This window comes from Lygodium microphyllum, chromosome 14 (genome assembly GCF_053477565.2).
Source record: "Lygodium microphyllum isolate KBCC chromosome 14, Lygodium_microphyllum_v1.1.10, whole genome shotgun sequence".
Lineage (NCBI taxonomy): Eukaryota > Viridiplantae > Streptophyta > Polypodiopsida > Schizaeales > Lygodiaceae > Lygodium > Lygodium microphyllum.
The window spans coordinates 123,739,633-123,883,811 of NC_141148.1; the positions used below are offsets into that span (position 1 = coordinate 123,739,633).

At 39.9% G+C, this 144,179-nt stretch overlaps 1 pseudogene; it reads left to right on the plus strand.

Annotated features, from left to right (window-relative positions):
- Nucleotides 1-34,740: 34,740 nt before the first annotated feature.
- On the plus strand, nucleotides 34,741-82,942 carry LOC148026065 (protein neprosin-like; annotated as a pseudogene).
- The last annotated feature ends 61,237 nt before the right edge of the window (nucleotides 82,943-144,179 follow it).

Sequence of the window (144,179 nt, forward strand, 5' to 3'; positions counted from 1 at the left end):
TAAATCATGGCGACTATGTCTCTCCAAATTATTGATTGATCCTTTGCTTCCGAGCTAATACCTAATTCCCTTATCTTGGAAACTTTTCCTAAGGAAGGTGATATAGCAGGATGACTACTCATCCTCTTGCAAGTTAAACTTGCACAAGAATCTGCCAATCTCATTCTAAGGAATTGTCCATTCTCTTGTGATCAAACCACAAGATCATGTGATGTTGCAACTTGTTGCACAAGTGTTGCATCTATTCCATGGGATTATTTCACCCATCGAACGACGTCTTCTGGTCACAGAATCATGAGTGGATAAGAAGTAGGGTATAGGGTGTCTTCATATCCAACCCATTCCCAATTTCACTAGGCCGACAACATTCAGTCCTAGGGGTTCCATCTCAGTCCGCGTTTCAACATTTGTTAGGGTAGAAACCCTAGATCGTTTCTTGCAAGCGCGTCCAATTGTCCCTACATTCCGTGAATGTCGGCAAGACCTTTGGGTATGAGGGTTTTGACTTGGCAACAAGTGCGACTAGGTCAAGTCCTTAACGTGCAAAACCCTAGTTAGCACTTGGAGTATATTGTATCCATTTAACCATCCTATGCGAATCCTTTGCGGTTTAGGTGTTTTGGGTAATCTAGTTTACCTATCTTACGACAAGGACGTGCCATTCCTAAAGATGTTGTCTTGATCAAAAAGGGGAAAAACTAGTTGCATTACGATACGATTCTCGTAAGCACACGATTCATTGCCTCTACGTATGATTAGATTCACAAACCCTAACTTTTCTTGTTAAGACCAAAGCGCATGTTAAATTTCGGCATAACTTCCATTGATCCTACTAGGACATGCATTCACGATTCATGCCACTAAGCTTTTAGGATTTTACGCTTAAATTAACCATGCAGCATTTCCTTAACTACATCTCTTGAAAAATGAAATTCTTCTTACGATGAATGTGCATTATGCAACCTTTCCTAACTACTACATCGTTAAATGAGATTTATGCCAATTGAAGCTAGAGTTAACCTACTTCATGTAGCCCTTAGAATCTTTTCCATGCCTTGCAATTTCCTATGGTTAATAACGACTTTTTTTAATGAATCATTACGAAGAAGATTTGTATGCAATTTAATCTTTCCATGCATAATCAAAGGTGTACTACAATAATTTTGACTTTGTAATGATAGTCAGTAGTTGTTCTAGACTTGTCACTTTGCAATGCACCAAAAGCAACTAAAATGCATAGACACCTTATGTTCTTTTCGTTCATTCCATTGAAAATACAAACGACCAACTTCGTAACATGAATTACTTTAAGTAAATTTCAACTAGCCAATTTATTTGAATCGCATTTAGCTAGGTGGATTTGACAAGGGTTGTGTGCAGCCAGCATGATGGATGCATCAACATCTTGGCACAAAAATTGGCGTGAAACAGGTGCCCTCTCTCACGTTTTCTTCATCTTCAAAATGTCCACGATTTGCATGTAACATAGAATGCTCCAACCCCCCCCAAAGTTCATGACCATTTGCCCAAGTTTTGTCCACCTTTTCAAATCTTGCCCATTTGTTGGTCATTTCCCCGTCCGGTGTCCAAATCGAGTGCTGTAAATTTCTGCACATTCGGCTTGACATCTAGCATTGGCTGGCAACTCCTGACAACCCACATGGCAGTCTAAAAAATTATCAAAAATCAACAAGTGTCGCTCGGGTGCCTTTTAAGAGTCGTATTTCACTTGGTGCTTAAAATCGTCCTAGTTGGAGCCGCCGCCTTCAACGTTGAATATTTTTCCCCTAAATTCTGGATTTTTTGGAAAATTTTAGGCACATCTCGAGCTCAAAACTCTACTCTCATATGCGTACCACGAGATCACTCAAGAGAGCCTTTACATTATTATGAGCTCTCTCTACACCTGGTGTCCTGATAGAAGGAATGCCAAGCTCATCATCCAAGCTCTCTGAGCCACTAGAGTCTCCATCAAGAACTGCATCAATGCCAAGCTCATCATCCAAGCTCTCTAAGCCACTGGAGTCTCCATCAAGAACTGTATCAATGCCATCTGACACTTTATTCTTTCCTTTGTCTTTACATGTAGTACTGCTACTAGATGCACCTGAAGATGTAGAGCTACTCCTTATTCTCCTAGACCAAGGACTACCAAATGATGTCTCTGGTCCACTAAGAGTCTGTGATTCTTGCTTTTCAGCCTGCACATGAGTGTCATGATCATCATCATCATCCAATGCATCACCACTAGATACATACCAACTACTCATTTCATCAAAGATGGCATCCCTGCTCACTTTGAACTTACATGTGACAGGGTTATAACAGCGATACCCTTTCTATCTAAAGAGTATCCAATAAAGACACATTTTTTTGCCTTTGGATCAAGCTTCTTTCGTAGCTCATCTAGCACATAAACATATGCAACATAGCCAAATACCTTCAAGTGCGATACATCAGGCTTCTTGCCAGTAAAGCATTCTTCAAGAGTCATACCATGAACTACAGCTGTGGTAGTTCTGTTCATAATATAAACAGTAGTATGAATAGCCTTAGACCAAAAATACTTAAGCATATTCTTTTCACCCATCAAGGCGCGTGTAACTTCTGCAATATGCCTGTTTTTTCTTTCTACAAACCCATTTTGCTGTGGGATATACCTGCATGTGAATTGTCTCTTTATCCCATGAGACCTCAGAAAATCACTGAACTCATTTGAAAGGTACTCTCCCTTTCCATTTGACCTCAAGCACTTTACTTTCAAGCCTGTTTCTCTTTCAACTGCAGCCTTGAAAGTTCTAAAGTGCTCAAACACTTCACTCTTTTCCTTCATAAAATATACCCACAGCTTTCTAGATATCAATGATATTTTTGCTTACATCTCTGTCATGTGAAAAGGTTGTCTTGCCTGCTTACCAAACTAACATGCTTCGCATACCTTATGAAATTCTGCAACTCTAAATGTAGGCAAACAACCCTTTGGACTGCATTAATTTCAGCCTTTGTACATTTGCATGTCCAATGCATTTGTGTCAAATTTCAATATCTGCAACAACACCTTTTCCTTTAGCATACATAGTAGCATTCATAGTAGAAATTCCAGCATCCAGAGTAAACATACATCCAACTCTACTTCCATTTGCAACCAACCTGCACTTGTCATTGAAGTCTTCTACAAAGTAGCCCTTTAAATTAAATCTGACTTACAGCCCTTGCTCTACTATCTGACCGACTAACACCAAGTTCTTTGTAATAGATGGCACATGTAATACATCAGAAAAACTCTTTGTCTTACCATCATGCAAGGACAAGGGAACTTTTCCAATGTGTGAAATTGGGTGGCATGAATCATCACCCGTCTGCACATAACCTGCATTTTGCAAATCCTGCATCTCTCCAAACCATTCTGCATGGCTAGTCATATGATTGGATACACTTGAATCAAAATACCAAACATCATCATGTGTTCACTTTCCTGTAACAGCATTCATCATATGCTGCATAACAAACAGACGTTCATTTTTGTCTTCATTCTGTCGTGAAGACAATGCATAGTTTCCTTGCTGCAACTTACCACTACAAATATCATCTTTCTTAGCATAACATTGGGCTGCAATATGACCTATTTTGCCACAGTAGTGACACACAATACTAGAGTTGTTAGAACCTCTATTCTGCCATCTACCTCTTCCTCTAAAGCTCCCCCTGCCTCTAAAGTTACCAGACCTCCTGAAACCTGCATATCGCCAAATTGATGATTCAATCTGTTTTTCTGGTTGCCACTATCACGTCCTATACCACGGCCTCTTGAAGAGAACCTACCATGTCCCCTTCCTGAACTGAAGTAGAAAGCTTGGACCTGTTCACCACTTCTTTCAGATGTCTCACTCTACATGTTGATCTCTTTAGTGATCATAAGTGAGACCAACTCATCGAAATTTGAAAATGGCTTTCTGACATATACAAAAGTTACAAAAGACTTCCAAGCCTTTTCACTGTTAAGTCCATCCAAGGTAGACGACACCAAATCATCATCATCAGGCATTGCATCAATCACTGCCAAGGCATCTGCAATGCTCCTTACCTTCATCAATGCATACTCATTGATAGACATCTTCCCTTTCTTCAATGTATTCAACTCTTTCTTGATTTGAATCTTTCATGCCTTTGTATTTACAGAAAACATACTTTCAAGTATGGTCCAAGCTGCATATGAATTCTCTGCATTTCTGATATGTCCCACCATATTATTGTCAATTACTATAGACAGCCAATACATGACCTTTTTGTCTCTTTCATTCCATTCCTTCCGTGCCTTTGTCTCTTCTACAGTTGGAGGATCACTTATCGCCGGCTCCCTTTCTTCACCTGACACAAACTCGTAGAGGGCTTTTCCAATAAGGAAGTTCATGACACGGAACTTCCATGAAGGGTAGTTGTTCTTGTCGAGCTTCTCAATGATGGGGTTTCCACTGTTCTATGCCATTATCATAAAACTAATACCAAACAGCAAGCAAATCTTCTACAACCCTCAACCTATAGTGCACAGCAATACACTAGACAACCTTTTTCACTGTCTGCTCAATAATACATGCAATCTGCAACCATATTGCAGATAAACCTTGTGTTTATTCATTGGTAAACACATTTGAACTTACAGATCTGAAATCTGTAACCTGTGCACCTGTATATGGAAGACACAGCTAAAATTGCAGGGTATCTCGAACTGTTGTCCGCAATCTTGCGGCTCTAAAATGGGGCTTGAAATACACAGCGCTCTTCACAGACACCAAATCTCACTGCAATCTGAGATTTTTGCTCTGCCCTGCTTTTGGTACCTCCACAAGCACTATCCAAGAGAAAGAGTGGAAGAATGGAAGAGCTTCTTACCCATGTCTTGCTTGCTCTAACCTTGCTTCTTCTCCTTCACTTCAACCTTCGAAATCAATCTCTCTCAGTGGCGCAGCTCTAATACCATGTTAAGAATCGCGTGGTGGGGGGACTTGCTCAAGATGTTGCACCGAACACACACAGAATGCATAAGGAGAAGCTCACTCAAGAGACAAGAAGAGAGATGGAGACCAAAACGTTTTCTTGCTAGTTTCTTCTTCTTTTTCCACACACTTTACAATGTACACAAAGTATAGATAAGATACAACATAAAGGAAAGTGGTCTACTAAGTCAAACAATGCATAACCGACTACACTAATCGACTAGCGCTATAACTATGCCAGTTGTAAATAGGTGTAACAACTTGAATATAATAAGTAATGAGTCAGTGGCCATATGAGAGTCATAATTACCATTGACGTGCTAAGTGTAGATGTGTGGACCCATCTAACCAGGCGGTCCATCATTAATATCCGGATGTGTTGAGCTTGTCATCTCAACATAAAGGACGCTTGATGAGATGGTTTCTCCTATTCCAAGAGTTTGATTTTGAAGTGGTCACTAAGCCTGGCCGTTCCCATGTCCTAGCCGATCATCTATCACGGATCCCTCAAACTGCAGACGAGAAACAGGATGATCCAGACCTTCCTGATGCTTCCTTGTTTCTAGTTGAAACAGTTACTCCCTGGTATGCAGATATAGCCAATCTCCTCGCAACTGAACAGTGTCCTCCTAGCATCTCAAGCCGTGGGAAGAAGAAGTTTCTATTAGAATCAGCCCCCTACACCTTGCTAGGCGGTGCACTGTACAAGAGAGGCAAAGATGAAGTACTACGAAGATGTGTTGCAGGGGATGAAATCAGCATAATATTGAAAGCATGCCATGATGAACCATGTGGTGGACACTTCGCAGGAGAAGCAACAACCAAGAAATCTCTGTTAGCGGGATACTAGTGGCCCACCCTCCACAAGAATGCATATGACTATTGCAAGAGATGTGATGCTTGTCAGCGAATGGGAAAGCCCACCAAAACAAGTCCCATGCCACTACAACCCATTCTTCCCCTAAAGCCGTTCGAGAAGTGGGGGATTGATTTTGTGGGTCTCATTGATCCACCCACCAGAGTATGTATGGATTATATCACAAACTGGTGTGAAGCTAAAGCCCTGAAGTGAGATGATGGTAACAACGTAGCCCTCTTTATGTACGAGAATAGTATCACCCGTTTTGGTAGTCCCCTCAAGTTGGTAAGTGACAGAGATACTCATTTCCTTAACAAAATCATGGAGGAGCTGACAGAGCTGTATAAGATTCACCATCGCAAGTCCACTCTTTACTACCCCAGAGCCAATGGCCAAGTTGAAGTCACCAATCGCATCCTTTGCTCGATCCTGACAAGAACGATTGCCGCACATCGTCGCGACTGGGACGATCGACTTACAGAGGCCCTTTGGGCATACAGAACCTCCCATAAGGCAGCTACAGGACAAACCTCTTTCCAGCTAGTGTATGGTACAGAAGCCGTCTTCCTTGTTGAACTGGAATTGCCCTATTTATGAGTGGCAGTTAAAGAACGCTTGGGAGATGATGATCATTGCAATGCCGCATCCTGCACTTAGAATGCTTGGATGAGATACAACGGATGGCCCTACAGTGTATGGAAACCACTCAAGCGTGGCACAAGGCCTATCATGATAGTTTCCTCAAGCACAAGGAGTTCAAAGAAGATGATCTTATCCTGGCCTATGAACAACAATGGATGGGCACATACAAGGTACTTGCTGTCAATCCTAATGGCTCTATTCAGGTGCAGACCATTGATGCCTTTGATGATCCTTTCCTGATAAATGGCTATCGTTTGATGAAGAAGTACTTTCCTCCCTAGGGATCTTGACAATCACAATCGACCTACCCTCCCCCTTTTGGCCATCCCACTGTCCTTCTCGTCGTGCTTCTGATAGCCCTTATGATTCTCCTCATGAGATGGACTCGTTCTGATAGCCCCTCACAAATACCTCTCAATGCGACCTTGTTCTCTTCTCGTCTGATCCAACAACAGTGGCGAGGTTGGTCCTGACACATGGTATTTCTACCATTCTCTTTCTTCACGAAAAAAAGGGGGAAAAGAAAAAAAAAAAAGAAGAATGAAAAAAAAACACAACAAACAAACTATTATGGGAGAAAAGGAAGAAATTCCCTGTCATAACAGGCCTCGTTCCAAGAAATTGTGGAAACATCCTTGGGCGGGAAGCTGACTATGGAAAAGGTGGTAACACCACATAGTTCAGGATAGCTGACTCATCAGCAGTACCTTTCCAGCAAGTAATTTGAAGCCACCTCCCTTGGTGCACTGTCTTTGCACTATCAGTCCGTCTGCCCTTATTAACAGACGATATTTCTTACAAATCATTGAAGTACGAGACTTGGCTGCCTCCTTGGGTATGCCTCGTCTTCAATACTCTGACGACAATAACAGCCGACATAATCTTCCTCACCAACCCCCTAAGTGATGCGAGCTTTCATCCTAACAGGATGGGGATGTGAGTATGGACTGCCCTCTGTATCTATCAGAGCGAGTTGGTAGAGGGTGGGTTGAGTGACCGGCTATTCCCTTCAAATCAAATGAGAGGTGAGATGTGTGAACGGAGTGTTGCACACATGGGAGGGGCCTCTCAATGCACAACGCACGATTTGTTCCTGTGCACTGCACCATAAGGCTTCCTGGCCTTCCTTCTTGCACTGTATGCCAACACAGGGCGGGATGCACTATTGCACCATCAAAAGTGCACAAGGCATACAACCTCTGCACAAGTGACATTGAGGATTACATCAATGGGTTTCAGGAATGGACTGCCCTTTGCATCTTTCAACCGAGTGTGAGACAGAGGGTGGGTTGAGTGTGATGCATGGCTCTTCAATCAATTATTGAGAGGTGAGGATTGAGGGACGTTACGACCATTGGAGTCAGGTATATTTTTGTTTCCCTATGCACCCATGGGATGGGTCTCTGCCATCAGCACAGGACACGTCACTTTGTTTTGTACACTACACTGTAAGGCTCCCTGGCCTTTCTCTTTACACCTATGCTAGATGGGGTTGGACGCACTAACACACCATCAATTGTGCACCCTGGCATACTCTCTCTGCACCATCCCCTTGTTGATTCCTAAACCGGGTGTGAGCTTCAGGTTCCATCATTATTTCCTTGAGTGATGTTAATAATGGGGCGAGTGACTATTCTTTCATTCCATTTGAGTGATCATGAGTTGAGTGCAATATCCCTCGTCATCGACGACTTTCCTGTGATTCCTTCAACCAGCTACCTCCTTGGGTGCTGCCGCGTAGTCCATGCCACGAAGGACGAATGACGTGTGGTGTGAAGACACCTTGTTACCTCTTGCAACCAACAACGATACAAGATGCAACCTCGATAGTCGACATTGATATGGGCCAAGTTTTTCTAACCCTATACCTTTTGTTTCTCAATGACGGTCATGTCTTAAGTGTGGGGATGTTTGTGGTTGGTTTGATGTGTGGTATTCGGTCCTTGATGTTCGGTTTACCATTCCTGCTAAGGTTTTACGTGTGGGGACGCATTCCTACGCGTCTATGTTGTATACCCCCATGTATATACCCTGCTATGATCATGTATCTATGCCATGACTTCATTTTACCCTGAAGGGGTCCCTTCCCCACTCCTCCGTTCTATTTCACCCTGTCCTCAGGGCCATTCCTTGACCATTTGCCTTTATCCTTTGTTTTGTAATTTTTCCATCTTAACGCACCCTACGTTCACTGAGACTCACATCCAACCTCACAGCCTTGTTTATCCCTTTGAACTGCCCATTTTTCCTCTTTACGAACTCCTGTTCCAATAGACGGTTCTATAGTTATTAATTTTTGAAGCAATTCCCATAAATTGGACAGTTTTCAGCTTTTGTTGCTTTAGAACACTGCTCTAATGTTCCAATTCTGTCCTACCAGTTCCTCATGATATTTTTCCTTTTTACTCCGTGTCATTTTGATGCACGGTTTATCCATTATTAATTTTTGTGGGTTTTCGGGCCCTTTTTCGTGCCTATTTTCCACATTTTTCCATGTGAACATGTCCTATTTTCATCGGAATTCCAGTTTAATTTAACAACCATGTCTCGCCATCCTTTCCCCAACTTTTTCCTTTTTTCTCCCCCCTCTTTCGACTGCCGGATTTTTAGTTATTAATTTTTTCAAGTGTTTTCGAATGTGTTTTTTGTGTTTTTCCCATATGAACCCCTCCCAATTTCCCCCAAATTGAGTTTTGATACAACATTCTCGTGAATCCCTTTCTTTCAGACAATTTTCTTTTTACTATCCTCTATTCCGGTGCATGGCTCTTCCCGTATTTATTTTCCAGTCTATTTTTGAGACCGTTTTTGGGGTTTTTCCCATGTGAACGCGTCCTATCTTGATCGAAATTGTGTTTTTCCATGATAGCATTGTTGGACACATTGTTCTGCACATTTTTCCTTCTTTCTGCACTTCGTTTCGATGGGAATATTTTTTTGATATTAATACACGTGTTTTCGAGTATGTTTTTTTGCGTTTTTTCCATGTGAACATCCTGATTTTGCCCTGGAACCCATGTCACATTTTTCTATTATCTTCCCTTTGTCTCTCAACACATTTTTTCTTTTTACTATTTTTCAATCTGACGTGCGGTTTGAGTTTTATTAAATTTTCTTCCTTTTTGCCGTGTGACCACGTTTCTCGTGTCGCGCGTGAACGTGCCTGTTTTTGGTTTTACGTGCCTTGGGACGCCCCGTGGCATCTGTGGCTTGCGCGTTGCCGTCCCCGCTCCATCTGATCCTGCCGATGCAAATTTTTTTACCAACCATCATAACTTTTAAATTTAAAAAAAACAAAACAAAAACACACCACCTACCACCCAAAACAAAAAAAAAAGAAAAAAAATCAAAACAAAAATGAAAAAAGAGAGAAAAATAGAAAAATAGAAAAATAGAAAAAACAAAAACAACAAAAAAAAACAAAAACCAAGAAAAAAATGAAAATAAAAAGGAACGCAAAAAAAAGCATACAAAAAAGAAAACAAAGAAAAAAAACAAAAAGAGAAAAAAAGAGAAAAAAAGAGAAAAAAAGAGAAAAAAAAGAAAAAAAAGAAAAAAAAGAAAAAAAGAGTAAACAAATGAAAAACAACCAAACAAGAAATTGCCCACAAAAACAAAAATATACAAATAAAAACTCATTATAAAAACCAAAACAGAAAAAAATGTAATATTTCAGATATTATAATTATTTTTCTCCAGCAGCGCGTTGTGTTGGAAGGAGGGAAGGCGATAGAGGAGCCAACAAGCTCCTCGCGGGAGCATGCTGGGCTCGCTGGAGCTTGCTCGGCTCCTCCCTGGAGCTTGCTCGGCTCCACTGGCATGCTAATTGACACATAGGAGGAGGGGGATTCCCTCCCCTCCCCTATATAAATGAGGGAGTAGGCTGTGAGAGAGGAGGACGAAGCCATCGCCCTGTTGGTGTTGCTGCCGAGGGAGGAGGAAGGACCGCTGCCGAACGCTGCGCTGCCGCCCTGCAAATCTGTAGAAGGAGGGAGGGATAGCCACTTTGTCGCCGCCTGCAGCCTTTCACCCCCCTCTGGATGCCGTCGGAAGATTTTCCCCCCCACGTGGCTCCTAACCGACCCCCACAAAAGCTTCAAGAAGCTTTTTGAAGCTTCTAAGGGGGGCGCTCCTTAAGTCCCCCTTCCTATACCCTTCCCTTAGAATCCTTTCACCCCCCTCCCGGTTTTATCCCCTTAGAATCCTTTCACCCCTCCCCCCCCCCCCGTCTTAAACCCTTAACCCTTCCAATGGGGCCATTAAACCCCACTCCCCTTGGCCTCATAAACCCTTTTCCCTCCCCCGTGCCTAAATTTGTAAAGTCCCTTCTTGTGTTTTCTTTGAAACCCGTGTTGCAACCCCCTCATATTCCTTTTTTTTAACACACCCCCCTAAGCCCCTTACCCCCGTGTCCCCTTTTCCCTACATACCCTTTTCCCTCCCCCGTGCTATAAGCCTTCACCCTTCACCTTTCCCTTTCACCCTGGTTTAAATCCCTAAAGCCTTTACTACTCCGTGTCCTAAAACCTCTCTAAAAATCCTCCCCGTGGTCTTTCCCCATGAAATGCCTTAGGGTCCTATAAGCCCTTTCATATTGCAAGCCTCTTAATCCTTCCTTGTGGGCTTCCACAAGCCTTCTCCAAGTGGGTTTATACCCCCACCCGAGATTTAAGCACCCATTCCCTCGCAAGTTCCACGGCCTTTTCTTTTAGGCTTTATAAACCTTTCCCTCTCCGAAGAAGTTAAGACCTTAAAGGTCTTGTTAACCCTTCCTCGTGGTTAACCCCGTAACGGCTCCTTGCTTCAAAAGAAAGAAGAAGAGTATTGAAGCGGCGGTGGAATTCCGAAAAGGAGAGTAAAGTTGCCTTCACATTCGAAGGATTACAACTGCGATGCCGCCTAAGAAAGTCCAAGGAGTAGCTGCGGGAGGGTCATCTCCCAGTATCCACGTGGATATCTCACCCCAAAACCAGGTTTTTCCTTCTTGGTTTTATATCGGTTTTTCAATCATGCAAGATGAATTGTTAAGGATAAGATATATTTTGTCCTAGTTATTTACGAAGAAGGAATTTAGTTTAATTGAACATGCAAAATGGATAATGTATAAAACATAGTTTTCCTTCAAATAGCATCATGCATTGAAACGAATTACGAGCAAGATTATCTACCCACTATAGTAGTATATTTCGGTTAAATCTTGAAGATATAAAACTATATCTTGCACCATTAACCCGTATTCTTTTTTTTTGCAACGAATCATCATAGAAGGTCAAATTCATGAAAGGTTTCTTACGTTACTTAAACTCTAGGAAGTTATCATTGCTAAACTGCATATCTTAGCAAGGGAAAGATGGTTTATTTGGCATGAGTTTTGTTCTCAAGGAAAAAAAGGAAGATTGTTTATTTGGCATGAGTTTTGTTCACATAGATAACAAGTCGTGCCGAGGTGATCTCGATATTACCTTCTAAAAGTTAACCAAATTAATATAAACTTAGAAATACCTATGCTGCGAAATATGCACTGGGAATTATTTAAATCCAAGAAACGTTTATACCTTAAATACTTGCCCACCTTCCCTAATTGTAGGGTCAATAAATCATAACGTAAAAGAACTAGGGTTTGTCCTTGAGGTTCTTAAAGAAAATAATAAAAGGAGACCCTAGGTCTGACAAACGTCAGCTTAAAGAAATTGAAATGGATTGTTTCATTGCATATTATGATGCAGGACTTGCGCAACAAGTACAAATTCATATGGTCTTGTGATTGATTCACAAGAAGAAAGGTTAAATATCCTCAACAAGGATGGCTAATCCTTACACAAGTTATCTTGCAAAAGGATGTATTCTTTGATATCCTTCTAATTAAGGAAGGTTAAAAACCGGAAACTAAAGTATCCAATGAAGAGAGAGGGGGAGGGAGGGAAGGAGGGAGGGAGGGAGAGGGAGAGGGAGGGAGAGAGAGAGAGAGAGAGAGAGAGAGAGTGAGTGAGTGAGTGAGTGAGAGAGACAAGAAGAAGGACTCACCTTGAATCGGTGTTGTGATGGGCGGTGACAGGGCTACAAACTCCTTCTCCTCCCTCTTCTTTCTCTTTGCCTCTTGCTTCCTCCTCTCTTTACCCTTTCTTCTTTGCCTCTTCCTTTCTCCTCTCTTTGTGTCGTGCACCTGTCAAAAAACCCGGAAAGAAACGCAAGACGGAATATTTTTTTTACATTTTTTAAAATTTTAGTGCGCGTCTGTGCGTGCATCTATAAGCACGTCTATAAGCGTGTGTATATAGAGCATGAATTGCTTATAGACGGGCTTATATACGCACAGTTAAATGCACTTATAGATGCGCATATACACGTGCTTATAGATGCGCATATACATGGGCTTATAGATGCGCATATACATGCACACATAGATGCGATTTCACCTACAAATTAGATGCAAATATAGATGTGCAATTGCGTCTATATTTTTCAAATTTTTTTAAAATTCTAGTGCGCGTCTGTGCACGCATCTATAACTGTTGCTTGTTGTAGTGTACGTGTTTGAAAACGCATCTATATTCGTGTCTATTTGCACGGATATATAGACGTAAAATTTGCGTCTATTTACACACTCTTTTACATGCACATACAGATGCGATGATAGACGCGCCCGACTTTGCATGTCTAACATGCGCGTCTATGTCTCGTTTCTATTGTAGTGAAAGAGAGAAAATATGTTAAACATAATAGGGAAAGAGAGAAAGAGAGGATGAGGGTGAGGGTGAGGGAGGGAGAGGAAATGAGAGATGGATAGGAAGAGAGAAAAGGAAATGAGAGAGGGAGAGGAGAGAGAAAAAGAGAGAAAAAACATTAAATCCAATAGGAAAAGAGAGAAAGAGAGGGTGAGGGTGAGGGAGGGAGAGAAAATGAGAGAGGGAGAGAAAGAGAGAAAAGGAAATAAGAGAGGGAGAGGAGAGAGAAAAAGAGAGAATAAGTATTAAACCTAATAGGGAAAGAGAGAAAGAGCGGGAGAGGGTGAGACAGGGAGAGGAAATGAGAGAAGGAGAGAAAGAGAGAAAAGGAAATGAGAGAGAGAGAGGGAGAGAAGAGAAAAGGAAATGAGGAGGAGAGAGGCACTATAAGGGCATGAATGGATTTGAAGGAAGTAGGCAAGATAGAGGCACTTTGGTCTCAGTCGATTGCTGATGGTTGCGTGCAGCTACCTCGCGCTCCTTGGGTTTTGTCCACTGAAGAAGAGCGCATTGTGAAGCAAGTAGTCAAGTCTATCCGCACTCCGATGGGTATGATGCGTTCTCTCAGGTCTGCATTTTCTAAAGACGACCAATTATTAGGGCCAAAATCCCATGACTGGCATAAGATATGTCAGGTTTGTACTACAAATGGATTGTAATTGGCATGCGCATTTTGCTATTTGCAGTGTAGCCATTGTTCATAGTGCTTTCTCATTTGTTGCAATTTGCACTACCGATCACGATCGCAGGATGCCTTACCCTAGAAATACGCGGGGCCATTTACAAGTTGTCAACTTTGGTGCAATGGATCTCACAGAAAGAGATTAAGATGTCCTCTATTGAATCTACGAGGCGGGGAGCAGTGGAGACGGTTTATCTCTTTGAGAAATACCTGCCTACCAGCATGCTCACGATACAAATCCACCTGCTTGTGCACCTTGTAGATGGAGTGAAGATTGTTGGACCTATCCATACGCAATGGATGTTCTTCTTGGAGCGCTTCATGAAAACTCTGAAAGGTATTGTGCGACAAGGAGCTCGGCCAAAAGGTAGCATGGCTGAAGGTTGGTTGGTTTGTGAGGCACTAGTGCATATTTCACAATGGCTATCAACGGTTGATTCAGACAACAAAATGCTATGGTCGCTGAAGGACGATGATAGACTAACCAAAGATGTGGTGGTTGAAAATGGGGTAGAAAAAAGAATGGATGCTGCAATGGAGGAGAAGGTGAATCGCTTTTGTATGTTGCACCATGCCTCTATGGAGACGTGGCTTGCCAAGTACTAGATCACTAGGCAAGATCGAGAGGAAGCACGATCTGAATTTTGACATAGTACGCGCCATCCACCTATTCGATATCCCGAGGGCATGGAGGAGATACCGCGGTTTATGTCAACGTGATGGTTGCATGGAGCTTTGACAGCAGCGTCTTGCAAAGGGGTGAAGGTCTCAATGGAGGAGTGGGAGTTCTCGAGAGGATGTAGTCCAAAGGTGATGATGTGTTTAGGATTTTTCGTATCTATATTTTATATGCGACAACTAATTTGAGTGTTTCAATGTACAATACAAAATATATAGTGCAGCGTGGTCATGCGGACGACTGTAATATTTCTACTGAAAATATATATTGAGGCCATGTGAATTCTCGGCAAAAGACAATGCCGGCATTGGGTCCCGGATGGTACGAACTTAGATATGATGTATCATTATCTCCTTTGGCAAAAAATAGGACTATGAAACTGCATATGTCGCATGAATCCCCTCTTGGGAAGAGGTCATGGGGATAATATTTGAATTGGATAATTAATAGAATAATGGCAAATTTTTATCCCTTTCTCCTCCAGCCGACTGTCGTGCTGGAGGAGAAGGGAATAGTAATGGCCACCAAGCTGCTTGCAGGATGCCATGAGACGAACGAAGCATGCCCAATGCCACGTGGGGGAGGGAGCTACCTATCCCTCTCCCTATAAAACCATGGCTATGGGAGCTTTGGAGAGAGAAGGGAAGGGTCAAGAACTCTGACGTTGCCTTTGGTCGCTGCCGTGGAGCGAGAGGGTTGATGCCGGCCGTCAAGAGGGAGGGGACAAGGAGCTGCACTGTCGTGACTTGGGAGAGGCCCACATCGCCGCCAGCCGAGAAGGGGAGTGTTGGTGTGGAGAGAGGAGGAGGGTCAGGCTGCCGACGTTGCCGTGAAGCACTACAATCATGAAGGAGGGGGAGACTCCCGACGCCACCGTGAGAGGGAGAGGAGGAGCCGACACGCTGCGCCAAGAGGAGGGGGCATCGATCGCTAGCACACTGTCGTTGCCGCTAGTCAAAATCCCACCTGGCCTCCTTCCACGTGGGCTTCTGCAAATATCCAGAAGCTTTGGAAGCTTCTTGGAAGCTTCCAAGGTTGGGCCTCCTAAGCCCTCTTCCACATTACACCCCCATTCCTCTTTGTGGGTCCTCTTAGCCCTTGTCCATGTGGGCTTGGTAAACCCCCCACATAAAATCCCCTTTCTAAGGGCTTATACACCCCTTGCTTCCCTTTTTCCGTGGGGTCTTGGTAGACCTCGTAAAAAGCCACTAAGCCCTTTCCCATGGCTTTAATAAGCCTTACCTCGAAAGGTTTTAAAACCCCCTCCCGGGGATTTAACCCCTTCACAAGCGGGCCCTTACACTTCCTTTCCCCCAGTGTCACTCTGGAATTTAGGACCCCGTATGCCACAAAGCCGTGTTTTTAAACTCCATTTTCGTGGATTTTCCTTTCCATACATCTCCCATAAGGCTTACCATAACTGGTTTTTTTAAAAACCCATTTTCATAGCATCCCCACAAAGTTTTAAACCCATTTCATTCCAAGTGATTCTTCTCAAGTTCAATTTATCCACTGGATTTAAAAAAAACCATCTTTCCTATTGCAACTCCCACAAGTCTTTAAGGCCTTCTAAAGCCGATTCACAAAGGGAGTTTCACGTACGAAGAGACGGACAAGATCATAACTCTGCGTCCAAGGCAAAAAGGCAGTATTCGCAATGGCCCCTAAGAAGGCACAAGGCACAACCGCAGGAGGATGGTCTCTTAATATCCATGTGGACATTTCACCACAAGTCCAGGTTTTTTCTAATTTTTGATTTATGTCGTTATAATCCAATCGTCCATGGATCATTTTTGGAGATAAGATGCATTTTTTGTTTTAAATACTTTGACTAATTTAAAAGAAATAGCTCACGATGAAAGAATTCGGTCATTAGTATTTTCAATAAAACGAACAAAATAAAGTGAGTAGAAGATTGATATGCATTTCTAGCAAGTAGTTTTTATGCATTGCAATGAATGGAAATTAGATTAATGTCCATTTTTACAAAACGGAATTATGATAGTACACGTTGATTAAGCATGGAAGAAATAAACCGCATATTGCATTATTGAACATCTTTTTCAAAATAATTCCTAAAGAAGGTTGCTAGCAACCGTAGGAAATTGCTAGGGTTGCATGAAGAAGATTTAACTGTAGGCAAGTGGCCTAAAAACTTAAATCAACGAAAGGGTGTGTAAGTTCAGCATATAACAAATTCATTCGGAAAAGAAAGTAGAAAAAGGCTACATGTTTTAAGCATGAATCTTGTTTGCATATTATAGGATGATGAATTAGAATTGCGCTATAACTAAAACTATGCTTTGACCTTAAAACGGAAAAGTTAGGGTTTTTAAATCAACTTATACGTAGACAATGAATCATGTTCAAGACCAGACAAGTTAAATTGGTTTAAACCTAAACACCTAAAACCGCGGAGTACTCGTTTAGAAAGGGTTAATTCAATGCAACGTATCTCAAAGAACTGACTAGGGTTAGCACGTTGAAGACATTTACCTAGTCGCACATATTGCTAAAATTGAAACTCATATACCCTAAATACTTGTCCACATTCACGGAATGTAGGGACAGTAGGACATACTTGCAAGAAAAGATCTAGGGTTTTTTACCCTAAGGATCTCTCGCTAAAAAGATGAAACTTGGAACCCTAGGACCAACAATGTCAGCCTAATGCAATCAGGAATGGATTGTTATATCTATCATGATACCGTGATTAGAAGACACCGTTGATGGATAGAATAGTTCCATAGTTTGATGCGACACTTGTGCAACAAGTTGCAGAGTCGCATGATCTTGTGATTGGATCACAAGGGAATGGCCAATTCCTCGGAATGAGGTTGGTAGATTCTTACGCAAGTTATCTTACAAGAGGATGAATAATCGTGCTAATATAGTATCTTTTTTGGGTAAAGATAATTGCTTAGATGCAAAAGACCAACCAATAAATTGGAATAACATATGAACTTAAGGTATTGATCAAGTTGGGTTAATAGGGTATGGCCCTAAACCAGGTTATAGGGGATCTTGCCAAGTCAAAATTAATCCCGGATCAAGTGCTGGATGCATTCGGAAAGAAGGATTCACTCCTTAGCAGTTGGCCAAAAATAATGACCAATGGAAATGATTGTGCTTGTAATAGATTTAAGAGTACTATTTTGCTTTGTTTGATGAAAGAATTAAAGGATAAATGGATATCTAATGCTTTAGGTTGAAGGCCTGAAGGGAGAGGTAGCTTCAGTTACCCCCGACTGTCTGCCTGATCCTAACCAAGGGGGTTGTTAACCGTGTCGGGAAGGTGGACCAAACCCACCGCGAGAGGTCTCTATGCTGAGCACTACTTGGAGAAGGAGGACGCTTGGGTGCCAAGGGGGGCTCTAGCTGTAAATCCCTTGCCTTCCGGGTCCTACACAAGAGGCTAACGTAACTCAAGATTGGATCTCAAGGCCCGCATACTAGTCTACGGGCGGAATCTTGGATTAGTGATCCTTGTGGATTGCTGGATAGCCTTCGGGCGGATTGTGGATAAGCCTATCGGCTTGAATTTATGTATTTCAAAGATAAATATGATAACCTGTTAAAAAGAACCTTGTTTGACATTGCTTTTCTATGTCAAGTGCTATGATTACGTGAAGGAACTAGTGCCTAACGAGCTAATTAAGGAAGCTGATTGATACATGTCCAACTAAATGTGTTAGGTAATTAAATAACTAAAACAACTTGAGGAAAGTGTGGTGGATGTGGGAATAGGTCTGTCCTACGGATGGGTGGTCCCGGTTGGCCGGGAACTTTTCTCAAATCACGATGGACAGCAAGAAGGTCGTTCAAAGGGCACGAATAGCAAGAGTGTTGACCTAGAGTCTAAGTTATAAATGATCCCGATTTACGTTGTTTTAGGGGAACGGAATGGGACTATGCCTTATGGCAGTGAGGTTGAGCCTCACATCCCTCTCGTTTTTCATTCTCCTTGAACCAAGTGCAGCGTGAATCCACTTCGGACCTGGAGTTTCTGCGTAAAGTAGTTCACTCGGGTTCGATGCTAGTTGTCGTTAGGAAATGACCAATAGGAAAAACTCTAATTCAGGTTGGTCCTAAGTGGGAACGGCCGGAATACTTCCGCTACGTAGCAGACGCAGAGAGTCCTAGATCGCAAACCTCGTAACATTCCATGGGAGTGCCGGGTGGAGCTTTTTAGACATCCTTTTCGATGGACTACTAAGACTTGTCCTGAAGATAATAGGTGGACACGTTACAGTTGGTATCAGAGCAAACCAACAAAGGATTTGTTTTTATGAAATCTAAATGAGACGAAGTAAAGAAAATGTTGTTGTTCCAAACATTTCCTTACTTTCAATGTTATCTTGCAGAACTATGAAGCATGGAACAGGTTCTTAGTGTTCCAAGTCATGTTTATGACTGCAATGCATTCCCCGGATTATCAACAAAAGGTTGGGATGATGAATATCTTAGAGCGTATCTATAATCCATCGCCTTTGTACATGGAACAAAGATGGACGGGTGCATCAGGAATCTACTATATAGCTGCCCATTGGTTTGCATACCTACAAACCAACCTAAAGAGAATCAAGTGGTTGGAAGACCTGAAAGTCGTGAAGCTGATCATTTTTGTGGAAGCTCACATAAACTCAACTTTACATATTCGAGGTCGGAGGGTTGATCTGAACTCATATGTGTATGAGGAAGTAACCCGTGTAATCCCCGCCGACAGGAGTAAAGTGTTGGGGCGCCATGAGAAGAATGGGTTCCAAAGGTACCCTGAACTTCCAATGACTTACCGATTCCTGAAGATCTATGACCCGAAACCATACTATTAGCCAGTTCCTATACAACAATGTAATACAACATTATTTTCACCAAACTAAATGTAAACAATTAGCTTATCATCGCAAGAAATGTTGTATTCTGAAAGGGCTATGCCCATATAAATACAATAAGATTTCTTTTTATCAATGTACATTCTATCGTTGAGAATTGATAAGAAGTTAAGTGGTTAGATTACTTGGTTGATAGCTGAAATGGAAACGGAATATAAATCACAACGTTTAATGAGTAATAACGATAAGAAATCTTTGTCCAGGCACAGGTACAGAATCCCAGTTCGCCTCCTACATCAAGTACTGTTGTAATCCAGGAGAAGAAGTTTCTTCTCAAGTAGATTAAGCCGCCCAAATTTGATGGGAGAGGCAGGTCCGTCCAAGCAGATGCTGAAATTTGGATTGAATCCATGGAGGATTACTTTGAAGCAGCCGGTACTGCACCCACAAATCAAGCTATGCTCGCCAAGCTGAAATCGGCGAAGCTAGGCTTTGGTGGAAGCAATGGTGTAGAGATCAAGGGATCGCGGAAGGATCCGTTACCTGGGAGAAGCTGAAGAAAGCCGTGGAAGGGAAGATACTTACCACCTGCGTATCGCACGTAGAAAATGAATGAGTTCTACGAGCTAAAATAGCTGGGACTCACTCTTGACGTATACTACTCCGAATTTGTCTCACTTCTTAAGTATGCGCCACAGATGGACATGACACAGCAGGTGTCAAAATTTTGTGCTGGTTTAAATCCACCAGTAAATACCCGTCTCGAATCTATGCATCCATCAGATCTTTAGGATGCTCTCATTTGAGCTGCGCCTATAAATCAAGAGGTGCAGGCTAGACCAAGGGGTAACAAAACTTGGTCTTATAATGACCCGAACAGAGGAGCATTCAGGCCTCAAATGAAGAGAGTTCAAGGTCAGAATCAGGGACAAAGAAAGAAAGCAAGGACTAATAACGTCAACAACTTTGTTCCTACTCAAAGCAATGGTCAAAACCTTCGTTGTTTCCACTGCAATGAGCCCGATCATTTCAAGAGGCAATGTCCCAAGCTTGGAGGAGGACATCACCAAGCACCTTTCCAAAGAATGGACTGTGGACAGGGAGCCGCTACCCAAGGCAGAGGAAGAACCGCTTGCGTTGCCAATAGGCAAATGTGAGAAGAAGAAGAAGATCCGACCATGGAAGCAGAGTTCGAAAGGGCCACAGTCCATGCTGCTCTTCATAAGAAAGGGCCAAATCGCCAGTTCTCAGTGATTCAGACACCGTCAGACTACCAAGGTAAAGGTTTTAAGACCTTGATTGATTGTGGCAGTACACATTCCTTTATCTTACCAACTTGTGTAAAAAGATTAGGAATAGCCACAGTAGAAGCACCTATCTTGCTTATGGAATTGGCAAATGGTTGTGAGGTTACTTGTACCAGGCAAACTGCTAAGGTGGAATTCTTTCTAGGAGGAAACACGACTTCGGTCAAATTCAGAGTCATGATCCTAGGTATCCATGAGTGTCTACTCGGAATGGATTGGCTTAAACCTAATGATGCCCACATTCATTGTGGAAAGGGCCAAGTTTCCTTTTGAAACTCTGAAAGGAAATTAGTCACAACTCAAGGAGAGGCTGGAAATCCAAAAATTCAATTGGCGAAGGCATCTCAGATTATAAAGGGAGTTAGAAAGGGACTACCTGTCTACTTGATTAAGCTCAATAAGTTAGATCAAAAGCAGGAGTCTAGTGAAGGACCTTCTTGGCTAAAGAAATATGGGGACGTATTTCCTGAAGAGTTGACAGAACTCCCGCCTCAAAGAGAAGTGGAACATGAGATCAAGCTAGTACCAAGAGCTACGCCAATTGCAAAGAGACCTTATAGAATGTCTATCCCAGAAGCAATTGAGCTAAAGAAACAACTCAAGCAACTGCTAAATCAGGGCTACATCCATCCTAGCAGTTCACCATGGGGAGCTCCAGTACTGTTCCAGAAAAAGAAAGATGGAACACTTCGACTATGTATTGATTACAGAGGGTTGAATCAATTAATTGTCAAGAACAAGTACCCTATTCCTAGAAAATATGAGCTTCTTGATCATCTTTAGGGTGCAAAGATCTTCTCCAAGATTGATCTCACGTCGGGTTACTATAAGATAAGGATCAAGGAAGAAGATATCCCTAAGATGGCCTTCAATACAAGATATGGACACTTTGAGCTCCTAGTTATGTCATTCCGGCTTACGAATGCACCTGCCACCTTCAACAAGTAAATGCAAGATATCTTTAGGCCATATCTTGATGACTTTATGCTCACTTTCTTCAATGACACTTTAGTCTATTCCAAACAGGAGGAAGATCATGAGACCCAACTTCGGATTGTCCTTGAGACAATGAGGTCACATAAGCTATATACCAAGATGAAGAAGTGTGCATTCTTCAAACGTCAGATTGAATATCTAGGATTCATCGTATCAGCAGAAGGAATCTCAGTGGACCTAGCCAAGGTCAGAGATGTGCTAGAATAGACAATTCCAACAACTGTCAAAGAAATACACAGCTTTCTATGATTGACAGGATGGTATAGGGTCTTCATAAAAAACTATGCTTTGATTGCAGCACCTCTGACGGACTTACTGAAGAAGCAAACATCCATTGCATGGTCAACTCTCGAACAAACCAGCTTTGATAGATTGGAGCACAATTTGGTACCAGCGCCTATCCTGAAACTTCCAGACCTCAATAAGGAGTTTAAGGTAGTAACAGATGCTAGCACGCTTGCCTTAGGATATGTGCTCATGCAGGAAGGTCGTCTTGTAGCATACTCTTCAAGGAAACTAAAGAGTCATGAGAAGAATTATGCTACCCATGATCTAGAATTGTTAGCTATCATCCATGCTCTAAAGCTTTGGAGACACTACCTATTGGGTAACAAGTTTACTCTAGTGACTAATCATAAGAGTCTCAAGTGGATATTTACCCAGAACGAGCTCAACATGAGGCAACGTTGGTGGATTGAAGTTCTAGAGGAGTATGACTTTGAAATCAAGTATTGACCAAGAAAAGAGAATGCAGTTGCCGATGCACTCAGTCGCAAGGCATTCCTTAATTCCCTAATCTTGGAGAATCCATCAACAGCTAGATCTCTAGCTACAAAGGTATCTATGCCAAACAATCCAATACTTGAGTTAGCTAGAGAGGAAGCATGCCATGATCCAGCCTATCAAACGATGCTAAGGGAGATCTCTATCAAGGATCATGACCAAAAGCTGCAGGTTAAGTATCATGAATTCTCTATCAATAGTGGACTTGTCTACTATAGAACGAGAGTATGTATACCGACGAGCCAGTCACTTAAGCAGAAGATATTGTGGGAAGCTTATGATTCCCCTTTCTCAAGACATCCTGGCTATGCCAAGACTCTCAATGCAGTTAGGAAGAGCTACCATTGGGAGAGGCTTAAAGGTGACATTCTTAAATATGTCACTGAGTGTTTGTCTTGTCAACGTATCAAAGCCGAACATGTCAAGATGCCAAGGAAGTTACAACCACTTGACATTACCCAAATGAAATGGGAATTCATTAGTATGGACTTTGTTGTTGGCCTACCCCAAGTTCAGGGAGGATACAACTCCATCATGGTTGTGGTTGACATGCTGACTAAGGTTGCACACCTTATTCTCGTAAAGACAAACTATAAAGCCTCAAACATTGCAAGATTGTTTATCAAGGAGATATTCAAGCTACATGGGTTACTCAGAAGAATCATTAGTGATCATGATTCTCTCTTCACATCGCACTTCTGGAGAGCTATCTTTGAAGCTATTGGGACTCAACTATGTTTTAGCACAGCTTATCATCCCCAAACCGATGGTCAAACAGAGCGAGTCAATCAAGTCATCGAGGATATGCTTAGGGCAGACTGTTGTCGTGAGCCAAAAAGGTGGATTCAATACTTGCCTTTGGTTGAATTTGCCTACAATGTTTCTTACCAGCAAAGCAATCAGATGACCCCTTTTCAAGCATTGTATGGTCATGATTGTCAACGTCCCCTAAACTTCTCAGATCCAACCTTGAGGGTTGAAGTTTCAAGGCAGATGTTGGAAGAGATGGATGACCAAATAAATTCAATAAGATAGGACATCCAAGCCGCCAAGGATAGGTAGAAGGCATACACGGATTTAAAGCGTCAAGATAGAATCTTCGAGGAAGGAGACATGGTCTTCATTCACGTACATCCAAAGAAGAGTTCCCTATCCTTAGGAGATTGCAAGAAGCTAAGTCCAAGATATTGTGGACCGTACAGGATCCTCAAGTGCCTAGGACCTAATGCTTATAGACTACAACTCCCTGAGAACCTAAAGGTTCATAATGTATTCCATATCAGCCTATTGAAGAAGTATGTATCTAATCCTAACCATGTACTTGATGACCAACAAGTTGTAATGCCTAGTCAAGGAGTCCTTGAACTAAGGCCTGACAGGATCTTAGATGTTAGGGAGACACAACTGAGATCCAAAACCTTGAGAGAATGCCTCATCCAGTGGAAAGATTATCCCAAGGAGGATGCCACGTGGATTAATGAAAGCACTTTCAACTATCAATATCCCTAGTTTATCTCGAGATGAGGACATCTCAAATCCTCCAAGGGGGAGAGAATGTAATATTTCTACCAAAAATATATATTGAGGCCATGTTAATTATCGGCAAAAGAAAATGCCAGCATTGGGTCCCGGACGATACGAACTTAGATACAATGTATCATTATCTCCTTTGGCAAAAACCGGGACTATGAAACTGCATATGTCGCATGAATCCCCTCTTGGGAAGAGGTCATGGGGATAATATTTGAATTGGATAATTAATAGGATAATGGAAAATTTTTATCCCTTTCTCCTCCAGCCAACTATCATGCTGGAGGAGAAGGGAATAGTAATGGCCACCAAGCTGCTTGCAGGATGCCATGAGACGAACGAAGCATGCCCGATGCCGCGTGGGGGAGGGAGCTACCTCTCCCTCTCCCTATAAAACCATGGCTATGGGAGATTTGGAGAGAGAAGGGAAGGGTTGAGAACTCTGACGTTGCCTTTGGTCACTACTGTGGAGCGAGAGGGTTAATGCTGGCCATTGAGAGGGAGGAGACAAGGCGCTGCGCTGCCATGAGTTGGGAGAGGCCCACATCGCCGCCAGCCGAGAAGGGGAGTGTTTCTGTGGAGAGAGGAGGAGGGTCAGACTGTCGACGTTGCCGTGAAGCACTACAGTCGTGAAGGAGGGGGAGACTATCGACACCGCCGTGAGAGGGAGAGGAGGAGCCGACACGCTGCGCCAAGAGGAGGGGGCATCGATCGCCAGCACCCTGTCACTGCCGCCAGTCAAAATCCCACTTGGCCTCCTTCCACATGGGCTTCTGCAAATATCTAGAAGCTTTGGGAGCTTCTTGGAAGCTTCCAAGGTTGGGCCTCCTAAGCCCCCTTCCACATTACACCCCCATTCCTCTTTGTGGGTCCTCTTAGCCCTTGTCCATGTGGGCTTGGTAAACCCCCCACAACAAATCCCCTTTCTAAGGGCTTATACACCCCTTGCTTCCCTTTTTCCATGGGGTCTCGGTAGACCTTGTAGAAAGCCACTAAGCCCTTTCCCATGGCTTTACTAAGCCTTACCTCGAAAGGTTTCAAAACCCCCTCCCTGATATTTAACCCTTTCACAAGCGGGCCCTTACACTTCCTTTCCCCCAAATCTCACTCCGGAATTTAGGACCCCGTATTCCACAAAGCTGTGTTTTTAAACTCCATTTCCGTGGATTTTCCTTTCCATACATCTCCCATAAAGCTTACCATAACCAGTTTTTTTAAAAACCCATTTTCATAGCCTCCCCAGAAAGTTTTAAACCCGTTTCTTTCCAAGTGATTCTCCTCAAGTTTAGTTTATCCACTGGATTTAAAAAAAACCATCTTTCCTATTGCAATTCCCACAAGTCTTTAAGGCCTTCTAAATCCAATTCAAAAAGGGAGTTTCACATACGAAGAGACAGACAAGATCATAACTCTGCATCCAAGGCGAAAAGGCGGAATTCGCGATGGCCCCTAAGAAGGCACAAGGCGCAACCGCAAGAGGATCGTCTCCTAACATCCATGTGGACATTTCACCACAAGTCCAGGTTTTTTCTAATTTTTGATTTATGTCGTTATAATCCAATCGTGCATGGATCATTTTTGGAGATAGGATGCATTTTTTGTTTTAAATACTTTGACTAATTTAAAAGAAATAGCTCATGATGAAAGAATTTGGTCATTAGTATTTTCAATAAAACAAACAAAATAAAGTGAGCAGAAGATTGCTATGCATTTCTAGCAAGTAGTTTTTATGCATTGCAATGAATTGAAATTAGATTAATGTCAATTTTTAAAAATGGAATTATGATAGTCCACGTTGATTAAGCATGGAAGAAATAAATCGCATATTGCATTATTGAACATCTTTTTCGAAATAATTCCTAAAGAAGGTTGCTAGCAACCGTCGGAAATTACTAGGGTTGCATAAAGAAGATTTAACTCTAAGCAAGTGGCCTAAAAACTTAAATCAACGAAAGAGTGTGTAAGTTCAACATATGACAAATTCATTCGGAAAAGAAAGTAGAAAAATGTTGCATGTTTTAAGCATGAATCTTGTTTGCATGTTATAGGATGATCAATTAGAATTGAGCTATACCCAAAACTATGCTTTGACCTTAAAACCGAAAAGTTAGGGTTTTTAAATCAACTTATACGTAGACAATGAGTCATGTTCAAGACCAGACAAGTTAAATTGGTTTAAACCTAAACACCTAAAACTGCGGAGTACTCATTTAGAAAGGGTTAATTCAATGCAATGTATCCCAAAGAACTGACTAGGGTTAGCACATTGAAGACATTTACCTAGTCGCACATATTGCTAAAATTGAAACTCCTATACCCTAAATACTTGTCCACATTCACGGAATTTAGGGACAGTAGGACATACTTGCGAGAAAAGATCTAGGTTTTTTTACCCTAAGGATCTCTCTCTAGAAAGATGAAACTCGGAACCCTAGGACCGACAATGTCCGCCTAATGCAATCAGGAATGGATTGTTATATCTATCATGATACCGTGATTAGAAGACACCGTTGATGGATAGAATAGTTCCATTGTTTGATGCAACACTTGTGCAACAAGTTGCAAAGTTGCATGATCTTGTGATTGGATCACAAGGGAATGGCCAATTCCTCGGAATGAGGTTGGTAGATTCTTACGCAAGTTATCTTACAAGAGGATAAATAATCGTCCTAATATAGTATCTTTCTTGGGTAAAGATAATTGCTTAGAAGCAAAAGACCAACCAATAAATTGGAATGAGAGATATGGAGGACCAGGAGCTGTCTCGAACATCGTCAGGCCGCTCTATTACATCTACTTCGGCACGATCAGATGCTTTGACTTCGAGTAGACGAGGTCGACGCTCCAGACTTGGGCCAGAGAGAGGGAGTGCTTTAGGGTCAGGGGGATGCTGTAGAGATATGGAGGCAATGAGCCCGCGGTCGGCATGGGATACAGGTGCAACTCCTTGCTCTCATGGCCGTTCTAGGGAGCGTGGCTCAGGTGGTTGCTATGGAAGCACGGACGCGGTGTGTCTGTCTCGTCATTCTGCTAGAGTTGTGTCACCTCCAGGATTTGTCATACCTATGGGGACGTCTACTCCAGTTACTCCACAACCGTCTGTAGGTGGCACCCGTATGGGTGCTACACCGATAGATACTACCCCGGTCGGTACACCGGATGTACATGGGTCTCCTAGATATGCCCAAGAAGGTGGGAGAGGACCCATCTTAGGCATACCCCAGAGGGATATGCCTATCTTGTCGATGATAGGTTAGGAGCCATCATCATGAATGATGAGGGGAGGGTGATGGCTCACATGAGAGAGTTGTGCCAACAAGTTTTTCGGCACAACGTCTTAGATCATTGGAAAAATATATCGGAGGGGAGCAAGGACTACATAGTAGCATCCTTGCATGAGGAGTTTTCGGTTCTAGCCATAGCAAATAGATTTTCTACGGGGTGGATGATGGACTGCATGCGTGCATATATGTCACATACTCATGCAAGGCACTCAAGAGTGGGGCTGCAAAGCCTGAGTGGCTAGACGCGGACGACTGGCACTGAGTGAGGAAGGAGGCTATAGATTCTCCAGGACGTTGGAGTCAGCGGTGCGAGGCAACGAGGGCACAACTAGAGTCTGGAGTGGTCCATCATCTTGGGAGTGGCAGCCACAGGACATATCTAGAGGACTTTGTAAGTTTTTCTTTTATTTTGCTTGCTTATTTTTTTGCAATATCCAATCATGTTTCTAATAGTTAGTATTTTATTTTCTTTGCAACACTCCATTACAAATCGCGATACGACCGGCCTTAAGACTTGATATGCAGAGAGGCACGGTCTCACTGCATTGATCGACCGATTGTATAGACGCGGCGGCCCTGTAAGTCACTCATCTTTCATGTCCATAGTTACCATGTTTAATTAGAATGCATTATTGTATGGTGGACTGATGTGTAGTTGTTTCTTTTTTTGCAGAGTCTGTTCAATGCTCCTTGCGGTGGGAGGAGCTTTTGGATGGCGAGGATATGTAGCTCGCCCTTGGATCCCTCCAGCTCACACACCCTTCTTTTTTGGTCGCGTGATCTATGTAGACATTTTCTATGTAGTAGTGATATCTTGTCATGATTGTACCAGTCGCTTTCATTATGTGATCATGTATTTATTTCAGTATCAGTGTTATGATTTAAGTACACTTTGTTTTTGTTTACACGAGCATTGTACACAGTGCAAAAACTATTGTGTATGGCCCAAATAAAGCACATAGTGCTATATGTGGCAGGGCAACTTGCTGCCCTACCACAATTTTTATTTTCCTGTTATCGTCGCTATTAGCGTCGCAAATTTACCTGCACGCATGGTTATTAGTGTCAACGCACTCTTGCAATTTTCGGCCGTGCTACCTGCAGAGATCCGCTCCCAAAACAGAAAATGAAAGCAACACTGCTCCTCTTACCAGAACACCGCGAGCTTGGCTTGCTTTCTTGAGCTCCTTACCACGAACAAGGCTCTGATACCATGTCAAGATTGTGGGAGAGAAGGAAGGAGTCTCACTTGTAGCTTTCTTGCTTGCACAATGGGGAATACACACAAGGGTGGAGGCTGAAAACAGTTTTTCTCTTCTTAGTTGTGTAAGCCAAAGAGAACTCTAATACAAAGAAATAGAAGAACCCTATATATGGGTCTCAAACCAAACTCAACTAACTAAGATGGCATACTAACTGAGCCACGAACTAGAGTAGATAAGGATAGCTCTCATGTAGCTATTATTCATGGGCGGTGCACCAACCGCATCTGCAGCAACTGACAAGTCGGTGACATAAATGCACAACGGTCACCCTGGCATATCACGAGTGGAGATCGATATCTCAACAAAATTCTACCTTTCCAATGTCTGTTGGGGTTTACAATATCCTTACACTTGACCTTGAAACTAGCTCAAGTACTTGGGTGCATCAAAATCCAATGCAACTTATAGTATTTATCGCAAATCCATTTACTGCTACTATATTTCCTATTAAAGACCTCCATTGCAAGTATGTCAATGATGTTTTTTCTCCATGAAGACATCTATATTAACCAAATATAAAAGTTACCTATGTCGACAAGTTTTTATATGCTTTTATTATCACATGTAAGTGAATTTGTCCATATATAGAATCATTAGTATAATAATGTTTTCATGTACAAGCATCCCTTTGTTGTTTCACATATGCAGTTCTAATATCATGCAATGCTATGAGACTACCACATTGATGCTCATGCTATTCCATGGTTTTAAAATCTAAATAAAATTATCATAACGAGAACAAAGACTAACAAAATCTTTTCTTATTTATATCATTTTAATTGTGGAATTCTAAATACAAGAATGTATTAACATTGCAAACTTAATGTTTAAATCTATAATAGATATCTCTTTCCATCGATCCTAACTAGATGTCAGTATTAAAAATTTCTCAAAAATACTTACAACTGAAACAAAAGTTTACATTCAATCACCGTAGAGAGAAACATACCTGAGAAATTTTGTAGCCCTCAAAGAAGTCGATTTCTAGACAATAGGTGTATCTCGTTGAGATGGAGGCCTAGGATCAAAAATGAAATTTGTCTATCACAATTGAAGAGGTTTTCATAAATTAAAACTTGTGAAAGAGGAAGTATCCTTGTCATGTTAGGATATTGACTACAATAGCAAGAAAGAACTCTATGCTAGAGTTCATAATTTATGTGGAAAATAGTATGTGCTAATGTACACTACAAGGATATGGAGGTATAGTGACGATGCTTTCTGATGCAAAATAGTGACGTCACTATTTGTGTCGCAATAGAAACCCTAATAGAGACGCAAATAGCGACGATACTCAGACCAAAAAAACATGGACCGAAATCGGAGCGCATTATTTTGTGCACATACATGAAAGAGAGCGAAAGGGTGAGCGAAAGGGAGAGTGAACATCTTGCATTTGAGAGGGAGAGGGAGAGGGAGAGAAGAGAGAAATAGGGAGAAGGAAAGCTTCTCACCGCCACCGCCGCCATTCGCGAAGAAGAGGAGGAAGTGTACAGAGGGCGAAGAGGAGCCGCAGTCTCGAAGAGGAGCCGCCGAACCCTTCTTCGAGCCTTTATGGTGAGTGCATTGTTCCTTGTTTCTTTGTTTTTGTGTTTTCTCTTTCTCTTTTACTTTTTTTTGTTAAAATTCATGTGTATTGAGAGGGGGAGAGGAAATGAGAGAGAAAGAGAGGGAGAGGGAGAGGGAGGGAGAGGAAATGAGAGAGGGAGAGGAAGAGGGAGACGGAGCGAGAGGAAATGAGAGAGGAAAGAGAGGGAGAGGAAGAGAGGGAAACATTAAACATAATAGGGAAAGAAAGAAAGACAGGGAGAGGGAGAGGGAGAGGAAAGAGAGGGAAACACTAAACATAATAGGGAAAGAGAGAAAGAGAGGGAGAGGGAGAGGGAGGGAGAGGAAATGAGAGAGGGAGAGGAAGAGAGAAAAGGAAATGAGAGAGAGAGAGAGGAAGAGAGAAAAAGCATTAAACATAATAGGGAAAGGGAGAAAGAGAAAGAGAGGGAGAGGAAATGAGAGAGGGAGAGGAAGAGAGAAAAAGAAATGAGAGAGGGAGAGGAGAGAGAAAAAACATTAAACATAATAGGGAAATAGAGAAATAGAGGAAGAGGGTGAGGGAGGGAGAGGAAATGAGAGAGGGTGAGGGTGAGGGTGAGGGAGGGAGAGTAAAAGAGAAAAGGAAATGAGAGGGGGAGAGGAGAGAGAAAAAACATTAAACATAATAGGGAAAGAGAGAAAGAGAGGGTGAGGGTGAGGGAGGGAGAGGAAATGAGAGGGAGAGGAAGAGGAAGAGGAAGGGAGAGGGAGAGGGAAACATTAAATATAATAGGGAAAGAGAGAATAAGAGGGAGAGGGTGAGGGAGGGAGAGGAAATGAGAGAGGGAGAGGAAGAGAGAAAAAGAAAGAAGAAACGAGAGAGAGAGGGAAAAAACATTAAACCAGTTTAGGGACAGAGAGAAAGAGAGAAAGAGAGGGAGATGGAGAGGGAGGGAGAGGAAATGAGAGAGGGAGAGGGATGGAGAGGACCTTGGTACCAAAGGGAGCATTTGGAAGGTGGGGAAACAACCACTATATACCCACTCCAAGTACATATTATGGTCACCATGATCAAATACATCATGGTGAAGACCCCAAGCCTCGACCACAAGAGTTAGGTGTTTCAAGTGCAAGGGACCATACTATCAAAATAGATGTCCCATGGAAGATAAAGCATCAACAAGTGGATCTAGAGTAACAGCCACCACAAGCACTTATGGAGGAGAGCAGCCACAATCCCTATGCAATCAAGAGATCCCTAATGGAATCGAGGAGATCCTAAATCATCTAAGAGTGGAGACAATGAGTGCATGATCCCAATGCATGGTGGTATGAGTAGTAGCAATGCACCACCTATAATTGAAGACAAGAGTTAGTGAACGGGATCTAGGAATCAAGGTGGATACAGAAGTGACTCCTAATTTCATCATGCTAGAGTGTGTAGCAAATCATGGGCTAAAAGTGTCTAAGGCCCTAGAAGGATTAATAGTAACTTTTGCACAAGAAGAAACAAAGGAACCTCAGCTTTCTTATTATACCTATGGATGACTTTGAAGCCATTTTGGATCTGGAATTTTATGACAAGTATGTAATCTCAATATTTCACAAGAGAGTCAATGAGATGCTACTAGAAATTCAAGGAGAAGGTGTATGAATGCCATGTGAAAGGATGCCACTCCCAAGTAGAATGCCAATCAAAGTGAAAATGAAGGAGAGCAAACCAAGAGTCTCTTTCCAAGCTGCAAGGTCAGGACGACCTAGGAAACCAAGAGCTCCAATTCAATCAATACCACATTTAATTACAACCATTAGACCTTGCATCATGACTTGTAGTGTAAAATAGGTAAAGAGAGTAGTGAATTAAGGAGACATGGTGTACTTATGTATGCTTAGACCCGTGGAGAAGGAGACTGTCAAAGGCCCCAAACTATGAGTTGGAAACAAATAAGTAGAAGAAGTACTTAAGGAAATTGCATATGTGATGCCTAAAAAACTATCCAAAGATTTACCCCCAAAAAAACGATGTGAACCACAACATTGAGTTAACCCCATGGGCACTTCCACCAACCAAGTGTAACATATCCACCTGTTCCCTTGCAAGACACGTCTTAACAGCCCATCGGGAAGAGGGTCTAGAAAGCGCCGCCCGGCGCTCCCATGGAATGTTACAGGGTTTGCGATCTAGGTCCTCCCAAGTCTGCCATGTAGTGGAAGTATTCCGGCCATTCCCACTTAGGACCGACCTGAATCAGGGTTTCCTCTTGTCGTCAAATTCCTCTTGTGCGGGGCCCGGAAGGCAAGGGATTTACGGCAAGAGCCCCCTGGCACCCAAGCATCCTCCTGCTCCAAGTAGTGCCCAATGGAGAGACCTCTCGCGGCGGGTTCGGTCCACATTCCTGGCATGACTAACAATCCCCTTGGTTAGGGTCAAGCAGACAGTCCGGGGTAACTAATGATGTCTCTCCCTTCAGGCCTTTAACCTGAAGCATTAATTAACTTTTCATCTTTTAGTTCCTTGAGAAAACAATGCAAACAGTGCTCCTAAACTGTTACAAGCACAATCAATCCAGTGGTCATTTATTTGGCCAACTGCTAAGGAGTGAATCCTTATCTCCGAATGCCTCCATCATTCGATTCGAGATCAATTGCGACTTGGCAAGATCCCCAAGGGTTTGTTTGTTCACCCTTTTGTCCTTGGGTTAGGGCCGTACCTTGTTAACCCAACTTAACCAACACCTTAGGTTTCATAAATTAACAGTAAATCCTAGAAACCATGTCGCTCTAACTTGATTGATCCTTTGCTTACCAATCAAATACATAACTTGCCTTAACTTGGCAAATCAGCCCAAGAAAGGTGATGTAGCAGGATGACTCCTCATCCTCTTGCAAGTTAGACTTGCGCTAGAACCTGCCACCCTCATTCCAATGAATGGAAAAAATATCTTGTGATTAAACCACAAGGCCATGCGATGTTGCAACTTGTTGCACAAGTGTCGCATCTATCCCATGGGATCATTTCACCCATTGAACGATGTTTCCTGGTCAAGGAATTTTGTTTAGACAAGATGCAGGGTTTGGGGCGTCTTCTTACCAACCCAACCCTAATTGTACTAGGCCAACGGTCCTAGGGTTTCCAAACTCAATCCGAGTTTTAGCATTAGGTGGAATGGTCCTTAGGGTAGAAACCCTAGATCGTTGTTTGCATGAGCGTCCAATTGACCCAAACATTCCGTGAATGTGGGTAGGACCTTTGGGTTTGAGGGCTTCGACTTGACGTTCCAAGTGCGATATTAGGCAGCACTTCCAACGTGCCAAGCCCTAGCTAGTACTTGAGGTATTTATCGTGTCGACTAGTTATGCCTATACAAAACCCTAACAGTTATAATGTCACAAGTGATTTGGGTAAATTGAACTACTTGTCTTGCGACAAGGATGATTCTTTCCTAGAGATGCTAAGCCAGTTTGCAAGACGTCACAATACATGTAAACATGCGATTCATTACTTCCACCCACCACAAGGTTTGCAATAACCCTATCTTTTCTTGCTAAAGTCAAACGCATGATAATTTGCATAATAACTTTCATAGGACTTACATCAAAGAATCATGCCTACAGCCTTTTGTCTAGGCAATTGAGTTTCATGCTTTGATAAGCCATGCAATCTTTTCTAAATGCGACTCGATGAAATGAAATTTACTCACGATGAATATGCAACCTGCAACCCTTTCCTAACTACAACGTAGTTAATGAAGTTCATGCAAAGTGAATATTGTAGGATTAGTGTTGACTTATTCCATTTTACAAGCATATGCCACATGTAAATCCATAGATTCATTTTTGTGCTCTGCAATTCCTTTTCGGATAACATCCTACGGGTGTTAACGACTTTTCGTCATGTGAATCATTACAAGAAGATATTGCCTAAAATGCGACATATGCTTATTCTTTCCATGTCCAGTCAAAAATGCACTTAACAATTTCATCCCTTTGCCCTAAGAAATAGGCGTTTAGACTCATTACTTTGAAAATGCACCAAAATAGCAACATGCAGCTAATCTCCTAAGACGGACAACTTTGGAAATGCAAACGATCCAATTGCATGACATGCACCAATCCTTATCTATCGTTCAAAGGGATAATTTATCAAAATGTACTTTTATCACTACCCATGAATTAACGATAAACATAAAATGCGTTCTCCCTATGGAATTAATAGTGTTTAAAGCATTTATTATACGTGGAAATAAATTCGTGGAACCTGGGCTTGTGGATCCCCGGTGATGTCCACGTGTAAGTTCGGGGAGGAACTTCCCACGGGTGCGCCTTGCGTCTTCTTGGGGGCCATCGTAGATGTGATTACGGACTCCGCGGATTCCCTCTAGCCTTTACTCTCGCTCTCCGGAGATGGCCTGGAGGTCGATACCTTTTCCTTGCGTAAGAGTTGGAGTTTTTCGAACCCGGTTTTAAAAGCGGGGAAGGGCATGTAGGAACAAGGCCTATATCCCTTATCCTTAGAAGCTTCTTAAAGAAGCTTCTGATGTTAAGAAGGACCGACATGGAAGGGCCCCAATGATTGGGAGAGAGGAAAAGGATTGAGGACGGGGGGGGGGGGGGGGGGGGGGGGGAAGAGTAATGAATGATAGTGCTGATGGCGAGGCTGGTCGTGCTGCAATGGCAGCCTGGTGGCAGGTTTGGCGGTGCTCTAACGACAGCGGCATTTTTCGAGGCGGCACGATGGTAGCGATGTCCTCTCTTCATTTCTCCAACACGTCATGCGAATCATTACAAGAAGATATTGCCTAAAATGTGACATATGCTTATTCTTTCCATGTCTAGTCAAAAATGCACTTAACAATTTCATCCCTTTGCCTTAAGAAATATGCGTTTAGACTCACTACTTTGGAAATGCACCAAAATAGCAACATGCAGCTAATCTCCTAAGACGGACAACTCTGGAAATGCAAACGATCCAATTGCATGACATGCACCAATCCTTATCTATCATTCAAAGGGATAATTTATCAAATGTACTTTTATCACTACCCATGAATTAACGATAAACAGAAAATGCATTCTCCCTATGGAATTAAGCGTGCTTAAAGTATTTATTATACGTGGAAATAAATTCGTGGAACCTGGGCTTGTCGATCCCCGGTGATGTCCACGTGTAAGTTCGGGGAGGAGTTTCCCGCGGATGCGCCTTGCATCTTCTTGGGGGCCATCGTAGACGTGATTACGGACTCCGCGGATTCCCTCTAGCCTTTACTCTCGCTCTCGGAAGACAGCTTCGAGGTTGATACCTTCTCCTTGCATAAGAGTTGGAGTTTTTCGAACCCAATTTTAAAATCAGGGAAGGGCACGTAGAAACAAGGCCTATATTCCTTATCCTTAGAAGCTTCTTAAAGAAGCTTCTGATGTTAAGCAGGACCAACATGGAAGGGCCCCAATGATTGGGAGAGAGGAAAAGGATTGATGACAGGGGGGGAGGGGGGGAGGAGAGTAATGAATAATAGTGCTGATGGCGAGGCTGGTCATGGCGGCGGTTGCAATGGCAGCTTGGCGGCAGGTTTGGCGGCGCTCTAACGACAACAGCATTTTTCCAGGCCACACGGAAGCAGCGATGTCCTCTCTTCGTTTCTCCAACAAGCAGCCTCCTCTCTCCCTTCATTTGATCTTCTCCACGGTTTGTCCACAGGGTGGGAGCCGTTCGTCTGATCCTTTCCTTCATATCCCCCACTAAGGGGTGTTTTTATAGCCTTGGGGGGGGAAAAGGAAAGCTCCACCACGTGGATTATGCATGGCTCCCCCCCTCATGCAACCCACACCACTCTACCTAGCTCATTCCTCCCCACACTCCCTCTCCTCCAGCCATGTATCGGCTGGGGGAAGGGATAATAATAAAAAAAATTGACTTAAATTTCATGATTATCCCAATTGCCCCTTCAAAAAGGGTGTTCTCCCACGGGTTTCTACGGTCTTCAACCCCAGCCTCAATTTCACAATGTAGAGGCCTCATTTTTGCACGTGCGGGGTATGGATTAGCCTACCGATAATTTCGATGTGGGAGATAATCTTGCACATGTTTTACGCGGCGTGCGAGGAGTCAAGTTCAACAATATTTTTGAACAGAAATATTACACCAAGATCCCATGCCAAATGAATCATATTGAACTAATGGAATTGAAGAAGAAACTATATGAATTGGAAAAGCAAGGCTTTATTTGGAAATAAAGTCTCCATTTGGAGCCCCAGTGTTGTTTGTCAAGAAGAAGTATGGTGGATTTAGATTGTGCATAGATTATAGGGCACTTAACAAGAGCACCATTCAAAAAACAACTTAATGTCCTTAGTCGAGGACTTGTTGGATAGACTCCATGGAGGAAAGTACTTTAGCTACATAGATCTTAGGTTAGAATACCATCAAATCAGTATAGTTCAATAAGATATCCCAAAAACTAGCTTTTTGTACTAGATATGGAAGCCTTGATTAGCTAGCCCTAGGATTTGGAGTTTGTAATGAACTAGAAAAATTTTGGGGATTAATGGATAGAGTATTGAAGCCATAGATAGATGTGTTTATCATTATATACATAGATGATATGTTAGTCTATGGAAGAACTTTAGAGGAGCACAACAAAATTTAAGGCTAGTATTCAAGAAGCAGAGGCAACAAAAACTATATGTAATGCCTATGAAATGTGAGTTTACAATGAAAAAACTAGGATTCCAAGCGCTCATCATAGGATATGAAGAAATCAAGGTAGACCTCAAAAAATTTGAAGCAATGAAGAAGTGAGAAATCCTTAAAACATTCCTAGAAGTTAGACAATTTATTGGATTCACTGTATTCTATCATAGGTTTATAAAGGTTTAGAGTATGTTCACTCCCCCTATCTCAATTAACCAAAGGAGAAGAAAATTTCACATGGGGGAGTGATCAACAAGTAGCCTTTGATGTGATGAAGGAGTATATGAGCAATACTCCCGTACTTAAAGTGCCAGTCTTCACTAAACCCTTCAAAATATCAACAAATGCATCCAATTATGGCATCTCAAGAGCGTTGATGCAAGATGGTCACATTATAGCCTATGAATCTAAGAATTCCACAAACATAGAAACTAGGTGGAGTACCCATGTGAAGGAAATGCTAGGAGTAATCCATTGCCTTTAAAAGTGAAAGCACTACGTAAAGGCAAATACATAGTTATCTTCATGGACAACACCTCTCTCAAATAGTTCTAGTCCCAGCCCAAGTTGTCTGCCAAAGAAGCCAAATAAATATATTTCTTGACAAAATTTGACATGGAAATTGGTGCACAGATCGGATGCTATATGCTCGTTAGTGAGCGTCGAAAGGTCCCCAAGAACAAAACAACTCTACTTTTGCACAAAAAACAAGAGAGAAAGCTTACACGACATGAAGCAAGAGACTAATTGGGTACAATCTCCCCCCATGCCTTCTATGAGCACTCCACAAAGCATGTATTTGATATATTATTCATCTCCAAGCTCAAAAAATAATCCAATTTACAATTAGCACGCTTTAGCTTTTGTATTTGCTTTTGTCCCACTAAAGAATTAAAGCTATTGGGCGCCCAAGGAGTCGGGCGGTACCCAAATACAATGTCCAATACAAATATTTAAATCGTGCGCCAATGTGCATACAAAAATAATAAATAAATGTCAAGCGCTTCAGTAAATAAGCGCATCAAAATAAATATTGGCACCATGCCTAAGATGCGCGCCCATAAAAAATGATAATAATTTGAATACACGCTATCGTCGTGAGTGCTTCCCAACCCCACCACTGCCTGCTCTACACATCAACTGAAGCATTCACATGAAAGGTGAGAAGGATGGAAGCTTGCACTTGAGAGCTATGGCGGGAGACCAAGATCAAGAAAGAGAGAGACAAGAAATGGGAACTCCAATAGTCACAATGTGTGACCAGGCCTTCCTTTATTCAAACTGTCATTAAAAGAAAAAAGAATAAAGTGATGATGACGGGCGCCCACCACTTGCAGTGTGCAGTGGTGGTGACTGTTAGTGTAGTAATACACGGGCGGCTAGGTGGAGGCGCCTTTTCCTCCAAAAACCTCCCACTTAAAGGTGAATCTGCCCTAGTGAAGAGTGAAAAGAAAAAGAAAAAGACAATACAACATGTACACATATACAATAGGATGAGGAAAGACGTCATCTCATCCCACACCCATCAACCTTACTAAGGAAGGCAAAGCACTCTATAGAGGCTTTTCATGAGCAGATCTGCAAGATTCTGATCAGTTGAGATCTTGACAAGATCAATAGACTTGTCCTCAACGACCCCACGTATGAAGTTATACCTCACCTCAATGTGTTTCGTCTTCGCATGGAAGACCGGATTCTTGGCTAACTGAATAACACTCATAGAATCCGAATGCAGTGTAGGGATAGCATCAATACCAAGGTCAACAACCAAATGACCCAACCAAATGGCCTCCTTGCAAGCCTCAGTGGCTACAACATACTCAGCCTCTATAGTAGAAAGAGCCGTGCATTTCTGCACCCTGGACATCCAAGAAACATCACCTCCAGCATAGGTGAATACATAGCCAGAAGTGGACTTCCTACTATCTGCATGTCCTGCATAATAGAGTCAGTGTACCCCATGACTCCTGTATCCTGCCTATCATAGCATATGCACATATCTGCAGTGCCCTTCAGGTACCTCATGATACCCTTCACCACATCCCAATGCTTCTTGCCAAGTGTAGCCATATAGCTTGCCACAACACCAACTGCAAATGCAATATCTAGACGAGTGGCTATCATGGCATACATAAGACTGCCCATTGCGGATGCATAGGGAATCTTGGCCATCTCGGTCCTCTGCTCATTTGTGTACGGAAAATCAACCTGTGATACCTTCACATAAGAAGGCAATGGACAGCCAATAGGCCATCTCGGTCCTCTGCTCATTTGTGTACGGACAATCAACCTGTGATACCTTCACATAAGAAGGCAATGCACAGCCAATAGGCTTTACGTCCTGCATGCGGAAGAGCTCAAGGACTTTATGTATGTACTCCCTCTGTGACAAGTAGAGGAGTCCCTAATGCCTGTCGTGTCTAATGCATATACCAAGTATGTGAGAGGCCTATCCCAGATCTTTCATCTCAAAGCTCTTCTTGAGCTGAGCCTTAAGAGCATCTAGCTCATCATGATCTTTCCCTGCCTATCAGCATATCATCCACATAGAGTACCAAAATCAATAAAGAACCATCACGGGCTTTCTTCGTGTAAAGACACGGATCCATAGCACTCTTGCTGTAGCCTTATGACTGCATAAAGGCATCAAACTTATGATACCACTCCCTAGGTGCCTACTTAAAGCCATAAAGACTTTTCTTCAATTTGCACACTAGGTGCTCCCTGCCAGGTTCTGCAAAGCCCTTAGGTTGCTCCATATAGATCTCATCATGCAAGTCCCCATGTAAGAAATCCGTCTTGACATCCATCTGGTATAAATCCAAGTCAAGCTGAGCAACCAAAGCCAAGACTAAGCACAGGATGATCATCTTAACCATAGGAGAAAAGACCTCATCAAAGTCCAAACCATGCTTCTGCTTAAAACCCTTTGCTACCAATCTAGCCTTGTATGCCAGCTTGGGGTATCCAGGGGTACTTTTAAACTTGTACACCCACTTGCATGGCAAAGCCTTCTTGCCCTCAGGCAAGGAAACCAAATCCCAAGTCTCATTCTTATGCAAGGAGTCTATCTCAGACTGCATAGCCCTCTCCTAGGAGCGATTGTCACCCCTGTGCATAGCCTCATCATAGGTGAAAGTCTCACAGCAGGCTCTGTTGCCTGCCTAGCTACCTGTCCAACACCCTGACCATGAGCATCTGCTGCAGCTATAGGCTGTCCAAGTGGCTGTGCTGCGGGAGGTCTCGGCTCCTCCTGAAATATGACCTTGCGGATCTCAACAACTCTCTTAGGATGCCTATGCATCTTGTCTTCATGGAAGACTACATCATGATGTGGATGACTTTCCGCACCTGCGGATCCCAGAGACGGTAACCCATCTCGCCCGCACCCCCATAACCAAGGAAAATGCATTTGACACTCTTAGGATCCAACTTACTTCTCTTGTCCCTAGGCACATGGCAAAATGCCTCACATCCAAAGACATGGAGATGCGCATAAGAGGGAGGTTTTCCACTCCATACCTCCTATGCAACCTAGAAATCCAAACCACTAGAAAGTGATCTATTTATGATATGCACAGCTGCACTAATTTCCTTAGCCCAAAAGCTCTATGGTAGGCCTGCATGGCTAAGCATACTACGTACACGCTCATAGATGGTTCTATTCATCCGCTTAGCCAAACCATTCTGGGGGACTGCTCAAAAGCACGTGAGACATACTCACCCCCATTATCTGTCCTTAGGCATTTGAGCCTATACCCAGACTGGCTCTCAACTAATGTAAGCCATCTCTGAAACTCAACCAAGACATCGGATTTCAGCTTAATGGGATAAGCCCAAACTTTCCGTGAAAAATCATCTATGAGCGTAACAAAATACTTTGCACTACCCATAGATTGACAAGGCATGGGCACATAGACATCTAAATGTACCAATGCCAAGGGATCACTCATGCGTGGCCTACCAGACTTCTTATGCATAGACCTAGTCTGCCTGCCATAAAGACAATGCTCACATGAATCAAAACATGCATAATCAAGGGGCCGTAAGTACTGCAAAACCAGAAAGCATTTTCATTCCCTTCAAAGACATATGGCCTAAATAGGCATTCCAAAGAGATACATGTGGGATAGAACCCACAGATAAAACATGATCAAGGGAGGAAGCGGATACAATCAAGGGATAGAGGCTGCCAGCCTTGGCATCTCTCTCCCGATCACAAGTCTGCCACGAGTGATCTTCCATGTAGAGTCTCCAAAAGATACATGATACCTGCATCATCAAGCTGTCCAACTGACAGGAGACTGCATGTCAAAGCAGGTACATGATGTACATCCTACATAAAAAAAATAATGTCAGAAGGAAACTGCAGCCTAACATCACCATGTTGAGATATCGAGCTCCACTCGTGATATGCCAGGGTGACCGTTGTGCATTTATGTCACCAACTTGTCAGTTTTGCAGATGCGGTTGGTACACCGCCCATGAATAATAGCTAGATGACAGTTATCCTTATCTACTTTAGTTCGTGGCTCAGTTAGTATGCCACCTTAGTTAGTTGAGTTTGGTTTGAGACCCATATATAGGGTTCTTCTATTTCTGTGTACTTGAGTTCTTTTTGGCTTACACAACTAAGAAGAGGAAAACTATTTTCAGCCTCCACGTGTGTTTGTATTCCCCCATTGTGCAAGCAAGAAAGCTACAAGTGAGACTCCTTCCTTCTCTCCCACAATCTTGACATGGTATCAGAGCCTTGTTCATGGTAAGGAGCTCAAGAAAGCAAACCAAGTTTGTGGTGTTCTGGTAAGAGGACCAATGTTGCTTTCATTTTTCTGTTTTGGAAGCAAGTCTCTGCAGGTAGCACAGCCGGAAAGTACAAGAGTGCATTGTCTCAGATTGAGATGCCCTTTGCAGTGTAGCAAGAGGGCAGTATATGCTGCGAGATAGGGCTTTAGCCCTTGGTTGCTCTGTTTTTTTTATTTGAGGCCATTTCGGGACCTGTTTTGGAGGCCGAAGTTTTCTGCACGCACTCAAGAAAAGGCCCCATTTTATGCTGTGCGACCACTGTTCTACAGGTCGGTGAAAAGTTACTGTAGAAATTGCATCGTATGCCTGTGGCAGAGACATTGGGAGTTACAGAATCATCCTTGTTGCATGTTGATGCAAAATCGTCACTAGGAAGTGACAGTGTGGTCAAATACCACTTTCTTCAGTTTTGCAGATTTGCCCTTGTGAGGCTGAAGCTGTGTTCTTTGCAGTGACAGAATTTTTTGCAGTGTTCTGTAATGGCGTCTGATTCTCTTTCACAGATTGTCACTGAAAAGCTTGACAAAAATAACTTTCAAGCATGGAAGTTCAGAATGACAAATTTCCTTATGGGAAAAGGATATTGGGAATTTGTTGCAGGAAATGAAAAAGAACCAATTCTTCCTGATGTTCCCAATCAACAGCAAATGCAGGCATTTAAAGCATGGCATGAGAGAGCTAGGAAAGTTATGTACTGGCTGTCTATCAGTATTTCAGACTCTATGATCGTGCATATTCAAGATGCAAGTACGCCAAAGGAGGCATGGGATACTTTGTCAAAAATGTATAGCACAAATACGCAAGCCAGGAAAATGCAGCTCAAGCAAGAGTTGCACAATATGCAAAGAGAAAGTATGAGCATCAATGACTACCACATGAAGGTGAAGAAGATTGCAGATGCACTTGCTTCCATTGGGTCACCAGTGGAAGATGATGATTTAGTTTCTGTGACCTTGAATGGTGTAGGAAAGGATTATGCACAGTTCCGAACATCCATTTCCGTCCGTGAAAGATTTCCTGATTTTGAGGAGTTGATTGCTCTTCTAATTTCTGAGGAGCAGAGAAATGGTGGTGCATCTTCTTCAGGAGGAACTTCAAAAGAAGTTGTCTTCTGCTCAAATGCTGGAAGAGGTAGAGGCAGAGGTAGAGAAGGCCGATCTGGAGGCCATGGTAGAAATCAGAATATGTAGCAAACTCAAGAAAACCAGTCCTATGGAGGAGGACGTGGTAACTCTAGAGGCAGGGGGAGCCAAAGAGGTCGTGGTGGATGGCAAAGAGGCCAAAATGCAAACAACAATGTTGAATGCTACTACTATGGTAAAATGGTTCATATGGCTAAAGACTGCTATAAAAAGCAGAATGACATCATGAATGGAAAATTGCAACAAGGAAATTATGCATCTTCTAGTAGATAGGGTGATGACAGAAATGAGCATTTGTTTATGGTGCAGCATATGAACAATTCTGTGAAAAGTGCAGAAGAAAGCAACGATGTGTGGTATGTTGACTCAGGTGCATCAAACCACATGACAGGTCATGCAGAATGGATGCATGATGCAAGGAAAATGGAAAAACCAGGATTTGTGGAGACTGGTGATGATACTGCACATCCTATTCTGCAGATTGGAAAAATTCCTTTGTCTATGCAGGATGGGAAAAAGAAATACCTGTCGGATGTATTTCATGTCCCGAATATCACCAAGAACCTAGTTTCTGTTGGTCAAATGGTTGAGCAGGGCTTGCGGGTTAGATTTAATTCTCATGGATGCTTTGTTGAGGATATGAAAAATAAAGGTCGCTTGATAGCAAAAGGAAATAAGAAGGGCATAATGTTTATGTTGGATGCAGACATGCCTGAATTGAGTGCAGCAATGTTTGCACATGGGACTAGTGTAGTTGCAGATATTGATATCTGGCATAAACGCATTGGTCATGTTATTGTACATCGACTTAAATCAATGCAAGGCCAAAATATTGTTGCAGGATTGCCTAAATTCAAGGTTGCAGAAATGCATAAGGTATGTGAAGCCTGTCAATTTGGAAAACAGGCAAGGAAACCATTTCCTGGACATATTTAAGAGAGTAAGAAGCCATTGGAATTAATCCACTCTGATGTGTGGACTACTAAAGCTGCATCTCTTGGAGGCTGTCATTATTTTGTCACTTTTATTGATGACTATAGCAGAAAAGTTTGGGTGTATTTTATGAAAAAGAAAAGTGAAGTTTTTGGGCATTTCAAAACTCTTAAAGCTATGGTTGAAAAAGAAATAGGCCTGCAAATAAAATGCCTAAGGTCAGATGGAGGGGGAGAGTACCTCTCAAATGAGTTTGCAAGGTTCTTGCAGGAGCATGACATAAAGCAGCAATATTCATGTAGTCATACCCCACAGCAAAATGGAATTGCAGAAAGAAAAAACATGCATATTGGAGAGGTATCTCGTGCCATGCTCAATGAAAAAGACCTGTCAGATTTTTACTGGGCTGAGGCAGTTGCTACAACTGTCTACATAGTGAACAGGACTCCCACTGCAGCAATACATGGCATGACTCCAGAGGAGAGGTATACTGGTAGGAAACCAGATATTTCTCATTTTAAAATTTTTGGTTGCATTGCCTATGTTCATGTGCCAGATGAGTTGAGATCCAAGTTGGATCCAAAAGCTGAGAAGTGCATCTTTATTGGTTACTCTCTGCAGCAAAAAGGGTATAGATGCTATAACCCTTCTACTCCTAAGTTTACAGTGAGCAGAGATGTTGTTTTTTATGAGATGAGTAGCTGGAATAAACTAGCAAATGTGATTGATAATGTAGATGCACAAAATGGTAATGCTACACAGAATTCACAACAGCAGTCACAAGATATTAATGGACCTGGAGCGTCCTCTAGCAGTGGTTCACATTCTTCACCATGGATAGGCAGATTGAGATAAGGAGAATCTTCTTAAAGCAATACAGATAGTGGTATGTAGGTATCATGGAAAGGAAAAGAGAAGGTAGATCAGCCCATGTTTGATGTGAATGCAGGTCACTCTTATGTGGATGGTGAATCGAGTGGCTCATAACAGAGCATTGATGATGAGTTGGGTATTCCTTCTATTGTTACACCTAGAGTAAGGAAGACCAGGGATGTTTTGAGAGCACCTGGGAGTGAACCTACTTTGCGCAGGTCTACCAGAGCTAGGTATCCTGTGGATAGGCTAAAATATGATGGATTTACAGCCATTTACTATGCATATATGGTCAAAGTGATACAGGAACCAGAACCCACTTCTTTTGAGCAAGCCATGGGAAAAGAAAAATGGGAGAAAGCCATAGATGAAGAAATGGATGCCTTGGAAGCAAATGCTACATGGGAATTGGTACCTTTGCCTAAAGATAAGAATGCAATTGGTTGTAAGTGGGTTTATAAGGTGAAGCACAATGCAGATGATTCTGTGAACAGATACAAGGCAAGATTAGTAGTCAAGGGGTGTGCACAAACATATGGCATTGATTATGAAGAAACATTCAGTCCGGTTGCAAGGATGGCAACCGTAAGAGCAGTCATTGCTATGGCTGCATCAAAGGGATGGTCTTTACATCAGATGGATGTAAAGAATGCCTTCTTGCATGGTGATTTGCAAGAAGAGGTCTATATGGAGTAGCCACCAAGTTATGTGCATGCTGTTCATCCTGAGTTTGTTTGCAGGTTGAAGAAAGCCTTGTATGGCTTGAAGCAAGCACCTAGAGCATGGTCTGACAAGATAGGACAATATCTTGTCACTATTGGCTTTCAGATTTCCAAGGTAGATTTCTCACTTTATGTGAGAAAAACAGAGAAAGGTATTATGCTACTTGTCATTTATGTTGATGATTTGATTATGACAGGTGACAATGATGAAGATATCCTTCATGTGAAAATGCTATTGAAGCAGAAGTTTGAGATGAAGGATTTGGGAGAGCTGCGTTATTTCTTAGGCATTGAGGTAATTAGATCACCAAGTGGGATACGGCTCTTGCAGAGGCAGTATGGATTGGACATGCTATCCAAATATGGGATGACAAGCTGTAAGCCTATTTCAGTTCCTTTGGAGCTGAATGTGAAGCTGAGTGCAGATGCAGGTGAGCTTCTTGAAGACCCTACTATGTACAGACGCATAGTAGGAAGTTTGATTTATATGACTATTACTAGGGCAGATTTGAGCTATGATGTTGGATTGGTAAGTCAGTTTATGCAGACTCCAAGGAAACTGCATTTGGATGCCGCTAGATGCATACTCAGGTATGTGAAGTCCACATTGCAGTATGGACTACTTTATGAGATTGGGGTTCAGATACAGTTGTATGGATACACTGATTGCTGATTGGGCTGGTAGTATTTCTGATAGACGATCTACCAGTGGATATGTGCTCTCTTTTGGGAGTGCTGTAGTCACTTGGAGCAGCAAGAAACAGCCTACAGTTGCCTTATCGAGCACAGAGGCTGAGTACAGGGGTGCAACAATGGCTGCATGTGAGGTAGCTTGGTTGCATAAGCTACTTTATGATATGCATCAGCCTACAGATGGGCCAGTTGTCATTTATTGTGACAATATGAGTAGTGTACACTTGGCAAATAACCCAATCTATCATGCTAGAACAAAGCACATTGAGGTGCATTATCACTATGTGCGGGAGCTTCTTGCTGGTTGCCTATATACACAAGAAGAAGATTCGGTGCAGGAGAAAGACCAAGCAACACAATTCCAATTTGCATTTCCCCAGACAAGAAGGCGAGCCTTTTCCTTATCTCAGGAATACCTTTGATCTTCCTACTCTGAAACCCCTTGCACGATTTTCATTGCAAGGGACCATGAAATGAAAATCATGTTCTTAGAGACGGCGCAAATTTTTGTGGATAGGTTCACAGCATAAGATAACTATTTAATTGTGGCTATGGAAATCTGTAGAGAAACATTGCATTCTTGCATATCGCATCGTGCTACTATCCTTTATTGAGGGACATGCAAATAGGGGATGTGAAAGGGACTCCATTATTGATGGAGGCGAGATTATGAAGGATATCTTCTTTGAGGGTTCGTAGCATAGAAGATCATAGAATCTCTTTGCAATTGAAGTTGTTGTGATCAGCTTGTTCCCCGCTGCGCACCAAAATGAGAGCAACCCTCCCATGAACATAACCAGCCACAAAACCAGGGACAAAGCACACAAAATCTATGTGTATGGCTCTGCCATTAATCTCAAAAACTGAAAAGAACCATAAATCTTCCACTTAATAATGAACAAATTCGTTATCTTCATCATCTTCATCATAGCTTCAACCATTATGCAAGAACAAAAGGGAAAAGAGGAATTTCTGCACAAAAGACAAAGGAGAGAGGAGAGAGAACAACTTTTTGCACCACCAAAAAGAGAATATGCGATTGGAAAGAGAGGGAAGGGAAAGAGGCACATAACCACTCGTGCACTCCACCCCACCTCTTCCCCAAAAAGCACACCGCTTCGTGTTTTTATTATTTCTTTGAAACTTTGATACATTTGATATTATAAGGCCTTTAGCCTTTAATTTTGAGTATTCCTACCCTTTACAAATGCATGCATGTAACACTTTTGTGTATATCATTTATTTATTATGGATGTGGATGTGGATGTGGATGTGGATGTGCCCCCCTCATGTAAGTGTGTATTTTAGTGATTTTGTAACAATGTAGTATTATTCTCTTGACAAAAAATAAAAATATGATGCATGCTTGGATTCTTTTGTGCCTTGTTTTTATGCTTCTTTTGAGTGACATCACTCTCTACATCTCTTCTAGCCTACTCCTGCATGACAAACAAGAGTCCATGCAAATTTGTGTCTATGTATGTGTTTGGGAGTTGCAGCATCAATTACCTATATTTGGTAACATATTCCCTCATCTTTCCTTGTGCTTACTTGACGTTTCTCCACTTATCCCTTACTTTGAAATTTTCCATCTTTGGGATGAAGTAATCCTTAAGCTCCTCCTATATAGTTCTTCCCATGAGAAGATGGTACGGCCTTGCTCTTACTCCAATAGGTACTAACTACCTATGTCTTCTTCCAAATAGATGGCTACCACTTCTCCCTTCCTCTCTTCAATGATCCTAGTATACTTTAAATACCTATCTACCTTTGCCATATACTTCTCCAAAATAAGCCCAATTCTTTCTCCCTTGTACTTGGTGGGTTGGGGCATCTTAAATATTTTACTCATCTCTTGAACTTCTCACTCTCCTCTCCTTCATTGGTTCCTTGTCTCTTGTCTTTCTTCTTGTCCTAGCCTATCCACCAATCTATCTATCTCCTCTTGTAGTTTGCATCTCTCCTCCTCTTGTTATTTTCTTATCCACTCCCTCTACCTTTGCTCTTCTTCAAATTTTATTTTCCTTTCCTTCTCTTCTCCCTTCATCTGCATACTTTTCCAAATTGAATCTAATAATCCTAACATGCCCTCTAACTACCTCTCTAACCTGCTACTTTCTCTTCTTGAGATTCTTTCCATTCATATCCTTGTCTCTTCTTTCTCTCTTCCACCACCACAAGTGGGATGGGCACATTCTCTCCACTGTTCTCCATGTTGTTGTGGGAAGCCGCACCTTAGCTCTATGTGTTGTGCCATAGGGGAGCAGTACCTCAACTTTGGGGTTGTTGCCACAAGGAAGCCAAGTTTTTCCTTTGGGTTGTAGGTGTGCCGTAGGGAAGCAGTGTCATGTCTTCATATATTAACTCATGCCACGGTCATTGCACCATGGGACGTTGTGCTATAGTGTCATGACGAAGGTTGACGTGATGTCGGCTATTGCGATGTAGGACGTCATGATGTGGGTCATCATAACATAAATTAGGGGCATTGGATCTTCTCTCCTGCTTTTGTGAGCACTCCTCAACTCTGAGCAAGAGTTGCTTTGATACCAACTGTTACACCTACACTCAATCACTCACCACGACACAGAAAGGTAACACGATATGTGAGAGTAAGGTATACTCTTGTTCTATTCAATCAAAGAAACAATATAGCATGGGCATATCCTAGGACTACACCCTCGTAATGTTGCACATATAAGGGTTCACCATTGGGTATAGGGAATCACACATGGAGTGGAAAACAAGTAGGGCTCAAAGGCACTACTACCCCCTATATGGTGTTTCTATAGGCAATGCCATGCTATACATATAAAGCCCCTATAAGGGGGAAGGAGAGGAGGGGGGGTGGGGGGGCACAGTGTAGAATATAGGTGTTTCAGTAGGCAACACCATGGTATACCTACAAAACCCCTATAAGGGGGGAGGGGATGCAATGTAGAATACACTCAGGAAGGGGCTTCTCCAAGTGGCTCCCCTTTTTACCCCCTTCTCCCTTAGCCTAAGGTTATTAACATTTTTTTTGTTTTTTTTTCTTTTTTATTTTCCTTTTTTTTTTAAACACCCCCATACACACATATATGCATGTATATATCTTTTTGTTATGAGATCATTTTACATCACTTAAAAATTTGAAATATTTTTTGAAATTTTATGAAAAGTATGTGATATTATGGAGGATAATTTTAGAAAAAATTTACATAAAAAGTAAAAAATATTTATAAATATATTAACTTTTTAATAATTTATTAAAAATTAAAAATAATTCTAGAAAATATAACATTGTATGAATTGTTTTTTAGATAATAAAATAGATTTTGAAATTAGTTTTTTGTATGCAAAATTTTAATTCAATTGATGGCATTATAAAATGCTTGGAAGGGGATCAATCCAATGCTTTATTTGGAAGGAAGCATTATACACATATTCAACTAATGGCCTGTATTCAATTCACTTCTTTGGCTCTCGAATAGGCTAACAAAATATCCTCCCAGTCTTGATTTAGTCTTTCATTTTTCAATCATTTTGTCGATGGCATGTTGTGTTGAAACATAACTCACTTTCCATAGCTTAATAGATACTAGTCCAAAACTTGGAGGTAAAGAGAGTGTCATGATCACAAATGATCCTTTTCAGGGGCCCATGTAGATGGAATATATCTTTGATGAAGATTCTTAAAATGTCAAATAATTTATGGGTTGACTTTACTTGAATACTATGAGCTGCTTTAATAAGCATATCCACTATTGCTAGGATATAATCATCCAAGTATAAAATCCATGTTAATGTATTTCCATTTCATCTAGGGTATATCAAGAGGGTGTAGTTTAGTAGAAAGATTGATTCTCAGCCTTGATCCTTTGATAGCTTAAATGTTGCATCACATTTTTAAAGGCATGTGCTTTCATTCTATCTTAGTAGTAGCTACTTCTAATTGCATTTAGGATTTTGGCATACCCTCGATGTCTAGCTACCGGGTTGTCATGAGCTTTCCACAAATTTTTATTTTTAACTTCCCAATTTTGGCACATAGAGCCTCTGTTGTTAATAGAGTATCCGAGTTTATAGGACGTAATCCTTGAATTTGGATTTTTCCTTTGGGTTTTTTCTTTCTAAGATGTAATATTTTTTATTTCTAGAGAATTTGGATCTTTAGGACCTTGAATACACTGCCTCTAGAATATGATTATTGGGCATTGAGGTGAGGCTTGTAATACTTTCATAGCTTGTAGGGTCTTCCATAATTAGAAGACTTAGGAAGGCCTTGCAACTAAGAGTATCATCTACAACATTTCCATTGCTAGGACGATACAAAATTTCAAAGTCAAAATCTTCTAAGACTTCAATCCACTTTCTTTATCTGATATTAAGTTTTGGTTGGGTGAAAATTTATTTTCAACTTTTGTATTCGATGGTGAGGGTGAATCTTTGATAATGGTGCCACAACTAAGGGCATGATTGATTGCTAAGAGTTCTAGACCATTCATAGCATAATTCTTCTCATAAGGTTTGAGCTTTTGAGAATAATATACTATGGATCTACCTCCTTAGAGAAGAACACATCCTACTACAATAATACTAGCATCAGCAATGATAAATTCAAATTCTTGAGAGAATTTCGGAAGGTTTAATATTGGGATGGTAGTGAGGCATTCCTTCATCTTTTGAAAGCTTTCATACTCCATAGGATCCATACTATCCTTGTATGCTTTTTAAGAAGTTCAATTTAAGAGAGTAGCAATAAGGGCATAGTCCTTGATGAAAATGCTTTCTAGGATCAACAAGATTTCCTTAGTTACTTAATACACTTAGGAGGCATAAATGAGTGAGTATCACCACAACCAATAAGGATTCCAAAAGGTTTACCTTGATACTCTATTGGCACTTGTAGGATAGTGAACTCGTGCTCAGCCTCTTGATGATTAATGGTTGCATGGATAGTTTCTCTTTCCATTTTCTCATAGAGGGGAGGATCCTCTCCCTCTTCTTGTCTAGCAATAAGAAAATAGGCGTGGCCACCCCTCGGGGAGAGTATAAAAATCTTAGGCATCACATGCATTCAAGAAGGCATGCTTTATATATGTCAATGTAACCTATTTTGTGAAATTTTCTTGACCCTTATGTGACATTTTAGAAACATTTATAAATCCCTTACTATGAATTTATTCTTTTTAAGTAAAAAATTTAATGGATCCTTGTGTAATAGATGAGTAATAGATACAAGATACTACAATATAGAATTGATCACAAAGCAACTCTCAAATATTCATAAAAATCACTTCGTAGTTCTAGTGTGACTATAAAATATCATTGTGATATATGACATCCAAAGGAAAATTTTAAATTTTATCAGTAAAATTAATATTTTAAAATAATTTCTAAATAGATACATTAGGTATATAGCTAGAGCATGTGATTCTTAATCTAGAGCTAGTTAACAAGGGCATTCGCATTAGTATCTTTGCTACTAGCATTGTCTAATGCTTGCAAGCTATAATGCATGATTACCATAAGGTTAGTTAGCCTAGAGTTAGTCTTGTAGGTATTTAATAAAAATATACAAAAACAAACATTTTGACCATCATATTACTATCTTTGGGTTCTCTTACATTGCAATATTGATGTTGATGTTTCCCTATTGTGGTGGTAGCAGGGTATATCATTATATCTTTTGTATCTAGTTCATCTCAAAATGTCCTCTTCGCCATTCCTACAAACTATAACAAAGGTATATATACTGAGTATATATATCACGCACACACACACAATCCTAGAGATGACAAGAGATAAGTGCTACTCAATTTGTAGTTCAAGGAATACAATGAATATAAGCTTTATTTTTTATTCGAGGAGGTAGGTGCATTAAAAGGAAAAACATGTTGTATTGCTATCTCCCATAAGTAAGTTCTAAAATAATCCACGTGATGATTCAATAAAAAATATGATTATATTGATTTTTGTATTTCTACAAATCTTATTTGGTGCTCCTTTATAAAGTAGATATAGCTATACAAAAAATGTGAATATGTAAAATCCATATGATGATTCGATTAAAAAATACGATTATTGATTTTTTGCATTTATACAAAACTTATTTCATATTCTTTCACAAAGTAGATATAGCTATATGAAAAAAGTGAATATACAAATTTTTTCTCCACTCCATAAGTATGTTCTACTCAGCACCTCAACATTTTCAAAGCTAGAGTCCATATTAGTTTCCACATGCATAGATGCATCACACTAACCCACCACTAGTCGTATTCCTAACATAGACATAAAAATATAAAACATTAACATCAAGGAAAATACCAAAAATCACTCTATAAGACTTTCTTCACTCAATTTATATAGTAAATACTATAGAAAAGAGAAAAATTAATGTTATTTTACCTATTCTCAATGGTCCTTTATGAATTCATTGAAGATCTTCCAATGATTTTCATCAAGCTCATATTTGTTATTGTTACAATCATATGTGAGGTTTACAAAGGCAATGACACTCAATATCTATCATATCAAAGCTTGTGATATCATATGTAAAACTCTGTGTTCCCTTTGATTTTTGATACCATCCAAGTTGAGCCTCTACTCTTGAGGGCCTATCTAGAAGGCTAAACCCACTCTTATGTTCCATATAGGTGCCACCTTGTGGGATTACCATTGAATTGACATACGAATGTTGACTTAGAAAGAAAACTATTATTATCAAGCTCCACTATTGGCTTTACTTCATATTCTTAATCATAACAAAGAATCTACTACGTATCTTATCTCACTTGTGGATACATCCTCTTCTAAATCCACTCCATCATTTTGAAAGAACTATAAATTTCTCATCTATATCAAAATCTTGAAAATTTGAACAGGCATAAGTGTTAAAAAAACCTTTGGACCAAGGCTCTAACCACCATTGCTTATCCTCTTTACCTTTTGGTTTCATTTATAAATGCTCACTAATGTGTTGAGCACTTTGTAATCCCCTTTTCAAGTCATCAATGATCTTCTCATCAGTTTAAACACATCTATAATAATCTAAATCTACTTCTTTCATAGTTTCTTTGAGGATTCAACTCTCTCCATATGTGTAAATTTCACATTATTCTCATTGCATTCAAAATAGGAAATCCTATTTAAGATTCCTATACTATGTAGCACGTCCATCAAATCATAGGTGCACTCTTGCCCAACCATGTTGCTGCAAACTTTGCTGATTGATAGATAAATGATGGGAAGTAGGACATCCTAGGCTTGCTTGGATGGCTTCTCACCTTGATTTTTATACTGTACAATAACTTTCCATCAACTGGGTCCTCAAGCATGGGATAATACTTTAGGATTTCTTGGTGGAATTTGACCTATCTCCCAGTTGTACTTGCATGCACACAAATTGCACATGTAAGTTTGATATATCCTTTGGGGATAGCACAAGTTGTCTTGTCACATTTGAAGACTCATCAACATCAATGGCATCTACATTCTCACCATTCCATGACCCCTTCTTTAGTAGTGCCATTAGTGACCCTTCATGTAGCTATCACCTTCTATCCTTGAGCCATACATTTTTGCACATCATCTTTAGTATTAGCAAGAGCATCATCTTCTTCCGTCCCAATTCTTCATCAATAGGCACATCACCCTTATCATCCATGGGTCCTTATCAACAACACTCATTTCTCTCCATTGAGACTACTTCTTCATTGTTTGTTCCTTGCATTCCATTTTTTTCTTTGATGTGAGTACCATGGAACTAGCACTCTTCTCACAAGGGGATAATATTAATAGTAAAAATGGAAGGCTAAAATCAAAGGAAAAAGTCAAGGAAAGTTAAAAACAATCAAAGCAAAATTGTAAGAGAATCAAAGTATAAGTGATGGAATTATTTTTGGAAGGATATCAGTTTTGAAGTTAAAGTGTATTATCATTGTAAGTGTATTATTATCAAAGCACAAGTGTAAGAGAATCAAAGTGCAAGTGTTGGAATTATTTTTGGAAGGATATCATTTTTGAAGTTGAAGTGTAATATTATTGGGTACTTATGTTATTTTTGGTACTTGATGGACACATGATATTAATTGTTGTATTATTTTGCGAGAGCCAAGCTCACTACAATTGGGCACCACATGCTCAAAAATGGGACATTAGGTACATTCCTATTGTTCTAGGAGCTTTGAGCATGAAACATAATGGCTATCTCTTACCTAGCCTATTTCACAATAGGAATGCTACAATCCGTTTGTAGTGAGCATGCATATACATTGTAAACTCCATAATCCATAGTACACTCCCTTTGTTCTTGAACCCTCTACTACAACCTTTGCATGCAAGAAATGAGCATGGACATAGGCATGAGAGAGTAGTAGAGAAAATGAAGGAGGCTTTACTACTTGGTTCCTCACCCTTACACTCTCCTACTTGGTCCCTCACCCTTACACTCTTCCACTTGGTCCCTCACCCTTACACTCTCCCTCTTTTACTCTCAATCTCACCCCCTCTCTCTCACTCCTTCTCACAATGACCACTAATAAGGTTGCACATACATGAATAGCTTGTTTTATTCAAACTCATCCTTTAAGTACATATTTTTTAAGGGTTAAGGTTTCCCCATCCCCTTTGGGCATCCAACACCTTTATTGGCCTTCTGATCAATCATTTCTTTTATATGAACTTGGTTAGTTACTCATGAATAATGTTGCACATTCTTGTATTCTGGCATCTTTTAATCATGAGTATAACTTGCATGGGAGCAAGCCCATCACTTGTAATTATAATTTTTTTCATTTAGGTCTTCTTCTTCCCTTCCTTTTTTCTTGCCAATTGTGTTAACATTTTCCCCTCTTCTAGTTGAGTGCTAGTCCCATCGCACACATCTAGAGGCAACTAAGCGGTGGCTAGTAAGAGGTGCATGGATCGAGAGGTCTTGGTAAAGAAGAGACATGAGTACATGGTTTGGGATTGCACTAGTTGCATCAAAGAGTAGATTGATGGTGGTTGTTAATGGATGAGGGTAGGTTACTTGTGGGTGATAGATGTCAGTGGGTCCTTCTTATCTCTACTATACTTGTCATATTATTGTGCTCTCCCTAATGGGATGTCTACTACATGTGCATTGTAGTGATATGCATGTGTTGTGTGAAATTGGAAGATGGGTCAAGCTCAAAATAAACTAGGAATTTTACCCCACACTTAAAGACCCACTTGGTGAAAGAGTATGGTGTGACATTTTTCTTAGGGTGATGGGTTATCCAAGGAATCTTATAATCTATTTTCCTTGATGCATCCATACTTGTGATGTGGAGAGGGTTTAAGGGGTTTCTCTAAATACAATGAATGTGCCAATTATTTTTATTAACCTTTTTAAAAAAGTACATAACTAACTAAGCACCAAAATTAATAAACCACTTATATATTTTACTAGCCACCATGTCCTCTAGAAACAAGTTGATATAATACATTGGTAATGATAGAGCTCAGAGGTGAAGATGAACCATAGCCACTCGGTCAATTCCAACATTGATGTCAAAGAGGAGCACGCATAATCTGTCTTCATATGAGGTTATTGATTCCTGGAGGAGTTTGACCAGAAGGTACAAGTAGTTATAGGTAGTGAATGAAGGAGGGGTTTGGGAAATTGGCAAACTCTCTTGCAAAATATATGGAGGGGATTAGGTCAACATGTTAGAATAGGTATGTCATATCAACATGGGTTGCTCTAATGTTAGGAATCTTTGGAAAATTATATCTCCCATGTTTTTTTTTCTAATAATCTCAATCATGTCTTCTTGGATAGGGATAGAAGAGTAGGTATGCCCACTCCTCCTTTTGGGATAATAGATGAAAGTTTCTCATACCATTCTATTGCCTTCCAAGAGAGGATATTGCCATTCTAAAAGTCTTGGCCACACCTCCCTAGGCTTCAGTTTCAAATACCCCTTGCTTCCTTAGATCTTGCAAGACTTATAATATGCTTCAATATAAGTCTTGCAAGATCTAAGGGGTCAAGCCACTTTGCAAAAATATTTTCAGCTATTCGTATGAGTAGCCACACAGTGTGCAAGGGAAGTGGCTTTATGAATTAGCTCTCATCATTCACTTTAAAGTTAAACATCACTGTAGAATTGGCATCTTGCCTCTCTTTATACTTTCGCACCATCTGTGGTGTAGGATTTTATTCCTTTTCCAATTGTAAGAGCTCAAGAAGAAGGGGATATTCAATCACTTCTTGTGGCTGAGTTTGTAGGGTCTAGATCATGGCAATTTTTGTTCTAGTTCTCCTCTTTAGATGTTGGCTAATCCTTCAACTCCTATGCATCAAATTTTGGTAAATTAGGTAGATCCATGGAGGATATCCTAATTATAGGTGGATGCAGGACAATGGGACAGGTTGGATGGGGTTGCTTGGGTTATATTAATCCTACTGCCTTGAGCTCATGCTCTTGATAACTCTTTTGTGTTAATTGCCAAATTAGGTCTTCTTGGATGGTTCCCTTATTTAGTTGATCCCTTGGATCTAAATATCCCCATTGAACACAGTAAATGGTACTCTTTGGTTGTAATAGGGAAGAAGAAAAATAATCAAATCCTCTTGTGTGTGGATATCAAGGAGTTGAACAACTAGATCATGAAGCACTACTTACCCTTTGCCCTTTATCAACAATTAGATCCTAGATCAACTAGTAGGCCGAGAGATATATTATTTCATGGATTTTTTTGCAAGCTACAATCAAATGGCCATAGCTGAGGATGACAAGCCTAAAATGACATTTATCACTATCTTTGGTACCTTTTACATACCATGTTATGGCTTTTGGCTTATGCGATGTCCTTGGGTCTCGGCAAAGGACAGCTAGTAAGACATTCATTGATATTTTACTTGAAGAACTCAAGGAATTTATAAAAGATTTGGGGGTTGCTAGATTCCAAGATAGACAGTGTATTATTCCATATAAATGTTTTAAGTGTTGTGCAAGTACTGAATCATGTTAAATCCTCAAAAGTTTGTAGTCAGGGTTCCCTATGGCTTCTTGTTGATCCATGTTGTGAGTGTAGCTAGTATTGCTATTGATCCTGAGAAAGTAGGAGCCATTGTGAACATGAGCCCAGCCACGAGCCCTAGGGAGATTCATAATTTATCTCATATGTGGGCTATTATCATCATTTTATTAACATGTTGGCTAAGCATTCTTTGCCTTTGACAAACCTCTTGTATCATAGCCATGTGATTGAATGGACTGAAGCCTATTAGGTAGCATTTGAGAATGTTAAGTTTGAACTTTCTAAAACACCAATCCTTAAGGCTCCTCAAAGAGATTAAGTTTTCTATATCTTTATAGTTGCAACTATGCACAATATTAGTTAGCTAACTATCCCAAATTTGAGAAGCACAAGTTTATCATCCGATTACTTTTGCTAGCAAAATATTAGACATTTTGAAGATATTTTATATCTATTTAGAAAATTTATATTTTGGTATGGTATGGTATTTGCCACCAATAAATTTAAACATTACATTCTTTATGAGAAGGTAATGTTCTTCACAAAGCTTGAGAGACTATACTTATTATTGAATAAGCTTCAAATCCTAGATTGTTTGGCTAAGTGGTTAATATCTTTATAGGAGTTTGACTATGAGATTTGGAGTAATTCACCAAAATTACAACGAATTGTTGAATGCTTAGTGAATATTGGTGAGCCTAAGGAAGAGTGGACTAAGATTAGTGATTACAAAGAGTTATATAAGATTGATATTGTCTCAATTCCACCATGGTATGCATCTATTCCACACTATCTATCGATAGACAAGTTAGTAGAAGCTCTTTCTAAATCTAAGAAGAGGAGGATTAAACAACAAGCATTTCACTTTTCCATTATAGCTAGTATCTTATACAAAAGGGGAGTGGATGAGATGCATTGTTGTTGTGTGGTGCTTGATGAGATACCATTTATTTTAGAGGAATGCCATGATTCAACATGTGGAGGTCATTTTGCTAGACAACTTACTGCGCAAAAGGATTTACATGTTGGATATTGGTGGCTGATAGTTTTTCAGGATGATTTTGAATATGTTAAGCATTGTGATATTTATTAGAGATATGATGTTAGGACAAATCGTAAGAGGCTGATAAACCCCATTCTAGTGACCTTTCCCTTTGAAAAGTGGGGTATTGATTTTGTTGGATCTGTGCATCCTTAATCTACCACATGGAAGCATCATATCATTATGGAAACATACTACTTTACGAAGTGGTTCGAAGCTCATTCTACAATGAAGGATAATGACAAGGAGATGGCTAGTTTCATTTTAGAGAAATTTATTTATTGTTTTGGTCCACCTAAAGAGCTTGTGTTAGACAATGGGACACATTTCTTAAATAAAGTATTTGAGGCTTTGATGGAAGCTCTAAATATTAAACACAATATGAGTACACCTTATAACCCCAAGAAAATGGGCAAGTAGAGAGTTGAGCTAAGAAGTGTAAATTTTCCAAGGATCAATTAGTCCTATATTATGATGCCCGTCATGAGCTATTCCCAAGAGAGTTAGAACCCAACTGGGATGGCCCTTATGAGATTCTGTGTATAAGAAAGAATGAATGTACAATCCTTTTAGCTAATTTGCAAGGGATAAAGTGAACCTCAATAAGATGAAGCCCTACTATGTTTATGGGTTGACATTGGACTTGGTGCCTTTGTAGGTCTTCCAGGATCTAGCTCAAACTTATAGAGTGTACCAAGACTATTGGATGGAAAAAGTTATTCCTTATCTTGAGCATCCATATCTAGAGTAGCGTTATTACCAAGACAAAGTTCTGGAGTAAGAGTTATCACATTATTAAGTGGCAAGATAAATCTTTCATGTGGGACACTTGAGTCTATTAACATCATTACCACCAAGTTCTACTCTACATTTTCATTAAGTTTACTGAAAAAGAAGGGATCGTATATATTTTATACCCACTCTCTATATTAGATTTGATGATCATAAGTATGACTAGATTAATCGTTATGAAAGATTACATTAAAGAATCCTTGATTTATACATTATATGTTGAAGGAGCTTCTTGATGACATGCAAAACATGTGAGTGTAGGGATTGTTACTAATGAACCCCATCATTAAGTGGTTTCAAAATGGGAGTGTATTTAGGCACTTATTTTACCAATAAGATGGAAAAATACAAGGCATTGCTTATTGGGCTCAATCTAGCTAGATATGGTGGTACTTGTCGGTTATTAGTGAAAGGCGACTCACACTTGGTGATCAATCAGTTGAGTGGGACCTATATTGTCAAGGATTCCATTCTATGAATGTACCATCATGTAGCCTTAGATAGACTTGAGATATTTGAGGCAGTGACTTGCCAATCCAATCTTTGTTAGTGTAATCACTTTGCAGACTCTTTGGCTAATTATGACTTTGTTGAAGTTATCTTTGTCAACTATGGTTTGTAGGGGTTTCTACAAGTGTTTACTAATATCATCCTAGGGCTACTATGTAGACATTGTCCGATATGTCCTGCTTTGGTTGTTGATGGTTAGTGTAGGTATGAGCCACGTTTTGCAATCAATCATCTTTCTATTCTTTCATGAATGCATCAGATCACTCGATGGCGTATTTGTCAGATACCCCTTGGCATTTATGCAAGAGGGTTAGCTAACAGTTTGATGCATTTAGTATAGGGCCTGAGTGGCCCATCCCTTGGTCTAGGTTATGTGCATCAGTAAGCCTGATGCGGGGACCAAGGGTTTGCTTTCAATAGTAGATTCCTTAATAATGTGCTTTATTGTTATATTTCATTAGGCAAAGAGGGCCATTTCATTTTCTTTCTTCATGTGGATGCTTCTAACATGTTAGCTCAGGGGGTTCACTATATGCATATCCTCTACATCACATGTGTCTAAGGCCTATTTATAAATATATTTATTTGTGAATTTTCATTGAATAAAACATAACCCTTTTCTATTCAATCTATGAATAATACCTTTACATTATACCCTTATGTATCTAAAAAATACAAAAAATGGTATTTTAAAAATACTTTATTTTGAATCCATGTGATGCACAAAAATATTCATGAGTGACCTTCCTAAGGCTATTAGTTAGTACTGTTTTACAAGAAATTTTATTTGTTGGAAGGTGGGTTGTGTGTCAATGTGGATCCTTATTCAATACCAGGTGTCTCTATCACCTTATCCCTTGTTGGTTATTGATTTTTGTTTCATGAGGCATGGGTTGGGATCAGTTCAATATGTCTTTCCATGGATTTAAGGCCAAGAATTGGGCTAAGGTTTAAGTGTCCTTGCCAAGCGAGATGCCTTGCTTGCTAGGTTCTTTCTTGATAGTATTGATAAGATGAATTTGGATGTCAAATATATCATCTTGATAGTCAATAGGGGGCTACCTATCTTTAATAGTGTGGGTAGCCTAGTAGGAGTGTTTAGTTTGATTCTCCATTATGATAAAGCCTCCTAGTGAGTGAGGGGTTGGACTTTGAGTGTGGCCTATGGGATGTTTTTTGTTTTAAGTTCAATTACATGGCAAAAGAAAAGAGAATCCCTAGAAGATACGTGTCACCTTGTGAGGGCTTGATAAGTCCCTAGGTTTGAGTCACTAATGCCGCCCTGACCTTCTTGGGATGAGACCTAACCATGGGGTTATAAGGGGGAAAAAAAGAAGAGAAAATGAGAAATTTTCGGTGTAGCCTTGTGAGGTTTTGATAGGTTCTTGGGTTTGCCAAGGCCAATGCCTTGATCTCCTAGGGACACTATAGTACAAAATGGCTGACATGCCAATTCCATTAAAGAAAAGGGGAAGAAAAAGAAAATATACACAATGTCGGAATGATGAAATTTTTTCTAAAAGAGAAAATGGGATTAGTGTTTTATCTTTATCATTGGTGGGTCTTAAGTGGTAGGGAGTCAGAATGGGATTCTTGCTTATATTGGTGAGCCTTATGCGGCATTGGGTTGTTCCCGAGGTGGCTCTCTGACTAAGTTGGGTTAGATGGTAGAGCAAGTTATTGAGTATCATTTTCTTGGGGGGATTCTCATCTCTTAGTCATTTCTTTGGCCATAGCATCCATGGCTATGGGGTTAAGCATTTAAGTTTTTCTATATTATATTTCTTTATTTTTTCTTATGTCAATTGTACTTTTATATGTTGTGTTTTCTTAGCAGGATTTATTTGTGAATCCGATAAGCTGAGTCACTTTATCCCATGGTTGCCAATGAGAGGTAGATTTAAAGGTGTGCTTTTCAAGAATTTGAATAATTTTAGGTGGATTTGCAAGGCATTTGTGAGCAAAAATGAAGAGTTTAGGCTCCAAAGTGGTCCATAGTGCAATGCGCTCAAGGCACAACAAACAGATCATTTTGAAGTTTGAGACATAAGAAAGCATAAGGTCGAGTCTAAAAATAATGAAGAGACATTCAACCATCACTTGGGCATTAGGTCATATTAAGACCTTAATTTGTGGAGGAATATAGTTTGGGCAGCCTAGGAGGTTAGAAAAAATGACCAAGATTTGAACAAGTATGGACTAATTTTAATGGGACATAGGCCAAGGCTGAAAGGGTGCTTTAATTTAGGTAATTCTTGATACAAAAATTGTGTGGAGAGAGAGAAACAAAGATCAAGAAAATGGGTGCCATATTTCATGGCTCCTTTAATGATTCTTGCACACAAGATATTGATCATTTGTCTCACAAAGAACATGAAAAATAGATCAACCCCCTCACATCCTCTACGCACCCATGTAAAATTTGTGGATTTATTAAAAAAATAAAAATGCTGAATTTTTAGTCTTTCTCTCTCCTCCCTCAAAATAGTCTTTCTTTCTCCTCCCTTTCCTCTTGCATAATGGCTATTCGCATGAGAGAAGGGGGATTGGTGAACAAGAGGGAGAGATGAGAGTTATGTGAAAGAAATGGTTCATGGCACATTGCTAGTCTCGGTGGAGGGCTCCTCAAGCACGTCAATGGCTATGGTAAGCTTTAGAGGCCTTGAAAACTACTTGATGTCTCATTTGTGTCATGGGGTGTGAGCGATCAACATGTGAGTGGCTTAGTTTTTATAGTAAACAAAATCCAATTAAAAAACTAATTTAAAGGTATATAAAAGAAGGCATGAGGATAATGATCAGTACCTAACATTGATTTTTTTTAAAAAAATTCTATGAATAAAATAGCTATAAATAAAAAATAATTAAATATTAAAAAGTTAAAAAAGAGACCAATAAATAGAAAAACACTAATAACGATATATTAAACCTAGAAATGTAAAAATATGCATATTGGTAGCATGAGATTAGCCTCGGTGCCATGCATAGGGATGTAAATGAAAGAACATATTAAATTTTGATGAAGAATATTGATAATATTATTTTCTTATTTGCATCCATTATTTAGGGCGAATATGTGTGAAAATGTATCCTAAAGTAGTAGGAGTAAGGAACACTCAGTGCTCTTGGGATGTGCACAATCTCGATACAATACATGATTAATAGTCTTGAAATGATTTTTGTACCCATTTATTATTTTTTCACATTAAAAATGATTGTGCACTCTCATGAACACTATTCATTAAAAAATTTGTATACATATACCATTGCATAGCAATGGGTTTCTATATTGACTGAGTGAATGAGGAGATCCAAGGCAATTAGTATTGAGGATTCAAAGGGATTTCCAGTGAGGATGAGTAAAGAGTAACATTTATACTAAAAGATGAGGACCGACAATTTAAATTCCTAATCATCTAGGTCACTCGTATCTAGAGGCCGTGGCAATTAGCCAAGTAGATACCTTTGTGGCATTTGTGTGGTATACTAGACACCTATATTTTGGGGACTCTTACTTAGAGTTTGAGGCAGCATGCAGTTAGGAGATTGGACTACAATGTAGTGTGTCAAGGTTTAGAGAGAGAGAGTTCCTAGTTTATTTCTAGTCATCCCCCATGGCCACAGAGAGAGAGAGTTCCTAGTTTCTTTCTAGTCATTCTTCATGGCCACAAGGCCATGGGGGTTGGTCTTGAGAGGTCTATCACTCAACTTGAGTATGTGATAGTCATTGTTGGGCCCATTTTACGTCTCAACAGACCTCCCTCCCCCCATCAAAAAATTCTCCATGCAATAGGACCATAGATTGTAGTTGTTCTTAGTCAAAATTTCCCTCATAATTTTCATAATCTGTGATTTTGACATTATGATAGCTATAAGCTTAGAAAAACCAAACATATGTAATGTGCCAAATCACTATCCAAGCATGTGAACAAGTCTGAGAATAAACCGCTCAAAAAGAGATAAACAAGCATTCAAAATACCCAAGAAAATATACATAAACCAAGTTCCATTGCTTGTTAGATATGCTCAATGTCCCACCCTCATAAGGTGCCACCAATGATCCATGGTGCTCAAAGTTGTAAGGCCCCCATTATGAGGAGAAGCCAAATGTGAGCCGGGACATTGGTTGAGTCCTGACTTGTACATCAGATAAGGTCTATGTGACCGGATGGCAAAAAGGTGACCATTGTGGGTCTAATCTTTGGGTTGGACTAAGTAGTTAAGCTGGTAGCAACTTGAGGCACATTGCATCGAGTTGTGGGGTAAGGGAGTTAAAAGGGGCCCCTATTTTGGGGTCTAAGGGCAGCATCCCCAACCCAACGGTAAAGGGAATATTCCATGGTCAACTAGTGGAGGCTAATATGGTAGGTCCATCATGTCGACCTAATTGCCTTCACGAGCTATAAAAGCTAAACCCCTTCACAGCCATCGATTATCTATATTTTGGACCCAGTTAGACTTGTTCCAGCTAGCCTTAAGCTCTTCACCTATCTTCTGTCTAGATCTCTATCTAAGCTTCACTGTGGAAGGGCATGAGTGGACAGAGCCATCTCTGTATCTGTTTTTCGGAGCTAAAGAAATTTTCTAATTCTCCTCTTATCTATTGTGTACTCTCTATCTCTATCTCTTTCTCAGATTTTGTTCACTGTGCCGTGTAATTTTTACATGGTATCAAAGCCTAAGGGGCTCTAGAGATCGAACAGTGTGCAAGAGGCAAAGGCTTCAACAGCAAAGAGGAACAATGTCATCTTCCGGAAGCGGTTGTGGCGCATTAGGAAGCGGTGCAAGAGGTGGTGCTACTGTACTAGCTATTCAAACACTGATGATTCTTCCACCACCTTTAGCGAAGGAAAGTTAGATGGTACAAACTATACCTTGTGGAAGTTCAAAACTATAGCTATCCTTGATTCTTATGAGCTTTTGGAGACTATGCTGGGGATCGATGTAGAACCATACGCTACCCCCGACCCATCAAATCCTAGTGTGATGATTCCTTCGAATGCAGATCTTCTACGAGCTTGGAAAAAAAGGAATGCAGATGCATTTTGTGCCTTAGTTATAAACTGTTCTGATAGTGTTTTGACTTTGATTCACCATACAACCAAAGCATCAGAGGCTTGGAATGTACTGAGAAGTCAATATGAAATGGGAAACCAAACAAGGATTCAAAACTTGGAGAATCAACTAGTAGCGGAGAAGTTTGCTGAAGGAGATACAGTTGAAGCATTCATTACTCGGATTAAGAATCTGCGCAACTAGATGGCTGGTACTGGGATACAAAATACTAGTGAGGAGCTAGTGAGGAGGTGTCTTCAGATTTGTCCACAAAAGTTTAATGGACTAGTAACTGGCCTTAATACTCAGGTGAGACCTCAAGCTTTGACTTTTGAGGCGTTTTGTGCATTATTGCTAGAGAAGGAGTTGAGGTTGAAAGCTTGAGAAGGAAGCAACAATGGAGATGCTGCATTCTCTGCGAATGCAAAAGGCAAAGGTGGTTCCTCCACCAAAAATGATGGTGAAAATTAGAAGAAGGGCAGTAAGAAGAAGTTTCAAGGAGAGTGCTTCTATTGTAAGAAAGGACATGCAATCGCAGATTGTCGTGTCAAGAAGGTAGATAAAAATAATGGTACCCTTAAAAGTAAAGGGAAAGAAATAGCTAATATGGCTAAAGAAGAGTTGGAGTTATTCATGGCGACCATTGAGGAGGTGTGCTCCTCGGCGCAAGAATAATGTACCACTGACTCATGGGTGTTGGATAGTGCGGCCTCTCGCCAACAAGAAAGGTCTATATAGTTCTATGCAGCCTCTATAAGAATCCATCACTGTGATGGTTGGAAATGATGCAAAATTCCGTGCTACGGGCATAGGTACTATTTTATTTGTTGCTGCAAATGGTGATGTCAAAAAGCTTTCAAATGCGTTGTATGTTCCCAAAATTAGGAGAAATCTGTTATCAGTTGCTGCCATAATTGATCTTGGTCATGAAGTGAGGTTCAAGAAGACAAGTTAAAAATTCCTGACAGTGATGGCAAAGTTGTTGGAAAAGGAGAAAGAAGGAACAACCTATGTGAGCTAAGTGCTCTTACAACCACCGTTGGAGTGGGCACAAGTAAGCTTTGGCATGAAAGGTTTGGACACATCGGATTTGCACTGTTGAAGGAGATGCACAAGCAAGGTATGGTTGCTCACCTAACTGCAATGACTGAATTGAAGGAACCTTGTGAAGCTTGTATGATGGGCAAGCAATAGAGAAAGGCATTACCACAAGAAAGCAAGAATAGAGCACATGCTTCTCTAGAGTTGGTGCATGCTGACTTGTGTGGGAAAATGCCTACACGAGCCTTGGGGGGATCTTCTTATTTTATGTTGATTGTTGAGGACTACAGTAGGAAGATGTAGGTGTACTTCCTTCACGATAAGGCTTAAGCTTTTGGTAAGTTTAAAGAATGGCTAAAACTTATTGAGAATGAAACTGGGAAAAGTGTGAAGAAATTTAGAACAAATGGTGGTGGTGAGTTCAACTCAAAGGAGTTTGAAGACTTTTGCAAGAGCAAAGGGATCAAGTGTCAATTGACGATGCCTCACACATCTCCGTAGAACGGTATTGTGGAATGTAGGAATTGCGCCATTGTGGAGATGGCAAGATGCATGCTAAAGGGCAAGGGATTGCCTAACCATTTTTGGATTGAAGCTGTTAATAGTGTAGTCTACATTTTAAATCGGAGCTACACAAAGGACCTCATGAGGCTTACACTTGTAAGAAACAATCTGTCTCACACTTCAGAATTTTTGGATGTGAATGTTATGCACATATTCCAGATGATAAGAGAAACAAGTTACAACCAAAAAGCAGAAAATGTATCTTCTTGGGTTATAGTGATGAGTAGAAGGCTTACAAATTATATGACCAAGAGGCAAAGAAGATCATCGCGAGCCGTGATGTGGTGTTCAAGGAGTAGCCACATACAGTGGAGGAGGAGAAGGCAAGTTCTTTCATTTTATCATCAAGCAAAGAAATAGTCCACTATGAGCCTATCCCGAGACCTGTCCCTATCCTTAAGGAGGAGGAAGCATCATCTTCAGATGATGAGGAAAAAGTTCACCAACTTGACATCACCCCATTGAAAAAGCCTTTGTTGCATTGGGTGGAGTAGCTCTATGACCACAGTAATCCTATGCCCACATCTGTTGAGGAGAAGGCAGACGGACCAAGGAGGTCTTAGAGAATAGGGGAGCAAAGGAGGGATTCTGCTCACATAGTCAATATGGCCTTGATGGCTAAGATTATGAGAGAAGTAAAGAACCCAACTGACTTATAAGAAGCACTTGCAGATCTAGCATGGAAGGCAGCTATGCAAGCCGACTATGACAACATAATGAAGAATGACACTTGGGAGCTAGTGGATCGGCCAATAAAGCGGAAAGTTATTGGCACCAAGTGGCTCTTGAAGGTAAAGTACAAGGCTGATGGTACCTTAGGAAAGTACAAAGATAGACTGGTTACATAAGGATTTTCACACATTGAAGGGTTTGATTTTCAAGAGTCATTTGGCCCAACAGCCAGAATGACCACTATTCCTAGAGTACTTGCAGTGGTCGCCCACAAGCAGTGGCCAGTTTACCAAATGGATGTGAAGTTAGAATTCTTAAATGGTGACCTCAAGGAGGAGGTGTACGTGGCTCAGCCACCATGGTTTGAGGCCCCCCATTCTAAGAAGAAAGTGTGTAAGCTGAAGAAGGCATTGTATGGGTTGAAACAAGCCCCCAAAGCATGGTACCAATAGATAGATAAGTTCTTTTTAAGCTTAAACTTCAAAAGATGTGCCTCAAATGCTAACTTGTATGTTTATAGGGATGGTAAAAAGTCTGTAGTGATTGTCCTATATGTGGATGACCTTCTTATTACAGGTGACTATGAAGTTATGATCAACCAAACTCGAAAGGCTTTGAGTTCTGAGTTTGAAATGACAGACTTGGGCTTGCTGCACTATTGCTTGGGAATGGAAGTCTAGCAAGAGCAAGGAAAGATCTTCAACTCTCAAAAGAATTATGCATGGGAGATCTTGAAGGCGTTTGGCATGATCGAGTGCAAGGAGATAGCTACAGCTATGGAGGTGAATGCAAAGTTGTCCGTTGAGGATACATCATTACTGGCAGACATTGGGAGGTACAAGAGGATGGTTGGCAATCTGATCTACTTGTGTAATACAAGACCAGATATTAATTTTGCTATTGGTATTTTGAGTAGGTTCTCAAAAAAACCTCATGAGAGTCATTGGAAGGCTGGGATGTGGGTGCTCAGATAGTTGAAGGAAACTCTTAACTATGGTATCACATACAGTTCTGGAACTTCTCTTGTGGGGAATTGTGACTCAGGTTGGGCAGGAGACAGTGATTCTAGGTAGTCAGTTTTTTGGTTATTGTTTCTCTTTGGGTTCAGGAATTTTCTCTTAGATTAGTAAGAAGCAGCCACCAACAGTGGCATTGTCTTCTACTGAAGCAGAGTACAAGGCAGCTTGTTTTGCTGCATGTGAAGCAATATGGTTGAGAAGGATCCTATGGCATATGGGAGTGCAGGATGAAGAACCAACTGTGCTCAGATGTGACAATCAGAGATGCATTGCCATTGCCAAAAATCTAGTGCTTCATGCACACACCAAACATATAGAGATCCAGTATCACTATGTGCGTGATTTGATGGAGGATGGGATAGTGGAACTGGTCTAGTCCAACAGAGGAGAATGGAGATATCTGCTCCAACATAGGAGAATGGATCACATATCTTCACCAAAGCACTTACGAACGATCTGCTTCAAGTTCATCTTCAGAGACTCGGCATTGGGCCAAGGAGATAGTTTACCTATGGGTGGACATTGAGGGGGGGTGTTAGATATGCTCAATGCCCCACCCTCATAAGGTGCCACCAATGATACAAGGTGCTCAAAGTTGTAAGGCCCCCATTATGAGGAGAAGCCAAAAGTGAGCCCTTGAGTCCTGACATGTATATCATATGAGGTCTATGTGACTAGATGGCAAAAAGGTGATCATTGTGGGTCTAATCTCTGGGTTGGACTGAGTAGTTAAGCTGGTAGCAACTTGAGGCACACTGCATCGAGTTGCGGGGTAAGGGAGTTTAAAGGGGCCCCTATTATGAGGAGAAGCCAAAAGTGAGCCCTTGAGTCCTAACATGTATATCATATGAGGTCTATGTGACTGGATGGAAAAAAGGTGACCATTGTGGGTCTAATCTTTGGGTTGGACTGAGTAGTTAAGCTGGTAGCAACGTGAGGCACACTGCATCGAGTTGCGGGGTAAGGGAGTTTAAAGGGGCCCCTATTTTGGGGTCCGGGGGCAGCGCTCCCCCGACCCAACAGTAAAGGTAATATTCCATCAAATATTCACTAGTCGACTAGTCTACTTTATTTGTGCATGCATAGGATATATAGACTTAGACTATGTCTTATTTCTCAATAGCATTTTGGTGCTAAATTATCAAGCCTTTCGAAATGCTTGATACTTGATGCTAGTGAAACTTTCAATTTTTTCACTTCATCCTTTTGTAATTGATTTTACTCCATGAGCTTCTCCATTTTCTCGTTCATTATTTTGAACTTTGTTTCTACCTCATATAATATAATCTATTTGCTTATTGTCCATACTTTATCTCCCAAGTAGAATGGTTGCCATTAAGTGATTATCTCAAATAATGAACATCTCTTACATATCGAGACTCCAAACTATTACAAAACAGAACAAGCCGTCTTTTCCAACTCCAATAAACCTAATTATGTCATGAAGAGTCTAAAATATAAGTGGTTGATATGGTTATAGTTTTGTTGTATATAAGCTTCCAATTACCCACAAATCAATAAACTTTTGCTCTTTATCTCTCGACCTTTTAGTCTCAACTTCATCGCAAAGAATGTCATGGTTCTTTCCTCTCCATGTGGAATACTCTTCTTCCATACAAATATGAATATGTCTCCCCTTTTTCATTCAAGCTTCATCAATGTTTCTCAAAAGCAAAAGAGAGTCAAAGACTTGCAACATTGAAAGACATAGCTCCAAGTAAACCAATGAAAGTGAAAATGCAAATGTAAATTACTTTAGTATTCTAATTACTTCAAAAAATTCATTGTTTCATCTTATCCAATTGGTATGCAAAGGCTTTTGTCAATAGAGCATAAGAATACATGAAATGTAAAGGAGCAATAATAAGAAATAAGATAAAGTTCTATCATAATGAAAGACTTCTTAATCCCTTATAGTTGATATTTCAATTACCTTCATAACTTTCTTATTTCTTTTGATTCAATTGACATGGAAAACTCGTGTCAATAGAGTATGAAAATATATTGAAGAAGCTAGTAGGGAGTTTCATCTATGACTATCATAATGCCATAGTTAAGCTATGCTATTGGACTTGTGAATCAGTTTATATAGGGTTATAAGAAGTTTCATTGGATACAGTCAGACACATATTGATGTATGTGAAGTCCACCTTGCATTATGGAATTTTTGATGAGGTATATAAGGACATATTGTGTTTGAGTACACAAATAGAAATTGGGCTAGTAGCAATTATGATAGAATATCTACAAGGAGATACATGTTTTCCCTTAGTAGTGAAGTAGGTACTCGGAGCAGCAAAAAGTAACCAATGGTTGCTTAATCGAGTAGAGAGGCTAAGTATAAAGGTAATACTATGGAAGTATATGAGGTGATATAGCTGTAAACGTTATTGGGTGATTTGGATGTATAGGGAGATGGTCTAGTTATCATTCATTATGACAACATGAGCAGTATATAGTTAGCTAGGAACCTAGTTGAAATGTATACATACCTAGTTTCATTTAGGATGGGTGGTCTTCTATAGTCATCTAGGAATCAAACCTAATCATTACCATCCATGCCAAAATTTTAGCCTTTGGATTTAGATAACTAAGTGATTCCTAAGTCTACCCCATATACGAAGTGTCTCATCTCATCCCATGAGGATCAACCTATATGTTCCTAGTATACAACTATTGTCTCCATTAGTAGTCTACCATCAAACTTAAGATGAATGTATTTTGTGAGTTTGAGGTAAGAAGGCATTGCAATTGGTCCAATGAGAGTGAGAAATGAGGAGAAGGCAAGCATCAACCCCTCTATCCATGCAAATCAATATGTAAGCAAATTTCTATCCTTGCCTTGTTTTTTGTAGGCCTTCCATGTCACACTCGTATAGGTTTCCAACCCTATCTTAGAATTGAGACAAAGATTATAACTCGTACCAAAGTCCTGATGGTTCTCCCCCCACCATAAGTGTGAGTATTCCTATACAAAGGACCAAAACATACCTAGAGATGGTTAGCTCCATTAGGCCATACACAAATGCTAGGTGATAAGTAACCAAGGTTGCCCTAGGAATGGCAATACACCTCATTCATGTCCACTTACTTAGGCCATGGATGTAATTAGTATGATTTTTATTACTTTTAAAAGCAACCACAAATCTTTGTTAATTTCTCAACCAATCAATATTTTTAAAATAATACTAAACATAAATTTTTTCTATCAATTTATAATATAAGCTTGTCTCATGCGTCTTGCTGTCTTCGCATCTTGCAGTTTTCCCTTCAAGACTCCAAAATATGGAAAACGACCCTTATGATCATATCAATTCTAATCCCTTCAAAAACAAAAAATCACCCACTACTTCTCTAAGGATCCAAGTTTGTGTCTATAATCTCTTGGAGCATTTCGAAAACCAATTTATTATGTAAGCAGTAGCTACAGCCAGCCTTTAGGATCCATCTACCACCCTGGTTGTGCATCAATGCCTTCCGATTACAACTCCAAATGATGTACTTAGCCATGGTGTTGTTGATTAGACTATAGATGGCACTAGTGTGTGACCCAATGGTTTTTGAAGTATTTGACTACAGTAGCTAGTGCCCAAATAAGGACTCCAGCCCCATAACTCTCCTATGTTAATAATAGCGTCCTTCGTGATAAAAGTATGCCCCTCTTCCTCTAGAGATGCAGTTACTTCAATCCCTCTAACTAGGACAAACCGTCAATATCGTGTGAGTGTTCTGATTGTGAATCTCTGCTGCCTATTAGCAGCAGCTACCTCTAAAGCTTGGCCACCCTCTAATCAACATCATAATCCTAGGTTAGATAGCAACTGCCACGACAATCTTTTAACTATTGTCAATCTTGCAATTTGACTGAGAGCTCTTTCCTGCATGAAATTCCTAGCTTCGTGGGTAGGCTTATCATCTTCCCTCCTTGCGAAAGCCATGCTGGCCCACATTAGCCATCATTCTCTCCTATTTTTGTTCTCTTGCATAGTCACATATCTCCTCCACACACAGTCTGAAAATCTTGTAGCTTTTCTTATTAAAGCTAAGGCTTTTAAAAGCTTTTCAAAACTATTCTCCTCTATCTTTTTCCTATCCCACAGTTCTCCATGTATGAAAAAGTAATCATGTACATATTGAATTGATATTAATAAGATAAAAAGTATGGTATATGTCTAATGAAATGGCATGGGACAATAGAGGAATACATGTACAATGGTACAATTTCAATCTTCTCCCTTTTGGAAGAACACAATATTAGTGAGTTTGGGAATCTCCCTATTCCCATTTTTTGAATACTAAAAAGGTGGCACCCGGATAACATGCCCATAATTTTCTTAAAACCATATGATTTGACCTATCATTGAAAATTTCTTGAAAAATGGAATCTATTGAGCTATAGAGCGCTCAATTTGGAGTTATAGTGTTCAAGTTATGACAAATCCAAAGATTTGACCGCGTGTCCCAAACTTATGGGAAATTCCCATATTCCCCAATATGGTGTTGAAGGGTCAAAACAAGAAACATATTCATGTACACATTTTTGCATCCATAAGGTCATTACATAGTCTTGCATCAATAGGGTTTGTATCCCTTTAGCATGTCATCATGATCACCTCTATATTTATAGTAAGGCTTGTACCATTTAACAAAAAGCTGCAAGCCAATGTCCAAGTTTGTAGCAGGGTTGTATCCAAGATTCAAATGTTTCTCCCATGTCTTTCCTTCACTACCTGTGCTAGGAAAGAGCCATATCCAAGGAAGCTACTATGACATCAATAAATGTGAAATCTCTTAATAATTCTTCTCCATGTGGCCCTTGGAAAATTTTTATTGGTTGGCCCTCCACTAAGCATAATGTTTCTATACAAGTCCTTGCAAATATTATCATCATTCTTCATGATAACATTATATGTGGTCTTGTGAATACCAAGATTCTCTAATTTTCGAGAGGATTTATAATCTTCTTTGATGCATTTGATGTAGTTCATATGATATCCAAATGCTATCCTCTCTAAGGATTTAGAAAAGAGTATTCCTATAAAATGAAACTCTGAAATAATGTCCAATAAACACTACTCCACCATACTAGGAACCCTTAGATTGTTTCAAAGATGTGAGAACCATCTTAATTCCTTGCTTCTTGTTTTCCTCTCCCAATTGTCAACTTTACAATGTCATCATTTCTTGTTTTGATTCATGCATTGTGCCCTAACAAAAAGTTATGCTTTGAAATGGAACTTTGTGCTCATCCACTCATGATTTAAGAAAATATGTAATGTTGGATCCATGCGATGCAATCAATCAAAAAATGTCCACACAAAAATTATGGATGCACTAAAGAACTGTGCCTAGCCTATATGTTCATGCATCATGCAAAATGCAAACAAAAGACACACACAATAGAAAACAAATTCCTAATGACGCTGACTAATGAGTTCAAATTCTTGGGGAAAAACTCCGCCCTCAACTTTGCACTGGTGGACATGCAACATCATGACAACGTGTGAACGCATCTTTTATTTTTATTTTTCATTGGGAATTGAAACTAAGTATCCTAAATTTTCTTTTTCACTCATACCTATGCACACACTTTATTCTCTATTCATTATTTACGGAACAATCCAATCATTGTTGATACGTATGAATGATCCTTAATGAACACTCCAATCATTGTTGATATGTGAAAACAATCTCAAATGAACGTACTTAGAACTTGTGCATGTGAACCCATCTTTCCAAACTACTAGGATCTAAACATAAAAAGATGTATCATTTCTACCTATTAGAAATACCATCAAGTTTATGCAAGCAATTAAATAACGACAAACCTTTAAATTTTTAATCTATAAGGAAAGCTAAACTTATAAATTTAAAATTTTATTATAATTTTCTAACCCACAAGTCAATAAGATGTTTATGCTAACTCACAACTTTCTTAGTGATTTAACTACTTTTTCTAATGAAAAATTCACAAACTAACATTTCTAATTATACTTAAGTAATCTTAACTTTTAAATTTATTTTCTAAATTATTTTAATTATTTTATATTATTATTAATTTTTCTTATATTTTTTCTATATTTTTAATTTTCAAAATGTAAAAATATTATAAAAATAAATTAAGGAGTATTTTATTAATTTTAAAGGAGGTTTTTACTAATCAAGATAAATTAAACCCAATTTATATTAACTTTAATTTTTATCCTTTAAAAAAAACATTACTTTAGCTAATAAAGGATTACATTTTAGCCTCTATCTAAACTTTTAACGAATTTATGCAGCATTATTTTGATTTTTAGTAGTAATAATAATAAATAAATATTATATATTAACCATATTAATGAAAAAAATGGCTGCATGGCTACCCAAGGGTCCCACTATATCAATGCATTAGTGATGGGCCATCATGGATAAAAAGGATAAGAAAGGAAGGGTTTTCGAAGAAGAGGCCAGCATGAGAATATCTTTTAGATTCCTCATGCAAAGTTTGCTCACCTCTAACTTGAGGTTATTGATCTCTCACTCACTTAGAACACAATAGCCTCCTTGTCATTGTGTGTTAAAAATAAGAAGAGAAACCCTCCTTTATATAGTTTTAGGGGCCCAAGAGGAGGGCATGGTGTCGTGCCGCTACGTGCACATAGTGTGAAAAACTCTAGAGTGTGGATTTCTTATTGATCTAGAGAGCCAATGCCATATTATTCATGAATGTCAGTGTTTCTAGTGTGAATGGTCCAAAAATATTAGATTTTTGGACAAGTTTAGCCAATTTTTGATGTTTTAGATATTATCTCATAAAAATCCAAAAATTGTAAAAAACTTCTAGAATAGAATGACATGTCAAGAAAAGCAAGTATCTTTTAGCCTTTTTTTGAGGATTTTATGTGAAAAGAAGGATTGGCAAAATTGCGCAATGTGTGATCGCAGCTTTCAAGCATTCAAAACACTCTGATTAAGAGATGAAGAAGGAGTGATTTGGCAGAATTCTAGGTAGGCGTTGCCATTTCACCCCCCTTTCGAAGCCAATGGAAGCATCAGATTGGCGGTATGAGCAGCACAAAGGAAGGTATTGTTTTATGCATGTTTTTGTCTACAAAAGATTTGTCTTCTCATAATGCAGAAATAAATTGACAGGCTTCACCTCTGTGAGTATTCATCTGCATCTTCTACTTCTTTCAACCCCTTCTCTTCTATCTACTCATCTCCTTGAATCTCCCTTCACCCTGTTGTCTCTTACCCCCACAATAGACTTTTGACCCCGAATGCTTTGACAGTGGTGAACTTGACGTGAAAGTCGGTAGTAGAGGTGTGTAAAGATGGGGGATTATGCTGGTTCAAGTGGTGGTGATGCTTTTCAACAGATGATTTGCTTTGTTGCAACAACAACAAGAGCAGCAATTGTTGTGACAACAACAGATGCAAACTCAACAAGAAACAGAAAGAATTAATTCCTTAGTTGTGAATGCATTGTAGTCATTGGGACAAGAATTAAAGCACTTTAAGGGTCAAAATGTTTCGGTTGAATGAAGAAAAGATTTTGTTTCATGGGGTACCACAATATGCATGGAGTCAGTATTTCTCCCATTTGGTGATGCATGCTTTGCACGATTGGATTGATGAGTTACATAGAAGAGATGCTAATTGGGCAACTTTTAAGAAAGCATTGAGATAATATTTTTTCTTGGAAGACGTAGGATTGGTAACTAAAAAGACATTTATAGATTGGATTGAAAAGCCCAATGAAGGGTTGACTACTACAACTTTGCTCTGTGAATTTGAAAGTCAGTATGCGCAGTTGGATGCCGATGAGCAACAATCATTCGAGAGTCAAAAAATTGATTTGTTTATGAAGGTTGCAGATCCTATCTTGCAAGAGAAGTTGGCTCATCGTTTAGAAGATGCCTCTTCTAAAATAGGAATGAAATCAAATTGGGCCAATGCAACTAAGGCAGTGTATATGTTTGTAAAGAGAGAGCAAATGAAATTAAGATGGGGTACATGCACCACACCTGCCAGTGCTCAGATGAGGGCTAAAATTGCAGCCAAGGCACCTGTAGCTATTGCAAAGCAACCGGCTATACATGTTGGTCTGGTTCTTAAAGGTGATACTATGGATGAATTAATCAAAGGTATGCATGATTTGAGGCTAAATTTGACAAAAATCTATGCAAAGGTCAAAAAATTGGATGTCAAGGTAGAAGGGAAAGCTCGGGCAACAACCCAAAGGCCGTATAGAGAAGGATACAAGAGGAGATGCATTTGGTGTGATAGTTTACAATATGAAAAGCGAGATTGTACAGCATACCATGAAGCGGAAGCAAAAAGGTTAGTCGTTTAGAAAGATGGAAACATACATGCAATAGAAACTGGTTTTCCAATAGAGCCAAATTTTGAAAATGGTGGCATGCAGAAGATGTTGGAAGATATGGCTGCAAGGAGAGCATTTGTTGCCATAGATGCATCAACATATGGGTTGAGAATTGAAAGGACTGATGAAGCTCGTAAAGGAGGCATGACTAAAGAAAAATATCGCATTTGGATGCAAGCATTAGATTGCATGGAAAATGGAAAAACAACAAAGTCTGAATTGGTTGATGCAAGTTAAAGTATATGAGGGAGAATAGGATGGAGTGCATCAATGGATTCATTTTCAGCCTATGCTTATTTGACTGAGGTTCATAATCAAGAAAATCTTGTGGAAGAAAAGAGAAGAAGAGATGAGGACACTACTGGTCCCTCTTCAAGCCCATCTAAACACATAACAGGAAGTAAAATGGAGCAGCAAAAAGAGGTTGAAAAAACCATACCTGAGCATGTTATGGAGGATGCATCTCAAGAGAAGAAACAAAAAGGGAAGAAAAGGGGCAAGCAACTGCTTATAGGTTACAATCAGATCTTGAGACTGCCACAAACCTTAAAACGGACTTGGAAGATCTCACACTTGGCAGTAGAGTGGAATTCACACTTGGCGAAAGTCTTGGAATCACAAAGCATGAATTTCATGATGCAATCATTGATATGCTGAAATGAAAAAGATAGTTTGATGGAGACGTTTTGCAAGCATTGATGTAGGTTGACAAAGACATAGAGAAACAACTTGAGGGGCAATATGATGATGCATATAATGTTGATTTCGAGCAGGCTGATATGGAAAACGGAGCAGGCTACGGGATAATCCCATGTCACCTAATGCATGAGAGTTTAAGGGTTTTTAGATAGCACTACTATAAGTGGAGCCTATGGCAGTGCCTCTAGGAAGATAATTATGTCTCCAAGAAAGGGGGAAACTATGTTTGTGTTTGGATTGTAGGAATGGACAATGTAGTCTTGAGAGTTTTAAGAATATTTCAGCCATATGCAGGGATGAAAAGAAATAGGTAGGATGGGCTCAAAAAAAGTTGAAGACATATGGTTTGATGGCTGCAAATGAAGGTGTTTCAAGGCTATTTTTAGGGCTGGTTAATATTGATACAGTGGCTGAAATTTCTACAGCAATTCATACATAAAACAGAGCCAAAAAATAGGTTATTTATGTTGACACTTTAGAGATGTATGAAGCCATTCAAGAGTTCGTTGAGCATGAACATGAGAATATGGAAGAAGAAGAGGTAGGAGATGGAGACATTGACATGGTGGAGGATACTTCTTCTGACATTGTAGATTCGTAAGACTTTGGCACATGCTAAAGGATGTGTAGGTTAGGAAGGGGTGGATGTCGTACCGCTATGTGCACATAGTGTGAAAAAATCTAGAGTGCGGCTTTCTTATTGATCTAGAGAGCCAATACCATATTAGTCATTAATGTCAGTGTCCTTTGTGTGGATGGTCCAAAAATATTAGATTTTTGGACAAGTTAAGCCAATTTTTTATATTTTAGATATTATCTCTTGTAAAAATCCAACAATTGTAGACAACTTCTAGAATAGGATGACATGTAAAAGAAAGCAATTAGCTTTTAGCCATTTTGGGAGGATTTTAAGTGAAAAGAAGGATTGGCGAAATCACCGATGTGCGATCGTAGTTTTCAAGCAGTGAACAACACTCTGAAAACTGGGAGATGAAGGAGTGATTTGGCAGATTTCTGGCTAGGTGTCCTAGTATTTTACCCCCCCTTTGGAGCCAATGGAAGCATTATATTGGCGGTCTGAGCAGCATAGAGGAAGGTATTGTTTTATGCACATTTTTGTCTACAAGAGATTTATCTTCTCATAATGTAGATATAAATTGATAAGCTTCACCTTTGTGAGTATTCTTCTACTTCTTTCAACCCCTTCTCTTCCATCTACTCCTCTCCTTGAATCTCCCTTCACCTTGTTGTCTCTTACCCCCCACAGTAGACTTTCAATCCCAAACACTTCAATAGCAGGTGGGGGAGGGGGGCAATGAAGGAATTGTTGTTTTTCTATGAGCTTATGAAGTCCTATTTTTGATCAAGGAGGGAAGGGGGGAAGGGGAGGGAGAGAGGAGGGGGATGCTTGTGGGGTGTAACACAATCAGTGGAGTCCCCTTTGCCTTTTCTCCCCCTTTTTCTCTCTATTCCCTTATAAAAAGATTAATAATATTAATATTATTTATTTTTTAAAAAATAAATTCATCATCTTTTCTTTAAGAGTTCTCAAACCTTAGCATCTTTATGTACCTTACATATGGATGTGCTTTTGCCTAGGAATGGAGATTTTAGAATGCTATGACCTAGGATACTTGACCTCACATTTTTGTGTGTTTGTATTGTAATATACTTGCCTAGGAATGGAGATTTTAGAATGCTATTAAGTAGGATACTTGGCCTCACATTTTTGCATATTTGTATTGTAATATACTTGCACTAATTGGCCTCACACTGTTGCGTCTTTGTACTCTAATATACTTGCACTAATTATCTTATTCTTTCATCTGTACAGAATCCAAATGGGCACATTATAGATTGCATCCCTATTGACAAACAAGCAGCATTTGATCATCCACTCCTCAAAGATCATAAAGTTCAGGTGCCATCAGAAATCCTTCATACATGCACATTTCTTTGCCATAGGTTTACGTACGTGATAATGCCAATCTTAATTTTGGAAATATAAATGATATTCAAATTATAGTAGAGAAATTGGGAGTGACATACCTTATTTTTATTAAGGTATATTCGCAACATGGATATATCCGTGCTCGAAAAAACTAAACCATGCACTTTGGGACATCCATCCATATTTAGGTCTACTAAATTGTTTGGATTTAAATAATATGCTGGTGGAGTCTTTATAATCATGATTGTTAGACGTCAAGCTGCAAAATTTTGTTTATAGATGTCTTACACACATTTTTTGAAATGCAGATGAGCCCTACTTCTCTCCCTTGGGAAGATAGATCATCCCCAATTAGTACAAAAGACAAAGGTGGAGAATTAAAGGGAGTGCAACCATTAAGAAAATTGTGGCATAGCATCAATGATTCTTGCCCATCAGGATTTATTTCTGTGAGATGCATCACAAAAGAACATCTACAAAGGGAAGCTCTTTATAAGCAAACAAAGTATAAAAAATTATTCACCCCCAAAGTTGGAGATAAAAAGCAAGAACCCCCAGCAATTGCTGGGCATGAGGTTAGTAAATTGATTTTGTAATTGCAAGAAATGTTTCATTCTTTTCTATTAAAATATTTACAAATTAGTGGAATGTAATAATCAACCTTTCCACAAACTTACTGATGTCAACTCCCAACTCCTTCAATTATTGCCGACAAATGACAATTTTATGAGCACATCCTTGCATGCTTGCTTAGGTACTTGTATATTCTATTGAGAACTTTCATGCATGGATACATACATGCTTGCATTCATAAATATGAACGTACATATCATGCATGGATATTTATGTATACACATGCTTGCACGGCAATATACATATATAGATGTAGACATGCATATACATACATGAATACATAGATTTTACTATTTATATATATGCATGTACACACATAAAACCATATGTTCATAATTATGAATGCATATAGATGGATGCATAAATAGATACTTAGGTGCAAAAATATACGTGCAAAGATACATCTCATGTCTACACACAAAAAATGTACCTTGGGGCAATTAATATATGTGAAAGTATTCAATGCCTAATTGAAAAATCCCTTATCCATGATTTTTTCATAAATAAAATATACCCTTTTTCTATCCAATATGTGAAGAGCATGTTTGGATCATGGATGCAAAAGAATATGAGCAACTACAAATTGCATCAACTATGTCATTAATTAGGAAAGTCCACAAACTCCCCAAACTCCATAGTTGTTATGGCCACTCATTATGCATGTATAAGTCAAGTGAGTTTATCAACAATGATACAATTTCCACACTTTGTGATCTATTGATACATACGTGGGAATAATTTACACACATTGTTCTACAAAATGGGAGCTTGAAATTTTATGACAAAAAGTGTGTGAATAAAGACTGTCGAATGAAAATGTCATCTCCACATTAAAGAATACTACAATTACCCCAAATATGTAAACAAGAGGTTTCTATATAGAGGACACATGTAAAATGTATGGTCTATTAAATTGATTGTTGGCCATCTACAATATTTCAAGTTCTTTCAAATTTTGTGTGTGTGTGTGTGTGTGTGTGTGTGTGTAGGGAGGTTAAACATACGGTCTATGATAGTATATATGTGCACATATATGCACACACGTATTTGTAAGTGCACGTGTGCATATATATGTAGTTATGCAATAATGCATGCATGTTTATCATATGTAGGTGTGTATATATGGATACTGCGTGCATATATTTGTCTATGTATATGAGACCCATATGAGAGGACATGTTATTATACAAACATACTGTTGTGCCTATGCATGGATGCATGCATATTGTATGTATATTCTTGTTTGGATGTGAACATACATATGTATGGACATGTAGCTATGTGAATATACATGTATGTATGTACGTGTGCTTATCCATGATACCATAGATACATGTTTAATTTAAGCAAAGTCTATTCACTTTTTTCTCCATGATTAATATGTTTTGTGTAAGTGTGCAAGGCTCTTAATCCTAAAATTTTACTAGGATCTTGAAGCAAACCTTAATGTCATGTGCTCATGGAAACTTTGCATAGAAACCTTACTTAGTGCTTGAGTAAATGATAAGGTTATGAAACATAAATAAGGTGCATATGTCTAAAAGTTCATAGCTTATGTAGCTGTACCTGGTTATATTATTAAAGCATTAAGAAAGATTTACAAAATAGGTTCATATTTTAACTATTCTAAATATATGTTTATTTGAAGTATGCGGTCGAACAAGCAGTTGGACATTCCTTCTATGATGGGGCAAGTGGCATTTTCAATTTGTGGAGCCCACTTGTAGGTTTTAGTGGAGAGTTCAATCTAGCGCAATTATGGCTATTTCAAGGCTCATACTAAGAGGAAAACCTTAACACCATTGAAGTGGGTTGGCAAGTATGTTTATATCCTCTTTAATCACCAATATTGAAGCGTAAAATATTAGAAAGTAATACTATAACAATTAGCTCTTATTGGCAAGTAAAGGGAGCATAGACTAATACAATGGTTTGAATAAATCTTTCCTTTGTCATGAATTGTAGGTTTTGTATGGCAACAATTACCCAAAAATATTTGTATATTGGACAGTAAGTGGATCATTTTCTTATAAAATATGTTTGCCAAGGGGCATCTTCTTATTTTCTTTCTTCATCTATTGGATGTGAATTCAAACGCACCAAAGTATATAATCTCATTGTAAATAATTCTACCTAGAGATTGAACCATATGAAGAATCCTAAATAATCAATACCATCTAAATAAATAGTAAGAACTAAATATTTGGCACCTGTTCTACTTAGACTCATTAAAATTTCTTTTTTGTTTCCACTAGATATCATTCATATTTTTAATGCTAAGAAATAATGAGCCACAAGTTTTTCATTAATTTTTCTTTAGTCTAAGAAAACTACCATTTAATTTCTACAGAGCGATGCATATAATGATACATGATGCTACAACCTTCACTGCTCAGGTTTTGTACAAACCAGCAATCAAATTGTACTTGGAAGAGCATTATCCCCTATGTCAGCTATAGACGGTCTCAACAACAAGAGTTGAATATCTTAGTTTTCAGAGTAAGATTCTTCCCTCTTTATATTATGGATACATGTGGATAGTGTGTACACCTCATAAGAACAGACATTATATGCATGCACGCCCACAACTTGCACAAGTAGTCTTCTATGCACAAACACATGCATTCATGTACATACATATATACTTTACTCAATACAATCGCATATACTTACATTATCTCTGATTAGATATAATTTGATTATTCTTATTTTTAGAACTAGCCTTCTTTATGGCTAAGTTTACTATGAGAAATGATAGAAAATTTTTCACTTCTACTTATGTATTCCAACTTACATGTACATGTTTTGCATGCACCTACCCTTCAATATTGATGACATGCTACAGTTGGCATGAGTAGTTGTCCTTGATTGGTGAATTTGACTAATTTAATATCTGTTGCATAACCCTTAATTGCATCATGATTATACAAATTGATGTGGGCTCTTTTTATTCATGGTAGCTTGAATAAATAAAGTACCTGTAATTGACTGGTAGCTCCCTTGTAGTATCATGTAGGTTTATGGGATATAATTCTTCTTCATTGTAGACCTTCACACACACACACACACACACACATGCAAATATGTTTACATATGGACAAAACCAAAGAGTACCAAACAACCAAGATAAACCAAAAAGAGTATTTCGCTCACAAAAACTATTGTTTTACATGTTGAGATAAAGCTTCACAAAATGTGTGTGCATCTTCTATATGGGATGCACACTCCTTTATCGGTTACTAAGTTTACATTGCCATGTAGGAGCCCTCAAGTGGAAATTGGTGGTTATCTATAAATGGAGAGTATGTAGGGTATTGGCCAAAGTCCATTCACACTCTTCTTCAAAATAATGCAAGCACTTTACAATGAGGAGGAGAGATAGTAAAAAATGAAAATAATGGGCAACATACAACAACACAAATGGGCAGTGGCATGTTCTTTGAGCAAGGTGTAAATAAGTCTGCCTATATAAGAAACCTACAATTTGTAAACTCTAACTTCACTTATCAAACTCCAATTGGCTTGATACCTATCATTACCAGCACATCATGTTATGACCTTGAGCTTGGTAACTCTAGTGATTGGGGTTTGAGCTTTTTCTTTGGAGGTCTTGGAAGGAACCTAGCTTGCCCCTAATTGAACCTACATGAATACAAATAGATAAATCTATATCTATATCTGATACTACCACCTCCAATGGTACTTGTATATTGTGATTTTTGGAGAAAAAGAGAATACCAATGTGTCAAACTTGGGCTTCTAGATATATGTTTACATATCTACTGCAATGAATGAATAATGTATCTAAAAAATTGTGTATCCATTTCTAAATAAAAAATGAATGAAGTAGATCACAAGACATACTCTCCTCATCTAAGGAAACATCACACCAAGATTGAATCAAGAGTTGAGGGAAAACAAGATTAAATGTTCAAGATAGAATGGAGAAGAATACATCTTCTTTACTACTGGAAAAATATCAAAAATTTAAATACATCATGTGGAAAAATAATTTAGGAGAAATTTTGAAGAATTGCATTATAAAATGTACCACTACAAGATATAGGCCTTATACCGACGTTAAAACTGACGAAAATGTAAATAAAGAAATTTGCTCCCTTCATCGCAAAAAGCATCATTATTGGTGACCCCATAGAACAGTAGGAGAACGCATCATACCTGTCCTCGGAGTGTGGATAGACTTGACTATTTGCTTCACAATGCACTCTTCTTTAGTGGACAAAACCCAAGGAGCGCAAGGTAGTTGCACATGACCATTAGCACCAACTACGGCCAAAGCGCCTCCATCTTGCCTACCTCCATCAAATCCATTCGTGCCCCTATAGTGTCTCTCTTTCCTGTGATGTGGTCCCAAAGCGTTCTTGAAAATATGCATGGGATCCAACAAGTGGTTGATCTATAAGTGGGTCCAATATGGAAACTTGTAGAAAATTTAGAACCGTCGCATTTTGTTTGAATGTGACTCTACGTGGACCGTTTTTGGCTCGTACCAACTTTGGGTATTCGTGCGTGTTGGAGTTCGTCCAAGAAAACCTTTCCTGAGTTCATGATCCTCTAACAAGAAAGTGGCGTGTCCTTGATATACCATCTTCTTCATGGTTTGTGACCTTCGGGAGTATAACTGTGGCCCGCACAATGGACATACATGATAACCTAAGGTAACCAGACCTGTCTCAACACCTCTATCCAATGAATACAAACTTGAACGAGCTATGATAGATATTACCAACGAGAATGGAAGCCTATTTACTTGAGCACTCTCCGAATCCCAGAAAGTCATGCATCATCCACATGAGAATGGCTCGAATATTGGCAGACCGTTGACCATTGCGCTTGCTCATATCTTACATAGTGACCCCCTCCTCCCACAAAATCTTAAGCTCATTGACTGATGGATGAAGATACATGTCCATATTCTTGACTTTGTAGCAGCCGGGGATGAGTAAGCTAAGGATGAGATGTCCTTTCTACGTAGAAATCCATGGAGGGATATTGTAGTTGACAAGGACTATAGGCCACACAATGTAAGAAGTTGAGCGCAGACCGAATGGGTTCACGCCATCCATTGCAGGACCGAGCCGAAGATTCCTTGGCTCTCGGGAAAAGCCTGGGAAGGTAGAGTCAATGTGGATCCATGCATGTGAATCTACTGATATTTGTTGAACTCCATTTGTGGACCTATTCTGTGCATGCCACATTGTCAAGCTCGCCATGCCAGACATACGAAACATGTGGTTTATGCAGGGGATAAGTAGAAAGTGTCTAAGAACTTTTTGAGGGATGGTTTGCCCTTGCAAGTCCCGTCGATACCTATGAGAACCACACTTTGGACATGTCTCCACAATCTCATATTCTCCTCGAAACAGTATGCAATCGTTGATACATACATGGATGCTGTTGTAGTCCATGCCAAGCTTTCGTAAAACATGTCGTGCATCATCACGAGACTTAGGTATAGTATTTGCAAGTGGTAATATATGATACTTCAATAACTTGAAAAAAATCATAAAACACCTTGAAAAAGCACAAATATTTTTAATGATAATGTCAAAAAGAAATCAACGAAGTGTACATACAAGGTACCTAATCAACTCGGTCACACTCGCATCGCTCCACCCGTATTTTGCTTGCACACTTAGGAGTGCAAGTAGTGTCTTTAGGCGAGATACTCAGCACCCATCATATAATGGTATGGATGCTTCCTCTCTAAGTGGATTAGAAGTCTTGACATCCATGGGAATCAATGCATCAATTATTGCCTCCATCTCAGGCTCCAAGTTTGTAGGTAAGTCTTGAAGGCTCTCTGTCTCCTCTAGTATTGACAGTATAGATTGGATAGTACCTTCCAAGTGGTGGATTGGCTCAGGCACTCCATCCATCGCATGCCCACGAACTCTTCTAATTGTCCGCAAAGGGTGCACTCCTCCTTGGGACGAGACATCACCTCCCTGGATACAAATTTTGCTAGCCACACCGAATCTTTTTTTATATGATATTAAATTAGCTTGCGAGTACAATGCATGATTGATATTAACTTTTCTTATCATTTGCTGAAAATCCAAGATCGCCTGATCAATGATCTCAAATCAAAACTCGCCGAAGCTCGTACGTATTCTATAGACAATCGACATTTTCGTCTAATTGCCAGCTTACATTGAGAGCAAGGACATGGGACATGCTGATTAAGATATGCCTCACAATCTTGAACATCAAGACCTTCATCGTTTTCCATTGTAATGTCACCCGTGCTTCCTTTCCCCCATGCCTCATGAGAACCCCCCCTAAGAAAAAAAAATCATTATTTTCAAATTTCTTTTACTCCCTCTCTCTCCCCCTGCTGACTGCATGGCGGAGAGAGAGAGTGTGTGTGAGAGTAGTGGGAGAAGGGGCACCATGTAGCCCCTAGGTGGCAGGTGGCATCGCCTTGCCACCTCCCCCTCCACCTATAAAACAGCGCCCCCCCAGGACGGCACCTCCTCCCTACAGCAGCACCCCCTTAGGGCATTGACGACGACTTCTTCTTCCCCCCCCCCTCGTGATTCGTCATCGCCATGCAACAACAACAGCCTTGGGCATCCACCAGTAGGCCCCCCTCCTTGATCATCAGGCGGCTAGGAGCACCCCCCTTGGGGCCTTCTGTGAGCGTACTCCACCACCCCCTGTCCTTGTCGCCAGTCAGCTTTCCCCCCCTCCTTGGGCATGACATCAGCACCCCCCTCCCTCGTGAGCAAAAAAGAGGAGCGGAAGAGAAGAAGTGGAGGGAGAGAGAAGAGAAGAAGAGAAAGGGAAGGAGAGAAGAAGAAGGAGAGGGAGAGAGAAGAAGAGAAGGAGAGAGAGAAGAGAGGAAGGGAAGAGGAGAGAGTGAGAAGGAGAAGAAGATATGAAGAAGAAGCAGAAGGGGTAGCAGGAGAGAAGAGAGAGGTGAAGAAGGGAGAGAGAAGAGGAAGAGGAGAGGGAGAGAAGAAAAGGAGGAGAGAGAGAAGGGAGAAGAAGAAGAGGGAGAAGAGAAGAAGGAGAAGAGAAAAAGCAGTAGAAGAGGAAGAGGAAAAGAGGGAGAAAAGATAAGAAGAAGGAGAAGAAGAGGGAGAGAGAGAAAAAGAAGGAGAAGAAGAGGGAGAGAGAGAAGAAGAAGAAGGAGAGGAAGGAGAAGAAGAGAGGAAGATGAGGGGAAGAGAGAAGGAAAGGGGGTGTCCCTTTTCCACTCTAGCACCTTGTACACAACGGAGGAAGATAGAGACAAGCAAGCAACAGGAGGTCACCTTTCCTGAAGGATCATTGCTTAACAAGTAGGTATCAAATTAGGTCTTTGTTTGTCTATTTTAGCAAGGAGGATATTCAGGTTACATTGCACACATTGGGAATGGAAAGATAAGGGTGCATAGGGGTTGCAATGACATAAAAGTAAGGTATCACAATTGCATTAGGAAGATACAATGCAATCATAATTTATATTTCATTGAGAGTTAAATGAATCATAGGCCTTTGATTAACATTCATTGCGTACGAATGTTTATTGCATTTATGGCCTAGGCAGAAGGAAAGAAAAAAATAAAGAGTAGAAATCCTGCAAAGTATCACACTCAAGGATAGAAGGTTAGAAGATGTTGCATTTACTTAAAGTTGATGTCCAACTGATGACAACAAAGAGGGTTTATTGCCATACCTTGAAAACCTAAAAACCCAACCCCAAGGACTTAGTCATTTCTTTTCCAACAAAGGGTTGTCCATCAAGGGCTCTATGGTTGTGAAACTCAATAAACTAGATAGATTGCAAGTAAGTCGCAACTGTCGAGGGCCACACAAGACAAAGGGACCTTATATTGAGTCCAAGATACAGTCCATTAGACCTATGGATCTAGGGCAGTTGTGAATTTCCAAGAAAGTAAATTGACCTACCAAGTTTAGGACGACTGGACTATCCGAGAACTATTTGACTATAGTATAGGGAAACCTAAGGTAGGAATAATTTAGGGGTCAATGGGGTACAAGCCCTAACCCAAGGGGAAGAGCAATCTTTAGGGTAGTTGATTCATGCTAAGCATGTTTCTTGGAACTGTTGAAATGGTTTTAACGAAGGTTGATCTTGTTAAAGATGGATTGTTGACCCAAGTAATTTGAAAAGGTTGTAAATTTCTTAAGCAAGTGTTTTGATACTTCCAAGTTAAATTCTGATTGTGCATGCAATGGGATTGTGATGCCTTGAAGCAAGAGGTTGTGCATTTAACTATTTGTTAATGTGGTTTTGGATGTTAACCCAATTGGGATGTGATTGATGATTGCATGGCCGGGTCTGAGATGACTAATTACCATGGAAACAAAATGGATTTTTTCCCTAGTAATTGTTTTTAAGCTGGTTGCTTCAGCTGTAGTTGATTTTCCTAAAGGGGTAATTAAGAAAGGATGGCGCTAGCTACCCCCTGCGAACTGCCAAACCCTAACCAAGGGAGTTATGAATCCGCATCGGGAATGTGGATTGAACCCACTGCGAGAGGTCTCTCTGTGGAAATTACTTGGCGTAGGAGGACGCTTGGGTGCCAGTGGAGGCTGTGGCTGTAAATCCCAATGCCTTCGGGCCCTACACAAGTGTTCTATGTGACTCAGATGGGATCTTGAGGCCTTGATACTAGTTACAAGGCAGAATCTTGGGAGGATAGACCTTTGAGTTTTATTGTCGGGAGACGGAAGGATTTTTCTGCGAAGGCAGAAAGGAACACTTAATTCTCATGTATGGGCAGGAGATACACATTAATCCGAAGATAAGTTAAGGAAGTGTTTGATCTTGTTTTATCTTGTCTTCGTATCTGTGGTCTAAATTACGTAAAGGAACCTGTGATTAATGGGTTAATTAAGGAAGCTGCCTTTATATGTCAAACATAATGTGATAGGTAATTAGATAACTAAAACAACCCCCGAGGGAAGCACGGTGGATGTGACCGATGGGTCTATCCTACGGATGGGTGGTCTCTTTTAGCCGAGAGCTTTTCTCAAAGGAAATGTTAACGAGAAATGTTAGGAAAAAGTCGGTATATCCTACGGAAGGGTGGTCTCTTTTAGATAGGTAATTAGATAACTAAAACAACCCCCGAGGGAAGTGTGGTGGATATGACCGATGGGTCTATCCTATGGAAGGGTGGTCTCTTTTAGCCGATAGCTTTTCTCAAAGGAAATGTTAACAAGAAATGTTAGGAAAAATTCGGTCTATGACCTTAGACAATGTTGATTAGGAACCCGGACTTCAGGTCGATCCTAATGGGAACGGTCGAATAAGTTCCGTTACAGGGCAGACTCGAGAGACCCTAGCTGGCAAACCCCGTGTCATTCCTTGGAAGTGTTGGGCAGCATCTTCTAGATATATCTCTCGATGGACTACTAAGACATGTCCCGCGATTTGAGGACCAGGCACGTTACATCCATTTTGTCTACGTTACGACAAACAATTTGTTTTTTTTATCATTCTTTTTTTCTTTCTTAAATTGTTTGAGAAGGGATTTATTCTCTTGTAACTCATAAAAAATTAACGTATGTAAAGTCTCCACCCATCCACCCACAAATTAACGTATTTCCCGTCTTGTGGTGTTGCACCGGACCTCGCCACCACTCTCTCTTTGTTTTTTATCCATTCATTATCTCCTCTCCTTCCATCTCTCTCTCTTTTTCTCTTTCTTTATTATGCTGTATATTTATCCCCTCTCTCTCATTGCTTCTTCCTTTTCCTCTTCCTTCCCCTCTCATTTTCTTTAACAAAACATATATCTCTCTCTACAACAACAACAACAACTACTACTACTACTACTACTACTACTACTACTACTACTACTACTACTACTACTACTACTACTACTACTACTACTACTACTACTACTACTACTACTACTACTACTACTACTACTACTACTACTACTACTACTACTACTACTACTACTACTACTACTACTACTACTACTACTACTACTACTACTACTACTACTACTACTACTACTACTACTACTACTACTACTACTACTACTACTACTACTACTACTACTACTACTACTACTACTACTACTACTACTACTACTACTACTACTACAAACAAGAAAATAAACAAACAACAAATAAGAAAACTAGACAATAATAAACAAGAAAACAAAAAAAACTATTGCTACTACAACAACAACAGCAACAAACAAGAAAACCACTACTACTACTATAACCACTACTATGATGACTACGACTACAACCACGATTATGACTATGACTATGACTACAACTACGACTATGACCATGACCATGACCACGACTACGACTACGACAATGACCAAGACCACGACTAGGACTACAACTACGACTATGACTACAACCATGACCACGACCACTACCACTACCACTACCACTACCACTACCACTACCACTACCACTATCACTACCACTACCACTACCACTACCACTACCACTACCACTATAATAAACAAGAAAAGAAGAAAAAACTACTACTACTACCATTATTACAATAACAAATAAGAAAACTAGACAACAATAAACAAGAAAACAAAAAAATTTATTACTACAACAACAACAACGACGACAACAACAAACAAGAAAACCACCACTACTACTACTACCACAACTACGACAACTAAGACTACGACCATGACTATGACCACGACAACGACCACGACCACGACTATGACTACCACTACCACTACCACTACCACTACCACTACCACTATAATAAACAAGAAAAGAAGAAAAAACAACAACAACAACAACAATAAACAAGAAAATGAAAAAAAACTACTACTACTACAAAAAAAAACAATAAATAAGAAAAGAAAAAAAAACTACTCTGACTACTACAACAACAACCTCTCCCTCACTACAAGGATATGAGGGTATAGCGACGGCCATTAGCGACGAGAAATAGCGGCGTTGCTATTAGCGTCGCATAATAGGGGAAGAGAAAAAAAGAGAGGGAGAGGGTGAGGGAGGGAGAAGAAATGAGAGAGGGAAAGGAAGAGAGCAAAAGGAAATGAGAGAGGGAGAGGAGAGAGAAAAAAATGAGAGAAGGAGAGGAGAGAGAAAAAGAGAGAAAAGATGTTCAACATAATACGGAAAGAGAGGGAGAGGGTGAGGGTGAGGGTGAGGGAGGGAGAGGAAATGAGAGAGGGAGAGAAAGAGAGAAAAGGAAATGAGAGAGGGAGAGAGAGAGGGAGAGGAGTGCGAAAAAGAGAGAAAAAACATTAAACCTAATAGGGAAAGAGAGAAAGAGAGGGAGAGGGTGAGGGAGGGAGAGGAAGAAAGAAAAGGAAATGAGAGAGGGAGAGGAGAGAGAAAAAACATTAAACATAATAGGAAAAGAGAGAAAGAGAGAGTGAGGGTGAGGGAGAGAGAGGAAATGAGAAAGGGATGGTGAGGGTGAGGGAGGGAGAGGAAATGAGAGAGGGAGAGAAAGAGAGAAAAAAAATGAGAGAAAGAGAGAAAAAAAATGAGAGAGGGAGAGGAGAGAGAAAAAGAGAGAAAAAACATTAAACTTGATAGGGAAAGAGAGAAAGAGAGGGAGAGGATGAGGGAGAGAGAGGAAATGAGAGAGGGAGAGGAAGAGAGAAAAGGAAATTAATTGTTGTTTGTTGTAGTAGTAGTAGTAGTAGTTTTTTTTTCTTTCTTTTCTTGTTTATTGTTGTTTAGTTTTCTTGTTTTTTTTGTAGTAGTAGTAGTTTTTTCTTCTTTTCTTGTTTATTGTAGTAGTAGTAGTTGTTGTTGTTGTTTTTTTTTTTTCTTCTTCTTCTTTTCTTGTTTATTATAGTGGTCATAGTCGAGGTAGTGGTAGTGGTAGTGGTAGTGGTAGATGTGGTGGTCGTGGTCGTGGTAGATGTGGTAGTAGTAGTGGTAGTTTTGGTCATGATCGTGGTCGTAGTCGTAGTCGTAGTCATGGTCATGGTTGTCGTAGTCACAGTCGTGGTCGTGGTCGTGGTCGTGGTCGTGGTCGTGGTCGTGGTCGTGGTCGTGGTCATGGTCATGGTCATGGTCGTGATCGTAGTCGTGGTCGTGGTGGTCGTAGTCATAGTCGTAGTCGTAGTCGCAGTCATAGTTGTAGTCGTGGTCGTGGTCATGGTCATGGTCGTGGTCATGGTCATGGTCGTGGTCGTGGTCTTTATCATAGTCGTAGCTGTGATCGTTAAAGAAAATTAGAGAGGGGGATGAAGAGAAAAAAGAAGGAACGAGAGAGAGGAAATAAACATACATCATAATAAAGAAAGAGAAAAAGAGAGAGATATGGAAGGAGAGGAGATAATGAATGGATAAAAAACAAAGAGAGAGTGGTGGCGAGGTCCGGTGCAACACCACAAGACGGGAAACACTCCGACATATATACATTAATCTGGGGTGGGTGGGTGGAGACTTTACATACGTTAATTTTTGCTGAGTTACAAGAGAAGAAATCCCTTCTCAAACAATTTAAGAAAGAAAAAAAGAATGATAGTAAAAACAAATTGTTTTTCATAACATAGACAAAATGGAAAACGATGAAGGTCTTGTTGTTCAAGATCGTGAGGCATATATTAATCAGCATGTCCCATGTCCTTGCTCTCAATGCAAGCTGGTAATTAGACAAAAACGTTGATTGTCTATAGAACACGTACGACGCTTTAGCGAGTTTCAATCTGAGATCATTGATCAGGCAATCTTGGATTTTTAGCAAATAGTAAGAAAAGTTAATATCAATCATGCATTGTACTCGCAAGCTAATTGAATACCATATACAAGAAGATTGGGTGTGGCTGGAAAATTTTCTATCCAGGGAGGTGACGTCTCGTCCCAAGGAGGAGTGCACCATTTTCGGCCAATTAGTGGGCATGCGATGGATGGAGTGCTTGAGCCAATCCACCACTTGGAAGGTACTACCCAATCTATATTGTCAATACTAGAGGAGACAAGCAGCCTTCCAGACCTACCTACAATCTTGGAGCTTGAGATGGAGGCAATGATCGATGCATTGATTCCCATGGATGTCGAGACTTCTGATCCGCTTAGAGAGAAAGTATCCATACCATTATATGTTGGGTGTCGAGTATCTTGCCTGAAGACACTACTTGCACTCCTAAGTGTGCAAGCAAAATACGGGTGGAGTGATGCGAGTGTGACCGAGTTGTTGAGGTACCTTGTACGTACACTTCATTGATTTCTTTTCGGCACTATCATTAAAAACCTTTATGCTTTTTCAAGGTGTTTTATGATTTTTTTCAGGTTACTGAAATATCATATATTATCACTGCAAATACCATGCTTGAGTCTCGTGATAATGCACGACATATTTTACGAAAGCTTGGCATGGACTACAACAGCATCCATGCATGTATCAACGATTGCATATTGTTTCGAGAAGAATACGAGACTATGGAGACATGTCCAAAGTGTGGTGTTCACAGGTATCGATAGGACTTGCAAGGGTAAACCATCCCTCAAAAAGTTCTTAGACACTTTCTGCTTATCCCCCGCATAAACCACATGTTTCGTACTTCCGACATGGTGAGCTTGACAACGTGGCATGCGCAGAATAGGTCCATAGATGGAGTTCAACAAATATCAGTGAATTCATGCACATGGAGCCACATTGACTCTACCTTCCCAGGTTTTTCCCGAGAGCCAAGGAATCTTCGTCTCGGTCTTGCAATGGATGGCGTGAACCCATTCGGTCTGCGCTCAACTTCTTACAGTGTGTGGCCTATAGTCATTGTCAACTACAATACCCCTCCATGGCTTTCTATGAAGAAAGGACATCTCATCCTTAGCTTACTCGTCCCCGGCCGCTACAAAGTCAAAAATATGGACGTGTACCTTCGTCCATTAGTTGATGAGCTTAATATTTTGTGGGAGAAGGGGATCACCGTGCAAGATATGAACAAGTGCGATGGTCAATGGTGTCGTGATGTTATGAGGACATAGTGTGAAAAAATATGGAATGCATCATCATTCGAATTCTTTATTGATCTAGAGAGTCAATGTGATCTGAGCCATGAGTTGTCAAGAATCGCGTGGTGTGGGGACTTGCTCAAGATGCTGCGCCGAACACATACAGAATGCACAAGGAGAAGCTCACTCAAGAGACAATAAGAGAGATGGAGGCCAAAACGTTTTCTTGCTAGTTTCTTGTTCTTCTTCCACACACTTTACAACGTACACAAAGTATATATAAGATACAACATAAAGGAAAGCGGCCTACTAAGTCAAACAATGCATAATCGACTACACTAATTGACTGGCACTATAACTATGCTAGCTGTAAATAGGTATAACAACCTAAATATAATAAGTAATGAGTTAGTGGCCATGTGAGAGCCATAATGACCACCGATGTGCTAAGTGTAGACGTGTGGACCCATCTATCCAGGCGGTCCATCATCAATGTCCGCATGTGTTGAGCTTGTCATCTCAACACTCCCCCTCAAGCTCAACTGCATCTCTACAACTCCAAGTAAGCTTCGAAACTTTTGAAGCTTCGCTGTACCCAATGCCTTCGTAAAGATGTCAGCTATCTGATCTAGTGTGTTGACATACACCAAGTCAACCTCACCTGCTAGTACCTTCTCTCTCACAAAGTGGTAGTGTACCTCAATATGTTTTGTCCTGGCATGGAACACAGGGTTCCTAGCCAACTATATACTGCTCATGTTGTCACAATAAATGACAACTGGACCATCCACGTGCACATCCAAATCAGCCATTAACTTTTGTAGCCATACTACCTCACATGCTGCAACAGCAGTACCTCTATACTCAGCCTCTGTACTCGACAAAGCAACTGTAGATTGTTTTTTGCTGCTCCAAGCAACTACGGCACTACCAAGAGAGAACATGTATCCGCTGGTAGATCTTCTATCAGACATACTACCAGCCCAATCTGCATCTGTGTATCCAAACACATGTACATCTGTACCTGCCTCATAGAAAAGTCCATAATGTAATGTGGACTTCACATATCTCAATATGCGTCTGACTGCATCCAAATGTGGATTTCTAGGTACTTTCATAAACTGACTCACAAGACCAACAGCATAGCTCAAGTCTAGCCTTGTAATGGTCATGTAGATCAAACTCCCCACTATCCTCTTGAATATAGTAGGATCTTCTATCTCATCCCCAACATGAGCACTCAACTTTACATTCTGCTCCAACGGGACTCAAAGTGGTTTGCATGCTGTCATACCATACTTGGACAACATATCCAAGCCCACCTGTCTTTGGGACAGCCATATACCATCATCACATCTGATCACCTCAATGCCAAGGAAGTACCGTAGCTGACCTAAATCCTTCATCTCAAACTTCTTCTTCAAAAATTCCTTGACTTCAGCAATCCCACTATCACTATCACCTGTAATAATCAAGTCATCCACATAGATGACTATGATGACCAAACCTGCATCTCCCTTTCTCACATAAAGTGAGTGATCAGCATCAGAAACATAAAATCCAATATTGACAAGATACTCTCTGATCTTGTCAGACCATGCTCTAGGTGCTTGCTTGAGCCCATAGAGCGCCTTCTTCAACCTGCACACATACGTGGGATGCTCTAAATCTTCATAACCTGCTAGCTGATCCATATACACTTCTTCCTGCAAATCACCATGCAAGAAGGCATTCTTCACATCCATTTGCTACAACCTTCAACCTTTGGCTGCTGCCAAAGCAATCACACATCTGACAGTTGCCATCCTAGCAACTGGACTGAAGGTTTCATCATAATCTATGCCATATATTTGGGCATAGCCTTTTGCAACCAGCCTAGCTTTGTACCTACTAATAGAACCATCTGCATTGTGCTTAATCTTATAAACCCACTTACATCCAATAGCTTTCTTGCCCTTTGGCAATGATACTAGATCCCAAGTCTTATTGGCCTCTAATGCAGCCATCTCCTCATCCATTGCTGCATCCCAATGAGTATGACCAACAGCATCCTCAAAACAAGTGGGCTCAACATCCTCAACTAGTTTCACCATATAAGCATAATGGTGAGCTGCATAACCTTCAAAACCAAATCTTTTAACAAGGTATCTGACCCTGCTAGATCTGCGTACCACCGGATCACTCAATGGAGCCTTTACATTATTATGAGCTCTCTGTACACCTGGTGTCCTCACTGAAGGAATGCCAAGCTCATCATCCAAGCTCTCTGAGCCACTGGAGTCTCCATCAAGAACTGCATCAATTCCTTCTAATACTTTATTATATCCTTTGTCTTTACCTATAGTGCTACTAGATGCACTTGAAGATGTAGAGCTACTCCTTAATCTCCCAGACCAAGGACTACCAGATGATGTCTCTAGTTCATTAAGAGTCCGTGATTCTTGCTTTTTAGCCTGCACATGAGTGTCATGATCATCATCATCATCTAATGCATCACCACTTGATGCATACCAACTGCTCATTTCATCAAAGATGACATCCCTGCTCACTCTGAACTTACATATGACAGGGTTATAACAACGATACCCTTTCTGCTCTAAAGAGTATCCAATAAAGACATATTTTTCTGCCTTTGGATCAAGCTTCTTCCATAGCTCATCTGGCACATGAACGCATGCAACACATGTAAATACCTTAAAGTGCGATACATCAGGATTCTTGCCAGTAAAGCATTCTTCAGGAGTTATACCATGAACTGCAGCTGTGGGAGTTCTATTCATAATATAAACAACAGTATGAACATCCTCTCAGACAAAAAATGCTTAGGCATATTCTTTTCAGCCATCAAGGGGCATGCAACTTCTGCAATATGTCTGTTTTTCCTTTCTGCAACACCATTTTGCTGTGGGGTATACCTGCATGTGAACTGTCTCTTTATCCCATGAGACCTCAAAAAATCACTGAACTCATTTGAGAGGTACTCTCCCCCTCCATCTGATCTCAAGCACTTTACTTTCAAGCATGTTTCTCTTTCAAGTGCAGCCTTGAAAGTTCTAAAGTTCTCAAACGCTTCACTCTTTTCCTTCATAAAATATGCCCACAGCTTTCTAGAACAATCATCAATGAATGTGACAAAGTATGAACTGCCTCCAAGAGATACATTTTGTGTAGGCCCCCAAATGTCTATATGCACAACATTAAGGATATTTCTACTTACATCTCTATCATGTGAAAAGGGTTGTCTTGCCTGCTTACCAAACTGACATGCTTCGCATACCTTATGAAATTCTGCAACTCTAAATGTAGGCAAACCTATAACCAACCCTTTGGACTGCATTAATTTCAGCCTTTGTACATTTGCATGTCCAATGCATTTGTGCCAAATTTCAATGTCTGCAACAACACCTTTTCCTTTAGCATACATAGCAGCATTCATAGTAGGAATTCCAGCATCCAGAGTAAACATACGTCCAACTCTACTTCCCTTTGTAACTAACCTGCACTTGTCATTTAAGTCTTCTACAAAGTAGCCCTTTGCATTAAATCTGACTTGCAGCCCTTGCTCTACCATCTGACCGACTGACACCAAGTTCTTTGTAATAGATGGCATATGTAATACATCTGAAAGACTCTTTGTCTTACCATCATGCAAGGACAAGGAAACTTTTCCAATGTGTAAAATTGGGTGGCATGAATCATCACCCGTCTGCACATAACCTTCACTTTGCAAATCCTTCATCTCTCCAAACCATTCTGCATGGCTAGTCATATGATTGGATGCACCTGAATCAACATACCAAACATCATCATGTGTTCCCTTTCCTGTAATAACATTCAGCATATGCTGCATAACAAATAGACGTTCATTTCTATCTTCATTCTGTCGTGAGGACGATGCATAGTTTCCTTGCTACAACTTACCACTATGGATATCATCTTTCTTAGCATAACATTGGGCTACGATATGACCTGTTTTTCCACAGTAGTAGCACACAATACTAGAGTTGTTAGAACCTCTGTTCTCTCATCCACCTCTTCCTCTAAAGCTCCCCCTACCTCTAAAGTTACCACAACCTCCTGAAACCTGCATATCGCCAAATTGCTGATTCAATCTGTTTTGCTAGTTGTCACTACCATGTCCTGTACCATGGCCTCTTGAAGAGAACCTTCCACGTCCCCTTCCTGAACTGGAGTAGAAAGCTTAGACCTGTTCACCAACTTTTTCTGATGTCTCACTCTACATGTTGATCTCTTCAGTGATCATAAGGGAGACCAACTCATCAAAATCTGGAAATGGCTTTCTAACATATAGGAAAGTTACAAAAGACTTCCAAGCCTTTTCATTGTTAAGTCCACCCAAGGTAGAAGACACCAAATCATCATCATTGGGCATTACATCAATCGCTGCCAAGGCATCTGCAACGCTCCTTACCTTCAGTGCATACTCATTGATAGACATCTTCCCTTTCTTCAATGTATTCAACTCTTGCTTGAGTTGAATCTTTCGTGCCTTTGTATTTACAGAAAACATACTTTCAAGTATGGTCCAAGCTACATATGAATTCTCTGCATTTCTAATGTGTCCCAGCATATTATTTTCAATTACTGCAGACAACCAATACATGACCTTCTTGTCTTTTGCATTCCATTTCTTCCGTGCCTTTGTCTCTTCTGCAGTTGGAGGATCACTCACCTCCGGCTCCTTTTCTTCACCTGAAACAAACTCGTAGAGGCCTTTTCCAATAAGAAAGTTCGTGACACGAAACTTCCACGAAGGGTAGTTGTTCTTGTCGAGCTTCTCAATGATGGGGCTTCCACTGTTCTCTGCCATTATGACAAAATTAATACCAACAGCAAGGAAATCTTTTGCAACCCTCGACTTGTAGTGCACAGCAATACACCAGACAACCTTTTTCACTGTCTGCTCAACAATACATGCAATCTGCAACCAGTTTGCAGATAAACCTTGTGTTTACTCACTGGTAAACACCTTTGAACTTACAGATCTGAAATTTGTAACCTGTGCACCCACTTTCGGTCAATACAGTCGAAGTCACAGTGTACCCTGAAAATGCTGTCCGCAACCTTGCGGCTCTAAAACGGGGCCTGAAACGGCCTCAGATGCCCAAAATAACTGCAACCTTGGGGCTCTAAAATGTGGCTCTAAAATGGGGCTTGAGTAACAACTTGAATATAATAAGTAATGAGTCAGTGGCTATGTGAGAGTCATAATGACCACTGACGTGCTAAGTGTAGATGTGTGGACCCATCTATCGAGGCGGTCCATCATCAATGTCCGCATTGTTGAGCTTGTCATCTCAACATGAGTACTAGTGTAAGTTGCATGGATTTTTATCCAAAAATACTAGATTTTTGGATAATTTTAGCCTATTTTTATATTATTTATTGTTAAAATTTGAAAAAGTTAGAAAAAACTTCTAAATTAGGATGGCATGCAAAAAGCAAGTTGCTTTTTTAGCCAATTAGGAGATTTTTCATAAAAAATACAGATGGACGAAATCGCTCACATCGCAATCGCTGTAAACAGGCTGAAAACTGCAGATTGAACTGAAAAGAGAAGGAGTGATCTGGGAGATCCGTGAGCAGGTGTCTTGAAGTTTTGCCCCCCTTTCAGAGCCAATGGAGCCATCAGATTTGGGTTCCGAGCAGCAGAGAGGAAGATGTAATTTTGACGCACGTTTTGTCCTACAAAGGAGCTCTGGGAGAACTAATGCCTGGAGATTGCTTCTGAGTAGTGCAAAGATTCCAGATTCTTTCAATACATATTGATTCAATTCATTGTGAATTTTTTTTATCGTGTTTACCACTTGGGTATTTTTCTATCTTCTCTTCCATCTCCTATCTCTACTTTCTTCTACTTCACATCCTCGATGGATTCGGACCTTTCGACAAAAACCCCTCCGACATTGGTGAACCCGATGTGAAAGGTCATCACAGAAGAAGGAAAGATAATATGGGAGAACCTTCGAATACAATCTCCAGTGATGTTTTGCAATAGTTGGTGCAAAATATGAATATGCTTATGCAGGTACAACAACAACAACAGGTGATATAAACTTCAACTCAAATAGAAGTGTTGTGATGAATGCTTTGCAAGCAGTTGAGCGTTAGGTGAAGTTATTCAATGGCAGGAATGTATCTGCATATGTACATACCTATGCTCAGAAGATGGAATTCTTTGGAGTGGCTCAATCTGCATGGAGCTGGTATTTTGTATGTGTTACTATTCATGAACTGAAAGCACAGATTACTGAATTATACTTGGAGGATGTTGACTGGGCATCCTTCAAGAAGACACTCAAGGAAGAATATTACATTGAGGACACCAGTTTGATTATGCGCAAGACTTTTTAGGAGTGGGTTATACAACCCAATAAGGGTCTTGTGGCTATAGAATTGTTAAGAGAATTTGAAAGTAGATTTGAGCTATTGGATCTTGCAGAACAGCAAGCTCTTGCAAGTCACAAAATTGAATTGTTTCTACAGGCAGCTGATCCTGAGCTTCAAGAGAAGCTTGATGATTTGCTGGAGGATCAGACTACAGAGACTGGTTTGAAAGCAGAGTGGAGACATGTCAAGGAAGCTGTTACTGCGCTTGTGAAGAGGCATAGAAGAAGAGAAAGATTGCATGTCTCTAGCTTGCCCACTGTTATGGGTAAGACAGTTGAAGTATCCAGTAAGCCACCCACTTCTGTGGCTAACCCTATGGTTGTACCTGCTATTGTTCCCTCTGTTAGGGAAGATGTCTTAGATGAATTGGTCAAAGGGATGCATGATCTTCAATTGAAGGTTGCAAAATTGGATGAAAAAGGACAAGAGGAAAGGGGATGGGCAGCAGCCCCTAAGCTTGAAAAAAGATATATATGGTGTGACAGTTTATAGCACGAGAGAAAGGATTGTGTTGCCTATCAGGAGGCCTTGGCACGACAGCTTATCTTTTGGAAAGATGGCAAGTTCCATGCACAAGAAATAGGATTTCCTCTTGCTTTGAATTTTGGAAAGGGAGGTATGCAGAAGTTGTTGGAAGACTTGGCTATCTGAAATGCTTATGCAGTGGTACATGCTTCTACTTTTGGTCTACAGTTGGATAGAATGCATGGCCAAGTGATGATTGGTCCAAAGGTTGAAATATGGACACATGCTTTACATGCAGTTGAAAAGAGAAAGGTCACTGATAGTGAAATGTCTCATGCAAGGCAAGACATTCGTGGCATAACTCGTTGGGAATCACCGGTAGATGCATATTTAGTGTACGCATATTTAGCAAAGGTACAAAACACGGATGTACTTGTGAAAGAGAAACAAAAAAGAGATGAAGACATTGCAGGGACATCTAAAAGAATGACAAGAATAAGTGTGGATCAGCCTAAAGCTACAAATCAGCCACCTTGCGAGCATGTTATGGAAGAGGTCAGTCAGAAGCAAAAATAGGATAACAAACAAGAAGGCAAAAAGAAGGGCAAGCAGCCAGGATATAAGTTGTTGATCACTAGGCAAGATTAAGAGGAAACACGATCTGAATTTCGACATAGTATGCGCCATCGACCGATTTGATATCCCGAGGGCATGGAGAAGATGTCATAGTTCATGTCAATGCGATGGTTGCATGGAGCTTTGACCACAGCATCTCACGAAGGGGCGGAGATCTCAATTGAGGAGTGGAAATTCTCGAGCGGATGTAGTCCAAAGGTGATGACATGTTTAGGATTTTTCATATCTATATTTTATATGTGACAACTAATTTGAGTGTTTCAATGTACAGTACAAAATATATAGTACAACATGGTCACACGGACAGCATTTTCGTGTGGAGTGTATTGACAAAATACGCTCCACAATGGACTGTGGTATCATGGCAAGGTTTGAGCAGGAGAGCTGACGACGAGCAACAGATCCAAACACGGTTATAGATGAGATGGAGTATTTTGGGAACTTGCAAAGTATTGTTACGTTGGATTACCGTAGCTTCTCCATGATACTATTCAATGTATAGTGGTTCAAAGTGGTACTTGAAGAAGCTGGAGCAACAAATTGACAAGGTTCATCTGGATTTCTTGAAATAGATTCTGAAAAAAAATGGACGGATTTGCGCGATACCTTTGTGTTGCCGGCCCACTGTGAACAGGTGCATGAACTCATTTGTTTATTAATTGTATTATGACATGGTACATGTCACAATAGTTTAATCTCTCTTGTACGTGTTTGTGAACATGTAATCTTCTATCCAAACCCCCCACAACCTCGATGGTGATATGTTATACCTTCAGCTCCCCGAAGTGCGAGAGTATATGATCAAAGTGATGTTTTGCGCATAGATGAGGAAAATATGCAAATAGATGGGTTGATATTGCAAGGGGTGGAGGCCACCGAAAGCTTGGAGCATGTAGAGAAGCCAGCATTGGCTAACAATGATGGAAATACAAGAGTCCAAGGATTCTTTGAGAACGAGGTGGACTCATCCTTTTGTGGTGACATGTCTATCAACCTTCCAGTGTATGCGGAGTTGTGTCAAGAGATTGATATGGGACCATAGGATACTTCATACTTGGAGCATCCACTTACTCAATTCATTGACTAATCACTTATAAGGGTACATAAGATATGCATTTTAAGTGAGATCATTTTTTTAGGATTTATATTACCGTGCTTTGTATGATTTAAATTTATTATGCTAACATCATTTTTTATCTCTGCGAGTGACCTTTTCAAGATGAGTCGAGGGATGAGCAATGAGGAGTTGCAGGATATCTTCACACGCATGTCTTTAAATCAGATGGCGAGATTCAGAGACATGGCGGACCAGGAGCTGTCTTTGAACATCGTCAGACTACTCTATTAGATTTACTTTGGTGCGATCAGATGCTTCAGCTTAGAGCAGACGAGGTTGACGCTCTAGACTTGGGCCCGAGGAGAGAGGGAGTGCTTCAAGATCAGGGGGGATGCTATAGAGATACGGAGGCAGTGAGCCCGTGGTCCATGGGATATAGGTGCGACTCCTCGCTCTCGTGGCGGTTCCAAGGAGCATGGCTCAGGTGGTTATTGTGGAGGCACAGACATGGTATGACTCCTCGCTCTCATGGCGGTTCCAAGGATCATGGCTCAAGTGGTTGTTGTGGAGGTACGGATGTGGTCCATGGGATACAGGTGCGACTCCTCGCTCTCGTGGCGGAGCATGGCTCAGGTGGTTGCTGTGGAGGCACTGACATGGTGTCTCCATCTCGTCGGTCTACTGGAGTTGCATCACCTCTAGGATTTGTCACATCTATGGGGACGTCTACTCCACTTACTCTGGCTTTTGCTCAGCCGTTTGCAGGTGGCACCCCTATGGGTGCTACACCGATAGATACTACCCCGTTCAGTACACCGAATGTACAGGGGTCTCCTAGATATGGCCAGGAGCATGGACACAGGTGGGAGAGGACCCATCTTAGGCATACCCCAAAGGGATATGCCTATCTTTTCCATGATAGGTCAGGAGCCATCATCATGAATGATGAGGGGAGGAGGGTGATGGCTCGCATGAGAGAGTTGTGCCAACAAGTTTTTTGGCACAAGTCTTAGATCATTGGAAAAACATACCGGAGGGGAGCAAGTGTTGAATAGTGCACAAGGGAGACGAGGAACGGAGGAAGAGAGAGGAGAAGAGAGACATGAGACACCGAAAGTGGAACCCCAGAAGTGCGTCAACTGAGCACACATGATAGGAATATATAGAGGGGACATGGGGCGCTATATATAGACAGACTATATATAGCTAACAGGGGCGCTATATATAGACAGACTATATATAGCTAACAAATTTGCACAGGGAATGTCCATAGAGATATATTCCAAGGCCCATGCTTACGCCAGTCCAGGTTTTGGAATTAAGAACCTCGCTTCACACTCGTAGAAAAGAAGAATCAGTTCCAGCAGGTATGTCATGGATTTTTCTAATCACATGCTTATTGGGAACTATGAATAAAAGCAGCTATAATGTGTGTATATCTTGTGCAGAGAGACATTGCAAGGTCCAAAATTCAGCAACACATCATATAGCTACTTAGGTTAGAGATCATATACCACTAAACAAAGAAGCTCCTTATGAAAAGGCACAGGTTATTTTTACTTTTAACTATGCTTGAAATATGCAACCAAATCAGAAGTAATATGTGTAACTTTTAAGTGTATTATGCAGAGTGAATGGTACTCAACACCGTTCGCGACGCCGTTCTATGGACAACATAACACATGTGGGGCCCCATGAACAGAATATAAATAAAACAATTTGTCATCAGCTGGAATATAGACGCTCATCAGCTAGAAAGAATATAAACAAAACCATGTATCATCAGCTAGAATATAGATGCTCATCAATGGAATAACGAACGAGAAGGGGCATGCTAACTCCTTTTAAACATCTAGTCCAAAGTCAGAATCTGTCTTATCACAGGAATTATCCGTTTCCTTGATAGGACATCTTTCATTGGGAACAACGAAAAATCAATTGGAATAGACGAACAACAGCTGGAAACAATGAATAAGGAATGAAACAGCAGCTGGAACAACTCAAAAGCTAGAATAAGAATGAAATGAAATATCATCCCATCAGCTCAAAACATTTTTTATAAACAAAGCATGGAATAATTTCGTGAAACATAGAGATATGTTTGAGTAAAACTTGCACAAAATTTCATAATCATAGCTAAGGCAAGCACACAAATCCCGTGGAAAGAGATCTGGTCTAGTTGCGGCCCACTGCCCCCATTTGATAAATGTCGCACCTGCAAACTCTAGAGTATGATGCACAAGCTGCATCGAAGATTGCCGAAAGCTATCTCCAAAAGCATTCGCAAAAGGAGCACTTAACATTGCAGGTGTAAATATTATCAACAGAAATATTGTCCTTGCAAACAGTCCCATCATCTCTAGTGCTGCAAGTAAAAAAATGATATAACATGTGACGATGAGCTTGCTGATTGGCTGTAAGATGAGGTAGTGCCTTGAGCTTCACATATGGGTCTATCGATGATACCAAATATCAATGCCATTACTCCAAGACAAGCATGAGCGAGTACATGAAAAAATCAAAGCCCTAACAATCATTCCATAGTAGGACGTGGTTCCACTGCGAGATGGCTTTGTGCCACTAAAGTGGTCTTTTCCTTTCAGCAGAGGTCCCAAAACCTTGTATGCATTTGCATCATTCCATGAAGGAGAAAATCCTAACTGCTCAGCCACTAACTTCCAAGAAACTCTAATATTTGACATTGCATACTACCAAAGCCGTGCAGGAGGTGCTCTACACACATCGCCCCGTGTGGCAAAGTGAGATAATCTTTGCTATTCTTGCACTGATGTGTGGATGGGCCTGGGGGGCCAAGCTTTGCAAAATAAGGCCCTTGCCAGAGAGGACGTGGGCTTGATATAGCAGCATTGCTTGGACTCGACAAGAGAGCCCCTAATTTCTCCTCGGCTCCAAGGGAAGGAAAATTTCTCTCAAAAGCAACTTTTTGAATGCTTGAAGCTAATGGCAAACCCTCATTAACTTTTCTTATGCCACTCTCAGAAATCTTGGGTGCTAGTCCCATGGATTGTGACCACTTCAGCTTGGAATCAAAATCATATTTTCCTGTGAATCCCATATTTTCATGTGAATCCTGTGGCTCCAGTGCTGAACGGTGAAGCATCCCATTCTCCAAACACTCTCTTTCCCTTTCCCGATCATCTGATGCAAACCCAAGAAGCTTGTCCCTTTCCCTGGACCTCAAGTCTCTATCACTATCCCATTCCCAATCTCATTCAATTTGAGAGTTGTCACCATGATAACCATTCCTCTCACGCTTTATCGTATCATGGCTGCGATGTGATGAGCTCCGTGTCAAACTATAATCTCTGCTATTCTTGCACTGATGTGTGGATGAGCCTGGGGGGCCAGGCTCTGCAAATGGAGGCATCAAGCCGATGCGAAAGGACGGGGGGACAGGCTCTGCAAACGGAGGCATCAAGCCGATAGAGCCTCCTGGCAACGAACATAATGGGAGAGATGGAGGGGGCTAGGTTACCATGGCCGATGTTAGGTACAACAAGGCAAGATACTCTCAGCTATACTGACCTATGCTTTCTCTGATACCATTTTGAACAGTGGCCAAGGGAGACAAGGAATGGAGGAAGAGAGAGGAGAAGAGAGACACGAGACACCAAAAGTGGAACCCTAGAAGTGCGTCAACCGAGCACACATGATAGGAATATATAGAGGGGACCTGGGGTGCTATATATAGACAGACTATATATAGCTAACAAGGGCGCTATATATAGATAGACTATATATAGCTAACAGCAAGGACCTCATAGTAGCATCCTTGCATGAGGAGTTTTCTGTTCCAGCCACAGCAGATAGATTTTCTATGGGCTGGATGATGGACTACATGCATGCATATATGTCAGACAGACGATCAAACGCATGCAAGGCACTCAAGAGTGGGGCTGCAAAGCATGAGTGGCTAGACGCGGACAACTGGTGCCGATTGAGGGAGGAGGCTATAGATTCTCCAGGACATTGGAGTCAGCAGCTCGAGGCGGTGAGGGCACGACTAGAGGCCGGAGTGGTCCATCATCTTGGGAGTGGTGGCCACAGGACATATCTGGAGGACTTTGTAAGTTTTTCTTTTGTTTTGCTTGCTTATTTTTTTGCAATATCCTTTGTACTGACAATCATGTTGCTAACAGTTAGTATTTTGTTTTTTTTGCAGCACTCCTTTACAAATCGTGATCCGACCGGCCTTGAGACTCGATATGCAGAGAGGCACGGTCTCACTGCATTGATCGACCAATTGTATAGACGTGGCAGCCCTGTAAGTCACTCATCTTTCTTGTCCGTAGTTACCATGTTTAATTAGAATGCATTATTGTATGGTGGACTGATGTGTAGTTGTTTTTTCTTTTGTAGAGTCCGTTCGATGCTCCTTTGTGGTGGGACGAGCTTTCGGATGGCGAGGATATATAGCTCACCCTTGGATCCCTAGAGCTCATACACCCTTCTTTTTTGGTCGCCTGATCTGTGTAGACATTTTCTATGTAATAGTGATATCTTGTCATGATTGTACCAGTCACTTTCATTATGTGATCATTTATTTATTTCATGTATCAATGTTATAATTTAGGTACACTTTGCTTTTGTTTACACGAGCATTGTACATAGTGCAGAAACTATTTTGTATGGCCCAAATAAAGAACACAGTGCTATATGTGGCAGGAGGGCAGCTTGCTGCCCTGCAACAAAAATTGTTTTTCCATGTTACCATTGCTATTAGCATCACAAATTTACATGCACATGTCATTATTAGCGTCGCAGAGCGTCATTATCAGTGTCATTATTTACGTCGATATCAGCGTCGCATTTGCGACACTTAAACCGATGCAAACATCGGTGCTAATAACGATGTTGATACCGACTGTTCTATGGCGTCGCCAATAACGACGCTTTTTGTGATGACGGGGGAAAATTTTGTTATTTATATTTTCATCTCTTTTAACGTCGGTATAAGGCCTATATCTTGTAGTGCCTCCTCTCTCTCCCTCCCTCTCCCTCTCCCTCTCTTTCTCTCTTTTCTTATTATGTTTAATTTTTTCTTCCTCTCTCTCTCGTTCTTTCTTTCCTTTTCTCTTTTCCTCTCTGTCTCTCATTTCCTCTCCCTCCCTCTCCCTCTCCCTCTCTTTCTCTCTTTCCCTATTATGTTGAAAGTTTTTTCTCTCTCCTCTCCCTCTCTCATTTCCTTTTCTCTCTTCCTCTCCCTCCCTCACCCTCACCCTCTCTCTCTTTCCCTATTATGTTTAATGTTTTTCCTCTCTTCCTCTCCCTCTCTCTTTCCCTATTATGTTTAATGTTTCCCTCTCTTTCCTCTCCCTCTCTCTCCTCTCTGTGATGTGGCTAGGGTAACTTTTGAGATGTGAATCCTAATTTCTAAGATGGATCCTCTTACTTGTGATCTAATAGTTGGTGGTGAGGTTGGTGTTGAATTCGACTTGGTTTCCTTGGGCACTCCTTTCGACCAAATCTACTAGTCTTTTAGCTACCCTCATGGCCTCTTCCCGACTTGTTGATTCTTTTCTCTTTGATAGCAACCCTCCTACGAACATAATCAACCACAAAACCAGGGACAAAGCACACAAAATCTATGTGTATGGCTCTGCCATTAATCTCAAAAACTGAAAAGAAACCATAAATCTTCCACTTAATAATGAACAAATTTGTTATCTTCATCATCTTCATCCATAGCTTCAACAATTATGCAAGAACAAAAGGGAAAAGAGGAATTTCTGCACAAAAGACAGAGGAGAGAGGAGAGAGAATAACTTTTTGCACCACCAAAAAGAGAATATGCGATTGGACAAGAGAGGGAAGGGAAAGAGGCACATAACCACTCGTGCACTCCACCCCACCTCTTTCCCAAAAAGCACACCCGTTTGTGTTTTTATTATTTCTTTGAAACTTTGATACATTTGATAGTATAAGGCCTTTAGCCTTTAATTTTGAGTATTCCTACCCTTTACAAATGCATGCACGTAACACTTTTGTGTATATCATTTATCTATTGTGGATGTGGATGTGGATGTGGATGTGGATGTGGATGTCACCCCCTCATGTAAGTGTGTATTTTAGTGATTTTGTAACAATGTAGTATTATTCTCTTAACAAAAAATAAAAATATGATGCATGCTTGGATTCTTTTGTGCCTTGTTTTTATGCTTCTTTTGAGTGTCATCAACATTGCAAAGGATTATTACAAGAATCAGGGAGATATGAAGGCAAAGGGCAAACAGCATGGGCACTCTGCATCTTTTAGTGGTGCTCATGATGAGTAGGTTGACAGATTGTCTGCCATGCAACATGTGTCTAAGAATGCATCTAAGCAGAATAGAGATGAGAGATGGTACATTGATTCAGGGGCTTGAAATCATATGACACCCCATGGAGAATGGTTTGATGAGATGGTTGTAGGTGCACATGGTTATGTGTGTACTAGGGATGACATCCAACATGACATTCACTACACAGGAATTGTTCCATTTGTTGATGCACCTGATGGCAAGAAAAATAGCCTGCATGATGTACTACATGTACCTACAATAACTAAGATAGTTTTTTCAATTGGATAGATGGCAGAATAGAATCTGCAGGTGAGATTTAATAGAGATGGATGCTTTGTTGAAGAATATGGTAATGGTTGCAAATTGATTGCTAGAGGCTAAAGAGATGGTAGAATGTTTACTCTTGATGCCTCGATTCCGTAGCCATGTTTGCACATGATGATGGTTCTATACAGGATGTTGAGATATGGCATAAGCAGTTTAGCCATGTGAATGTACAAAAGCTAAAATCTATGCAGCAGAAGGAGATTGTACTTGGACTGCCTAAGTTCAAGTATCATGACTTTGGACATGTATGTGATGCATGTCAATTTGGAAAGCAAGTGTGGTTTCCATGTGAAATCTATGCAGCAGAAGGAGATTGTGCTTAGACTGCCTAAGTTCAAGTATCACGACTTTGGACATGTATGTGATGCATGTCAGTTTGGAAAGCAAGTGCGGTTTCCATTTATGAGACATGTACACAGAATAGCTCATGACCCTTGTAGTTGGTACATTCAAATGTATGGGGTCCATCTCAGATGTATGGTGGTGCTCATTACTATGTATCCTTCATTGATGATTTCAATAGGTATACTTGGCTTTACATATTGAAACATAAGGATGATGTGTTTGATGCATTCAAGGATTTCAAGAAGCATGCTGAAAATGAGTTGAGCAGTAAAATTTCATATCTTAGATCAGATGGAGGTGGAGAATATATCTCTAATTACTTTCACAGGTACCTTGCTAAATATGGGATTAGAAAACAATTAACTTGCAGCTATACACCATAGCAAAATGGTACAGCAGAAAGGAAAAATAGGGTAATAATGGAATTGGCAAGAGCTATGCTGAATGAGAAGAGTTTGCCAAATGGTTATTGGGCTGAAGCAGTAGTGACTATTGTCTATGTGTTGAATAGAACTCCTACAGCAGGGATTCATGATGTAACTCCATATGAGAGGTTGTATGGTCATAAGCCTGACATTTCACACTTGAAGGTATTTGGCAGCATTGCATATGTGCATGTTCCTAATGAAAAGAGGAAGAAATTGGATCCTAAAGCTATCAAGAGTGTGTTCCTTGGTTATGCACAAGACCGAAAAGCTTACAAGTGTTATATATCATCTACACATGAGACATTGATTAGCAAAGATGTTTTTTATGAGCTGGCATCATGGTATGGTAATCTTATTGTAGTGGCTACTGATGGATCATTAGCACTAGTAATGCTAAAAATACACCTACAGCGAGTACATCTATAATTGGTCCTACACGTGATGGATCACCTACAGTAAGTCCTTGGTCAAGACACTTGCGAAGTCGTACTCCTATGTCCACTAAAATGAACATGTCAGTGAGGGGGAGATTGGATAAGGGAAAAGAAAATATGCTTGAGGATGTGATAGGTCTACTTAGAGCAAGTTATGAGTCATCTAACAACGACAGTTTGGATAGTGAGTTGGGCATTCCATTTGTTATGACGCTTGGAGCAAGGCAGAGTTGTTATGTACTGCCTCATGAGAGGTAAGCTCAAAGTGAGCCATAGTTACAGAGATCTGAGAGAGTCAGAAAACCAATTGGCAAGTTTACATATAGTGGTTATTCAGCCCGCTATTATGCATATATGGCTAGTGTGATAGGTTACAAAGAACCTACAAAGTTTGATGATGCAGTTACAAATGATAAGTGGTGTGCTCCCATAGATGAGGAGTATGCAGCCTTGGTTGAAAACGAGACATGGGAATTGGTTGAGTTGCCTAAAGGCAAAGTCTCCATTGGCTGCAAATGGGTGTACAAGGTTAAGTGCAAGTCAGATGGTTTGTTAGAATGCTATAGGACCAGGCTAGTTTCAAAAGGGTATGCGTAGCAATACGGCCTTGACTATGAGGAGAATTTCAATCCGGTGGCTAAAATGGCAACAGTCAGAACTGACATTTCTTTGGCAGCATGCAAAGGCTGGAAATTATGGAAAATGGACATCAAGAATGCTTTCTTGAACGATGATTTGGTTGAGGAAGTATATATGGAGCAGCCTGAAGGCTATGTTCACCTGGACTTTCCTACACATGTATGTAAGCTAAAAAAGGCTCTATATGGACTGAAACCGGCACCTAGAGCATGGAATGCTTGGATGAGCAGTTATTTACAACAACATGGATTTGGATTGGGTGATGCACATCACAGTCTGTTCACAAAGAAGACAGATCATGGATATGTGTTTCTAGTGGTTTATATAGATGATCTTATCATCACTGGAGATGATGAAGAGGGCATTGATGAAATTAAATCATGTTTACAGGTTGAATTCAAAGTCAAAGACATTGGTGAACTAAAGTATTTTCTTGGGATTGAGGTAGTCTCTATGCCTCAAGGTATATGGATGCTATAGAAGCAATATGCTCATGACATGTTAAGGAAGTATGGTATGGATGAATTGTCAAGAATCGCGTGGTGGGGGACTTGCTCAAGATGCTACGCCGAACACACACAGAATGCACAAGGAGAAGCTCATTCAAGAGACAAGAAGAGAGATGGAGGCCAAAATGTTTTCTTGCTGGTTTTTTTTTCTTCTTCCACACACTTTACAATGTACACAAAGTATAGATAAGATACAACATAAAGGAAAGTGGCCTACTAAGTCAAACAATGTATAACCAACTACACTAGTCGATTGGCGCTATAACTATGCCAGCTGTAAATAGGTGTAACAACCTGAATATAATAAGTAAAGAGTCAGTGGCCATGTGAGAGTCATAATGACCACCGACGTGCTAAGTGTAGACATATGGACCCATCTAACTAGGAGGTGCATCATTAATGTCCACATATGTTGAGCTTGTCATCTCAACACTCCCCCTCTCAAGCTCAACTGCATCTCTACAACTCCAAGTAAGCTTCAAAACTTTTGAAGCTTCTCTATACCCAATGCCTTCATGAAGATGTCAGCTATGTGATCCTATGTGCTGACATACACCAAGTCAATCTCACCTGCTAGTACCTTCTCTCTCAAAAGTGGTAGTGTATCTCAATATGTTTTGTCCTGGCATGGAACACAGGGTTCCTAGCCAACTGTATACTGCTCATGTTGTCACAATAAATGACAACTTGACCTTCCACCTGCACATCTACATCAACCAATAACTTTTGCAGGCCATACTACCTCACATGCTGTAGTAGCAGCACCTCTATACTTAGCCTCTGTACTCGATAAAGCAACTGTAGATTGCTTTTTGCTGCTCCAAGTAACTGCTGCACTACCAAGAGAGAACATGTATCCGCTCGTAGATATTCTATCAGACATACTACCAACCCAATTTGCATCTGTGTATCCAAACACCTGTACATCTGTACCTGCCTCATAGAAAAGTCCATAATGTAATGTGGACTTCACATATCTCAATATGCGTCTAATTGCATCCAAATGTGGCTTTCTAGGTACTTCCATAAACTGACTCACAAGACCAACAATGTAGCTCAAGTCTGGCCTTGTAATGGTCATGTAGATCAAACTCCCCACTATCTTCCTGAACATACTAGGGTCTTCTATCTCATCCCCAACATTAGCACTCAACTTTACATTCTGCTCCAACGGGACTCAAAGTGGTTTGCATGCTGTCATACCATACTTGGACAACATATCCAAGCCATACTGTCTTTGGAACAGCCATATACCATCATCACATCTGATCACCTCAATGCCACGGAAGTACCTTAGCTCACCTAAATCATTCATCTCAAACATCTTCTTCAAAAGTCCTTGACTTCAGCAATCCCACTATCACTATCACCTGTAATAATCAAGTCATCCACATAGATGACTATGATGACCAAACCTGCATCTCCCTTTCTCACATAAAGTGAGTGATCAGCATTAGAAACATAAAAGCCAATATTAACAAGATACTCTCTAATCTTGCTAGACCATGCTCTAGGTGCTAACTTGAGCCCATGGAGCGCCTTCTTCAACCTGCACACATACGTGGGATGCTCTAAATATTCATAACCTGCTGGCTGATCCATATACACTTCTTTCTGCAAATCACCATGCAAGAAGGCATTCTTCACATCCATTTGCTGCAACCTCCAACCTTTGGCTACTGCCAAAGAAATCACACATCTGACAGCTGCCATCCTAGCAACTGGACTGAAGGTTTCTTCATAATCTATGCCATATGCCTAGGCATAGTCTTTGTAACTAGCCTAGCTTCGTACCTACTAATAGAGCCATCTGCATTGTGCTTAATCTTATAAATCCACTTACATCCAATAGCTTTCTTGCCCTTTCGCAATGATACTAGATCCCAAGTCTTATTGGCCTCTAATGCAACCATCTCCTCGTCCATTGCTACATCCCAATGAGCATGACCAACAGCCTCCTCAAAATATGTGGGCTCAACATCCTCAATCACTTTCACCATATAAGCATAATGGTGAGATGCATAACCTTAAAAACCAAATTTGTTAACAGGGTATCTCACCCTGCTAGACCTGCGTACCACTGGATCACTCAATGGAGTCTTTGCATTAACGCGTGCTCTCTGTACACTTGGAGTCCTCACTGAAGAAATTCCAAGCTCTCTGAGCCACTGGAGTCTCCATCAAGAATTGCATCAATGCCATCTGACACTTTATTCTTTCCTTTGTCTTTACCTGTAGTGCTACTAGATGCACCTGAAGATGTAGACCTCCTTAGTCTCCCAGACCAAGGACTACCAGATGATGTCTCTAGTCCACTAAGAGTCCACAATTCTTGATTTTTAGCCTACACATGAGTGTCATGATCATCATCATCATCATCCTATGCATCACCACTAGATGCATATCAACTACTCATTTCATCAAAGATGACATCCTTGCTCACTTTGAACTTACATGTGACAGGGTTAGAACAACAATACCCTTTTTGCTCTAAAGAGTATCCAACAAAGACACACTTTTCAGCCTTTGGATCCAGTTTCTTCCGCAACTCATCTGGCACATGAACATATACAATACAGCCAAACACTTTCAAGTGTGAGACATCAGGCTTCTTACCTGTAAAACATTCTTCGGGGGTCATTGATGCTAGGAGGCATATTTCACAGTGGATTCCGTGCCACGGTGGATTCCGTGAGGTTTTAAAGTGGATTTCGTAAACTTTGATTACCGGGGCTCATACATAAAGTGGATTCTTTGTGCGAGAAGTCGATGGGGACGCCTATCCTTTTCGGGCGTTTCGTTAATTTAGTGTGTACATGGGTGATTCCATAGCGGGTGATTCCGCAAAACACATATTAAATTAATAAATGTTTATGAGTTTAGAGTGCGCACTCGTGATAAATTAAGGTTAAGATTGATTTCTAACCAATTGATTTATTTATGTAGCTGAAGACTGCTAGATATTCACTTTTGTCGGTTCAATTGTATTATTTTACTAAGGATTGTGAATGCTTCAGTTGATGTGTAGAGATAGCAGCAGTGGTGGAGGAAAGCTTTGGAGGATAGTGTGTATTCGAGTTATCACCTATATTTTGATGGGTGCATACCTTAGGCATGGCTCCTATATTTTTTTGAGCCTATTTATTAAGGCGTTGGATATCTATTTATTATTTTTGTATGCCCATGGGCGCACGATTAAGATATTTGTATTTGGACATTGTATTAGGTATGCTTGACTTCTTGGACGCCCGCCCATTAGCTTTATTTCTATTTAGCACTAAAGCAAACTCAAAAGCCAAAAGCATGCTATTTTGTAATTTGGGCTATTATTTGAGCTTGAAGATGATTAATACATAAAATACATGCTCTGTGGAGCGCTCACACAAGGCATGGGGGGAGATTGCACCCAATTGGTCTCTTGTTCATGTCGTGCATGCTTTCTACCTTGATTTTGTGCAAAAATAGAGTTCTTTTGTTCTTGGGGACCTTCCGACGCTCACTACGCATGCTTATGGCATTCGATCTGTGCACCAGTGGTATTAGAGCGAAGCTGAGATCGAGAGCTTCCAATCGCTACCCATCTTGTGTGAAGGCGGAGCTCCTGGAACGATCGAGCTCTACAGTCAGTTTCATCGCGAACGGTCAATACAGGTGGATTCCTGACGGCCAAGATCCTCTGTCTACATCCTCTAATCACAAAGGACCCGCCTGAGGAAACAGAGGACCACTCACTACAATAGAAACGAGGCATAGACGCGCATGTTAGACGCACAAAGTCGGGTGCGTCTATCATAGCTTCTATCACTGCGTGTAAACGTGCATGTAAATAGATGCAGATTGTGCGTCTATATATTCACGCAAATAGATGCTAATATAGACACGCCAGCAGACGCACAATTATTTAACCACCTAAAATTACAATTCATATAATTAAAAAACCAAATTTAATAATTATTTAACCACCTGAAATTGATTATTGAGCATGCACGTGTGCGCATGATAAAAACCATAGAATTAAGAAATATACACATTGAATCATTGAATTAAAAAAATAAAGTTAATGATTACTCGAAGTACCATTGGCATCCTCGAAGTGAGAAAGGACACCACAATCTTGGGTATTTATCTTTTCATCTTTACGTTGTGTTCGAAGATGTTTACCCTCACACCAAAGTGCATTGAATAATGTGCACTAGTCATAAAAGATAAAAGATCAAACTAGACATGCTGGACCCTCACGAGGTGTTCAAATAACTAGACATGCTGGACCCTCACGAGGTGTCTGTAGCAAAATATACTGGGTAGATGAAAGAGCCCTTAAGCTATGGTACACTTACTTGGGCCTTAAAACAAAGATCAGCATTACTCCTACTCTAGACTTGGATAAAAGTGCCAGTGAAGACTCGAGTGTTTTATGGCTCGAGACTCAATCTATGAATGGAAAAACATCACGTCCACATCTAGGTTCTATCCCACCCTTCAAGTTCAAAAAGGGCATGGGGTTTGGAATTCCTGGCTTTTTTAAAGGCAAGCCAAAACCATTGAATAGTTTGATGGAAGGCCCTCCCTTTTTCTATTTTGAAAATGTTGAGAATGTTTCCAATTCAGAGTGGGAGACCATCAAACAGCATTCTAATGGCATAGATCCAGAGTTCACAGACTCTAGATATTTTTTAGCATGCTTTAGCTGAGGTGGTTATGTTTATAACCTTCCAGTAGATGGAAGAAGGTTGATCCTTCCCCCTGCTCCCATGACAATCTTTGAGGTGCTTCAGAAAACAAAGAAGTATTGGCCCCCATGGGATCCGAGAGAGAAGCTGAATTGCATAAACACACGGGGTGCCCCTAACACTATATGTGGATTGATCAGAAAAATATTTTCTTCCCACAAAGAAAGCTAGCAAGATACCTTCTTATCTTCAACATGAGATTGTCCTGGCATGCAAAATATGGAACTTGGTTTGGGTCAGCCCAGGCCAAGTTGCCCCACTTGAACCCCATGAGATTGAGCTGGTGCTTGGATATGATCGTGACCACACTTGAGGCTGCTCTACCCTTTCAGATCGGTATGATGCATTGGGCAACTCATTTCAAGTCAATACTATTGCGTACAATCTTTCACCACTGAAAGAATTATATCCGCAAGGTTTAACAGTTCTGCCCTTATTCTCGAGCCTTGGTGGGAAAGAAGTGGCATTGCACAAATTGGGTATAATTTTGAAGGCTGTTGTTATTGTGGAGATCAATGATAAATGTAAAAACATAATAGCCAGCTAGTGGAACAAAACCTTCCCCACAGGCCGATTTCAAATGGAGGATGATGTTAGAGATCTTACTGAAGATAAGTTTGTTGAGATTGTGGATGCAGTGGGAAAGATTGTGGATGCCAATTCATAGCATGAGTAGATTGATGTAAATCAATTGGCTTGTGCATATGCAAGCTATTCCAATCATGTCAAGGTGCACTTATAGCTCACATATCTTTGATTGATTGATGGATAATATGCCTTTCTCTATCTCTTTCGTGTACACCTTCATTGCATTATCTTTCTCTTGCTAAAAACCATTCGTGTTTTATCCACCTATTGATACGTAAGTGGGATAATATGCAATTGTAAGTGGGATGGTCTAGTAAGTCACTACATATATATGTGCCAATTGACTTGCCAATGTGTTATCTCTTATCCTCAAGCTTTGTTATATATGTCACCCACATAGGTCAATTGATTCCCTAAATGCATGCATTTATTGGATAGGGCATGCCCTATACAAATGTGATTGGACAGGGCTTGATGATTAGATGTATATATAAATCAAAGGTTGACTTGTGCATTTGCAATATGTCACCACATAGGTCAATTGATTCCCTAATTATGCATGCATTGATTCCTTAAATTGTTCCTGCGCGTCTATAAGCGCGTGTAGCAGGAATTATCTGCGCATATACACGTGCCATTACACGCGCTGACAGACGCGCCACGCAAGTATAGAAAAATTTAAAAAAAGTTGTGGCTTTCTTTTGAAACCTGTGCTTTCTTGTGTTTTTTGCGCGTTTTCTGCAGTTGGAGCTCGACATCACTACTCCTGTCTATCTATCACTTCATGAAGACAATGAGGCAAGGAAATAAGAGTAAAAAGAGGACAGGAGGAAAGAAAAGCCAAAGAGTAAAGAAGAAGAGCCAAATAGCAAGAAAGAGAACAAGATTGAAGCAACTTACTAAGGGAAGGGAGAAGGAGGACAAGGAGCTTGCAACCTAGCCGCCGCCACCCGTTGGAACAAGCAAAGAAGGTGAGTTCTTCTTCTCTCTCTCAATCTTGTTTGGTTTGATCCACTTTTTTTAAAGTATGATTATATATTTATGTAGCGCGTTTATACGCGCGTCTAAAGGCGCGTCTAAATGTGCGTGTATTGCTGATCATAAGTGCGCTTTTAGATGCGATTTTGTAGACGCGCAAAAAGACGTGTTAATAAACGCGCCCGATATTTTTTTTCACAATTCAAATATTGCGTCTACAAGCACGTCTATGGAGCCTTTTTGTTGTAGTGACTCCTACATCTCTCTCTCCAAGTCATTTTGAACAGAGAACACAGATAAGCTCCATATCTTTCAAAAAGCTTAAAAGCTTAAAATTAAAGGTTAGAAAGCTTAGTATTAAGCTTAAAGAAGCTTAAAACTAAAAATCGTCATCAAATGGCAAGAGGACGTGCTGGGCGGCGATAAATCTATCGAGGACATGAATATGTCCTAAAAAATTGACGACAATCTGAGAAGCTTAAAGCTTCTTAGTAATACAAGTTTACTAAGGCTCTCTAACTCCTCAATTTCAAACTTACTTACTCTACAAGTCCTGTAAGTCACCAAAGATCAAAACTGACTTATTTCAAAAACTCCCATAAGGATTGTTCCTGCGCAGAAGCATAGAACTACAAAGTTCTTCCCTATGGAAGACTCTGTTCGCATACGCAGACTTGCTGGACCAGTTTCAGCACATGCAGAAGGTCATACGCAGATTTTATGAAGACTACAAATTCCGCAACCGCAAAAGATGAAGACCGTGAAAGCTAAACAAAAATCTATAAGCCTTGTATACCCGACTTTGAGCTACACTCATCCCGCTAACTGGATTTTGAGAGTGTGAGGTCTTTTGGATTTTTACAGGATGACGGAACAAAACATGGACAATTTAATGGCTGAAGGCGATCTTCCCGAACCTACAATGGAACAAAAATTGGATTTAATTATGATGCAGCTTGATGAAGAACGAAGAGCCCGACAAGCTTTGCAAGTTCAATTGGCCAATTTGCAACGATCGACCACCGACAAAGATGGACGATAACCCGAAGATCTTATCCGACGAACCATCGATGCAACTCTCGAAGCTCAATCCATCTGCAAAGAAACAAAGATAAGTAAACAAAATTTCAAATTCCATACTTTCAATGGAACTCGAGATGGAAAGACTGTCCTTGCATTCATCAGTCAGTTTGATGATTACTTTCATGAAGTGACATACGCTGAAAAAGACAAAATTAAATATGTCACTAATCACTTAGTCGATCGAGCATCTCTTTGGTGGACCGTGGTTCGTAAGAGCATAGATTGTCCCACTACCTGGGAGAATTTCAGAAAGAAGTTTATGTAGAATTTCCTTCCTCCTCAATTCCATGAAAAAGCCATAAAGCAATGGGATCTTCTTCAGGAAAGAGATCGTGAGCCTATTTCCTAGTACACCGAACGTTTTTGGAATGCCCTACTGTAACTCCGAATGCTTGAAGACGTACCTAAAGCGACTCACAAGCGCAAGTTTATGTCTGGATTACTTGGGCATTACTACACTGAAGTCAATATGTTCAAGCCTACAACCCTTGAACATGCAATTTCTTTGGCTCATGACACTGAAGACAAAATTCGAGGAAGAGACAAGCGTCCACAACCATTTCAAGCAAATGGTAACTATGGTTCCAAGCAATTCAATTCAAATTTTAGAAGATTCAATCAAAGTCGTTTTCCTTCATCATCTTTTCGTAAGTCTTGGACAAAACCACCTTCTTTGCCATCAAATACCAATCAAAACCCTAAGCCATCCTCACAGCCAAATCCCAATATTCCTAGACTTCATGCCATTGCCAACAATGTATCCAAAGCTAAACCAATAGTGTGTTACAAATGCCATCAACCTGGACATCTAGTAGCCAATTGCCAATTGAAGAAACCACCTGTCCATATCAATTATCTTGGAGCAATGAAAGATGAAGAACGTGAGAAAATGCTTGACTTTACGGAAGATGAGGATGACATTGCTACTCCTTCAGATATTTTACCAGGTATGCCAACTCCACATTCTTTGTTGACAATGAAATGTTTAGTGCATGGAAAAGAAAAGATTATTTTGCATGATGATGGTAGTACACATGATTTTATTTCTGCAAAGTTAGTGAAAGAATTGGAATTACAAACTGTTTCTACGCATTATCGCATTAAAGCAGCATTCTTAGGCACAAGATATAATGGAACACAAGAGGTGCATGACTTAGAAATTAAAATTGGTGAATACACTGAAAGAAGGAATTTCCTAGTTGTACCTTTACAGTCCAGTGATATTATCCTAGGTATGCCTTGGCGTCATCAGCATAATCCTGACATAGATGATTCCACACATTCAATTAAAATTCATTTTCAAGGAAAACAAATTACATTACATGGTCTGCATGCATCTAATAAATTTCCACTGCTTACTCATACTCAAAATAAATGTGCATTACGTAAAAGTAGCAAATCTTATCTAATTTGGGTGAATGAACTTCAAGCTAAAGAAAAATATATGCATCCTAGGCATAAAGAATTCCTTGCATAATTTAAAGATTGTTTTGCTGAAGATTTACCACCTGGACTACCTCCTTCACGTCCTGAAGATCAAAAAATAGATTTAATTCTTGGTACACAACCACCATGTAAAGCACCATGTAGGCATAACCAAATTGAACAAAAAAAAATTCAAAATCAAGTAGATGAATTATTAAACAAAGAATTAATTAGACCTAGTAGTTCTCCATTTGGTGCACCTATTTTATTGGTAAAGAAGAAAAAAAATACTTATCGCATGTGCATTGATTATCATGCCCTGAATAAAAGTACTGTAAAGAATAGATAGCTGATTCCTAGGGTAGATGATCTTATGGATAAACTACAACGTTTTGCCATATTTAGTAAGATAGATCTTAAATCTGGTTATCATCATGTGAGATTAGATAAATCTGATATGTTCAAAACTGCATTTAGAACACAATTTGGACATTATGAATTTTTAGTGATGCCTTTTTGGATTTACTAATGCACCTGATACATTTAGTCGAATGATGAATCGCATATTCTTGAAATATCAGCATTGTGTTATAGTATTCTTTGATGATATCTTGGTATTTAGTAAAAATGAGAAAGAGCATCATGAGCATTTGTCTTTGGTTTTCAAGTTGTTGAAAGATAATCAATTGTATGCTAATCCAGAAAAGAGTGAGTTCTTTCAAACAGAAATTAAATATTTAGGTCGCATTGTTTCATCAGAAGGTATTAAGGTTAACCATAAGAAGATAGAAGCAATATTAAACTCGCCCATACCTAAAAATGTGCATGAGTTATGTTCTTTTCTAGGTCTTGCTAGTTTTTATAGAAAGTTTGTGTGAAATTTTTCATTACTTGCTTTGCCTCTAACTAAACTTTTAAACAAAGGTATTGTTTATCATTGGTTTGATAATCATCAAAATTCTTTTGATTTATTAAAACATGCATTAACCCATGCTCTTGTATTACAACTACCTGATTTCAATAGACCATTCTTTTTAGTAGTTACTTATGCTAGCGGATTTGGAATAGGAGTTCTACTTATGCAAGATAATCATCCCATAGCCTATTCTAGCTGTAAACTGAAACTGTCTGAACTTAAATATTCTACTTATGATAAGGAATTGCTAGCGATAGTACAAGCCTTACGACAATTGAAACATTACTTAATGGGTTCTGAATTTATGATTAAGACTAACCAACAAAGTATTAGACATCTCCTTAGTCAACCTCAAATATCTGACCGACATATCAAATGGACAGCTTTCATTCAGAGTTTTCATTCCCTTATCCAATATCAACCAGGAAAAGAGAATGTAGTAGCCGATGCTTTAAGTAGAAGACCGACCATTCATAATATCTCTGTCATATCATTTGATTCTCTTACCCCTATGAAAGATACTTATCATCAAGACATACTTTTCAATATGATTGGAATAAATTAGTTGGAAATAACTGGATTCCTATTGATTCACTGTCTTACAATGATGGATTCATGTTTTATGAAAAGAGATTATGTGTTACAGTTCCATTTAGATCTTTTGTTTTGAATGAGATTCATTGTCCTCCATATCAAGGTCATAGAGGTATTATATCTACTTTGCGTACATTGTGACTGAAGATTTTTATTGGCCACATATGGACACTGATGTATCTAACTTTGTTTTTGAATGTTTAGTTTGTCAAAGAGTTAAGAGACATCATGGTAAATAGTATGGTTTACTTATGCCTTTATCTATTCCATCAAGACTATGGGAATAGATTTCTATGGTTTTTATTACTGGTTTACCCAATACTAAAGCTAACCATGAAATGATTTGGACTGTTGTACACAAGTTTAATAAACAAGCATATTTCATTCCATGCAAGAAAACTTTAACAACATCTCAAATAGCTCAGTTGTTTTTGAAAACTGTTTTCACTAATCATGGATTACCAAAAGTTATTATTTCTGATCATGATTCTAGATTTTGTAATAATTTTTGGATTACTTTGTTTGCTAACTTAGGAACAAAGATTGATTTCTCATCTGCATTTCATCTTGAAACTAATGGTCAAATAGAAGCTACTAACAGTACTATCTTAGATCTTTTACGTGCTTACACTATTTCAAAACCACAGATATGGGATACACATCTACATTTACTTCAGTTTACATATAACAATACACTGTATACAGCTACAAAGAAAGCACCGTTTGAAGTGATTTATGGTTATAGATTGTCTACACATGTTGCATCTTTATCAAATAAGATTTAGAGTGCTGATGATATTGCTACCATGCACGCTACTATTTTTTATGAAGTTAAAGATATGATTGCCAAAGCCCAGCAATCATATACAAAGCAAGCCAATAAGAAAAGATAGGCCATGAATTTCAAAGTTGATGACTATGTTTGGTTAAGAATAGAAAAATGTAGATTACAAAGTGTAGATAAACACCCAGTTGCGAAATTAGCACCTAGATTCTATGGACCATTTAAGATCATTCACAAAATTAATGACAATGCATTTAAGTTAGAACTACCACCACATTGGAAAATTCACAACACCTTTCATATTAGTTTATTACGACCCTTTAGAGGCCAATTACCTGTACACCCTGTTTTTGAAAACCCACCTTTGCTAGATGAAGAGACTGAATTCCTTGAGCTTGAAGCTATCATAGATACTGACTTTATGACCACTAGAATTGGCCGTAGATATTGTAGATATTTGGTCAAGTTTAAAAACCATCATGTTGAAGAGGCCCAATGGATGCATGCTAGAGACCTAAATGCTTTCCCCACTCTGCTAGCTCCACATTGAGCTAATAGCAATTGAGGACAATTGCTATCCCACCCTAGGGGTATGATGCAAGGAGGCATATTTCACGTGGATCCCGTGCCATGGTGGATTCCGTGAGGTTTTACTGTGGATTTCGTAAACTTTGATTATCGAGGCTCATACACAAAGTGGATTCTTTGTGCGAGAAGTCGATGGGGATGCCTATCCTTTTCGGGCATTTCGTTAATTTAGTGTGTACATGGGTGATTCCGCAAAATACATATTAAATTAATAAATGTTTATGAGTTTAGAGTGCGCACTCGTGATAAATAAAGGTTAGGATTGATTTCTAACCAATTGATTTATTTATGTAGTTGAAGACTGCTAGGTATTTACTTTTGTCGGTTCAATGGTATTATTTTACTAACGATTGTGAATGCTTCAGTTGATGTGTAGAGATAGCAGTAGTGGCGGAGGAAAGCATTGGAGGATAGCATGTATTCGAGTTATCACCTATATTTTGATGGGCGCATACCTTAGGCATGGCGCCTATATTTTTTCGCGCCTATTTATTAAGGTGTTAGATATTTATTTATTATTTTTGTATGCGCATGGGCGCACGATTAAGATATTTGTATTTGGACATTGTATTGGGTATGCTTGACTTCTTGGATGCCCGCCCATTAGCTTTATTTCTATTTAGCACTAAAGCAAACTCAAAAGCCAAAAGCGTGCTATTTTGTAATTTGGGCTATTATTTGAGCTTGAAGATGATTAATACATAAAATACATGCTTTGTGGAGCTCTCACACAAGGCATGGGGGGAGATTGCACCCAATTGGTCTCTTGTTCATGTCGTGCATGCTTTCTACCTTGAGTTTTGTGTAAAAAGTAGAGCTCTTTTGTTCTTGGGGACCTTCCGACGCTCACTACGCGTGCTTACGGCATCCGATCTATGCAGCAGTTATACCATGAACTGCAGCTGTGGGAGTTCTGTTCATAATATAAGCAGTAGTATGAACAGCCTCAGACCAAAAATTCTTAGGCATATTCTTTTCAGCCATCAAGGCATGTGCGACTTCTGCAATATGCATGTTTTTTCTTTCTACAACCCCATTTTGCTGTGGGGTATACCTGCATGTGAACTACCTCTTTATCCCATGAGACATAAAAAAAAACAACTGCAGCCTTGAAAGTTCTAAAGTGCTCAAAAGTTTCACTCTTTTTCTTCATAAAATATATCCACAGCTTTCTAGAACAATCATCAACGAATGTGACAAAGTATGAACTGCCTCCAAGAGATACATTTTGTATAGGCCCCCAAATATATGTATGCACAACATCAAGGATATTTCTGCTTACATCTCTGTCATGTGAAAAGGGTTGTCTTGCCTACTTACCAAACCGACATGCTTCGCATACCTTATGAAATTCTGCGATTCTAAATATAGGCAAGCCTGTAACCAACCCTTTGGACTACATTAATTTCAACCTTTATACATTTGCATATCCAATGCGTTTGTGCCAAATTTCAATATCTGCAACAACACCTTTTCCTTTAGCATACATAGCAGCATTCATAGTAAGAATTCCAGCATCCAGAGTAAACATATGTCCAACTCTACTTCCCTTTGCAACCAACCTGCACTTGTCATTGAAGTCTTCTACAAAGCAACCCTTTGCATTAAATCTGACTTGCAGCCCTTGCTCTACCATCTGACTGACTGACACCAAGTTCTTTGTAGTAGATGGCACATTTAATACATCTAAAAGACTCTTTGTCTTACCATCATGCAAGGACAAGGGAACTTTTTCAATGTGTGAAATTGGGTTGCATGAATCATCACCCGAATCATCACCCATCTGCACATAATGTGTATTTTGCTGCATCTCTCCAAACCATTCTGCATGGCTGGTCATATGATTGGATGCACCTGAATCAACATACCAAACATCATCATGTGTTCCCTTTACTGTAACAGCACTCATCTTATGTTGCATAACAAATAGACGTTCATTTTTGTCTTCATTCTGTCGTGAAGATGATGCGTAGTTTCCTTGCTGCAACTTACCACTACGAATATTATCTTTCTTAGCATAACATTGGGCTACAATATGACATGTTTTGCCACAGTAGTGACACACAATACCAGAGTTGTTAGAACCTATGTTCTGCCATCCACCTCTTCCTCTAAAGCTCCCCCTACCTCTAAAGTTACCATGGCCTCCTGAAACCTGCATATCACCAAATTGCTGATTCAATCTGTTTTGCTGGTTGTCACTACTACGTCCTATACCACAGCCTCTTGAAGAGGATCTGCCATGTCCCCTTCCTGAACTGGAGTAGAAAGCTTGGACCTGTTCACCACTTTTTTCAGATGTCTCACTCTGCATCTTGATCTCTTCAGTGATCATAAGGGAGATCAACTCATCGAAATCTAGAAATGGCCTTCTAACATATACAAAAGTTACAAAAGACTTCCAAGCCTTTTCATTGTTAAGTCCACCCAAGGTAGACGACACCAAATCATCATCATCAGGCATTGCATCAATTGCTGCCAAGGCATCTGCAATGCTCCTTACCTTCAGTGCATACTAATTGATAGACATCTTCCATTTCTTCAATGTATTCAACTCTTGCTTGAGTTGAATCTTTTGTGCCTTTGTATTTATGGAAAACATACTTTCAAGTATGGTCCAAGCTGCATATGAATTCTCTGCATTTCTAATATGTCTTAGCATATTATTGTCAATTACTGCAGACATCCAATACATGACCTTTTTGTCATTTGCATTCCATTCCTTCCGTGCCTTTGTCTCTTCTGCAGTTGGAGGATCACTCACCTTTGGCTCCTTTTTTTCACCTGAAACAAACTCGTAGAGGCCTTTTCCAATAAGGAAGTTCGTGACACGGAACTTCCATGAAGGGTAGTTGTTCTTGTCGAGCTTCTCAATGATGGGATTTCTACTGTTCTCTGCCATTATCACAAAACTAATACCAAACAGCAAGCAAATCTTCTGCAACCCTCGACCTATAGTGCACAACAATACACCAAACAGCCTTTTTCACTGTCTGCTCAACAATACATGCAATCTACAACAAGTTTGTAGATAAACCTTGTGTTTATTCGCTAGTAAACACCTTTGAACTTACAGATATGAAATCTGTAACCTGTGCGCCTGTATACGACAGACACAACTGAAATTGCAAGATACCTCAAACTGTTGTCCACAACCTTGCGAGTCTAAAACAGGGCCTGAAATGACCTTGGATGGCCAAAATATGCAGCGCTCTTCGCGCACACCAAATCTCACTGCAATCTGAGATTTTTGCTTTGTCGTGCTTCCGGTGCCTCCACAGGCACTGTCCAAGAGAAGAAGTAGAGAATGGAAGAGCTTCTTACCCGTTGCTTGCTTGCTCGAATCCTTAACTCCTCTTCTTCACTTTAGCCTTCAAAACCAGCCTCAATCAGTGGTGCAGTCCTGATACCATGTTAAGAATCGTATAGTGGGGGACTTGCTCAAGATGCTGTGCCGAACACACACAGAATGCACAAGGAGAAGCTCACTCAAGAGATAAGAAGAGAGATGGAGGCCAAAACGTTTTCTTGCTGGTTTTTTTTTCTTCGTCCACACACTTTACAATGTACACAAAGTATAGATAAGATACAACATAAAGGAAAGTGGCCTACTAAGTCAAGCAATGCATAACCGACTACACTAGTAGTCGACTGGCGCTATAATTATGCTAGTTGTAAATAGGTGTAACAACCTGAATATAATAAGTAATGAGTCAGTGGCCATGTGAGAGTCATAATGACCACCGACGCGCTAAGTGTAGACATGTGGACCCATCTAACCAGGCGGTCCATCGTTAATGTCCGCATGTGTTGAGCTTGTCATCTCAACATGAATGCAAGCCTATGGAGACACCTCTTGATCAAAATTTCAAGATGCAGATTGATGTTGGGAATGACATAAAGAATGTGACCATGTATTGATAGATGGTGGGCAGCTTGATGTACTTGACTATTACCTATTCTGACTTATGTTATGCAGTGGGGCTGATTAGTCAATTCATGCAAAAGCCTTGCAAACCACATTTAGATGTAGTCATGAGGATCATGAGATATGTAGAGGGTACTACATATTATGGGTTGTTAAGGTTTACTGATGTTGATTGGGCTGGTTGTGCCTATGACAGGAGGTCCACTTGTGGTTATGCATTTGGATTGGGCAGTAGCATGATTAGTTAGCAGAGTAAGCAATAACCTACTATTGCATTTTCTAGTATAGAAGCTGAGTACAGAGGAGCTGTCTTAGCGGCTTGCGAAGCAATTTGGTTAATGAAACTATTGAAAGACTTGGGAATACAACTGAAAAGTAGAGTGAGATTGCATTGTGATAACCTCAACAATGTTATGTTGGCTAGCAATCCTGTCTACCATGCTAGGTCCAAACATATTGAGGTTCACTACTATTTCATCAGAGAAATGGTTCTTACAAGGCAGATTGACTTGATTCATGTGAAGACTGAAGACTAGGTAGTAGATATATTAACCAAGTCTCTTGGTAAAGAAAAGTTTATATATTTCAGAGAGCTACTTGGAGTTTATCAAATGGTTTGAGCTTGAGGGAGAGTGCTAGAATATCAAGCTCCCATAACTCTTCAGTCAGGCTATCTTTATGTGTGTGACCAACATTAGTTGGATACAATTGTACATGTGTGTGACATTCAATAAGTCGGTGTAGTCAATGACTTAACCACAACTAGTCTTGGTTAGTCATACCTATGTGTATAAGTCTCTTTCAGTCAGTATGATGAAAGGATAATGGAAGAAGAACAACAATGAGCTGAGACTCATCTTCTGCTCCACTCTGTCTCTCCCCCTCTCTTCCAACAACTTGATAAAGAAGGCTTTGTTAAGCTTTCACTAATGAGTCCAATACTAGACTAGTAGACATGATTTAGCTTGCTAGAATGAGTTGTGTTAAGACCCCACAATGAGTCAATAAACACGACTCTTGGATTGATGGAGGACAACACTCCATTCTGTGGGGGTGAGTGTAAGGCTTTGTAGGTATACCATGGTGTTGCTTATAGAAACACTTATATAGAGAGTAGCATTGACTCTAAGCCCTACTTGATTTCCACTCTATGTATCATTCCATATATCTAGTGGTGAGTCCTCATATATGCAATGTCACAAGGGTATAGTCCTAAGATGTGTCCATGTTGTACCATTTCTTTCATTGAATAATACAAGAGTATACCTTGCTCTCACATATCATGTTACCTTTCTATATCATATTGAGTGAGTGATTGAGTGCAAGTACATTATAACCCCCTGAGGCTCCCCCCAATGATTAAATGGACCCCCCTCCCCCCCTCCATACTAAAAAAGAACTCTCCTTTTTTTTGGAAATTCCCCCCCCCCTTGCTTCCCCTATTTCTCTGAATCACTCTCGCCTCCCCTTTTTATTTTAAAAATACAACCTCTCTTACTTATTATGAGTTGAAATGAGGACCCCTTCTAAATTATTTAAGAAAAAAAATAAAAACTCTTTATCTCACACCCATAAAAGATGAAAAATAAGTTGAAATTTTTACAATAAACTAGTTAAAATTCCCTTTCTCGTAAAAAACAAAAGAAACTTCTTTTATAATAAATCGAAAATAGTTCCCTCCTTCCTAAAACTCATTAACAGACAAAAATCCCCCTCTCTTCCTTAAAACTATATAAAGGAGGGTACATCTTCTTATTTTCAACACACAATGACAAAGAGTCAACTCTTGAGAGTGAGCGAGGAAGTGATACTCACAAGTCAGAGGTGAGATAACTCTTCACGAAGGAGCTAGAGACCATTCATGCACCATCCCCCTATCCCAAAGTTCTTGCTTTTCTTATCCTTCTTATCCACGATGGCCCCTCACCAGTGCAGCAATGTAGTGGGATCCTTAGGCAACCATCATGCTAAAATTCCAACCATTAATACGGTCAAGGTATAATATCTAGATATTTATTATTTTTAAATAATCAAAATAATATCAAATTTTATTTTAAAAAGGATATTACATTTTAAAATTATTTTTATTTTTATTCAAAAAGTAAAATTTTAATAAATTTAGTACTAAAACTCTTTTGAAATCAATAGAATAATCATTTTCTTATTATTATAGCATTTTATATTTTAACATTAGGATTATGATCAAAATAATATTAATTTCTTTATATATATATATATATATAATTTATTTAAAATAAAAATATATATTAAGACATTAAAATTAATTAAGTATGACTAAAAATGTTAGTTTTGTGAAGTTTTAATTAAGAAAAATGGTTAAAGTTTCTCGAAATACTTCAATTTTTTGTGAATTTTTATGAAAATATAAATTTTCACCTAGGTTAGGCAATTATAAAATATGCTTGGATAGAAAGTGGGTGGATGATTTTTCAATAGAATTGACTAGCTGGACCCAATTAGCGAAGTGGCTTTTCCAAAAGTTAGATCAAGGATTGTTAAATTGAGATATTCCTATGAGTTAGGTAAGTGCTATTTTAGGGGGCTAGTGTGAGACTATGCCTCATGGGTAGAGGGGTTGATGCTTAGCCTCGGGGGGGTCACTCATGAATATATGTATATATAATCTGAGTTCAAAATAAGGAATTTTTAAAATAGCATTTTTATACATTTTTTACATACAGAAGGGTGCCATATAAAGGGGTTACTTATAGATTGAATAGAAAAGGGTTGTGTTTTATTCAAGAAAAATTAACAGATTAGGATATTTATAAATAGGCCATGAACGCACGTTATATAGAGAATATATATATAGTGAACCCCGCAAGCGCTTAGCTCCCCTCATTTCTCACTCTCATTAAACCAAGTGTGGTGCTTGTTTACCTCAAACTTGGATGATTCACAAAATGCGTTCATTTTGAGTTTGATGTTAGACTACTACTAGAGAATTTAGTTGTGTATCTGGGAACCTATAGGTTGATCCTCATGAGATGAAGCTAGACATTTCATATATACAAGGTAGATACCTAAGGATTACCTAGCGAGCCAAGTGTCAATGCTCAAAGTTAGCAGTGATGGTGCTGACCATGATTGATCCTTAGAAGACTATCAAAAGCTACTCGTCCCTATTTCAACTAGGTTCAGGTACATTTCAGTTATGAATTCTTTATGAATCTTTAGTTCGAATCTCCCTATGTGGGGTTTGGGTATTATGGATTTTTGTATTCTATAGGTGTATCGAAACTCAATTATAGATTATAAGTGGTGTCTACTCAAAGAGTTGCAATACTAGGAAGGTCTTTTTTTAAAAAAAGTCTATCTCAAAGAAGGATTCCCAAAACTACCTACCCAATATCAAGTTCTTCATATCTTCAAAGAACTATCTACCTATAGCATGACAAACACTAAGGAGTTTCATGATTTAGAAGCCCAAAATCTGTAATAACTCAAATACAAAGACTTTACGAGTCATCATTACATCTTAACATTGAAGATTAATATATTATAATTGAGATTCCTCCATAAAGTTCTCATCTTGTGGAAATTAATAGTTGAATAAAGAGCACTTGTTTAAATCCAAAGTTTTAATATAATTTAGTACTTGTCTAGACATCTTTGCAATCCCCAACCTAGTCCAATTGCAAGAGAGGAAATTTCTTCTCAAGTAAGGTAAGCCTCCCAAAATTTAATAGGAAGGGAAAGGTGTGGATATCGATGCAAAGATATGGATTCAATCATTGGAAGATTGTTTGAGAGTAGCTAGTGTTAGTATCACTAACTAAGTTATGAGAGAGTTGCTATGATATTAATAGGGGAAGCTTGATTATGTTGTAAAGATGGTGTAAGAAATGTGACACCTCTAAGCTTTCCATCACTTGGGAAAAATTTAATAAGATAGTATAAGGGAGAAATTTTACCTCCATTATACAAGTCTCTTAAAATGAATGAATGTTTAAATAAAAAGCAACACCTTTAGGTGTACTATTCAAGTGTCATCCACTTAAAAAACATGCACTTATTATGGATACCTCCAATGAAATTGGCTAGCTTTTGCCAAGAACTAAAATCCCCTTTGAATCCCAACTTGTAGCAATGCATCCCAATGACTTACAAGAGTCCCTTATATAAGCAAAACCATTAATAGAGATCTCTACTAAGAAGGCCACTGAAGACACTACTAGGGCCAATCAGATCAATATAGGAGATAAAAATCTTTCCTCAAAAGAAGTTAGTTTGATGAACAAACTAGGCAAAGAAAGAAAGGAAAAACCAATTTTGCCAATGTACCTACCTCTAGAACAATAAGAAAATGACAGAAGAAGATGCTTCAACTACAATGACTTGCAATATTTCAAAATATGATGCCCCAAGTTGGAAAACAATGTAGGAAAAAAGAATATATATCTAGAAATGCACCATCCAATAGAGTTGTCTATGGATAAGGCAAATGTCATGCAGTAGCTATGCAAGTCTATTCTTAGAAAGAAGATGCAAAAGAAAATCCTTCTCTTGAGAGAGAAATAGAGAATGGTATAGTCCATGTTGCATTGGAGAGAAAGGAATTGAACTAGTAATTCTTAGTTATCCAAACATTGGTAACCCATAAAGTTGTTCCTTTTAAGTATCATTGACTGTGGAAGTACTGTTGAGAGTGGAAAAAAACTAAATTTTTGACTGATTTTTGTTGTTTTTGAGGATTGAATGATTTATTTTTTATGGATTTAGAGTGATGTATGGTTGTAAAGGAAGTATTTGAGAGTGTTTTGGATGATATTGATTATGTTTTAGAAGTTCATGATGATTCTCAATGGAGATATGAGGTTCTATGATGTTTTGATAGGTTCTGATTGGTTCTGTATACCTTCTGTATAGCTTCTATTTTGTTCTGATTGTCTTCTGTATGAAGCATGGATTGATGATTGATGAAGATTGAGATATTTTGAAAGCTTATTGAATAGTTTTTGATAATATGGAATGGTTTGAGTATGAGTTATGAGGTTTTGATGACCTTCTGTAACCTTCTGTAAACCTTCTGTAGAGCCTCTGTCTCTGTACTGTAACTGTACTGTAGCTCTTCTAGTGCTATACTGTGACTGTTCTGTAGACCTTTTGTAAGTATTCTGTAGAATGTATGTGTGATTTTGAAAATGTTTTATAACCTTTGGAAAGGATGAATCTAAGTTCAAAAGAGCTAAAACAAGTGGAAGAAGCAGCTACTGAAGACTGAAGAGAAGACTAAGTGACAGTGACAGTAGTGAGCTTTGAAAAGACACTGTAGTAGCTCTGGTGACTCTTCATATCAGACATACCTCTTGGGAGGTGCATCCACGACCTAAGAAGGATTATTGAGAGTTATTATGAGAGAATTGTAGTGAGGATATAATGTACGATTGAGAGAGAGAGAGAGAGAGAGAGAGAGAGAGTCAGAGATAGTCAATTCTATCAAAACAGTATAATTGTATATGAGAGATTGAGAGAGAACTATGGAGACATTGAAGATGAATAATATGTGATTGATTTCCATTCAAAGATGGTGTATTCCTTTGTATTCTTTGTTCTATTGATGGATTTTGTGAAGATGTTGAAGATTATGGTTGATTCTATCAAATCCGTGGGAGAAATCTACTATGATGCTGCGTGAAGAATTGTTGTTTTCTTTGTTTTGATGTTCAAAAGAATGAAATAAAAGCTTGTTGATGTTACAAAATATATTTTCATGCAAGAGAATTCCCTTTTCCTTGGTGTTCCTCTTGGGGCTCCATGTTTTTGGTGCACAGTCGGGGAAACTTGCCATCAACAAGCATCAGAAGAGGCTGAAAATGAAGGAAATGGCATTGTAAGAAGAGAAGAATTCAATGGATGTTTGTAAAGTTCCTTCTTCCACTGAAGAGTTGGAATTTCTCTTATCAAAGCAACTTTCCACAAGAAGTTCATCCCACAATGGCAGAAACATGTCACCATCGTGATGCATGCTCTATGTGGTGGACTGTTTCCTCTTCCTGTTGAAGCAGCAGAAACTTGCATCTTGGTGGCAAACTGTTTGGGAACAAACTGAAGAGCAGAAACAGAGAGAATGACCATCCATGGAAGATTTGGCATTCATTGAGAAGTTTCCAGACATCATCAAGTGGGAGATTGTGAAGAAGCTTCATGATTCTTGGTCTATGGAGGTTCACGAAGACAAGAAGGAAAGGAGTTGGAATTTGTTCGTGGATACTCAACAGCAAGATACATGGGATGCTTGGTGCACTGATAATCTTCTGTTTGTTCAATTAGCAACCCACTGGAAGTTGTTAGACAGAGTGTTTTTCACAACATACACTGTTGAAACCCTCAAAAGCTGGCATTATTATAATGACGCAACAACGATCCTAAGAAGAATGAGTTTTGATACTTTCAAAATAGAATATCTTCCCCTCTGTAGTGGTTTGAAAGCTGAATTCAGATATGTTGAGAAGAAGGAAGTAAAGGAGATGTTGGCCAGAGAATCTATCAGAGATTGAAGCCCCTCTAACACTATCCTATTGAGTCCAGACCAACTGGTTGAAATCAACCCCTTGATGAATGACTCAATAAAGAGGCAAGCGTTGGAACGAGTCTAGAGGTACATGAGAAGAGAGAAGGCAAAAATCAAATCTAAGAACGAGCTCACAGCAGAAGCCTCTTTTGACGCCTTAAAAGCACTCTTTACAGAAGTCCCCATGGCAACTCAATGTCCCCTTCCTAGTCAGATTCGTCCTAGAAATATTGATGATAGGCCAGGAAATGTAGTTCCATTGCCAGTTTTTAAGGGAGAGTATAATGAGGACCCTGATCTTCATGTAGCAGAGTTTATGGTAGCATGTGTGGCTAACAATGCCAGAACCCCTGAGCATTGGTTATCAATATTCCCCGCCACTTTCAAGGGTGCGGCGTTTCAGTGGTATGAGAGACAAGCAGCAGGAACTTTTGGCACATGGGACGAGACCTAAAGTTGACCTTCCTCACTAAATTTAGGTGTGAAGGTTTTGAAGAGCGGATGCGAGAGGAGTTCATGAATTTAAGTCAGTCCTCTGGAGAAAGAGGAGAAGCTTATGTCTCACGAATGGAATCCATCCTGAAGAGATGGACTAACCATCATTTGGACGAAGGAATCCAAAAAGGAGTGTTTCTCAGGGGCCTACAACCAGAAGTTCTTAAGTTCTTAGAATTGAGAAAACCAGTCAATCTGCAAGCTGTAGTGGAAGGTGCAAGATTGTATGATGAAGTTGAAGCAAGGCTATCAATGACTCCAGGAAGGGGAGTCTTACCTCCTCCTATGCCTGGAATGGTATACCCATCAAATGCAGTCCCAGGGACAGTTCCTTACCCCTATCCCCAGATGCAAACAGTGCCGCAATATAGTGCACCTAATCTAGTGTGGTCACTACAGACGACAGTGCCTCAAATGATGGTTCAACCACAACAACAGTGGCCTCAAATAGTTCCTCCAATGGCGAATCAACAACAGTGGAATCCTACCAACTAGAATCAACAACCCCAAGTCTCAACAAGAGCTCTGAATCAGAGCCAGAACAGAGGATCTTCTAGATCTACCCAACCAGTGTATGCAGTAATTACAGAAGTTTCCCAAAACCCTACTACAAGCACTTCAGGAGGTAAAAATCTGAAAGACTACTTATCCAACTCAGTTGCAAGTATTAAGAAGGAGCTTTTGGATGTGATTACAGAGCAGCTACAGACGCTGAAAGTGAATACCGTCAATATATCCACTCCTGCGGGAGCTGGAAGAGATGTGATGCGCTCTACTACATGGTGTGGAAAGTGTCATCAAGCGGGACATTTAGCCACTGAATATACCGAAAAACTAACCATTCCTGGAGCCTTCTGTTCTTACTGTTTGTGGAAAAACCATACTGAGGATATTTTCTCTCTGAAAGAGATGTATGAACGAAGACAGAAGGATGAAAATTTGAGATTCAACTTGCTAGAATCCAAAATGACAACACAAGATATTGGACCAAAGCCTAGGGAGTTTGGTCCTAATTTCGGTCCAAGGAGGTTTCCCTCTCAAAGTTACAGAGGACGACAGTCTGCAGAGATCAGAGGTGGAATGTTATAGGTGTGGAGAAAAGGGACATATCTCCCCAAATTGTCCAGATCTGTGGATTACAAGCCCTTATGCAGTCGATGCAAAGGAGAAGGCCACACTGCAAAGGACTGTCCCAGTCCAGCTCCTGTAAAGGCCAATGCCACTGATAGCCAATAGAAGGTACAAGAGCCTGCTTCCAATTTGGTAGAGTTGGAAGTTGCTGCTATTACGCACACCAAGAAGAAGGAACCAATGGTATAGAACGAAAATAACTCTCCTGCCAAGACTGTGAAGTTCAACCTACCTATAGAGGGATAGATCGGTATAGAACAGAACAATACAGTACAGAGCACTATAGTGCAGAACTTGTAAGGACATAATGAGGTAGCTATCCTAGTGCCTCATGAACTAGTAAACTAAGAGTGTGCTAAGTCATCTATACTTGACATGTGCCTTTTAGCTCACTACTTGGAACCATTAAGCAAGGACCACACCCATTTACTTAGCTACACTATATTATCTAGATAACTACCTTGTCAACTAGCTACTTATGCTTATAGATACTTACCCACTAGTTAATTACAAACTTAAGTAGGAAACGCCACATACAAGTGCTCTAGTAGCTAGTTACTTAACTAGATGACCATGAAAGAAGGGATAGTTAGATACTTAGCCAAGTAGCAAGTTAGGATTGTTAGGAGTATATATCCACTAGTTAGTTAGAAATCCGATTTGGAGGCACCACATCCAACTACTTGACTAACTAGTTATTCTACTAGATGGCCATATAGGAAGCTTGCCTATCTCACTATTGTTGAGAATGTAAGGTCTCTCTTTATGGGGGGAGGGGGACCCTAAAGGTGAAAGGTCAGTTAGAGACTATGGAAAAATCAAGATAAGGATGCCACGTAAGAGGACCACTTCTATCAGTGAAAGGGCAAAAGGCTATCTATTAAAGAATCCTTGTTTTGCAGCAGTGATCCACCAATATTATATGTTACCTTTATTACACACCATGATTAACACCACATTGGGATTGTTAACTATAGAGGAAATCAACCACCAAGACCCACGGACCTCTTATTTCTTCAATCATTCCAAGCCGAGCACTAATGGCTACCTCTCACATAGGTGACGCGCTATCCATCTCTACAGTGTCATGATGCTATGCAAACACAGTGTGAAAACGCATGGAATGCATCATCATGCGACTTTCTTATTGATCAAGAGAGTCAATGTGATTTGAGTCATTAGTACTAGTGTGAGTAGCATGGATTATCCAAAAAAACTAGATTTTTGGATAATCCTTTCCCCTAATCTTGTATTTCACCTGCCTTCCTAAGCCACAATCAGCTCCCAATCTTGTTGGCATAACATGAACATCAACTTTCATAGACACACCATAAACTTTGACCTTGAAATTATGAATTATGCAAAAGAACCCCCCATGACTAGCAAGCCTAATTCCAAATTTTGATCCCTCAACAATTCAAAGTCCAAATTATTCTATACAAGGCTAAGTAATCACACTAACTTGTGCTCCTCCATCAATATATGCTTGATCTATATTCTAATTTTGGTACCAAGCATCAACAATAGAACAAATATTTGGTAACTCGTTTATACTCAAAACTCTTACTGTTACTCTCTTTCTTTCCTTCCACTCCAGATTCACTAATTTCTTTCAGTCTTCTCTCATCCTTAGAAACGACATTATTAATTGAATAAAGGATATATCACCCTTCTTACCCATCATATTTCTTTTTAGGTCATAGTCACTTTCCCCTTCCTCCAATGGAATATCAAAAGCATGATAATGGTTCCTAGGCACTCTCAATTTATTTTCTACTCTCTTCTCTCCTTTCTTTATTTCTCTTTCTCTTTCCTCAAAATTTTTACTAGTCTCAAGTTCATCTCTCTTAGCATCTCTCCTCCTTTTTATTGCGGTCACTACATCAAGTGCTTTATTTTCCTCTCTTTGATTTTCTAGAAGAAAACAATTAATGGAACTTTTTCCTTTCTCTTCTTTACTTGGCCTTGGTGCTTGGGACATGGAATGATAGTTGATTTCTATCCCAAAATCATTTTGTCTATTTGGAAGATTTTGAGGTAGATGATACATGTTCCCTGCTGCTCTAGTTGGATAAGGGCAATTTGTGCTTATTTGATCTATCTCTCCATAATTTAAAAAAGTCACCATTGGTCTTTGAAAATGTCCTCTCCCAGTTCCTCATCTTCCACCTCCTATATTTTCTTGATTAGTCTATCCTACAAGTAGTCCACCTCCTCTTCCCCAAGTTCTACCTCTCAAAGGTCCTAGCCTCATGTTTTGCATTTATCCACACAATAGATCCTCAACCTTCAAAGCCAAATGACCATTCTATCTCACTAAAATCTCAAAGTTTTATCCATATTCCTACTTTTGGTTTCTATTTTCGATGTTAGGTGCTCTCAATAGTTTTCTCTTTTTAATTCTCTTAAATTTTCTTTCTTTTTCTAAGGCAATCATTGATGTTTCTCAAAAGAACTTTGTTGCCTGATTTCTACTTTTGTTCTCACGCCTTCCTACAAATTTTCCACAAAATGTTTTATTTCCAACATTTTAGGTGCTCTCTCTCTTAGACCTAGGTTTTTGTTCCAATGATCCCATAATCAAGTGTATTCTAGGGCAAAAAATAATATGGTCTAATCTTCTTTTTCTTAAAAAATTTTCATTTTTCTCCAAAGAAATTCGAAAGTTTTAGTTTCTCCAAATTGGTCAAGAAATGCGTGCTTGATAACTTTATATTCCATAGAAATAGGAGGATTTCTCAACCTAAGCGTTTTTTTTCATAATCCTGAAACCAATTTCTTCCTTTATCCAACAACTGATATTTCTAAATTTGAAGTTTTAAGGTCGAGTCACTAATTCACTGGATCATGCATTCAAGCTCCAATCTTTCAAGAAATCACTAAGGATCCTCTCCTTTCATATTGTGAAATTTCAAAAAAGAACTAGTCATGCATTAAAAAATCATCTCAACATCGCAATAAAGTCAAAGTTGTCCACACTCCTCAATGGGGGCACCAAAAAAGATATTTAGTGAGTGGTGTGTGAAGGTAAGTCTCACACACAATCTAAAAATGAGGCGTGAAGGAGCGCTGATTAGGGAATCAACTTTGTCAAAGTACAACTCAAAACAAAAAGTTTCAACTTTTGACAACCACAATACAACCATCACACCAACACAAATGACCAATTATGCCTCTTGTAGCCCTCGGGGGGGTCACTCATGTATATATGTATATATAACGTGAGTTCAACATAATGGGTTTTTAAAACACCATTTTTATACATTTTTTACATACAGAAGGGTGTCATATAAAGGGATTACTTACAAATTGAATAGAAAAGGTTTGTTTTTTATTCAAGAAAAATTCGCAGATTAGGATATTTATAAATAGGCCATGCACGCATGTTATATAGAGAATATATATATAGCGAACCCCCCGAGTTGTAGCCTTAATTTTTATGAAAACACACTCTACAAATAACATATAACACCTTAATCACCTTGAACCAAGTTCAACATATGATGATCTGGAAAGAAAAACAGTATCAACTCATTATACCTCTTTGAAGTTTGTTACAGTAGTGCGACCCTGCAATATCCAGGTTTTTGAAAATTTCGACCAACTCAACAAGCCTCCACATACTTGTAGTGATTCTCCTCTCTCCTCACATCAGAAACCAGTTTTGGAACTCAAAGAAGGGCCCATAATCCTTCTCTCTCCCCCCTTTATATAGGTTTTTTGTCCTCTCAAAACACATTGTGTGATTTTTTAAATAAAAGCTTAATTCTTTTCCAATATTTGGCTTTCTAATGAAAAGCTATTAAAGCTTCTCTTCTTCTTCTTTTTTCATTTTGTTCTTCAAAACACAAGCACCATTTCATCAATAGGCTCATTGAAAACTCAATGCTTTCTTGTCTCTTCATTTGCATAAATTGGTTTTTCATATTGCCAATCAAATCTGGGAGTTCAGTACTACGATTAGTCTCAGATTCACGGTCTTTTATATAGAGCTAGAGGAGCCACTGGCATGGTGCTACTCATTTCCATCTTCTTGCCCCTCTTTGTTGTCGTCATCCTCTTCATGCTTATCATTATCATCTTGCTATAGGATTGTCACATTGTCAAGTTATCATTAGCATGCATAGGCGACTACTATGGCCTTTCCCCCCTAGATCACTCACAACCTCTAGTTGTATTTCTCCTTATTGTTTGTCCTCAACACCATTGCACTAAATGTTGAATTGTAAGTATTGTAAGATAATTCATCCTTTGATTTTCTGTCTTTTTTTGTGAGCTTCAGGTCTACTATAGATAATGAGATCTATTGTTCTCCATATTGCAGTTGTAGTTGATGAACTACTGACCACCATCCTTGAACTAACAACACGATCGTAGTATAGCCTTGTTAAATCTATATTTTCTATTACTCAGTCTTGTGAGAGCTTTGTGTTGATAGCCAAGGAGCAAGATACTCTATTGTCCCTTTTTGAAACTTTCACTATGCTATCTTATTTTTCATAACATTCTCATCATCATTGCAACAATCTCTCACTATAAAATATAGGCCTCATACCGATGTTCAAAGCGACAAAAATGTTCACCAAAAAAATTTCCCCCGTCGTCACTAAACATGTCGGTATTAGCAATGCCATAGAACAGTCGCTATCCGCATTGCTATTTGTGTTGCTAATGCGACGCTGATAGCGACATTTTGCAACACAAACTGTGATGCTAATAGCAATGCATGCAGTAAATTTGCAATGCTAATAGCGACGGTTATAGAGGGAAAAAAAATTTTATGGTAGGGCAGCACATGTAACACTATGTGCTATATTTGGGATATACAAAAGGATTACAGTAAGGTGTACAATGGTCTTCAAAATGAAGGCAAAGTGCTATATTTGGGCTATACTCTTAAGTGTCTTGCGTGCATCTGATCGTCTGTGTAACATGTACACATGCATGCACTCCATCATCTAGCCTGTGGACAATCTATCTATTGCAGTGGGTATTGGAAACTCCTCATGCAAGGATGCTACTATGTGGTCCTTGCTCCCCTCCGATATATTCTTCCAATGATCCAAGACGTTGTGCCAAAAAACTTATTGGCACAACTCTCTCATACGAGCCATAATCCTCCTCCCCTCATCATTCATGATGACGGCTCCTGTCCTATCATCTACAAGGTATCCATACCCCTCAGGGGTATGTCTAAGATGTGTCCTCTCCCACCTACAACCACGCTCCTTGGCATATCCAAGAGACCCCTATACATCTAGGGTACCCACGGGGGTGGTATCTCTTAGAGTAGCACCCATAGGGGTGCCACCTACAGATGACTGAGCAAAAGATGGAGTGACTAGAGTAGACATCCCCACAGGTGTGACAAATCCCATAGGTGACACAAATCCAGTAGAACAACGAGACGGAGATACTACGTTGGTACCTCCACAACAACCACTTGAGCCACTCTTTCTCGAACCTGCACGAGAGCAAGGATTAGCACCTGTATCTCAAGCTGGGCTCACCGCATCCACGTCTCCTCAAGATCCCCCAAAACCACTCCCTCCATCTAGTCTAGATCATTGACCTCGTCTACTGGAAAATGAAGCATTAGAGCGTGTCGAAGTAGATCGAATAGAATGGCATAATGGTATCTGAGATAGCTTCTGGTTTGCCATATCTTTGAAACAAGCCATCTGATTTGGAGACAAACACGTAAAAATCTCTTATAGCTTCTCGTCACTCATCCCTCGAAGTCGTGTTGTCCAAATATCCAGAAAGGTCACCTGCATAGACAAAAATTGATGTTAGCATAATCAATATAAAGATTCAAGCAAAGCATAGTAATATAACTCTTTAAAAAATGATCTTATTTAAAGTGAATATTCTAGAGTACCCTTATAAGTGATTCATTAATGGATTGAGTAGGCGGATGCTCTAAGTATGACGTAGCCTATGGTCCCATGTCAATCTCCTGACACAACTCCATATACACTAGAAGGTCGATGGAAAGGTCACCACCACAAAAGGATGAGTCCACTTGGTTGGCCTCCTTAGTTTCCATCATTGTTACCCTTATTTTGCATCCTATACATGCTCCAAGCTTTGGGCGGTCTCCATCCCTTGCAATATCGACCCCTCTATCTGCATATTGTCCTCATCTATGTTGGGAACATTGCTTTCATCATATACTCTCACACTTCACGAGCTGAAGGTACAACATACCACCATCGAGGTTGTCGGGGTTTGGATAGAGAATTACCTATTCAAAATCACATACAAGATATATTTAACATTTGTGATATATACTATGTCGTAATAAAATTTTAAAAAACATGAGTTCATACACCTATTGGGCTGGCAATACAAATGTGTCATGGAACTCCGTCCATCTTTTTTGGAATCTATTTCGAGAAATCCAAATGGACCTCGTTCAATAGTTTTCTCGCCTCCTTCCAGTACCACTTTGAACCACTTCACATCCAATAGAATCATGGAGAAGCTACAGTAATCCACCATGGTAATACTTTGTAAGTTCACAAAATACTCCATGTCTTCTATAATGGTGTTTGGATCCGTGGCTCGCCGTCGGCTCTCTTGCTCAAACTTTGAATTGATACCACAATCCATTGTGGAGCACATTTTGTCAATACGCTCCATGCGGAAATGTCATCCATGTGACCATGCCGCACTGTATATTTTGTACTGTACATTGAAACAGTTAATTAGTTGTCACATATAAAATCTAGATATGATAGCTTATAAAACACGTGGTCACCTTTGGACTACATCCACTCAATAATTCCTACTCCTTGGTAGAGACCTCCACCCCTTCGCTAGAGGCTGCGATCAAAGCTCCATGCAACCATTGGACAGACATAAACTGCAGCATCTCCTCCATGCCCTCAGGATATTGAATCAATCGGTGGCGCGTACTCCGTCGAAATTTGGATCCTACTTCTTCCTGATCTTTCTTCTCTTGCTCATACCTAGCGAGCCACATCTCCATGGAGGCACTGTGCAACATACAAAGACGATTCACTTTCTCCTCCATTGCAGCATCCATCCTTTTTTGTACCCCATTTCCAACCACCACATCTCCTTTAGTCAATCATGTTCCTTTAGTGACCATAGCATACTATTGTTTGAATCCACCATTGGTAGCCACTGTGAAATATGCAATAACGCCTTAGACACCAACCAACCTTCAGCCATGGTATCTTTTGGCTAAGCTCATTTTCGCAAAAAGCCTTTCAGGGTTTTCATGAAGCGCTCGAAGAAGAACATCCATCGCATATGGACAAGCCTAGCAATCTCCACTTCATCTACAAGATGCACTAGGAGATGGGTTTGTATCGTGAGCATGCTGGTGGGCAGGTACTTCTAAAAGAGACAGAGTGTCTCCACTGCTCCCCACCTTGCAGATTTAATAGAGGATGTCTTGATCTCCTTCTATGAAATCCATTGCACTAAATTTGACAACCTCTAAATTGCCCCGCATATTTCTAGAGTAAGGCATCATGCAATCTCGATCAATAGTATAAGCTACCACAAATGAAGAAGCATTACGAACAATGACTACACTCCAAATAGCATATTACGCAGGTCACTTACAATCCATTCGTAGTACAAACCTAGAATATTTTATGCCAATCATGGGATTTTAGCCCTATTACTTGGTCATCTTTAGAAAATGTGGATCTAAGAGAACGCATCATACCCATCTGAGTGGAGATAGACCTGACAATTTGCTTCACAATGCACTCTTCTTTAGTGGACAAAAGCCAAGGAGTACGAGGTAGTTGCAAGGACCATTAGTACCTCGCACCTCCATCTTGCATACCTCCTTCAAATCCATTCTGCAGTGTCTCTCTTTCCTGTGATGTGGTCCCATAGTAAGTTGCCCACATTCTTGAAAATACGCAAATTTGGATCCAACAAGTGGTTGATTTGTAACTAGGTCCAATACAGAAACTCATAGAAAACCTAGAACCATCGCATTCCCTTTGGATGCGACTCTGTGTGGACCATTTTCAACTTGTACTAGCTTTGGGCATTCATTCGTGCGAGAGGTCATCTAAGAAAACCTTCCCTCAGTTCATGACCCTCCGACAAGAAAGTGATGTGTCCTTGATATACCATATTCTTCATGTTTTGTAACCTTTGGGAGTCTAACTATGGCCCACACAATGGACATGCATGATAAAATGAGGTAACCAAACCTGTCCCAACACCTCTATTTAGTGAACACAAACTTGAATAAGCTATGATAGATATGACCAACGAGAACGAAATCCTACTTACTTTAGCACTTCCCAAATCCTAGAAATTCATGCATGGTCCACATGAGAATGGCTTGTATATTGGTGAACCGTCGACCATCATACTTGCTCATATCTTCCACGGAGACCCCCTCCTCCCACAAAATCTTAAGCTCATCAACTAATGGACAGAGATAGACGTCCATATTCTTGACTTTGTAGCGGCCAGGAATGAGCAAGCTAAGGATCAGGTGTCCTTTCTTCGTAGAAATCCATGGTGGGATATTGTAGTTAACAAGGAATACGTGCGACACACTTTAAGATGTTGAGCGAAGACCGAATGGATTCACACCATCCATAGCAAGACCAAGTTGAAGATTCCTTGGCTCTCATGCAAATCTTGGAAAGATAGAGTCAACGTGGCTCCATGCGTGTGAATAGAGTCAATGTGGCTCCATGTGTGTGAATCTGCTTAAATTCATTGGACTCTATCTTTGGATCTATTCTGCACATGCCATGTTGTCAATCTCACTATGCTCGATGTAGAAACATGTGAAGTATACGGGGGATAGGTGGAAAGTGTCTAAGAAATTTCTGAGAGATGGTTTGCCCTTGCAAGTCCTATCGATACTTATGAGCACCACACTTTGGACATGTCTTCATAGTCTCGTACTCTCCTTAAAACAGCACGCAATCGTTGACACATGCATGGATGCAATTGTAGTCCATGCCAAGATTTTGTAAAACATATTGTGCATCATCACGAGACTTAGGCATGGTATTTCCAAGTGGTAATATATGATACTTTAGAAACTTGAAAAGAAATCATAAAACACCTTGAAAAAGCACAATTGTTTTTCATAATGATACCAAAAAGAAATAAACCAAGAGTACGTACAAGGTACCTGAACAACTCAGTCACACTCACATTGCTCCACCTGTATTTTGCTTTGCACACTTAAGAGTACAAGTAGCGTCTTCAAGTGAGATACTCGGCACCCACCATCATGTAATGGTATTGATGCTTCCTCTCTAAGTGGATTAGATGTCTCGGTATCCATGGGAATCAATGCATCGATCATTGCCTCCATCTCAAGCTCCAAGATTGTAGGAAAGTCTAAAAGATTGCATGTCTCCTCTGCTATTGACATTATAGACTGGGTAGTGACTTCCAAGTGGTGGATTGGCTCAGGCACTCCATCCATCGCACACCAACAAACTCTTCTAACTAGCCACAATAGGTGCACTCCTCCTTGGGATGAGACATCACCTCCCTATATAATTGTTACTATCACATCCAATGTTGTTGTATATGATATTCAATTAGTTTGCAAATATGATGCATGATTCATACACACTTTTCTTACCATTTTCTCAATATCTGAGAT